Source organism: Mustela nivalis (genome assembly GCF_964662115.1).
Source record: "Mustela nivalis genome assembly, chromosome: 2".
Classification (NCBI taxonomy): Eukaryota; Metazoa; Chordata; class Mammalia; order Carnivora; family Mustelidae; genus Mustela; species Mustela nivalis.
The window spans coordinates 132,747,882-132,887,563 of NC_139021.1; the positions used below are offsets into that span (position 1 = coordinate 132,747,882).

At 55.3% G+C, this 139,682-nt stretch overlaps 2 protein-coding genes across 4 annotated transcripts; both read left to right on the top strand.

Annotated features, from left to right (window-relative positions):
• The first annotated feature begins 391 nt into the window (after positions 1–391).
• On the top strand, positions 392–79,469 carry UNC5B (unc-5 netrin receptor B). 2 transcript variants are annotated; one of them, XM_082714153.1, is made up of 17 exons: positions 393–933; positions 61,678–61,902; positions 64,974–65,117; positions 65,563–65,666; positions 66,435–66,615; positions 67,248–67,415; positions 68,143–68,307; positions 68,530–68,562; positions 70,339–70,533; positions 70,910–71,299; positions 71,950–72,037; positions 72,941–73,109; positions 73,258–73,491; positions 75,383–75,532; positions 76,094–76,258; positions 77,079–77,260; positions 78,617–79,469. In XM_082714153.1, exons 1-17 carry the CDS (start codon positions 855–857, stop codon positions 78,780–78,782), a joined length of 2,838 nt encoding a protein of 945 aa, XP_082570279.1. In that variant the 5' UTR covers positions 393–854; the 3' UTR covers positions 78,783–79,469. The 2 variants fall into 2 exon arrangements, with proteins under 2 accessions (XP_082570280.1, XP_082570279.1); XM_082714154.1 differs by lacking the exon at positions 68,530–68,562 and having other exon boundaries at positions 392–933.
• Positions 79,470–92,614: 13,145 nt separating this feature from the next.
• Positions 92,615–133,291, top strand: SLC29A3 (solute carrier family 29 member 3). 2 transcript variants are annotated; one of them, XM_082715661.1, is made up of 6 exons: positions 92,615–92,728; positions 95,992–96,293; positions 115,815–115,897; positions 122,763–122,989; positions 127,097–127,259; positions 130,705–133,291. In XM_082715661.1, the coding sequence occupies exons 2-6, from the start codon at positions 96,000–96,002 to the stop codon at positions 131,354–131,356; spliced, it is 1,419 nt and encodes a 472-aa protein (XP_082571787.1). In that variant the 5' UTR covers positions 92,615–92,728; positions 95,992–95,999; the 3' UTR covers positions 131,357–133,291. The 2 variants fall into 2 exon arrangements, with proteins under 2 accessions (XP_082571787.1, XP_082571788.1); XM_082715662.1 differs by lacking the exon at positions 130,705–133,291 and adding an exon at positions 127,502–129,475 and having other exon boundaries at positions 92,632–92,728; positions 127,097–127,284.
• Positions 133,292–139,682: the final 6,391 nt, after the last annotated feature.

A 139,682-nucleotide genomic window follows, 5' to 3' on the forward strand; every position in this document is an offset into this window, starting at 1 on the left:
TTTTTTGGAAACACCTCCACAGGTTGAAGGCATAGGACGCAGTACAGACCAAGGGAGCCAAAAGTGAGGGTCCACAACTTAATCAGATGAGAAAGCTGACACCGCCAAGCCAAAGGAGAGCGTAGATATATTTCCTTAATTTTTTGGAAAAGAAAACTGGGCAGACTCCGCTTCCAGCTTTGCTCCAGTGGCCGGGTTTTCCAAGACGCCAGGCCCAGCGTCTGGCGAAGACCCCCCCTGAAAGGCCCCCCCGCAACGCGCTCAAGCAGAGGCGGCGCCCAGGTGGCCGTCGGTTTCCCCCCTCCGGGGGCCCCCTGCCAGCCCCGCCCTTGCCCGCCCAGGCCCCGCCCCGGCCGCGCGCCGTCCCCCTCCGTTCGCGGACTGACTAGGGCGAGCAAGCGACAGCGCTCGGCATTGTGGCAGGCGGCGGGGGCTGGAGAGGGCGCGTGGGCCCTGGGCAGCGACCGGGCGCAGAGAGCCACGCGCCGGGGTTGTGACGGGGCGGTGCCGGTCGCTGCGAGGGCCGCTGAGTGCACTAACCCTCCGTCGCGAAAGTTCGAAGCCAGGGCGCGGGAACCCGGGGAGCGCTCGGAGCCCCAGAACCTGAGGAGCGCAGAGAGGGGCGCGCCAGAGCTGGCTGGAGAGCGGGCTCTGGGCACCCACTGCGCTCCTAGCGCCGGGCAGCCCTCTGCGCAGCGTTGGCTGCCGCTGCCCCCACGGAGGGCACGGGCTGGCGCGGCCGGGCGCCGGGGAGGACGGCGAGGAGGAGGCGGCGGCGGAGGAGACGGCGGCGGCGAGGCTGGGGCCAGGGAGAGAGCCCCGGGGGAGAGGCGCCCGAGCCTGGCCGCGGGAGCATGTGGGCCCGGAGCGGAGCGCGGGGTGCGCTGCTGCTGGCGCTGCTGCTCTGCTGGGACGCGAGGCTGAGCCAAGCAGGTAGGGAACGATCGGGCATGGGGGCGGGTGTTTAGGGGACCTTTGCGCCCCAGTCTTTCCGAAGTTGAAGTGGTACATCACCGCGTCGGTGTGTACTTGGAAAGCGCAAGGGCACCCAAGTTAAAAGGTAGATTTCTCCGCCCCACCAAAGTGGGAGAAGGCGCAGCCTCCTCTCCGGGGGGCGCAGTCCAGGTGGTTCAGAGTAAGCTTCTTGCTCCGCCCCTGCCCCTGCCCCTCTCCTAGAAGGGATCGCTTCTTTTCCTTGGAATGGGTTTCCGACTCTGGGTCTGCTCCTCCCGGAGGACTGGCTCCAGGGACCCCGGGCTCCCGGCGCACCGTGGCAGCAAAAAAAAAAAAAAAAAAAAAAAAGGAAAAGACTATTGCTGCTCGGGCCAGGTGTGCGCTTGCTTGCCTTTCGCCGGCAACTTCCTAGTCCTGGTTCCCGGCTCTTCCAAGCTCCTACGCGCTGCACACCCCCCCCCCCCCCCGAATCCGCAGACGGGAAGGAGCAAGAGACCTGCGGAGCAGGGGAAGCGCGGGTCCGCTCCGCTAGCCAGGGGAGGCCGGCTTGAAGGGATTTGGCTATAGAAGGGGGAAGGGCTGAATACTGCTCATACAGCTTTCCCCGCGACCGCAGGATCCGCAGGTCTAGAAGGATTTTTTCTGGGGTTTGGTGTGTGTGTGTGTGTGTGTTGGGTGGGGGGGGGGGGAGTACATAGTGATCCTGCCAAGTTTCCTTTTAAATGGGTCACTGACATTCTCCCCCGTCCGGGGAGCGGACGAGATGCGCTTGCCTACTGTGGGCCTGCAAGATGCCTTAAGGGGATTGGTGGGCTCCTAAAATAAAGTCCCCATCACCGCCACCACCACCACCCCCTCGCCCTGGTTGTGTACACCTCTCTCTTGTCTGTTGCTGGGCCCCGCATCGCTGACTGGACTGCGTTTCTAGGCGAGTCAGAATCTCTTTGGTACCGGAACCCAAGTAGTCGGGCTGGCTGCGGCCGCTGGACACCTGGGCTCCCGGGACGGGGCAAAGTGGGGTGCGGAGGGGGGCGTCCTGCACGGAGTCCTCGGAGTTGAGGCTGAGAATGGGGCAGGAAAGCTGGCTGGCGCAGAAAGTAGACGAGGTGACGCAGCCCTCCCCCGCCACCTTCCGCGGGGATGTTGGCATCAGCCCCTGCCCCCCCCCCCGCGCTCCACGTACACCCCAATAGCCCAAGATTCCTCATTCTGGAATTAATGATTCCCACGGCCTAGGAGCGAGGGCTTGGTTTTCGCACAGCCTCCACTCCCCCCCCCCCCACAGCCCTCTGTTGTAAAGTTACGACACAATCATTTGATCCAAGTTAATTACGATTTGGGCAGACTCTGGTATTTAAAGCAGCGTTTTGAAGTTGGAAGGTAATGATGGGGGAGGGGGCAAGCTGCTGAATGACCAACCTGTTTTAAAGAGTGCAGTTGAATGTGGGAGTTGCTGGGCTGGGGTGTTGGTTTCTGGTTTGAGGGTGTTGGGGGGTTGGTGATTGAAGGGTAGGGTGAAGTCTCTGTAAAGGGAAACTTGGGGAAACTGTTTTAGAACTAGCCTGGCAATGAGATCAGGAATAAATACTGAGGTTACTGAGGGTAGGGGGTGGGCCTCTGCTGGGCAGGAAAAAGACAAGACTGGTTGGCCTAGAGTTCTCCCAGAGCCGGGTTCAGCTGGGGAGTGGCCTGCCTTTCCTGCTTAACAAAGCTTCCAGCCCCCACCTTCCCCAGAGGAAACCCCAGGCCCAGGGCTTTGATGGATTTGGGCACAAACGGAGCCCAGCCAGAAATGGCCTCTAATACCGGGCTTTCATTTCTCACTAGTGAGCAGAACCAGTGTTGGAACTGTGCTCATTACTTAGCACGGCAGGGGCTGCCTGCCCACCAGCCTAGAGAGGGACCAAGTGGTGGGGTCGCTGTGCAGTCTTCCCTCTGCCCAGAATGTGAAGCCCTTAGAAATGTGCCTTCAGGAGGGAGAGCATGCCCTTTCCTCCAACGCAGCCTGTCTCTCGAATGCCACAGGCACAGAACATCTTTCAGAACGTTCTTTGGGTCTAGTAATTTGGTTCTTGGTCTTTTCCCCATTTCACGGATGGGGAAAACCAAGGCCAGGGTGTTGACTTTCCTCAAATCTCGCCTTCACTTGACTACAGATGCGGACTTGCACGTGGGGCTGCTCCTCTCTAACAGCCAGGCTGGTTCAGGTCACCCTGGACTCCTGCTCGTGACCCCATCCACCTCCGCCTTGAGGCTTCTGTAAAGCTGAGGGAGACAAGGCTGTCTCCTCCACAGAGGGGGACCCCTTCTGGGGGGTGTGCAGGCTCTCCTCGGATCAGGTGGCAGGCACTTCTGTCTCTTTTATCTCAGCCTCTTCCCTGGTAGATATGGGGGTGAGCCCCCTTTTACAGCCTTGAGGATTTTTAAGCCCCTTAAAGTTTGATGGTGGAAAAATCAAATCTAGAACCATAAAACCCCAGACCCTTAGAAGGAGGTGTCAGCAAGTGACTGGCCATCAGAGGCCACTTCAACAGCCTGGGTCAGCCCTGAGGATCTCCTCTCACCCCACCCCTTAGCCTTTCCTGGAGTTTTTAAAGAGTCTTGCCTTGGCCTCTGACTGGGATGGTTGAGAAGGGATCGCGGTATCGTGATAACACTTCTTCTTAAGATGTAATTAAAACCAGAGTTTTCCCGGTGTCTCTGCTGTGTGTGCAGGTGTGTGCAGATGTGTGGGTATGCATGTGTGTGGGTGTAGGTGTCAGATGGTGGCCCATCAGAGTCTCCAGAGGGAGACTAGAGCAAACACCCATCTCAAACAAATGGAAAATCAAGAGTGTCTTAATGTGCTTTCTCATTAAAGTCAAAGTATCACTACAGGGGAGAAATTTCAGAGGTAATTTCTCTCCTTCCTCCACTCCCACCCCACCCCCAACTGGGAATTCCAGAGGACAAAACAATTCCCCTTTTCCAACCCCTTTATTTAACTGCTGAAGCTTTGGGACAGGCCCTGACATGCATGGGGGTTACACGGGGACTCAGGGATAGATCTGGGATCTGAACTCAGGCCTTGCAAACCTCAGGCAGCTTCTGACTCCTTTCAATACTGCTGGGCTGCTGACTGGCCAGCGGGGGGTCTGGTACTGAGCTGCCCAACAGAAGCCCTGAGGGAAAGCAGGCAGCTAAAGATAAGGTTTGTTTGGTAGTTAGGTCAGACTGGGACTTGTAGCAGGATGGGGGGAAGAGGTGGAGTCAGGAACCAGGACCCCAGACAGGTGGAACAGGGCCCAGCCACAGAGGTCAGAGGTCAGGGCCCGGACTGGCCAACTGCCTAAAGATTGGCTCCACACCTGGTCCTGATCTGCCCCAGGTGAGATAAACCACAAGCCAAGCTCCCTTGGGCTGCAGAACTACCTGGTTCTACACTTTAAAGGTCTGCCTTCATATGTGTAGATGGAGCAGAATGTATTTTTACTTTTTATTTTGAAGCTTTGGGTAGCCCATCTCCTCACCCGTGTTGTTGTTGAGTTTCTGGCTGTCAGGCCTAAGAAGAGATCTTCCTCTCTCCCCTTCCCCTCCTTACCACTGTCTTCTAAGGAGGGTGTGGACTGCCTAGGATTTTGAGGATGAGGGTAGAGAAGGACCCCCTCCTTCCAAGAGAGTAAGATTGATGATTCCTGGAGCACCCCCCCCCAAAGCATGTTCTTTTGATCCTGAACCTTGGGGTTAGAGTGCCAAGGAGACACCTTGGAGCCCACCTGATGCCTGCAGGGAAGGGAGAGAGACGGGGTCACCAGTTGGGACTGGGACTGTGGAGCAGAGAGACCCTGTCCCCTTGGTTGGGTGGCTCCCCTGGGGAGAAGGGAGGGGAGCAGGGCATCCTAGGCCATAGCCGGTGCCTCTCCTGGCCTCCTCTTCCTTCTCCTCCTCACCAGTTTCCTCAACAGCTTCCACAAATGGAGTCATTAAAGCTGTGAAGACAAAATGAAACCAAACAAGTGCCTTCTGGGCTTTTCTGTTTCTTGTCTTTATTTTTTTAAAGGGAAATTTAAAATACCGTAACTAGAATAATACGAGGAGAAGGTGGAGGGAATCGGTGCAAGGCCCCCTTTGATTTGCTTCCCGAGTTGGGGCTGGCGCCCCCCTCCCGCCCCCCCATGGGCCCGGCCGCCTGGGGGGGATGTGTCCGGACCCAGACATTCACTTTGGGGAGCTGGGCGTCCCGCAGCTGGCCTGGGGTCTGGGCTGTTAGCTGGGCGGGCGGGCGTGCGGCATTGGCATTGGCACTTGCCCCCCAGCCCGCCCGCCTTCGCTGCCGCTGCGCCCCCACCGGGCGGGTCTCCCAGCGCCCCTTCTTCTCCCAGCGGTGGCTTTTTTTCCTCGCTAATGGCCTCAAAAACACTGGCTGAAGTGCGCGCACAAATCGGCCGCGTCCCCGCTCCCTCACCCCTTTTGTTCCCCGTCCTGTCCTTTCTCTCCGAAAGCTGTCGGGTGCGGGGAGCACCTGAACTGACCCTCGCCAGCCTCACGGCCCCACAGTGATGAGCGCTTACCTGGGGCGGCTGTCTGCGTGCCCCCGCTCCTCCTCCCTGCGGCCCCCTGCACCCCTCTCTCCTCCCTACGTCCCCCAGCACCCCCTCTCTCCTCCCCACTGCCCTCCTCTGCGCCCAGCTCTTCTCCTCCCTCTCTCCCTGCATCCCCTCTCCTACTCTGCAGAGTTCCCTGGGAGCACCAACCCCGTGGCTCCCAACCTCCGTCCTCACCTCCCAGAACAGGCTGCCCCCCGCCCCCGCACCTCACAACTTTCCCCACACCGCGTGGCCGGGTTCTTGGGGAAGGCAGGCTATGGGTGTGAAAGTGTGTATTAAGGAGTATGCCTGTTGCTGGGCAGAAGGGGTGGGTGGTGAGAATGTGTATTAAGGGGGTGGGCTGTGATGGTAGGTGTGGTGTTGCACTGGCGTGTTAGGCTACGGGGTGAAGGTGCAGGACAGTGAATAGGTATGTCGCAAGGGTTGTGCCTTTTGTATAATGGCTATGTGTGAGGTAGATGGCTACGTGTGTTTGGGTGTGCGGGGGTGTGTGCATGTGCATATGGGCACAGCTGTGGTGTGTTTGTGTATAAATAGGTATGTGTGGCATGGGGACAGTGAGTCACCACCAGGCATGAGACGCTTCATCCATTGTATTCTGTTGGGGCTGTCTCTTCCGGATGGGACCCAGGCCATCTGCCCTTCAGCACTAAGGAGACCTTACTTTGCTCCGCACTGGGAGTTGTGGGCAGGATTTGGTCCAGGTGCTGGGTTCTGGAGTTGGGAGGGCAGAGAGGCCAGGTGTCCTTGTGGTCGTGCCCCCACCTCCCCCGAGGGCAGATAGGACAGGTAGGTCCTGCTGCCCCAGAAGGAGTAAGGTCAGCCATAGATAGGTCCTAAAGCCAATCCAGGAGCTCAACTGATGGTTCCCCAGGACAAGGGTCTGGGTCCTTGGGTCACCTGCAGCTGTCCTCCAGCTTACCAAGAACAGCAGCGGCACTGAGGGTTTGGAAATCAGCTCTCCGACCTGGGTCAGGTTCTTGATGCAGTCCTCTAGAGGCAATGGGGTCTCCTCTGGAATTTGCTAGAGAAGATGCAGGTGGAGCTTGAGCAAGTGGCATCTCTCATGGAAAGCAAAGTAAGCAGGCATGGGTGGGGCTGGGACTCTCAGTGGAAGCGATTGAAAGTGGACACGTGTGCACATGGACACACACAAGAGCCCTACTCCACTATGCTTATAGCCACTTCCTTGCTCACCAAGAATCCCTCTGCTTTCCCACCCTCTGCCTACACTGTCTCCCATCCTTAGCACTAGGATAAAAGATGTGCCAGTGTGGACCAGGGAGATATAGGAAAGTGCCAGCCCCACTGCTGGTGCATACTGCCTTGGTTTGTAAAACCCTCTGATAGATGGGACCTCACTTGGTCCTTATAAGAACCCCACCAGAGGGACGCCTGGGTAGCTCAGTTGGTTAAGCGGCTGCCTTCGGCTCAGGTCATGATCCCAGCGTCCTGGGATCGAGTCCCACATTGGGCTCCTTGCTTGGCAGGGAGCCTGCTTCTCCCTCTGGCTCTGCCTGCCACTCTGTCTGCCTGTGCTTGCTCTCGCTTCTCTCTCTATGACAAATAAATAAAATTTAAAAAAAAAAAAAAGAACCCCACCAGAGAGGAGGTTTAGGAAGCTGACCTGGGACCCAGTCAGCGCCAGAGCAGACTTGGCCCTAAACCTCAAGGTGGTCACTAGGCTGGATGCTGATGTCCACTCTAAAACCGGGATGACCTTTGGAGAGTCTCAGATGCCAAGTGAGGGAAGTGTCTCTATGTGTGGGGGAACACAGCCAAGAGTGAGCTTTCTTAGCCTTGGGGCTTCCTGGAAGGGGTGATGGGAGCCAGACTTTGACTCTCTCTTTTTCTAAGAGCCTGCCCTGAAAAGACAGGGTTGGGTTAGCTAGCTGAGGGTATCTGGGCAGGGATGCCTGGCCCCAGGCCTCCTCCACTCTCAGAAAATGGGCCCTGTTGGCCTCTGCTCAGCCACCAACCTGGGCAAGCCCAGTCCTTGGTGAGGCAGCCCTTGGTCACGTTTCCACTCCTGGGGCTCTCAGACTCATCTGAAGGGGTGCATCTTGGGGAACTGGCCCCCCACTACCTCTGACTACAGGCTGGGACCTGGGTGGAAGCTGGAGAGGAAAAGCTATCTTATTCTCTGATTCTTTCCTTGTGGCTCTTGAAGATGGAGTGAGCCCAGAAAATACTTTTCACACACTAGTAGGCATTACGCTGTGGGCGGAAGCATGGAGTGGTGTCCTGTTGTGTCTTCTGCCATGCCCGCACCAGAGTGGACACAGAGGGAAGGACAGAATGCCCAGCAGCTTCTGCGAGCCAATCCGAAGGGGACAGTTTGTTTGTCATTACCCCCTATAGGATCCCGCAGTCCTCCTCCACCACCCCTCCTCACAGAGGCCCCTCTCCAAGGCCTCAGCTGCAGGCATGGAGGGTGTGCAGCAGGGCCGACTGGGATTTCAAGCAGGTTAACATAGCCTTCCAGCATCACCACCTCCTAACTCTGGCCTTGACCGCTCACCTAACTGTGCCATGCCTCACTTGCCTCATCTGTAGAGTAGGGGTAGTAACGCCATCCTCGTGGGGTTGTTCTAAGGAGCACATGACCTGATTATGATAAAGCCCTGGCATGGAGATGGCCCTGTGATGCCAGAGTTGGCTTCCTCGAGGGGCAGGAGGGGAGGAGAGAGGAGGGAGGCTCCGGGCCTGAAGGCCCCGCGGCTCCTGGCCCAGGAGTTAGGAGACTCTAGTATTTGCTGACAACTGCCTTTTCCTCGCTGGGTCCTGGTTAGTCTCCCCTTCTGGAAGTTTGGGGTGGGGAAAGGTATAAGGATGACCTTTGGGGGCCTTGGGGTTTATTTCTGGGTGTTTTGGGTTATTTTTTGTTTGCTTGTTTGTTTTTGTCTAATTCCCTCTCCAGAGGCCCCCGCAGCCAGCGAGAGAAAGGTAGTAGCTGAGGCCCAGAACCACTTGTGTTTACAGAGGCCCCTCTAGGAAGTCAATATATCGACTGGAATGCCCTTGTGAACATTATGTGGCCCGGGGTCTTTCTCTCTGAAGCCATAAATCACCCCTTGGGACTTCAGTCCCATTTTCCTGCTCTATAAGCGTCTTCTGCCTCAGAGGCCAAGAGCCCCAGATGCCAAGCAGGGCCCAGGGGCAGAGAAGGACCCCACTGGCATAGGCAGCCTGGTCTTCTGGAGACAAGGCACTTACTCCCCTCCCCCACCAAGACTGGGGGAGGGCGCTGTGGAGGGGATGGGGAAATACACTTTCAGAGCTAGCAAGACCTTCACCATTTCATTTTGTATGGGTGGAGGGTGGCTAATCTCATGGGTGGGGAAGGAAGGATCCTGTCCCCACATCCTGGTGGGACACCAGCCCATGCCCTGGAACTCAGTGCACGTGCATATGTTCTTTCAATCTGAGCTAGCCCTGGTCTCTGTAGTCGAAGGGGGACAGCGCAGAGGCCTAACCCTTGAATTGACTCGGGTTGCTTCTTGGGGCCCAGGCAAGCCCTGTGCCTGGTGCATGCTGCTGGGATGCGAGAGTGAGGAAGACTGTGTGGCAGGGAGGAGCTTTCTCCAGGTGGCCCGGGAGGGATCCAGTACGGTGCTCAGAGGGCAGGCGGTGCTGTCGGACCATGTGGGCCAAATCCTGGCTGGGGCCCCATCTGTCTACGTGGCCTAGTTGCCTACCCTCTCTGAGCTTCTGTTTTCTCATTTGTAACGTGGGACTGCTGATAATGCTGCTTGCATCCGATTGCTATAGGGAAGAATGAGGTAATATACACAAGAGTGTGGCACGTCCTCAGGTGCTCGTAGCATTCACCGTCCTCAGCATCATTTCTACTGATGCCACGTGTTACATGGTATAGCAGGAAGCACTGAGGCTGTTGAGAGAAGCCTCCTGTGGGCCTGTGGGGCTGGTCAGAGAGGGCTTCCTGTAGAAGGCAGCATGTTGCTTGGCCTTCAAAGGATGAGCAGAGTTTGGGGAGGCAGAGAGGGCATCCTAATGGGGGTTATGTTTGTGAGGGGCTGGGGCTGGGAGCATCTGGCTCACCCACCCAGGAGACAAATTGCTAATTCAGCACTGACTTGTACCTGATCATCCGGTAGAGGATGAATGCTGGCGCCGGGGGTCCCTTGGTACATTGGAAAGAGCCATTTGGGATTAAAAGCACTCACTCATTGAGTGCCCCACACATCCCAACCTGGGAGGTGACCTGCCCCCTTCACTGGGCAGTGCTTTGCCGTGAGGTGCCATATGTGATCCTGGCACAGAGAAGGTTCTCTTGACTTCTGTTGCCTTCCCTCCTTCCTGCCCCTCCCCCGCCCTGATCTGGCTGACCCCTGGCTGGGGCTGTGCCTTGCTTTTTCTCTGTGGCCATCTCTGGGTAGGAGAACAAGGAGATAGAGAGGGGCCGCTTCTGGGTTGACTGGAGAGCCAGGGAGATGGACAGGAAGAGGGAGGCTGCCTGTCTGCTCTGGTCCCTGGGGCTCACCTAGGGCTGGTGGGTACCAGGAGGCATCACCAAGGTCTGGGAAGAACAGCTACTGAGATCACCCAGGAGCCTGCAACCCCCAGAGGCTTCGAGTGGCGTCTAGAGGCATTACCGGAGTCAGGAGACAGAGCTGAAGGCAAGCAGCTCTGTAATGCGATCAGAGGCGCCCGCCTGCCCAGCCTGGGGCCTGAGCACCCAAGGAGGATGCCGAGCTTACAAGAAATTGAGTCAGAAATTCCAGGAATGTTGTTCCTAGCTCCTTCCCCCATCCCACCTTCAGGCATTCTGTGACGCAGCAAGGCAGAGCGAGACTCACAGAGTAAGCAGTGGCCTAGGACCAGGTGACAAATACTGCATGGGGTAGCCTCCCACCCTTCCCTTTCCTTGTCACTGAGCCAGGGCCCTGGGGACCTGGGTGGAGGCAGGATGGGCTTGAACAAGTAGGTCATGAAAGAGCAACTATGACACCAGGTGGCTAGGGGACTGGGTCTGATTTTGCTCCCTCCCATGTCCCTGGCTCCCAGCACAGTCCCCGGTGCATAGAAGGTGCTTGATAAACACTTGTAGAATGGATGAATGAGAACTCACATTCTGGCTTTATTCACCCCACTCTTCGCTATGATTCAGCCCCTACTGTGCCTTGGGCTTGTGGCTGTGGATGTAACCGAAGAATCAGGAGATTCTGGTCGTTTTGCTTGCCTCCTCCCTGTCTTTGCCTATCTCTCTGCAGTCTCTTCTGCTTATGTCTTTGAGCACTTCCTATGTACCAGACGTGGTGAAAGAGCCCAGTCTTCAGTGGTCAGAGCCCCTAGGTGTGAAAGAGTTTATTTGCTAACTCCAAGGGAGCCACAAAGAATTAACCAAGTATCATAAGTCTACCCAGGCCCTTGTAAAATGTTTGTTTTCTACTTGCCTTCCCAAGCCCATTGATCATTCCGTTCCAGCCTGGATTCTCGTGGTGATTCAAGAGAATGCCTATTGCATGCACGTGGGCTCTGGGGTCTGGGACTGCATGTAGGCTGAGGGGGTATTTCTTGAAGGCCCACGGGCAGGGTCTGACTGCAGCCCTCAGCCCTCCAGAGTAAATGCTACCAACTCCTTGGAAGGAGCCGGGTTTGGTGCAGGGGAGCAGTTTTGGCTGCAGGGTCTGACCAAGCCAGGTTCTCCTTGGCACTGTGTTTGATGCTAACATTCAGGGAGCCTCCCTGGGAGATTCAACCCCCTCGGGCCCTTGGCAGAGGCAGTGGTAGGCCTGGCCAGTATCACCCTCCCCGCTGGACATCCACTGGTTCTTGCCAGGAGCCCCTGTCACAGGCTGAGCTGGAATTCCTGCCTGGCAGCCAGATAGCCAGGGCCGCTGGTCGCAGTGACCCCTGCTGCAAATCTGATCTGGCCCCATATTTTTGTGCTGGCGCACCCAACTTCTGTACACACGCGGGTGGACTCAGAAGAGACAACAGCAGAAAGAACCCTGAGCTAAGGATTGGGAAGCCTGGATTCTAATCCTGTCTACACAGCTAATCTGCTGTATGGCCTTAAGGTACTCCCTCTCCCTCTCTGGGCTTTGGTACCCTCGTATGTTCAAATGAAGAGGGTCTGCCCTAGAAATAACTGGGCTCAGGTCCTGTCTCGGTCAGTAACTGTACCTCCTCACTGTAAAAAAAATGAACCCCAATTGGTTGTCAGGGAGATTGAACGAGATGGGGCATGGTCAGTAAAAGCTGGTTTCCTTTTCTTTCTACCCAGGAAGAAATCCACCTGCAAAGTTGCTTCTTTCTAGTCTGCAAGTCGTCGCTTTTTTCTAGTAGTCCCCTTTTGATGTGGGGAATATCAGACATAAGATTCAGGGTGGCCCGCTGGGGACTTAGTGACCCACCTGGGCTTACAGCAAGGGGAGGAGCCTGCATGGTCTTATGCATTTGGAAAGAGCACTGGACTAGACATCTGGAAGCTTCCGTTCCAAGGCCAACTCTGTATGACCAAGAGCACACTCGCCCTCTTTGAGCCTTGGTTTACCCATCAGTAAAAGGAAAAAAAGAAGCTGCATGGCAGGTAGGGCCAAAGCAGAGAACACCCAGAGAGATGCTTTGGAAACTGTTGTCAAATCTGAGAAGCTGATCTGAGGTGGAAGGAGGCGGGCAGAGCAGGGACTCTTGTCCTGTGGACCATGTGGTTCATCTGAGAGCTGTTTTGGGGGGTGGGGGTGCATGGGAAGGATCCAGGAAGGACCCACCATTTGTTTCCCTGGCTGCAACCTCCTGCTGTGTGGTGGGCCCTGGCTTCTCCCCTAGCCTGGCTGGTCGTGGCTGTTGAGCTAGATGACAGAGTCTGGGGTCTCTCCCCACCCTTCTCCATGCTGCACACCCCAGAGCAGAGGAGGCCGGGGTACCACATCAGGGAAGGTTAGTATCAGTGCTGGCTTTGGTGTGTCTCAGCTAGCACACCATCTGCCGTGCCCACCAGAACTTACATAATCCCTCGGCCGGCTGCCCGTTCTTAGAAAACGGGGCAGGCAGGACCAGCAGGGAGTGGAGGGGTAGGGTTTCCTTCTCTGCCCTTTCTTCTCTGGCAGCCCACACCTCCCCGGATTAGTGTTCCTTCTCTGAGCTGCTCCTACACCATCCAGAGCACGAGCCACGAACGCGAAGTCAGAGCAAGGCTGAGGTTGGATGGGGACATGGCAGGCCTACAGGGCTGCTTGCTGCCTGGCCTCGCAGACTTCAGGGGCATCTGCAGGCTGCTTGCTGACAGCACCTGGCCCCATGGCAAGATCGCCAGCCCCGCCTCACACCATTTCTCTGCGGGGCTCCAATGGAGTGGAGCAAGGTGGGGGCAGCCAAGCTTCCAGGAAGTAAGTATAGACCTCCCTTTACTTCCTACAGAGATGTGCCCCTTCCCACATTATATCAGGTTGTGAGCATTTTTTGTATATCTAAGTACAGCCAAATAACACTGCCCACTTAGAGCCAAGACCCGAGATCCAGTCCTGTCTTTTTTCTTTGCTAGCTGCGAGATGTGGGTGGGGCCACTTCCGCATTGTTGCTCTCCATTTCCTCCTCTGGAAAATGAGAATAATAAATCCCACTTCCATAGCTTCAATCCTGAGGATTGAATCAGTTAATAATGCATGTAGAGGACAGAGAAAGGCTTCCATAAATGCTGGCTGTCATCCTTGGTACCCAGTTCCATTCTCTTTCTTTTTTTTCCCCTAAGAAAATGACACAGAATGACTAACTCTGGGTCATTCTAGGAATGCAAGGTTGGCTCAAAATCCATTCACATTAATAACATGCCAAAATAATATCATGCACCAGATTAATTAATCTAAGGGAAAAAAATCATGTGATAATCTCTATAAATGCTGAAAAAGCCTTGGTCAAAATTCAACACCCATTTGTTGTATCAACGCGCAAAAAAAAAAAAAAAATAGCAATTAAGGGTTTTTTTTTTAAGCCTGATGAAATACATACATACTCTAGTCCTATAGCTAGTATTTTGTCTAATGGGGAAACAAACACTAATGGCATTTCCATTAAGATCACTAATGAAGCATGGATACCCACCATCCCTTCTCTTCAACATGGTGCTAGAACCATTCGCCAGTGTGATTAAATGAGAAATCACTTAGAGGCACAAAAATGGGTAATAATGAGATAAAACTATCCCTACCAGATGTTAAAACATACTGTAGCACTCCCATAATTAAGGCTGCAGCATGGGTGCGTGAATTGTCGGACAGACCAGTCAAACCTAATAGAAATTCTAGAACGAGACCCAAGTGCATAAAGAAATGTAGTATATGACAAAGATGCTATCTTGGCCCACGGGGACAAAGACAGACTTTGAAGTGAATAATGCTGGGACACCTGGGTAGCCATTTGGAAAGAAGTAAGCTTTGATTCACGTTTCAAACCATAGAGAGAGGGGAAAAAAAAAAAAAAGAAAACACCTCCAAATGGATTAGAGATCCAGACATAGGTAGTAGATGAAACTGTGGGTGAATTCCTCCTTAATGTTGGGGTAGGAAAGGCTTTCCAACAAGATTCAGAATCCAGAGGCAATAAAATTTAAAAAATTGATATTTATTACATAAATATTAAAAATTTTTGGACAATAAAGCACCCCAGACTAGTCAAAAGACAAAATATTTGACAAGCCAGGAGGGGATACTTGTTACACATGCCCCAGACAAAGAACTAATAACTCAATACAGAAAGCACTCTAAAATATTGGGGAATAAGGACCAAAAACCTGGTAAAAAGAAAAAGGAAGAAAGGAGACATGGACAGACAATTCACAAAAGATGTAGGTCACCCTCAAACACATGAAAAAATATTACAACTCAGAGTTAGAAAAATGCAAACGAAAACAAACCCTGAGATACCACTTCTCACTTTAGGAGACTGGGCAAAATGAAAAGTTAGGACTACACCTGCTGGGAAGCCTTGCAAGGCACACTTGCAGATGTCGCCAGTGGATCCACTCCTTGGTGCAATCCTTCAGCTAGATGGTTGGCCAGTATTTCATAGCAGCATGTCATGTACTCTATTTTTTGGTCCAAAACCAGTACTTCTAGAGACCGTCCCTTCAGGTACAGCTTTATCAATACAAAAATACATATGTATGTTGTTTGTAGTTGCAAAATATTGGAAATCACCCCTGTGCCTTGCAGGAGGAGTTTAATCAGCTACAAGCACACATCAGAAATGACGGCATTGTTGGGGACCCGAGGGCTGGGACTCCCAGAATGTTCCAGCACACGAAGGAAGCAAAACATAGTATCCAGAGGATACTACCTCTCATGTAAGAGAGGAGTGGGTGGGAGACCAGGCTAGATCCAGACCTCTCTTTCTGTTTCCATGGCTGCTGGAATGCTCTCTGCTTCCTCATGTGTGCACCTCCTGCTCTGCTCACCGGTCCAAGCAGTGGGCTGTTCACGGGGCGACGGGTTCCCCATGCTGCCCCCAGGGAAGATGGAGAGGGCAGGATGCACAAGTGCTGGCCCTGCTCAGGCTTCAGTTGTGACTCCTGGCTCTCTGTGGTCCTGAGCACTGCCTTCAGCACCCTGGGACTTGATTTCTTCTGTAAGGTGGGGAATAATGAATTCCATACCCCTTGCCTCATAGAGAGGAGGTAGTGTCACAGTTCATGTGTGTGCAAAGGGCTTTGTTTATTATTTACCTGCAGGGTCTGCTGGTTGCTCTTTGGGCCTCAGTAAGCCTTGGATTCTCCTTTTCCAGTCCCTTGCCACACAGGCGCGCGCACGCAGGGACACACACACACACACACACCTCCCTCCATTCTTTCTAGAGCTTTCGAACACCCTGAGGTGGCTGCTCTGTTTGCTTTCTCCTTGAGGGTCCCATCCATGTGCACTCCATCTGTGTGCCAGGTGTGTTGTAGGCCCTCTGAGGCCCCGGCCGCCCTTCTACTCTGGCCTCTTCTCTTGCCCGCATTGAGTCTCACGGAGCCCTTGTAATGACTCTGGGAAGAACATCTTATGGGGCTTAGGGAAGTGAAGTAATTCAATCTTCAGGTCAGAGCCTGGTCAGGGTGTTACCTGGTCTCTGGACTCTAAATTCAGTGCTCCTTCCAGAAACCCATTCTGCATCTGCGCCCTAGGCTGGGACCAGGTCTCCTCCCCCACCCCCAATACACCTCCCCGGACATCCCCATGAGAGCCGGCCACGCCGCGGTGACTTGTGGAATGATTGCATGTGAGCATGTGTGAGCCCTGGACCACCCTTGTCAAATGTAGCCACCCCAGCCTGGTCTCAGTAAAGAGCCAACGGGTAGAACTGGGCTTTCCCCCAATAGACCAGTCCTGGCCAGCTCGTCAGTCTTCTCTCGCCAGCCTGTACCATTTTAAGGGTAGGTCTGAGTGGGTGCATGTTCATGTGGGTGCATGGGGAGGACCATTGGCAGCCCTGGGGGCATCTGCAGGCCTCAGGCCCCTATAGGTCAGGACGGGGTCTGGGGGGGAAGGGGCTCAGCCAGACCTGAGCCTCCACAGAGAGGGAGGGGTCCTTGGGCAGGCGGTGGAGGGCATAATTGCCGGAAGGTCGGTCTCCCAGCCCTGAGAACTCTGCTTACCAGTCAATAAGTCGTTTATTACACCCTTGACAGCATCCTTCTTTGCCTCCGCTCTGGGTCTTGTGCAGTTTGCAGAGGGAAGGGCCGGGCCAGCTGAGGGTCTGGCCTCTCCAGGGAGAGGGGCTGCTGGAAGCCTGAAGTCAGCTATCTTCCCCACCTTCCCACTGCAGCCGCTGGACCAAAGTGCTCCCAGAAGCCCCCGGTGGGGCCTGACCTCCGCTGTAAAGAGCCGGCTGAACAAGTTCCCAGGTGCTTGAACATCTCCACCTCACTGCCCTGGAGTTCTTTTCCAAGGCTCCTGGTAGGGAATCCCAGTGCTTATGGGGGACGGTCGGTCTTCAGAGTCTCGCAGAAACCGTGGCCTGGCAGAGCTGAATCTCAGCTTTGGAACAGCCCTGGAGGTCGTCAGGGCAAGTATCTGGACTTCCCTCTTACAGGTGGGGGAACTGAGCCAGGGAGAGAGAGGGATGACTTACTTATTCAAGTTATCTCGGGATTTGCTTGTGGCCAGCTGAGTTTTCACCGTTGCCGGGCCCTCTCCATCCTGGCATGGTTGAGAAAGATTAAGAAAAGCATTTTAGACTGTTCTAGATTGTCTTTCCAGGGCACCCAGTCTTTCCTCCAGGATTTACCTCTAGGAAACTCCACTGGAGATGGAGAGGAGCTATCAGACCTTTAGCTCTGAGTGCTCTCAATGGTAGGGGTATGCGCCTGTTCTGGGGCTGGGGATGCTGGTGGCCCCACAGCCTGGCCTCTAGCCCTCCTAGTGATGCCACATTCAAAGGCAGAAATCAGTCTTGAGCAAGAACAAGGCCAGCAGCCGCTTTCAGTAATCTATTCACACATAGAGTGACCTGGTGGACACAGCTTGCTTCTGGGCAGGAATGCTCCAGAGAGAGCCAGCTGCCTTCCCTCTGCCTTCCCTCTGCTCTCCCTTCCACATCAGGCCTCTGACTCTGTGTACCTGGGCCACCCGTCCCCTCCCTGGAATATGTCATGCCCTTCCCTTAGACGCTCACCACGGGTGGACAGCTGGGGCCAGCTTTCCTATAAGGGAAATTCCAGATCCCACTAAATTCCAAATTCCACAGCCTTATCCGGCACCATTCTGTCTGGCCTTCGATGGGCTTCCTGGTGTGGGTGGAAGGACCTCCCTAACCTCAGAGCAATTACTGGGGGGTGCCACACTTTCCCACCACCCAAGCTCCCTGTGTGTGTCACAGGTTTAGAACGTGGCTGGAACCCACAGATCGCTTATACGGGGAGCAACGAATAGCATTTGGGGAGGAGGGAAGACAGGAGGGGCGGACAGTGGGTTTGACAGCAGCAGACCAGCTCCATAGTGGGGTCTCACGTCACCCTTTCAGAGTGGAGATGCCACCCCCAAGCAAATCACAGCCTCATGCTAAGCCTCAGTTGCCTCATCTGTTAACTAATGGGGGTTGAACCAGTGACCTCTGAGCCCCCTTACAGCTTTCAGCTGCAAGTTTTCCAAAATCCCCCTTAGCCCATCAGCCTGTAGAATTTCCTGATGTCCCAAGAGGGCTGTTGCAACATTGACTCTTTCCCAGCACTTCCTGTTTAGCCAGGACCCTGTCAACAGAGGGGCTGATGAGAGTGGGCCCTACAGCAGCAGGAGCACACCATCCTCGTGTTGGTAGATAATGCCTCCATGCCGAGACCCCACCCCATGCTCCTTTCTGCCATCCAGGTCTTGGCGTAGATGTCCCTTCCTCAGAGAGCCCTTCCCTGATCCCCTGCCCCTTTTATTTCTCTTCTAGCACCTTCTATGAGCTGGGTTGATTATTTGTGCAACCAATTAATTCCTTGCTGGCTGTTTCCTCATCTGTTACACTCTAGCCTATAACCTCCATGCAGGCAGGCCATTTCACTCACCCAGTAACCCTAACCCACAAGGCGTGGAACAGTGCCTGGCACAGAGTGGGCCCTTGATGAACAGGTGCTCAACGAGTAAAGAATCAGGGCTGTACATGTGGCTCTCCTAGAGTTTTTCCAAGACTCACATGCCTGGCCTTTATCCCTAGCAGTTCCGGCTTAGGAAATCTGTGTTTGTGAATTTCGACCTCTCAGATGCACAGCGCTTGTTAAAAAGAGATCAGCTCAGTGGTTGTCAGCCTTGGCTGAATGATGGGATCACCTCTGCCTGGGATCCCCCCCCCCAGACTTACTTGGTCTTGGGGTCTGACCTGGGCATTGGGAGCCTTGAAAGCACACCAGGTCATCTGCTGTGCCACTAAGGTAGAGGGCCCCAGGATTCAACCCTCTCCAAGGCCTTTCTGGTCCCAAGTTCTGCGATTCTTGGAAAGCCCTATGTTCCACATGGCAACCCCAAGGCTCCAATTGCCCCCCCATGGCAACCCCAAGCTGGGGGAACCTCCTTGCCCTCCCTTCCTGTGCAGATAAAGGAAGAGTAGCTCTGTTTGACCCTTGTGGGCAATCCATCAGGGGTGTGCCTGGGATCCTGTGGCCCTTCTCCAAGCGACTTCTCGGGATTGCTGGTGGCTCTGTGCACAGCCCAGTGCCTCCCTTTCCTGGCAAGAGAGATGAGCTGTGTTGGAACCTGTCTCTTCCCCTCCCTTGATAGCACACAGTTTTAAATAAGATCTTCATTTACCAGAAGTTCACACCACAGCTTATGTGTTATATGAGAAGCGGCAATCTTGTGCTCACGGGAAAGAAAGTGCATGGAGATGCAGTCAGGGGGGCTGGAGGCGAAGCGGCCGCAGGGGGCAGGGGGGTGGGAGGAAGAAGGAACCCGGGGAATCCGAGCTGGCACCCGGCCCCGGCCCTGGCAGTGCCATGCTCCTCTTGGCTCAGCGTGTGGCGGGTGGGGGAGGTGTCCCGCTCTGCCAGCTGACCTCACGGCTGCTGGAAGGCTTGGAGCTGGGAGCCAGTGTGATGTCACTACCGGCTCTGCCAACTGCCCTCCCCTGCCCCCATTCCCACTGTGCTGCTCTTCCATCATTTACCTGTCCTCAGTGGCTGGAGCCCAGGCTCTTGCTATTGACCTGCTAGGTGCTTCCGGCCTTGCCTTGGAGGCTGGGATAAGGAAGGGATTCTGTGGCCGTGGACAGATGCCCCTCCCCCCACCCACAGTGTCCTGCCTCACTTCTTCCCCCACCCTCGCCCCAGCCTATGCAGCATCAAGATCAATAAATAAATTCCAGTTGTACAGGACTTGACAATTTCCACGGTGTTGTCACATGCCCCTCCCAACCGCTCCTGACGTGGGTATGATTACCTTGTTTGAGCAGAGGGAGGAGCAGAGGCTTGAGGGGTAAAGACTCTAGTGGCAGAGCTACGGGCTCATACCAAGATCTCTGTGGGTGCTGCCTAGGTCCAGTAGGGGATGGGAGGGCAGGTCGGCCGTCACGTCGCAGTGTGTGGTCTGCAGTGTTATTACTCCAGTGCTGTTTGTCTCTTCCGCTGGCCTGAAAGCTAAGAGATCAAGGCTCAGGTATCAGAGTGCCTGTGACCTTGAGTCAGGCTGCTTCTTTCTCTGGGCCTCAGTTTCCCCGAAGGTAAATCAAAAGGGTTGGATTAGGTGGTTTTGGGGAAGGTACTACCCTTCAGCTCCTCCTTGCAGGTCATTAGGTGTGCTCTCTCACTGAGGACATGGGGGAAGAGGCTCTTGCGGTGGCCCTGTCCCGGGATCTGTGGTACAAGGCCAATGTGCATGTAATAAATATTGAGCCGACAAATGCTAAGCCGCATCCCCAGCCTTTGAATAAATAAAAAGTTGCCCAGAATAACAGCCCGGAAAATGCTCGGGCTCCAGCCAGCACTCACCTTCACCCCTCCTGCTGGCCAGGCCTTCCTGCCGCCTCCTCCCACTGCGTCCCAGCCCCCTCCTGTCTGTCACTCCTCACTCACGAAGGCCCCAAAGGCAGGCGCTGTCCCAGACTGGCCTTAGTTCAGGGCTCTGCAGATGACAGCTGGAGGACAGGCCAGCCAGACGCTCATGGGGCTGGAGAGGGGGCTGTACTTTTCATCCCCACTGCCAACCAGAAGTCTTTCCTTCTTTGTGGGACCCCCACTAGCATTTCCGGCCCCCTCCCTGAGAGGTCAGCTCACCAACTCCAGCAGAGGGCTTCTACTCTGACTGCCCCTGGCTGAGGCCAGCAGGAAATTAGGACCAGGGGATGCATAGGTGGCCTCAGGATGCTCTAGGATACCCGGTCACTCTTAGTCTGATACTGCTTTGATAGGAGTGTGTGTTTCCTTGGTGTTCCAGTTCAAGGTTTATAGTGCAGACACCCAAGTGTCAGATCAAGCATAAAGTCACAGAATGTTAGAGCTGAAAAGCATCTCTCTCTTCACAGACAAGGAAACTGAGGCCCCAGTTGGTCATGTGAGGGGGGCGGTGAGGACACTTGCCAGGGACACACAGCTAGGAAGTGGCAGAGCCTGGATTTGAACCAAAATCTAGGGCCTGTGCCCTTAAACCCCACTGATGGTGCCCTCCCCTCAAGGCCTTTGTTGGAGCCCCACAGATGACTCCTCATGCTTGGGGTCCAGTCTAGCCCCAGAGGAGAAGTCCAAGCCAAGGGGATCCAGGCTTCTCAGTCCTGTTCTAGGTTTATGGACCACCCCGGGAAGACAGTGCCCCATCAGAAAGCCTGCTTTCTGCTTTGTGAAAGGAACCACTGTCATGCCACACGGTTTCATTGAAAGTGTGGGGGCCAGTCAGTCCCAAGACATAGAGCTTTTCTGTGGGCCCCCAAGCTGTGTGAGAAGCAGCCAGCAGCCTCTTGAGTGGAAGGCTCTAAGCATCAGGCAGAACACACACACCCATTTCCTGGCCCTTCTTAGTCTTCACAGACAGTGTCTCCATGGAGGGTTCCAGTAGTTCCATGCAAGAGGCAATGGGGTTTTTAATCCCCATTCTAGGTGAGAGCACCAAGGCACAGCTCATCAGGGAATGTAGCCAAGAGTCTGGTGGCTAAGGCCATGGCCCAGCCAGTGCAGGTCTGGGTCTGGATCCTGTGCTGCCTGGCTGGGAATTTGGTGGACTCACTTAGCCCCTCCTCCCCTGTCCTTCTATGGAGGTCCCAGGGCGAGTCGAAGCTTGCAGGGCCCGAGAGCTGGCCTGGAGACTTGGTATCTAAAGCCCCTCCTGGGCAGGGCCAGATTCCCATTGGTCCTAAAGTTCTGCAGGCCCAGAACAGACTGTCCTGTCCTCCTTCCTCCTAGTGCCCAGGGCAGGTTCCCTCCTCCCCTGGCTGTGAATGCAGGGCTCCATCACAGGGCTCCTCCCGGCCTGCTGCTGCTGCTGCCTCTGACATTCCGCCCCAGAAGATAAGGATCCTGTCTGGCGCCTGAGTGCTTTTTTCCTCCTTCTTTCCGAATCTGTTCGCTGATTATCTGCAGACAGCCCTCACTGGGGGGCCACCAGGGAGAGGGCCCAGCCCACAGAGAAAGACAGGAGGGGGTGGCGACCAGGAGGCAGGTGGCCACCAACAGGCCCCACCGGCCAGACCCTGCTCACCGCCCCTCCTGCACCCAGCTGGGGGCTTGGCAGCCATTGACTGAACCCCCCAGCTTAGCAGAGAGCTGAGGCCTGTCTTCCCTGGGTAGACTGACCCACTTTAGTAGGAAGAAAGGGTATGTGTCCGGGGGGGCCGGGCCAGAGCAGGCCAGAGGGTGGGGTCGCTTCCGTGGTCAGCGCTCCTCAGCACTGGGCCTGGACGGTGCCCAGAGGGGATGTGGTAGCGGCTACAGCCAGCCAGACGGCCACATCCTGTGGGAGATGCTGGCCCTTCCCAGGCCAGACAGGGGCTGAGGACACTTAGGGACAGAGGAGGGAGAATGCTTGAGGGTTCCTAGAGCTTCTCCCCCAGCTCTGGGGACAGGACTCAGATGGCCAGAGCTAGCATGGCCTTCTGGCCTCAGCCTGGAAACGAGGGACTCCCCATCACCAGGGCCCAGGACCTAGCTCCAGGGGCACCCCCACCTTAGAGAGCCAGGCCAGCCCCTAGAGAGCATCTGGTCATGTTCAGGCAATGTCCAGATAGAGAGACCTGTTCAGAACAAGAAGGGATCATGCTCCTCTCACCCACTGGCAGGTCGGATGCCTCCCAGGGGTCAGGAGTCTGCATCATGGGCCCTGGGAGTCGGGAGCCCTACTGTCAGGTCAGTATATTATCGCTAACACGCTGCGTGACCTTGGGTGAGCTCCTTTACCTTTCTGGGCCTCACGTTCTTCAGCTGTAAACTGGGAAGCCTGGGTGGGATGAGGACATACAGCCTCAGGTTGGAGGTAATACTCTGGCTTGGAGTGGGTGCCCCATAAATTCGATCATGTCCAGTTATCGGCAGCTCTGGCTAGGGACCTCAGGACCAGTGAAGGCCTGCCTCAGGAGCCTGGGCTGGGGGGTGTCAGGAGGCTGAGGGGTCAACCATCTCTCTCCATGAGTATTAACTTGGGCAGACTCTGGAAAAGGCCCTGCATCTTCCCTGCTCCCAACCTCCACTCAAGGTCCCTTCCCCCAGCCCCTAAAACCATTTGGGGGAAGGGAAGCAGGGCAAGATCATTTTTTATGGCTTCCTGGCCCCAGAGCCAGAGGGCTGGGGACTGAGTGGTGTGGGCTGAATTCCTGAGCCTCCCCGTCCGGAGCCTCCAGCTCGTAAATATGAAGCCCGGGGCTGGGAGGATCTGGCCGTTAAGCTGTCAGCAGAGCGCCCACTTAGAAAGTCGTAAAGTGGTTCTCAGAGCTCCTCGGAGCTGGGCCAGGGCTCTCCCACCCCACCCTGGTGGGCAGTGGGCTCCTCACTTGTGGGTGTGGGGCTCCCTCTGTCTGAGCCACTATCTGAGTCACTAGACTCCTGTACTTCTTCCCTGGTGCCACCATTAGCCATGCCTCAGTTTCTCCTCTGTGCAAGGGAAACCTGCTGTGCTTCTCCTCTCAGGGGGATGGATAGGGAGTCTAGGCTCGGGGCTCCCTGGAGCTCTTGGCAGGCCAGTGGAGGCCTCAGAAGGCACAGAGGGACTCTGTTCCTGGATGTGTCCTGAGAACAGGAAAGCCCCCATTATTTCTAATTCCCTTCTCTGTGCCTAGCCTAAGGAGACCTAGAACCTGCTCCAAGGAGTGCACAAAATTGCAGTTAGGGAGAGAAGATGGATACTTATGGAGAAAGAGCTCACATTTTCTCTAGCTCAGAGGTGGAGGGTCTCCATGGCTGGGATGGGGGAAGGCTTCCTAGAGGAAGCAGGCATGGGATGCTGGGGCTGCAGGAGTGGGAAATGGAGATGGGTGGGCACCTAGGAGCCTGGGGTGGGTGTGCAGTGCAGTGGTGGAGAGCAAAGAGCCAGGACCCGAACTTGGGGTTGGCGGGGGAAGGAGCAGTCTGTAAGAGCCATAAGGCTTTGTGAACACATTGCCCAAGGACCCCTCTCTCTTGGTCACCAAGACACGTGCTTATGGGGACAAGCTCTGGCAACAAGCTCTGCCACCTTTCCCACTGCTTAGCCCTGTGTCCTTGGACAAGTTAACCTAAGCTGCGTCTCCACGTCAACCTCAACAGGCAATTAATAGCAGTCTACCCCCCATGACGTCCATTGTCATAAAGTTTAAATGACACATTGTGTGAGGGGATATCACTCAGTGGTTAGGGGGTCTCTGGAGTCTGGTAGCCTGCCTTCAAAACTCAGTTCTACCTCTTGCAGACCATATGGCCGTGGGGGGTGACTTGACTTCTGGTGGCCCCAGTTCTCCCATCTGTAAAATGGGGATTCCACACCAGCTGTGTGCCTGTGTGGTGTCTGTCACAGGGTAGGGCCCTCCATCCTCAGTCTGTGGCCTCTCCGGGGTCGGGAAGGGAGGCTTTATTGGGAACAGGAATGGTCTTTATTAGGGCTCCTTAAGTTCTTTTTTTCAGTCTTGAGAAACGTTTAATGCTTACCTTAAGACACATAAAAACAATAAATGTGGGGCGTTTTCCTCATTTGTGGTGAGCTGGGTGGGTCGGGGGAGGGGGGTTGGTAACCTGAGCTGGGGAGGGTGAGTGAGGTGGGAAAGGCCCCACCAGGCAGGTAATTGAGGCTGGAGGGGATTCTGTCTTCTGGTGGGAGAGAAGGCGGCTTGCTTCTGTGTCACCTCATTAAACTCCACCACAAATAGCCCAGCTGCCTGTAACGCCCCGAGGCAGAAATTGGCGGCGGGGAGGGGGAGATTCAACACAAAATAAATAAATAGGAGTGTAATCATTAAAAATAAGCCTTGCCCCAGGTGGAAAGGCCAGTCTCCCAGCAATGGAACCCCAGGAAGGGCTTGTTCACAGCTCTCAGGGATCGGCTATTCTGCAGATCGCCTGCTGCTCCCAAAGGGGACACAAAAGCCAGGACAGTGGCCCTGTACTCTTGGTTATGGCCAGGGAGACCCCTGTTCCTGGACCACTCCACCCCCACCCCCGCCCCAAATGCTCTTGTCTTCCAGAAGCTTCCGCCCGACTGCAGGCTGTGCTACTCACGCTCACTCTGGCCCTCCATCCTCCCCACTTCCTTGCTCCATGTGCTTCTTCCCCATCCATAGCATCTCCAGTTTCTGTGGGGCTCAGACTTAGAAACCAAGGCCTTGCTAACTTCCCTGCTGCTGAGCTGTCCTGGCTGGAGGCTGGTGGCTGGGGGATGGTGGCAGATGCTGGCTGGTAGCGGAGAGGGCAGGTTCAGGTTTGAGTGGCCTGTCCACAGGCTACTGTCAACCTACGCCGTGTCCCCACGGGGCCTCTGACCCAGGAGAGGCTGGCTTATCACTTCTCAGTAAGGAAGCAGGTAACTTGATAGTTCGTGGGGTAACACCTTCCATGAGTGTGAGATGAACAGAAACCTCCCCCAGGAGAACCTGCTAATGGGGAAGGGGGACCTGAGCAGCAGAAGCCATCTCCTATGCAGGGTGGGCAGGAGAAGGATTGGCTGGGTGGCGGGCTATGGTTCCCCATAGTGCTAAGCAGTTGGGAGCCCCCCACAGGTGTCCCTGGGTAGATCACATCGTTTTGTGCCTTGTTTCCCTCTTATCAGCAGCACCTACCTGATGGGAGACTCTGAGGGGTCAGTTGGAGGATCCCTGAAAATTTCAGCCCAGGGCTATTACATCAGAAATGCTCGGAAGTACACGCCATGCCCCTTCCGATGCTAATAGTATTTGGTGCTAAGCTAGACAGGGCCCAGCCAAGATCGCCAACTCTGCCCCCCTTACCCACCCTACCCCCCGCTCCCCCGCCCCATTCTCTGTTCAGCAGAGGGTTCCCCCGGTGGGCAGTGGGCAGCTGGCTCCTAGGTCGTGACTGATCACCAGTACCAGAGGGTTCCCGGGTGAGGCCGAAGGCTAGATTTAGCAGTTCCACGTTCTAGGCTCCTATCCTGCTTCTCTGTGTGTGCCTTGTGCGTGTAAACCTCCAGGCCTGCCCGCAGGGAGCCACCTGCTCGGCAGGGTAGACGGGCCTTGGGCTTGAGGAAAAAGAAGCAGATGTCCTATGTGGATCCTTAGAAGAGGGGCCAGCTGGTCTCTGGGAGCTTTCAGACAGGGGCCCAAGTGGGGCGCGTTGGATGCCGAACCAGGCCAGCCTCCCCTCCGCTCCCCACTCCTGCACTGTGCTCTCTCAGTCCCTGCCAAGAAGCTCTGCTTCCAGTAGGGTGCCAGAGACTGTGAGCCATACTTCTCATGTACCAGCCTCTGCTCCACACCCCTGAGTGGCACTGTCACTCTCCTGCCATGGGGCTTGCTCCTTTTGGGGACAACTTGGACAGCTCTCGGTCAGGCCTAAATCTGCCTCCTCTGGCTTCCAGCCCCTGGCCCTGGGCCAGCCACTTGCCACTACAGTTCCTCTGCTGACATAACCTGCTGAGCTTTAAATTTTCCTTTGCCCAGGACCCGAATATCCTCAGTAAGAAAGGAGAAGGCCCTTGGAGCATGGCCAGTGCCCCCAGAAACCAGGGGTCCCGGCCACAGAGGGGCTGTGTGCGGCCTGCCTCTGGAAGGCTCCAGCATGGGCACAGGGCCAGCAGGGTGGGTGTGGGTGGTGAGGCCTGGAAGGGCCAGCTTTACCCCTCGTCCTCCCTTCTCCCTCTGACTCCAGCCTCCCACAGGGCCCATGCATTGCTCCCTGGTGAGGGTCACGGCAAGCAGAGGACAGCAATAACGACTTCCTCCCTGCGCAGCAGAGGCCTGCCTTCTCTCCGTGCCAAGCAGATACCCACCCTCCTCCTGCCCTCCTGTATTCCCCCCACTCCCCTCCCACTACATGGTCTCCTTTCTTAAGAGACCAGGGGGAATCTGGGAGCTGGGGCAAGCTGAAGGCATATTTGATATTTCTGACCAGCCTGTCTAGCCTGAGAATGCCTGTGCCTGAGAAATCAGAAGGAAGTTCCTTTGATGGCCCTTAGAAGTAAGAGGAGGCAGGCTCCTAAGCACCAGTTCCCAAGAGCCAGAGACAACTTTGGTGAGGATTCCTGCCTGGAGAGGGGGATTCTGGATGACCGGCTAGACTGCTTTCTCTTTTGCAGCCTGGGAGTCCACAAGTCTCTGATTTTCTGGCTTTGGGGCTAGACATTTCTGAGTCCACCATCCACAGGGGGCCCCCATGTAGGCAAGGGACTGTTCCGCGCACTCTACGTGCATCGACTCCCATTCATCCTGGAAGCCTCTTCAGGCAGGAATTCTGGCCCCATCTTCCAGAGAAGCTGAGTGACCAGCCAGCGTGTCCCACTCTGGCATTGTGCCTCTGGACCCTACCCCATAATTATCACTCTTCCGCCGGGTCTTCCGTGATGCCTGGCTGCCTTCTACTGCCCTCTGAGCTTGTTTCTTGAGATTCAATTAGCTGTGGTCAGCTTTGACTAGAGGAGAGGTTGCCCAAGCCTCCTTGAGAAGCCTGATGGGCCACAAGTGCCCAAGGGCCGCCTAGAGAGACCATCACTGCAGCAGGAGTCCCCCACAAATGTCTTAGACATTGCCTCGGCTTATTGCCAAGGCCTCCTCAAACACACTGCATTTGTACCAGAGCTCAGCCCTCTGGAGTCAGAGCCTTGCGTCATGGAACCTGACCACATTACATGACCATGGCTGACCACGTTCAAGGTTAGTGCTGGCTCTGGTCTGCTCAGGGAATGGGCCAGAGGCCCTAGGGGCGAGAATTGCCCTTGGGAATGGCCTTGCTGTCCTCCCCCCACACCCCCTATTGAGTGCTTCCCAGGTAGCCCTATATTATCTGAGTTGGGGGAAGGCAGGCAGGGGAAATGCAGTAGCAGGCCTACCTCACTCCGTCCCTGGGAGCAGGGGCTGGACTCCAACAGCCGCGTAGTAACAGGCACCCAGATTCAAGGCTCGCCTTCTTCTGCACCTGGCACTGCCCCAGGAGATCTCTATCTTTAAATCACAGGCTGTCAGGACTGGAAGGAGCCACCCATTACCGTGGCCCGAGTTGAGGCCCTGGGCCTCTAAGTGCTGCCCAAAGACATGGGATCTTAACGGTGCTCCTGGGCCATTGGAGGGGGTTAAGGCCAGGTTAATCTTAATAACAAACCTCTAACAATGGGGATAATAACAGCCCTGGCCTCAGCTCTGTTATCTCACACATCACCACTGATGAGATTATAAAGGCGATCGGATGTGGGGCTGGCCCGGAGTCTCGGGATTGGGAGACGAGACTTTCCCCGGAGTCTCTGGCTACTCCGCAGGCACTCACACGCGGTCTGGCGCTGCAGCAACTGCCCGCAGTGACGGGCGTGTCCTCCACCTGCACTGTCCTGCGTGGTAGCCTTAGCCACACGAGGCTGTTGAGCTCTGGAAATATGGCTGCGCAACTAAGGAACTGAATTTTTCATTTTAATTAATTAAAGATTAAATAGCTGGCGGTAGCCGTTTTGGATGGCCCAGCTCTGGAAGTTCTGGGAAGATGCTATCCATCGTGTGTTTATTAAAGCATGAGTGTTCCTCCAGGGGAGTCCGTCCTCTCTCTGCTAACCAGAGGGGTCCCCTCCCCACCCCGGGGGCCTAAATGGCCAGGGCAGGAGGACCAGAGAGGCAAGGACGAGCTGGAAGTCTGTTGGCTTGTCTCAGGAAGGCCCTCTGCAGCAGAGAGGGGAGTCCCCGCTGGGGCACTGGGGACGGCATATGGTGGCCACTGCTCTTCAGATCTTCCAAATCTCATCGGCACCTGGTAGCTGTGACACTGGCTGAGGGCTAACCGAGCAGCAGGCACCGTGTGAAGGGCCCGACCTGTCAGCTGTGTCAGCTGAGCATTGCTCTCCCCATTGTGTAGTTGAGGACAGCGCGGCCCAGAGAGGTGAAGTCAGTGGCCATGGTGCACACAGCGAGTGTGCACCAGCACCAGGATCTGTGCCCAGGATTTTGTCTGTCTCCAGAGGCCGTGTCCTTCTCCCAGCCCTCCCGTTGCTCTATTTACCATCTACCTATTCTACGATGGCCAGTCCTGGGCCAGGCAGCTTTGGGGACATAGAATTGAACAATGCAGGGTGCCTGCCCTTTAGGTTTCCTCCGCACATCACTCACGGTACAAAAAGGGTAGGGGTGCCCCAGTGCCTAGTCAGGAGTCTCTGAGCCCAACCCTCACGGGCTGCAGCAAGTCTTCTTGTCACCTGGACCAAAGCTTGCAGGGAGCCGGTGGCTCCCTATACTGGGACTGCTCAGGCATTATGGCTGCGCCCGAAACCTGGATGCTCAGGTTTGAATCCTCATCTCTGAAAAGGACACCTAGCACCCAGCAGTTTCCTGGCACTACAGAAGGCTTGCAGCAAAACTCAGTCGGATGAATATTCTCCAGGCAGGAGAAGCACATCTCGTTTTTCAGGGGAGGAAAGTGAGACTCGGAGGAGCCTCCAGGCTCGCCCTAGGTCATGCCCTTGCTCGGGGCAAGGCAGGAGGGCACCCAGCAATCCTCATGTCTCCTCCAGGGCTCTGTCTACCTCCTGCGGCTGCCTTTCTAGGAGAACCAGGGAGCAGGTGGAAGGAAAACACTCAGCTTGCGTACAGAGGTAGTCATAAATATAATAACATCCAAGAGGAGGAGGAGAGGGAGGAGGGAGGGCGGATGCTGAGAGCAAGGATGTCCGCTTCCGAGAAACTATGATCTCGGCCCCGCTGTGAGCAAGGATCCTGCGGGTCACTGGGACTGCTGAGAGAGAGAGAGAGAGTAAGAGACAGAGTATGAGTGTGCGCGCACGCGTGCCCCAAGTCCCGCCGGCATGGCCGTGTTCATCTGTGGGCAGTCGTGGCACACAAGATCGTCTCCAGTTCTCTCTGCCCCGCCGCCCCCCGCCAACCCGCTTCCCAGTTCTCCGGCAGCCAGATGTCTCCCAGATGTTTCTCACTTCCTGCCTGGCTCCGTGCAGTGCGTGTGTGTGTTTATTTTGGACAGCCCACTAAATAATAACCATTTTAAGAAAAGCTTTTCATAACCCTGTTCCCACGAGGAGTCAGAGTTCAGGAAATAATCCCAACTCTATTCACTATTGTCCCCAGGCGCTCTTCTCTCTGACCTCTGCTCTCCCCACCCTCGGGGACCACTTTTGAAAAGATTTCTTTTTATTCTACATGACGTGTCCTCTCTCCGTGACGCTGGCCCTCCAGGAAGCTGAGGCTGGGTATTTCTGTAGAGTGTCGTGAAGCTGGGAGCTCAGCACAGGGAGCCCCGTAGAGCTTCACCACTCCTAGCGTGGTCCCCAGACCAGCCTCACCTGAGGGCTTGTTAAGGATGTAAAGTCCCAGGCCTGCCCCAGACCTCCTGAATCCGAGTCTGCATTCCAGCAAGATCCTACATGATTCATACCTGCTTCAAGTCTGAGAAGCACTAGGCTGGGCTTCTTGTTGGGAGGGTATAGGAGCTGAGTAGGAGGGGGTTGGAGATCCTGCCATCAGGAGAACCCAGGTAGGGTCTAGTGGTACAGACCCAGAGCCCCCAGTGCTGGATCCTGAATTGCTCGTCTTCATGGGCTTGGGGAAGAGACAGCCCAGCTAGCCCCTGGTGGGGGAACAGAGGAGGCAAATGGGTCTTGAGAATGTCATCCCATCCCTGGCAGCCAGTAGGGCAGCAGGCGAGGTGACTTCCCAGCCTGGCCACACAGCATGGTAGAGAGATCTTGGGCCAGCCCTGCCATCTGCTTCTTGGCTCCTGTTAGTTCCTACCCTGTGCCCTCTAGAGACGGGCGTGGGCGTCTGCATTCCTAGGTGATCAGGGCCCTTGGGGGGGTGGGCATGGTGGTGGCCAGAGTTTGTGTTCTCCTGTGTCTACGTGGCCCAGCTTGTGGTCCTGCCTCCTATGAAAATAGAGCAAATAATGTCAGCCCTGCTTGTCTCACAGGGACACGTGATCGCTCCATAAACTCTCCAGCCCTACCTGGGTCCAGTGTTAACACCTCTCAGCGAGGGCTTACGGAAGGCATGGCATGCCTGGCTTGGGGCAGGGGCAGTGGGTGCCCTGAGAGGCCTGAGACCCAGGCTTGGGCTAACTTCAGGCAGCCGGCGGCTTAACTGGAGAGATGAGACTTCCGCCTTTGGAAGGTTAAAGAAAAAATCTGACCCCAGGGCAGGAGACCAGCAGCAGGCAAAGGCTGCTCCTCAGGCAAGAACAGAGCTGACAGGAGTCCCTTCCTGGCCAAGAGGGGGTTACAGGGAAGGGGTTGCAGGCAGGCTGGGAGGTGTGAGATTCTGAGGGGGGTCAGGGGACATGGGGAGGTTCTAGCAAGGACCCCAGGGTAAGAGTCCCGTGCAGGTTCCCTGTAGAGGGATGGCTCCCAGGCCTCGTTGAGTCCCTAGTGGGATGGTCCTCAGGACAGTAGGGGAGACCTCCCTGAGGAGTTGGGGCCCAGACAAGGACCAAGTTGTGGGCACCTTGGGCTCCTTCCACAGAAGGTGACCCCATCGTGTGTCACAGTATGTGCCCTTTAGGTCTTAGTAATCGTAATCAGTGGGTGAGTGGCTGGATGACTGAGTGACTGGAGAGGAGAGGGAAAGAAGAAGGGAGGGATTGTCCCAGATTCTGTACTTGTCAAAGCCCTTTCCCATCCATCTTGCTTCCACTCCTATGCTTGCCCTCAGAGGGAGAAAAGCTGTGAGTCTTTCTCTGTAGGATCAGTGAGACTAAGGCCAAGACCCAAAGAGGTACAGCCTGCGGGCCAGCAGTCTCCCATGAGGAGTGTTTCTTGAGCACCCCAGCTTCCTGGTGCTCCGCAGCAGCAGGGCTGAACCCTGTGTCATCCATCGTCCCTGGCCCATTCTCTCCATGACTGGACACCCGGCCTAAGGCCCTCCACACCCATCTGCTCATGCCTCCACTGCTCGGAGGACCCCCGTGCCAGGGGCGGCCCAGCTCCAGCCTTCCCCAGATTCTAGCTCAAGCCAAATAAGACAGTCCATGGCCCTGATTGTCCACCAGAGGCGGTCCAGGCCCCAGCAGGGTTGTCCAGGAATCTCGTCTCTGAATATTTACTGAGCCCCCAATTGTTTGGCCACGGTTCTTCAGGACAAAAAAGGATGGTAAAGGTCAGTTTTTGCTGCAAAGGTGCTCGTAGTGTCTGAGAACAAAAAAGGTTGCACAGATATCCACAGCACACCAGGCAGGCTTCCTGGAGGAGGTGCTGTTGGAGCTAGGCCTGAAGGGAGGGCTGGGGCCTGTGGAGGAGGCACTGTTCCTTCTGGCCAGCCACCTAGCAGGTCCCCACCACCCTGCCCCAGGAACATGCTGGAGAAGAGAGATGAATGAACAGGTCTGCCTTGTTTCTGTCCTGCCCTCGGAGGGCTCTGCTCTTGGATGAGCTCCCACTCAGGGCACCCTCTGAGCTCCCCAGACCTGACCCTCTGTACTTCGAATCTGATACCCATCCCCAGCCCAGCTGAGATGTTTCAGGGACCTGAGAAGACTGGGTCTGCCAGTCTTGCCTGCCCCCCAGGTCCTGGCAAGGCTGTGAACCATGACCATACACCCCAAATTAGAACCTGCACGTGGTTGGGAGTTCTTGCCATTCAGGTCGGTGAGAAACAAGGCAGCAAGTTCCAGACATCAGACAGAGGACCTTAGGAAAGACATGCTTCCTTTGGTTTGCCCTGGGGTCTGGTGCCAGGGAAGTAAGGCTCCCTAGTGATTTGGGGTCTTGTGTCTGGGAGATCCTTTCAAGGCCTCAGGGAATAAGAGAGAAGATGGAGAACACCCCCTCTGCCTTTAGCTAGCTGCTGATTCCCTCCTGTGTGTCTGTCCTCCTGGTTCTCTAACAAGGGGTAGACTCAGTGACCCCCTGCGGGCCCTCCGTGAGTATGGCCCTGTCAGGTGGGTGAGATCTTAGGGGAGGAGATGCCAGGTTCACCCTGGGGACCCGTCCGAGGGCCCCGAGCCTCTGGACCTGCTGCTCTCCTCTCCTAGTGGCAGAGCTCTGAGCAGGAGGCAGTCAGGCTTCCCCACCCTGCTGGGCACCCAGCCTTGCCTCTGGTCTCGGCAGTGCTTACCCAAGCAGGAATGCCCAGGGAGGCTGCCGCTGGAGATGAGCGAGGAAGGGAAGGAGGGTGGCCGTACAGACAGTGCAGAGAGCCATCCTGGAGTGGGAGGAGGCCCTCCCCCTGTCCGGGTTCCTCTTGGGACCTGCACATCCTCACCCCCCCCACCCAGAAGGGCTGAACCAGTGGGAGGGCCCACCCTCCCCTTCTTCCCCTGAGTTGGCACTTTTTTTCTCCGGGTGTTAAACTCAGCTCTTCCTTTTTTCTCCCATTCCCTACTGCCTGTTAAATAATTTAAATATTTGGGCCTAAAGGGCTTCAATTATCCTTTAATTTACATTAGTAATTTATGTATTAGGCAGAATGGACACGCGGTTAGTGTAACAACCCCCAGTAGACCGGCGAGTATCTGCTGCTCTTGACGTTCTCAAGAATCTCATCATTTTCCTTTGCAGCCCAAGCTCTTTGTTTTAAAAGCAGCTGCTCTAATGCGCATTTACACAGCCCCATGTCCACGTTCCTGTGGGCAATGGGAGGCTCCCTGAACTCAAGGGATTGCTGACAGGCGTCCGCTTACAGGTGTGTACACCAAGGCAGAGGGCATGGACACATACACACACACACACAGAGCAGGGCGTAAAGCACACACGCCACTGGCCTGCAGTCACCACTCCCCCCGTCCATCCTTCTTTATTTCTATATATACACTCATATTTGCTCAGTTGGTCAGGTGGTCCCAAACAGCTCCATCCAGGGGTGCCTGGCTGGCTCAGGTGTTAAGCATCTGCCTTCAGCTGAGGTCATGATTCCAGGGCCTGGGATCGAGTCCCACTCCCTGCTTTGTGAGAAGCCTGCTTCTCCCTCTCTCAGTCTCCCTGCTTGCGTTCCCCGTGTCAGTATCTCTCTCTGTCAAATAAATAAATAAAATCTTTAAAAAACAAACAAAAACCATAGCTCCTTCTAGTAAAGAGGTGGATGGGATCCAGATGGCGTTCCAGGGGACCCTTCTGTGTCCTAGTTTTCCATCCCTCCTGTGCAGCCCCACACAGGCGCCTGACTGAGCCCAGGGTTGAACACACACATATCAGAGCAAGATCGTGGCCTCCTCTTCACCCAGCTCACAGACCGTGGGTTGCCACAAGTTCCAGACACCTTTTAGGCATCCCTGATGGGCCGTCCACCCAGTCTTGGCGCCAGAACCTTCCAGCCTGGGCATAGCAAGCAGCCTGAGCCCTTGGCCCGACACGGGCTGCCAAGGGGAGCCCATTCAGGATTGCCAGCTCCCGCTGCCTTTCTAGTCAAGGGCTGAGGGCTGAGAGAACAGTGTTCTTATGTGTGGTTTCTGAGCTTGTCCACTGAGATAGGCCCCTAGCCCTGCAGGAATGTAGCTTGTAGTTCTGTGCTGAGACCATGCTTTCCAGGCAAGGCTCTTTGAAGCCAGAGCTGTCCAGGAGGATGTGGCTTCCCAGCTGTCATCCCTAACTCTAGGGGAGCCCCCAGCATGGTTCCTCCCTCCCATCACTCCCCATTTGTCCTCCATAACCCCTAAAGCCCAAGGTGGCCAGGAGGCAGTGGCCCAGTGAGCAGTGCAGACTTCCAGTTGGTGGGAACAACCCATTATACAGACAGAAAACCAAGACTACATCTTGGGTCAGGGGCGAGTACTTAGAGAGTCCCCTACTAAAGTCCTTCATAGGGTACTGGCCACATGTCCCAGTGCCCATGGGGCCTTTTAGGGCACAGATTTCTCTCTTTCCACTCTGGAACTCAGACTGTTCCCCTGAGGCCTGGGACAGGGTCTTGGAGATGTGGTTTTCTTGCCTGAGCACAGATCTGGGCTCAGGAGAACAGTCCAAAGGAACCAGGTGGAAAATGTGTGGGCCACGGGTGCCCGTCTCCTGCTCCCCTCAGAGACTACCATGGCACAAGCACCTCCCATTCCTGAGCGGGCAGGGGCACTGGGAGCCCATGGTACATTGGGCCTGGACCTCCCAGTTGCCAAAGGACCCTGTGGGGGCCCAGGTCCCGCTCCCAGGATGCCTTTAATGAGAGGACCTTTAATGCCAGTGGCTCAGACACCAGACTCCCTTTGACCTGGCTCCCAGGATGCTCCTCACCTTCTAGCCATTCTGCTCTATCCAAACACAATGCTCCCTGCCTTGGCCGGCATGCTCCCCCCAGGCCCTCCTGGGAACGCCTACCATCGCCTTTCTCCAGGGCTTGGCCTCTTTCTCTTCCTCATCTGTCTGGTCTGGCTTGGGGGTCTTGGTGCTTCCCAAGTCGCAGCCTAATTCCTGCCTTTCCCAGGAAGCCTGTCCTTATAACCCCAACCTCCCTAGTCCTATGGCCTGTACCTTAAGTCTAGGGCAGCATTGGCAAAAACAGTTCATCTCTGGTGGCTGTTTGCAAGCGGAGGATGACTACCTGATGGGTTACATTTAGAAGAATTGTAGGACCACAGCTGGCCTACTTTGTAAACTGACACCTGGTGTCAGTTAGGAATGTCTACTCTGGGCACGGGATTGGAGCTAGTGGTACTGAGGCCCGTATTTGCCATCCTGGCTCCAGGGCTTTGGTCGCAGCCTCGTTACCACACTCTCATGGCTGCACAAAGGCTTCTCCCCCTCCTGACTCCCAGCACAACAGCAAAAGCTGTACTTCTCCCTTGAGCAGAGCCTACTTCTCTGCACCCCACCCCCGCCCGTCCCTGGATTCTAACATAGGTCTGGATCTAGTAGACCTGAGGAGGGGGATGCTTAGCATATGCTCAAGGTGGAAGGAACTCCAGAGACCATCCATTTCAGGGATGACAGATAGAGATCCTCTTGCCTGCCAACCCTGAACAGACAGCAATGACTTACAGGAGCTGTGCCGATCCCGAGGTGGAGATCAGGCTCAGCTGGAGAGGGTGCTGGGAGCAGCTAGTGATGTCTGTCACAGGCTCAGCCATGGCAGCCGTCCTACCAGGTATGGCTGTCTGGGTTTTAGTCAGTCTTCTGAGCAGACTGATATGGAGTCAGGGAACCAGATGTCATCCCATTGCTTGGTTGAATGATTAGAGAATGCTAGCTCCTGCTAAGAGATTCAAAGTAAAACGGCAGGAGTTTTTCCAGCACATTCTCATGAGTTCACTTGTGTTTATGATACAAACACACTGAAACACATATACCACATATGCACATGTTCCCAAATATATGCAAACACACACACAGACACACACACACACTCCTTTGCTTTCTCCCTAGGCAAGCCTCATCCTTGCTTGACCAATCAGTGGGACCTAGGGGCAGCTGAAGGGAGCCTTGGCAGACACACTGACCATGTGTCTGTCTGTCTGCTCCCTGAAGCCACAGTCTTCATACATTTTCATGCAGTCTTTAAACTTTTAAACTCTTACCCCTTAGCCTTTAATGTCATAGGCAGTTGGTGTGATAGAAACACTCTATAGGTGGTATTTAAAGGCAAATCGGATTTTCTTCTGGCAGCTGCCCTGGCCTTGAGACTCACAGGCCACAGGACCCACCTCTCCATCTGTGAGAGCAATTTTCCATTTGCCCCATGATGGGCGATGGAAGCCATTGTGGGCCGGTGTGTCACAAAGGTAGCCTGTACCATAATAAGTTTGCTTTTAAATGCTGTCTCTCACTTGTGTTGCATGCACCTACAGACAAGGTGATGTCAGTTGCAGAGGGTCCCTGCAAAGACCCTGAGCTCTGTCTCCCTCCGGCCTCCCACCACGCGGTCCTGGGCAGACAAAGGGATGAATGAGCCAAGAGAGAACTCCTATCCTGTTGGAGTCTCATATGCGAGTCTTATATGGGAGCTCAGGCGGGGAAGAAGTGAGGATGCTATTTATTTTTCTGTAAGCCTTTTTTTTCCTCTGGGGGAAAAAAAAAATCCACAGGCTGGGGGTGTATATTTCCAATCTGTCATTTCATTTGTTGTCAGATTGACTAGACTTTTCTAGAAGGCTGCTGCTTGAGGTATACTAGGTATGCGGGGTTTGTAAGTATGGAAAGTGACATGTAGTGAGTTTAGAACAACAAGAAGTGAGTGCTTTTCTCCCCCTCCTCAGAAGAGTGAGCTGTGATCTGGCTTAAAATAAGTATCCTGCAGATTACGTGTTTCTAAATGTCCGTACTTAAAAAAAAAAAAAAAAAAAAGGAAAGGGGAAGCAGTTTCTGCTCTCTCAGAGGCCCCCCTGAATCTTGAGTTTGAGCTTTCTGGCTCTAGTTCCTTCAGTTGTTCCCTCGCTGCGTAGTGAGCTGGTCTGTTGCCAGAGGCTCTCTAGGCCTCTGTGTTTCCATCCGTCAAATGGGACAATGTTGGGCCTGGGGCAGCAGAAACCGTCACAGAGCCCCTGGCCACAGTACGTGGCTCCCGTCTGTGGCTCCGTTCTAGGGTAGACACCTCTGACCTGTACCTCACGGGGGCCTGGCTTCAGTCCTGAGCCCACAGCCTCTGGTCCTCCGCCCTGCCCACTCCTATTGGCAGTGTGCATCTGTATGTCTCACCTCCTTCTAATATCACTCACCCCATGAAGGCAGGACTTGCATTGCATTGTACAAAAGAGGAAATCAAGGCTCCAAGAGGTTGCTGATGATAACAGCTGCTGGCAGATTTTAAGATTTTTATTGTGTGCCAGGCACTGTGCTGAACTTGTATTAAATCGCCCCCTTTAGCGCTCAGAGCGACACAAGAGATAGGCATCCTCTCTCCCATTCCGAGTGGAGGAAGCAGGTTCCGAGAGATGGAGTGTCTAGCCCCAGGCCAGAGCCCTTCCTGGGGACTGGTGTCACTAGACGGCAGTACCTGTGAACTCTGGGGAGAGTGAAGGCATTGAAAGCATGGTAGTACATTCCAGAGACAACCAGTCAGACCCTGGCAGTCTGTTCTTCCCACAGGAGCAGAGAGCAGGCAGGGAAGAGGGACAGAGGTTGGGGGACAGAGGGGGTTTTTCCTAGAGAGCTCCAGGCTGGGATGAGCTAGGGCAGAGCCCAGGCTGTGGGGTCCCAGGGTCTAAGGGCTTTTCCACCCTGTCCCTCTTAGCTCTTTGCCTCTGCAGCTCACAACCTGACTCCTCTGCCCACACCCTATCTCTCATCAGCTGTGGGCTTGGGGGATCCACAAAGCACTATCAGACATGCCACACCCCATAGTGAGGCCATCTTAGCCACCCCGCTCTGTGGGGCCAAGGCCCGGGAGCCGAAGTAGACAGTTGCCTGAGCTTCGGCCCTTCCCCTGGCACCGTGCCCCAGAGATCCTGATGCAAGGAGCCGCAATGGCACTTCCCAGAGACGAGGCTTGCTCTCCACCAGCCCCTTATCCGTCACCCAGGCCCTTGCCCGCAGCAGGTGGGTAGGCTTGCCGGCCCAGCCCGAGTGGCACATGCCAGGAATGGCACTGTTTTGCTGTTTTGGTTCAGGCTACAGGGTGGAGTGGTGTGTGTGTGTGCACGCCCGCCCGCTCATGGGCACATGTATGCTGAGTTTACTCAGTCCCTGGACAGCTTGGGCTTTGCCTCCCTTTCCCTGGGGCCCTGCCAAGCTCCCCTAGCACCCAGTTCACAGCATTTTCAGGCTGTCAGAAACGGGGCTTCCCCAAGGGCTGCCAAGGGGAGGAGGGGCAGGAATGCTGGGTGAGGCAGTGAGCACTCTACCTCCCCAGGGACCCCCATAGCCTGGGGGTGAGAGGTGAGCACCAGTGGGGTGGGGGGCGCCCAGAGGCTAGAGCAGCTGCCTCAGGAATGTCTGCCAGGAGAGATCCAGGCAGGTCCTGTGGCTTGTGGTGGGGGAGGGTCACAGCTTGAGAGGGGCATCTCAAGGACCCCCTCCTTGCTCCATGTGTGTCCCTATTTACCATATCATGTCAGCTTACAGACCAGCAGCACGACCCCCATTCAGCAGGTGGGAGACTGATGTCTAGAGAGGACAGAAATCTGCTCAAGGTCACATCCAGTTAGTGATATTGTTAGGACTGAACTCCAGGGTTTCTGACTCTTGGTTCAATGCTCTTTCTGTGATAGCAGGTGGTTATCAAATTGATGTAAATTACATGCAAATGTCCATGGTTCTCTGCACCTAGCATGGCAGGGTGTGTCCTAGGGGAGCTGGTGGGGATCTCTTCCCTTCACAGACTATCAGATCCAATAAGGCCCATGGAGATCATCCTGCCCGCCTGAAGGCTTGGGTCCCAGTAGGTTGTGGCTAAAGGGGAGGGGTGCAAGTTGGCTCTGGGACTGTGGGCGCCTGGCGTCCTGCTGCGGTGGCGGCGTGGGGCCGACAACGCCAGGAAATAGCCAGAGGAAGCCTCCAGGATGGGCCCCCAGAGTCTATAAGACGCCATGGGCCCAGCACAGAGAAGTTTTCTCACGCATCCTGGGAAGGTGACTAGCTCTCCCCAGGCCCCCTGGGTCCCCATCAATAAGCGGGCCTGAATGGAGAGGCTGGGTTGGGGAGATTTATTTCCTGGCTTTGGAACCAGCCATTCTCCCTGCCCCCACCTTCCTCCTGGCCAGAGAACAATGGGACATCCCCAGAGAGGCCTTCCTGGAGCAACAGGTGCACAGAGCAGGGTGGATGGCCTCTGGCCACCACAGGCTCCCCGCCCCCAGGCTGTCACACACTACAGGAGCCTAGAATGTTGGCCAGGCTTGCAGAACAGCAGCCTGAGGGACACTTGTTAGAATCCCTGAGGCTCTTTGAGAGATCAGGCTCCGGTCCTCTCCCCAATCTGGACCCAGTACATCTGAATCCAAGATGCATTTGTTTGCTTGCTTGCTCATATCATCCAGATAATGTTGCCATATTGCCCCCCATAATCTCCCCATAATCTCCCCCCGCCCAGACCCAGCCACTGCTTTTCTATTATATCAGCGTCTTTCTCTCTGTATTTCCTTCCAGGCTCAGGCATGGGTTTGTTTTATGGCCAAATCAAAGTCAGTGCTTCGTGTCACACTCAGGTCTCCCCGCTTAACCTGATTGTGCAAGCCTTTCCCATGCGGTTACATAGATGTCATCGTAGACCTCTTCCCACCTCAGAATCACCCACATATGGGCAATGGATATACTTAAATTTACTCCACCAGTTCCCGCTGTGGGGGTATTTCTCCCTCGTAAATAGCACTGCTGTGAACATCTCCATGAACCCAGCTTGGCTGAGCACTTTGGGAGAGCTTCCCAGAATGGAATTCAGGAGAAGACATGCCGTCCTTGACCCTTGTGGCCACATAGCTTTGTGGATTGGGAACAAGAGTTATCCCCAAGTCATCATTCTCCGAAGATGGCAAAAGGTGTTTTCCAGATATCACACATTTCACCAGCTCCCCCTCGCTGTGGGGGAAGGGAATGTGAATTGGAGACAAAAGGAGCTCTGGCCTTGGCTTCCAGAGTCCCTAACTTAGAAACACCAGGGGCCCTTAGGGACCTGCTTTACTAAGCGGTAATTAGCGCCATCCATCTGCAGTGAGATCTGGAATGAGCGGAAGCCCTTTCAAGCAATTTGCTCTTTTAATCTCACCCCTGTGATCTCATTTAATTTTCTCAGCCAAACTTTGTTCACTGAGGGTGCCAGAGGCTCCCGGCCGGGCTGAGTTCTCACCCTCCCCAGACAGGGTCGATGGTGAGCTCTGCTGGCGTCCGTTGATTTCACCTGTGGCAGTCTGGATCCCAAGCAAAAGGCCTGCCTCAGACCAAGCAAAAGTGCATCGTGTAAAAGACAGAGGCAAGCAGGGCATCTTCCCCTACCACAGGGTAAGATGGGATAGTTTACAGTTACTGCTCCTTGGCATTGTGTGTGTGTGTGTGTGTGTGTGTGTGTGTGTGTGTGTGTTTGGACTGGCGTGGCAGGGCAGGGTCCTCAGGTAGTCCTCCCATGAACTCTGTGGGGTTGGTGTATGATCAACCCATTTTACAGACTGGGAAACTGAGGCTTTGAGTCTCAATGACTTGTCAAGTTCCCTACCATGTCCTGGGGTGGGGTGCTACGGTGACAATGTCACGGTGATTAGATAAGTGGTCTTGTGCCTACCGTACCCTGTACTACTGCCACTCACATAGCCTCTTCAGCCCTGGCCCGGCGTCTCCAGGAAGGGAGACTCCGCTGAGCCAGCAGAGCTCCTAGGCTGTCAGCAACCAGGCTCGGAGAGAGCGCCACGGTGATTTATGGCTGCCTCGTTCCCTAGCGCCCTGCCTGGGTCTGCTGTACTTACTGACTAATGGAAGCCCAGCACAGAGGGAAATAATTCTGCCAGGAGTTGGCTTCAGTGACAGGGGCAACCTCCGCTGCCTGGGGGTGAGCACAGGATGGGGAACAGAGGGAAGTCGAGCAGAAGCCCGAGACAGTGGCATACAGGAAGCTCTGAGAAAGCAGATGGAGCCCAGACAGGGACTCAGAGGTGCAGAGGATGGCCCCGTCTGGCAGCCCAGTCCCTGGACCAGCTTCTCCAGGGCCGCAGTGGGGAGCCAAGAGGTGAGCCAGGAGTCCAAGGTCCCAGATGTCCACCAGTATACCAGCCTGAACATTTGGTGTGGGTTTTGGTATTCATAGAACATCAGAACTTCTCACCTAACTCCTCAATGACAGATGAGCAAGCAGGGGCCCAGAGGGGGTCAGGGACTTGTTCAAGGTCACACAGCAGTTGATTACTGAGCTGAGACAAGAGCCCAGGTTCCCTGCCTCCCTGGGATGTCAAAGGAACATTCCAGCCAGAGTTGAGCCCAGGGGAATGGAAAGGAAGGCCATAAAAAAGGCATAGATTGTGAGGCAAAGCAGAGAGTGTGGAGCTGGGGGGCCAGTCCGGTCCAGGGAGAGGGTGGGGCAGAGGATTAAGGAAGTACATTAAGGAGAATTGGGACAGCCCCAGTAGCAAGAGGGGAAGGGGTCCAGCAGCCAACATAGACCATCCTGGCAGGGGCAGGTTAAGGGGGAACCCTGGAAAGCTACGTCTCATTGGATCTCCTCTGTCAATTAGCAAGTGCTCCCTGAGGTTCTTTGCTAGGCACAAGGGACGAGCAGGAGGAGAGTCAGCTGTACCCCTAGATCTTGCCTTGCTCCTCTCCACCTGCATCTCCCAACCAGCATGTCTGGCCTTATAGTAGGAAGAGAAGGGCCCTGGGCTCAAACCCCAGCTTCACCGCCAACCCTGCTTCTGAGCCAGGCATGCCATTCACCTCTGAGCCTATTTCCTTACCTGTTAAGTGGGACCATTCTTTTCACTACCAGATAGATGGTGAACTGGGAAGTTTGGGCTGAGAGTTGCCACTGGCCTCCAGTCAGGTGTCTAAGGACCCCCGTTTCTCTCTGGGACTCCCTTCCCCATCAGGCCACCCAGACCATTCACATGAGGTGGCTAGCGCCTCAGTAACGTGTTCAGTCTGTGAAATGGGCAGAATCAAGGCCGCCACCTCGGGCTCCCGGCTCCCCTCCAGCCCTAGGTTGGAAGGCATCCCGGACTGGGTGGTGAGCTCCCGCCTCCGCACACCAGGTGCTGTGTAGAGGGGCCACATGGGTGTGGAAGGTGTTGGCCCTGGCTGGGGATCCAGCAGCAATCTGGGGCTTGACAGCCAGAAGGAGTGAGGAAACCTGTGTCTGTTGCAGGGCAGAGACGAGGCTCTGTTCCCTCCCTGGAACCGGGGCAGGCTGTGGCCAGGTGTGTGGGAAGCTCTGCCAGCTCGCCCGGCCTCAGTGGCTCCCATAGACAGCCCGTGTACCTGCTGTACTCCGGGCCTGTGCTGAACCCCATAGTATGTGTGATCCGCACCAGGCACGTCCTGATATCCACTTTCCAGATACAGCACAAAGGCCCGGGGACCCGAAGCGATGTTTCCAAGGTTGGCGCTCCATTAACTGGGCGCTGTTGGTGAGCACTCACCTGAGCCAGGTGCTGGCCTAAGTGCTCCACACACAGTCACGCTCGTTCCTCCCAATTATCTGCTAGGTGAGGGACTCCTCACAGATCCATTTTCCAGGTATAAAAAAGAAGGAAATGCCTAAGATCCCATAGCTATCAATGCCACTATTCTCCCCCGGGTGCGTGCGGGAGCTCTTTCCACTGAAAGCAAGGGCCCTCACCCCCCTGGTGAGACGTGGGTGCCCTCAGCTCCAGGTGGGGTTCCCATGTCTAGGTCTAGGCTGCTCCATGCGTTCCCTCATGCTTGTCCTTGACGCCTGCTGGCCAAGCACAGGATGGGAGAGGAGGGTTTGCAGATCAGGAGAGCCTGGAGAGAAGCCCTGGTGCTTTCAAATCCTCTTGCTTCGTGAGTGTCCAAAAGCCAACCCGTGTTCCTCCAAACCCAGCCCTGTGGCCCCCAGGACACCTGGCTTCCCACTGAAGCCAGTGAGTGAAGTGTGGAGGGGCTGGCTTCGCTTGTGCCTTTCCCGGAGCCCTCTACTCCAAGCATCAGAGAGCAACAGGACAAGCCATGTTCTTGGAGAGTGTCCTTTTAGAGGAAGAAGGTGTCCTTTAAGAGGAAGAAGAAATGTCCCCAGAGAGAGAAAGGAACTTAACCAAGATCACACAACTTGGGGCATCCCAAGGAACCTTTGGAGTTCCCTCAAGAGAAGTAGGAGGAAGAGCTAAAGGTGGGTTTTGCCCACCTGGCTCATGCCGTCTGCTCCCAGGGTCGCCCAGGTCCCCACCCTTGTCCTACTCTACCCACCCCAGCATTGTCTTTTCTCTTGAGGTTGGTGGCCAGTCGAGGAGAGGATTCACCAGTGGGTGAAGACTTCTTCCCCAGAGACCTAAACATCCAAAGCCTCTCTTCCCCCTGCCTGTCCAAGAACCCGCCAGTCACCAACCTGTCCAAGAGCCAGCTGGCAGATGACAAGGGATAGGCTGAGCCTTGGGGTGGGAAGCTGGGATAGAAATGTCCCAGCCTTACCTCTTGGGCAGGGTAGAGGGAGGGTCCATGTAGCTATTCATAAGGAAAAGAATTGTGTGTGATCTTAGCCTTGGACAGCCCTTTACAGGTTATAAAGCACTTTCCCTTCTATAAGCAGAACCTACTGTTCACCCCGTCCGGAGATTAAGAAACTGAGGCTCGGGCGCCTGGGTGGCTCGGTGAGTAAGCCGCTGCCTTCGGCTCAGGTCATGATCTCAGGGTCCTGGGATCGAGTCCCGCATCGGGCTCTCTGCTCAGCAGGAGCCTGCTTCCTCCTCTCTCTCTCTCTGCCTGCCTCTCCGCCTACTTGTTATCTCTCTCTGTCAAATAAATAAATAAAATCTTTAAAAAAAAAAAAAAAAGAAACTGAGGCTCCAAGAGGGGAAGTGGTTGGCCCAGGGTCACATAGCCCATTAACGTATGAGCAGGACTTGAACCTAAACGAGGTTTTCTGGGCACACCGGCCGGACCCTGTGCAGGTTACTTTCATGTAGGTGATAGTTTACCTGAACAGCAGGCCTGGGAGATTCCTGCAGATCTCCCCATTTTATAGAGGAAGAACTTGGGGCATGGAGATGACCTACAGTGGGGTGCCCTGGCCCCAGTCCAGCCAGGTCAGTGGGCCTGGACCCTGTGTCCCCACTCCTGATGCTCAGGGGTAGACAGCCCCAGGCAGCCGCACATCTGCCCATCTTGGACGTGGGAACGCAGTGCCGGGAAAGACGCCGGCAACAGCACAGTTTGGGCTTGAGCCAGAGCCTCCAGGGGACAAACCAACCTTTGTCATCATCCCTTTCAGTGGAGAGAGGTGAGGGGTACCCAGGGTCGGGGTGGAGGCTCTAGGGCCTGCTTCCTTCGGTGGCCCAGGGGAAGTGGCTCAGAACTCCTCCTGCCTCCTGCTCAGAGGACGGCTTCTCTGCTTTGGTCAGCTGTCTCCAGCACTTGTGTTTCTGTGCCTGAGATCCAAACTCAGCTTGAGAAAGCATACCTGAGATTTCCAGTGTTTCTTTCCAGGGCCCCGCTGCAGGGACGACAGGCAGAGGTGCTCAGGGACGACCCCCACCCCTCCACGCCACCTCACTTTCCTCACAACTCCAGGGAGGAGGTGGAGGCAAGACAGGCAGGCTGGGCCCGGGCATTGAGAGGCCTCTGATGGTACCGGGTGTGGCCCTATAATCCCGCTGGCTGGCCGCCCTGTTCCCTAATTAAAGTGTCCTTTTGAAAATGCCCTCCGGTTCAGGCCCGGCAGTGTTGGAAGAGGCAGGCACCTCCCAGAAATCTCGGCAGCTTTCTCACCTCCCCTGGAGGGCCTTGAGGCTCAGGGCCTTTGGTCATCCTGGTGAGGCTGGGAGAGTCACACACACACTAAAGGGAGGACCCCAGGCAGCTGTGCCTGTCCCATCTTGGTCCTTGTCCTCCCCAAGCCACCTCTGTCCAACACCCCCTCGCTGATGGCAGCCGGCTGTCCTGGTCCAGGAGCCTGGAGAGTATGGATCAAAGGCTCTATTGAAGAGGCTTGTTAGAGCGGGGGATGCCAGGGGCAGAGGAACGGCTGGGGGGAGGTAACCCAGAAGACTGAGTCACCGCGGGCCAACTGTGGTGAGTGGGCAGTGGGTGGCTGGAGCCAGCTTTTCGGGCTGGGAGGAGAGCCCAGCCAAGAGGCCCAGGAAAGGGTTGTGCTGGCAGCTCAGGGCTCTGTGCAGAGGTTGTCACTCCTGCCTGGGGTCCCCTCCGCCAGTGAGCAATCCTGTTCCTCCACAGTCCCTTACGAAGGTGGCCTTCTAGCCTGGTCGGTGCTGTGGGGGCAGGGCTGGGGAGGGCTCTTGCGTCTCCCGGAGTCTTTCCCACACTGGAGGCCCAGAGTCCATGGGGCTGTGCTGAGGGTGCAGGGGGAGTGGCCGATCCACACCCATGGAGGCTGGTCAGGAAGGAGCCACTCCGTTACTGGGGTAAGTCACCCCAGCTCTCTGGTCTCCGTTTTCCCCTGGGGTTAGGTTGGGGGTGAGTGGAGACAGTTCAAGTCAGGGATGATGGAATCTTTTTTTCATCACTTGATTGGTGTGTCTGGGTGTGTCCTGTGTTGAGGAGTCTGAAGCCCTGTTCAGGCATTGATTAGTGATGTCTGCCACAGCCTCTGGAGGGGCCCTGCCGCTGTGTGTTTGAACCTGAACTGGATTTTCTCTATAGCCTTGATACTCTCTACCATCCCAAGACTCTGAGGCAGACAAGGACTCCCTCATCCTAGCTCTGCCTGTGGGTCCTGAGATGCCACTGGAAATTAGTCTCAATTTCTCCATCTTCAAAAGGGAGAGAAGGACTTTGTTGAACCTCCCAGGCCTTGACTCCCAAAACTCATCATTCTCAGGGTTTCCGAGCCCTTTCCTATGCCACCCTGTGCAAGGTGGACTGTGCCCGTGCTCCAGAACCTTCTCCCAGTGTGGACCTGAGCCCTGGATTTTCCCTTTCACTGGCTGTGTGATTTAGGGCAAGTGTGTTAAGCCCTGAACCATGGTTTGCGAAGTTGGGGCGACAGTGCTTGGGCCCTTGGAAGCCACCTGTGTGCTCTGAGTGCTCAGCCCCAAGGTGCCATGCTGATCAAAGTGTCAGAAGAGCTGGTTTCTTTGTCTGCCCCTGACCTCAGCTTTGCCTGGAAATTTTGATGGGGGGGTGAGTTGGGGGAACTCAAGGAGACTTTCAAAGCATCGCAGGCCCAGACTTTCTGCTCTCCGCCGCTCTCTGCTGTGCTGAAACCGCAGCCCCAGCCCAGGCTGGCTTCTCCCTAAACTCTCCGTCCCTCCCTCTAACCAGCCCCATAAAAAGGGAGCAGGGCAGGAGGGAGTCCGGCTGCAGACTTTGTAATTTGGCTTGGAGGCGGCTCCTGTTCGTTTTAACCAGGCTGTAATTACGGCTGGCACCCGACACCCCTCATTACCGGAGCCTGGAAGGAGGACTGTAATTATAGCATGCTGGGTCCCGGCTGGAGTGGTGGGGGGCCAGGCAGAGTGGGGGGCTGCAAGGCCAGCAGACAGCCCTCCGGGTTGGGGCCCTGGGTGCCTTCCCCAAGGCTCCTCATTTCTCTTGCTTCCAGAGCTGTTCACGGAAAGGGTGGGACATAGGTCGAATCGAGGCCTGTCCTCAGGGAGAAGAGGATCCACAGGGGCCCAGGTAGTCCATCCATTCATGTGAAGAGCACTTATGAAGCACCTACTGTGTGCCGTGCTGGCACTGGGGGTCGGCAGTGGGCACACACGTGCCATCCTGCCAGGGACAGTGTTCAGGCGGCAAATGTCAGTGAGGACATCACACTGCTGAGAACATCTGAGTATGTCCACGCTGGGTGACAAAGAGCCACCATCCCAAGGCTTGAGTGGCCCCAGGGGCCCCATTCATTCCCCTGGGACCCCTCCCCAGCCTTGCTTGGCACGGCAGGGGCTCTGGGACCCTGGCCTAGGGCCCACAGAGGGGGTTCAGTGTTGTGACTGCGACCATCCACCTGCCTCCTGGGGTGAGACAAAGATCTGGTGGACACCCAGGCATTCGACAAGGTAATACACAGAGTACGTAACTAAAAATGGTGGCAAGGGCAATAAGGAAAAAGAAATACCCAAGGAAGAGCCAGGGCCCCAGGGTCATTGGGAGGAGCAGGCAGGAGATCTCTGAGGAGATGACCTTTCAAGGGGAAGTTGGAGGCAGAAGGGTTCAACCAGGTGAGGGGAATTGGGGCAATGACTCAGCATTCCAGGTGTCTCCACTGGGGGCTTACAGCTTGGGGTCTGATGCTTTGAGGTGTCCCCATGCTGGCCGGAAGCATGGACAGCAGTGGGATTTCTCCTGCACATGGTGCAAAGAGTGCAGGACCCTTGACTGTGGACCTCCAGTCCAGGCCTAGCTCTGCCAGAGTGCTGTGTGACCTTAGGTCAGTCACACCCTCTCTGGGCCTTGGCATCCACATCTGTGCACTGGGAGGCCCCATGGGCCACAGCCCTCCTTCCCTGCCACCACCCCTGGGTATTTGAGGAGCCTGTGACCAGCAAGTCCTGTTTAAATACTACATTTTGGAGGTGTCCTGAACTGTAAAGCAAGGACCCCACTGACAGGATGGGGGTAGGGGCCAGAGAGCTCGGACCGAGAGCTGGGGGCTGAGAACTCCGGGGCTGTCCTATTCTCTCTGCTGAGTTATTAAGAGCTACCCGGAAGTAGACACAAAGGCAATTGTCCTGAGCTGGAGTCAGCCCCTAGCCCCCCAGCTGAGAACAATTGGGGAGGAAAACCAAGGCCATTTGTCCAGCACGGAGTGCAGCGGTGGCGGCGGCTGGGAAAATGTCGAGTATTCCCTAGCTAAAATTAGACCCCTACTAAACCTTTACATCAAGGCAACCTGAAGTGTCTATTGTTTTGAACTTGCCATCCCAGAGGACATGGGGGCAGGAGGGTCTCAGGAGAAGCGTGTGACCGTCCCCCTCTCAGGGGCTGGACCAGTGGCCGGTGCTGAGCCATCCCCTGCTCCTTGAGGGTGCCCAGTAAGGTGAAGCAGACCAGGGGACAGATGGACAGATGGGGGGAGGAGAGGGCGCAAGGGTCTGACTGGCCAGGGTCACCAAGCACCGGAGGTTGACACAGCTCTGGTTTCCTACTGGAGACATTCTCCCTTCAGCAGTGACACTGTTATTCCCCGGGCAGAGTGAGGGCGTCTAGAAGGAAGTGCAGGAAACATAAACAAGAAGATAAACAAGAAATAAAAATAAATTGGAAAATAACTCTCATCTTTCCTGGAGGAAGTAGGCATCTCTCTTGGCTCATGGGGGACAGGTCCTGCCACTGGACTGCCAAGCCTGGCTTCAGATCTTTCCTCCGCCACCACTTGGTGACTTGGGCAAGTTACTTACCCCGCTGAGCAACTTCAAACAATGGAGGTAACTATCACCGCAACCTCACGGGGTTGTTGGGAAGACAATAGAGATGATGTAGATAGTGACAAGGATAATAAAAACAATAGCACAGCCTATGCCCAGTAAGCCCTTTTGATGTGGCACGTACTGCTCTGAGCGATTTGGGCGTGTAATGTGTTCAACCCTCCCATTTTGCAGATAAGGAAACTGAGGCCCCGAGAAGCTAAGGAATGTGCCAGAACGCAGGTGCAGGGGAAACTGTCATTATCCTTAGCGCCCCACACCAGAGCCAATTTAAGCTAAGGTGGCCGGCCCCATGCTCCTATGTGATTCCTTTTGTTCTTTTTGAAAGGTCTGCGGCTGAATCACAGAAGCTCAGAGAAGGGTTGCTGACCACTCAAGCACCGCCTGTGGGCTAGGTGGTTTACATTTCTGTTAGACAAGAGAGCGTAGAGCTGTGGGCCAGCGGCAGCACCTGGGAACGTGCTAGAAATGCAGGCTCTCAAGCCCCACCGCGGACCTGCTGAGTGGGGCTCCAGGGATGGAGGAGGAAGGCCATGGCGCCCCGGGTTTCTCCACGCCTTCCGGGGGTCCTGGCTCATGCTGCTGTTTGAGAACTACCATAGTGGAGGTTGACAGGTAGGGGCTTAGAGACAGGGAGATCCAGATGTAAGGGCCAATGGCCCTGCCTTCTGACCTTGAGCAAGTTACCTAGGTTCTCTGTACCTCTTAGTCTCCTTGCCCACAAGCTGGGGGTCCTCCTAAGAGTACCGGGCTCAAAGGTTGTTGGGAATATTCAGTTGGACGCCAAGTGCTCTGTGCAGTGTCTGAGAGCCAGCTGGCCTGTAACTGTCCTTGTTACTGGTTCCCCATGTGACCCGCTGTGACTCAAGGCCATGGGAAAGGGAACGTGGGTCTGTGTGGCCAGAGAAGCCCATGAATCGCACCCAGCCCTCCCTCCAGAGCAACGTAGCAGAACCGAAGGTGACCCCACTCCTGGGGCTGCAGGGTCGAGGGCAGCTGAGATGGACATCTCCCCGCTACCGGGCTGGCTCCCCATCTTTCAGGAGCCTTCAGTGTTAACCAGAGACTCATGAACCACATGAGGCTCTTTGCTCCACCCCTTTCTCAGGGAAAGAGCAAAGGCATCTCCAGGGAAACCAGGTTTGAGAATGAGTCTGGAGACAGGGCTATCTCCAGACCCTGAGCTCTTGGGCTCGGGGCCCTCTGCTGTACGCAGTTTCCAGGAGTGTGTCTTGGCTCTTGCCCTCACTACCTGCGTGTTTTTGAAGGCTCCTTAGAGGCCTCCAGGGAACCCTGCGCTCCTCATCCGTGCCCTCCTCCCCAAGAGGAGGCTCCTGGGACCAGGCCAGGCAGAGAACACAGCCGCACTCCCAGGCTCCTGGAGAGAACTCTCCCACCGCTGTCCCCAGGTCCTCTGAGCCACCCACATGCCTTAGTGTCACATCGCACTTTCACACCTCTGGCCCCAGCCATCACTGAGAAATGAGCACAGTTGGGCTAATGATATCGCGTCCATTTTACAGATAAGCCCAGGGCCCAGGACATGGGGCAGCTGGCCTCCTCACGCACGAACCTTTTCCATGTTTTCCTTCCACAGAGCCACACTCCCCCCCGCCACGTCTTTTCCTCCTGACTTCTTTATCCCCCTAGCAGAGTGGGGTTGACCCCGCTCCCACTTCCTCCAGGGCCCGTGCCCTTCTCCATGGCATGTTTCAGGCTCTTTTCTCCCCTCTGCTCTCCCTGGAGCCCAGGGGCGCCCCACACCCCTCCCTGGAGAAAGGCCTTGTCATGGTGCACAGGGGCTGGGCACCTGCCCTCTCATACTTCCTCTGGCTCCAGCTCAGAGGTCAAGGTGAGCAGGCCGATCCCTGAGCCAAGGAGATCTAGTGATTACATCAGCAGGTACAAACAAGGTGGCAGCAGCCGGGCTGGGAGTCCCACAGGGCTGGAGGTGGAGCTCCCCCTGCCCCACGCGAGTCTGTTTCCTTCCCTCCTTCCAGCTTGCATCAGCCTTTTGAAGCTCCATGTCATCACTGAGTGGGTCATCACCGAGTGGGCCGGGGCGGGGATGTGGGGCAGGGTGGGGGAGCGGGGCACCTGGCCCGCACCTGGAACCCAGAGGAAAGCCTTAGGGCTATTGATCAAGAAGTCAGCCAGGACTCTGGCAGCCCCAGGAAGGCATAGCCACCATTTCTTACTGCAAAATGAATAAACAAACAAACAATTATAAAACTTAGAGCACCGGGCTGCCCACCTGGCAAAACAGTTTCACACTTCTGGCTTGGTGTTCCTGACAACCCCAGGGGGTTGAAGCAAGTAAAAGTGGCCCCATTTTCCAGAAGGCAAGATTGAGGCTCAGAGGGAAGTGGCTTACCCAAGGTTGCTTCATGAGCCAAGGACAGCACCATGGAGGGAAGTGGCTTACCCAAGGTTGCTTCATGAGCCAAGGACAGCACCATGGATTTCAGCCCAAGAAAAATATAAGGGATTAGAGGGGCCTAGAGAATGAGCACTCCCTGGGGTCGCCCAGGTGGAAGTAGTCAAAGCATGCTTCCGGGAGGAGGCGGACTGGCTGGCTCCCCGACTGAGAAGGAAGGAGCTACAGACATAGCTATTGATTTATTTCTGCACGGATGGTGGGTCCGCAGGCAGAGAGACATCACTGTGGGGCTAGGCTGGAAGCGGACAGAGCAGGAATCTGAGAGTCAAGATGTGGGATCCCTAACCTTGAACTTTTGCTGGGAGCTTCCCATGGGTGTGACTGAAGCTTGACGAGAGCTCTCCAAGGCCCTACCACAGGTGTGATCAAGGGGAGATGAGGACATCTGATGAATGAATGGAAGAGTGGGGGTGAGTCCCTGCCCACCACCCTATCTCCCTTGAGATGTGCCTGAGTGGCCATGTGGGTCTTCCCCTTGGCCTGGGGCACCTGTCTCCCCACGTCTCCACCGCTGAGAACTCAGCTGTTCACCCAAGACCAGGGCCAGAGAGGCAAGGGCAAGAGCACTGGGCTGAGTGCCAGGATGCCCACGTTCCAGCCCCTTTGCTTCCCACTTGCTCTGTGACCTGAGACCAGTTAATCCAACCCCTGGGAGCTCGAGTCTCCAAGGTCTGCCTCCCTCGGGACCCATGGAACCCTAGCCCAGTCTTGGCCTTGTGGAAGAAGCAGAGCAGCGGTGTGGATCGAGACCAGGGCTGGAAGCCACCTTCCCTCGCTTTCCTGGCCTGAGCGCAAACTCAGGTGGATTCCAGGCTCAGAAAAAGGACAAGGAGGAGCCCCATGCTGCTCACCTCGCCCTCCCCTGCTGGCGCTCTCAGCTTTTTCTCTGTCCCTCTCCCCATGACTCCACCTCCACCTCTCATCATCTCTCCTCCTTTGTCGCAGGGCCTGTTTCAGAGATTGGCAAAGGCCAGAGCCTGCTACCCATTTTCTCTGGCCCTGCTGTGGTTCTCTTTGTGCAAATGTGATGCCCAGATACTAGGCTTGCTGTAGCCACCCACTGGCGGTTTGCCCTTGGACAAGTCATTGCTCCTCTCCGGAAGGAAGAGTTTGGACTCAGGCCTGAGGGCCCCATAGCGCAGAGTCTGAGCTGCCTCTGGGTGCCTGCCGGGTGGCCCACAACCCGCACTGGTGCAGGGTCTGGCCAGGCGTGGTGATGGTGCTGAGGGCGGCCGGCAAGGATCATAGCCGGTTTTCTGCTTTGCAGTGTGTGGGCGGTTGTCTCCCCTTTGCGAGGAGGGGTTGTTCAGCCTGGGAGTGTGAGGCAGAGAAGGAGAGGAAATTTGTGCCCTGGGGCTCTCCAAGAACAGGCCTGACCCTGGACTTCCCAGGAGGGCATGCAGACAGCTCACCTGGAACAAAGGGCAACAGGGACCTCATCGCTGCCCCACCAGGCAATCCCTGAGCCAGAGGCTGTACCTGTGGGCTTTTTCACTCTTTTCCGCAGGACAGGGATGGGACCCTGGGCATCTTTCTGCTCAGCACCCAAATGTACCAAGCCACTGATGTCATTGCCCTGTGGCCTCCCGCACCAGCTCTGTATCCTGCTGCTTCTCCAGCGACCTGGGATGCGGTGCGGGGGGGGGGGGGGGGGCAGTCAGCCACACTGGCCCCCGCCTGTGCCGTGTGGGACCGTGCTGAGCACCAAAGATGCTTTGTGCATTTGGCTTGTGGGTTCAAAGTCTTCAGTTAAGGGCCTTGCAAGGGAGACAGAATATGGAACTGTATATCGTGGGACCTCGGTAACAAATAAGCATCCTGTCTGTAGTCTGAGAGGACCGATATCCTGTGTTAATTCTGGTAATCAGGAGGTGGGAATGGGTGGTTTTTATTTTCATTCTTATTTCTTCCTCAGTTGTCATCAGAAAAGGCCAAGAGGGGAAAAGAAAATGTTTTCATTAGAAAGACAAGGAGGATTTTTTAAGGAGTCTCTAGAGCTCAGTTTCTCTACTGGTTTTGCGGCCCAGGTGCTGTGTGATTTTTAGATCAGGCCACACCCTCTCTTCTCTCCATCTTGAAAGACAAGGATTAGATGGTCTCTGAGGTTCCCTGGGTTAGTGGTGTCCTATAGGATCGGGTTTCCAAAGGGACTTCGAGTGTCCCAGGGCTAAGGTGAGCCCAACGTGTGTGCGTCCCCTCTGGCTGCTTCCTCCCGCCTCCACCTGCCACCCCAGGTGTTGGGAGACATCCTGCAACCCTAGTAGGTCCAGCTAAACAAGCAAACAGGATTTCCAGGTTCTCCAGGAGCTTGCCTTCCAGAGAGCAGACTTGTTCAGACACAGACAGGGAACAATCAAATACAGGAAGAAGGAATTCCAGAGGTGAACACTGTCAAGAAAAACAGACAAACAAGCAAAACAACAACAACAACAAAACCCAGGACAATCTGGGGATGGCACAGGGGAGAGCAGAGGAGGATCGGTGTACACAGCCCAGTCAGGGAGGGCCTCACATGGGAGCGGCAGGTGGCACTGAGATCTCGGGGACAGAGAGTTGCTGCAAGAGTACAGAGAGATTGGCCTGTGGTGCGTGTGCACTCCAAGAGAGAAGAGCAAAGGCCCTGTGGTGGCAATAAAGGAGGCACATTCAAGGGGCAGGAAACACGCCTGCGGGCGGGGGAGAATGGCTTGGGGCGCCGTGATGATGAGTGAGCCTCTGAAGTCGGAGGGTTCGGTGCCGGGTGGGACTTCATTCTGGGCACAAATAGCAGCCGTCAGAGGCTGCAAGCAGGAGAGGGGGAGTGACCTCTGTTTCACCAGATGGCTCCGGTTGCTGTGAGCATCTCGGATTGGAGGGGAAGGGGGAAGGTAGGGAGCACAGTGAGGAGGTCCCAGCAGGAGGACCTGGGCTTAGGGAGGGAAAGGGAGCCCTCCCTAGCCAGTACTGGAGCCACTCAGGTGCATCCCATGCCAACTCTGAATGGGGAAGAGATGACCAAATAAAATAGAGGGTCCCCCAGGGGGCCTGAGCCACGGCCATTGCCGTAGAGCACTGACATAAACAGCCCTAAGAACGGAGTCACTGTCCCAGCCCAGTGGCGGGGATCCCAGGGAGAGGGTGGCCTGTGACCATGGGTATGGTCTGCGGATGTCTGCTCTGGGAGTGTGTGTGTGTCTCGGTGTGACACCAGGCTAGCAACAGGTCCCTCCAGGCTAGGATGGATCTCTGTTTGGCTGGGCTATCCAGAACAAGTCTGGGACTTGTCAGGTCCCAGAGGTAGGGAGGCCAGGTGCTGGGGTGAGGACGCCAAGACCCTCTTCCCTTCCGGCAAGCTAGTGAACTCTGGAGAGACTCTATTTGCTCATCTGCAAAATGGGCAGGAAACTAGCTGCCCCCTGCTTATCCCTTAGGGCCTTGTGAACCAAAGGAGGCCTGTGGTTTAACAAGAAGAGCTTTGGGTTTCTCATTAGCTGGGAGCCTGAGCATGTTCTTTAATTTCCTTGAGCCTCAGTCTCCTCCTCTGTGAAATGGAGCACCTAGCTCACAGGATTACTGTACTGGTGGTGTTTGTTATCACACTGCTATTGGTAAAAGGTTATTTTCTGGAATGTGATGCATAAGAGAGCTCCGAGCCCCTTGTCTGGGAGAAGAGGTGGAAGCAGAACGCACCCCAAGCCTCCTTAGGGCCCAAGCCTCCAGGCGTAGTGACACCCTGGGACCTAGGGCTTGGAAGGGGAGCCAGAAATTAGTCCTAGAAAGGCTCAGGCTGAGGGAGCCCAATGGCTGAAGGAAAGGTGTGGGAGGAGGGACTCCGGTGTGGAATGCAGCCTTCCCAGGCCCCACTGAGAGTCTGAGGGTAGACCCATAACCATAGTGTCCCTCCTGACTTTGTAAGTCGTGTGGCCCCCAGTAACGTGGGGCCTGAGCTCCATTCTGGGACTCAGTGCCTCCCATCAGCTCTTCACTTGCCCTCACTTGTCCTTGAGCCCTTCCATTTCTCAGGGTCAGCCAGATACCCCCCTTCGGGATGTAAGCCACTGCCCTAGCTGGCCATCACGGTGAGGCCGCTTCCTGTGGCCAGCACAGGAAGTGATGTCATGGGCCCAGGCGTGTCTACAGAGGGTGTGGGAAAAGGGCTGTGCAAGGGGCCTCTTTTGTTAGGAGTAACTCAGCGTCCCCCAAGCCCGCCAGCCCCCATTTGTCATCAGTAACGGCCATTGTAACTGCCTCTGAGGGGGGCCCCAGCCTGAACCCCACAGCAGCCAGAAGCCAGGGCCAGATGGAAGAAGGGCTTTGTGTCCAGGGAGGGGTCCTTCCATGGGGGGCTTATGTGTTTTTAAAACATAATAATAAGTGGGCTCCTTCCCCCCGACTCTCCGCATTCCCCACTGAGCACATCAGCCTCGCAGTGAATGGAAGAGATTTTCCATGCAGTGGGAGGTCAAGTCTGGCGAGAATCAGCCCGCGTCCAGGGGCTAGAAAGACTGTGATTGCTGGTGATGAATGTGCCCAGCGTGGGGTGTCTCTCTGTCCCTCACCTCCCGCCTGCTCCCCTTTCCCCTTCCAGCCCTGCCCCGTCGGCGTGGGCGCCGCCTCAACGCCAGCCAGCCCTGGAGACCCACGGCCCAGCTCAGCTACAGATGCCCACCTCCTGCTGCTGAGCCTAGGGTCTCGGGACTGGCCCTGTCCCCCACCTGGGGACCCCAGACCGGCGGGTGGGGACGGCAAGGCCCTCCGTACCCACCACGGCGGCCTCATGCTCAGGTCTCTGCCCTGGGCAAGACCAGAGGCGGCCCTGGCTGATGTGGGTAGTGATGACTTTCCATCCCAGGCAGGGGGAATCCAGAGACCAAACGTTTGCCTCCAGCCTTGCTCTGCCCGTGCGGTCTACCCTTCTCAGCCCCCAAGCAGAAACTGCACTCTGGTCCAGCTTGGCTATTGATTTGCTGTGTGATGTTGAAATAGTTACATTCCCTCTCTCAGCTGGTGGAACGTAGGGCTCCAGGCCCCTCTGACTATGACTTTCTATGCTTCTGCCTTTTCTCCCCTTTCTTATAGATGGCCCCAAGAGGTAAAACAACCTCCCCAAGGTTTTGGTGGCAGAGTGGGGATTCGAACCCGTTCCTCGCAGGGTCACCGTCAGGGAAGCAGGAGTGTCTGGTGATAGTCTCCCTTGTAGGAATGTCTGAACACTGTAGTTTTAGCTTCTCCCTCTCCTCAGGGGTAGCTCTGGAAAGTGCAGCTTCTTCCCTTTGGTCCTGAAGCCACTTCCTTCACCTCCAAGGCCTGGCTCCTGCTTATTCTAGTGGCTCAGATTCTGACACCTCTTGAGCAAGCCCAGGGCATTGGCTTCCTCCCTGCCAAGTGGGACCCTGTGTCCCCACACTGGGTCCTGCCCAGGCCTAGCCCCTGGGAGGGAGTATTGAACCTAGCACAGCAACTCCTGGCAGGTGGGGATGGGGCTTGGGCTCTCGGCTCTGTTTCTCCATCCCACAGGCTCCACTCACCTAGTAGAGGCCCTAGAGGCCGGTTACTCAGTCCTAACACCGTGGGAGGACACCAAGGAAGGTGTGGAGGGCTCCCTGCTCTCCAGAGTGGCCACCAAAGCTATTAAAGGAAACTTGGAGCTGCCAGAAGCAGGACGTGCCTGCTGGACCCCCAACATGACCACCCCCTGCCCTCCATGCTTTAAGTGGGGTTCAGAGCAAAATGGAACTTGTCCACAAGGAAGCCAGGTTGGTGGTGAGGGTGTGCAAAACTGTGTCTCATGACTTTGTGAAAGCAAGGCAAGAAGGCCAGGGGACGCAGCCCCACACTTCAGAGGAAACACTCTTCTGTGGAAACTCAGAGGTTAAAATTGTAGCAATGGCTGGAACCTCAGACAGCAAATTTTAGTTGAAAATTTCAGTTGAAAGTAAGAAGGACTTTTCCATTAGGTCGGTTCAAAGGAGATCCTGGCTGAGACGAACAGCGGTAGTGAGTTCCCTGTCTCTGGAGGGATGCGAGTCAAGGTTGGATGGAATGGATGAGGGATGTTGTACAAGACGGCCCTCACAGTAACCTCTCTCCCTGTGACTCTACATCTATGTGACACACATGACACATGTGACAAGAACCCTCAGGCAGCTGTAGGTAAATTGGAAGTGGGGGTTTGAAAGGCCCCCACAAGTGGTCCCACCTGGAGGCACGGGTGGTCCTCGTGAGCTGAGGCCTGGGGTGGGAGGGCCTGGGCCTAATTGGGAGAGCCCAGCAGCAAATAGTGCCTCCCCCTTCCTCCCTGGGCTCCTCCACACTGTGCCATAGGACCACAGTCTGTGCAGGGGGTCTTTAAGCGAGCATTAACAGTGGCAAAAAAGGTGACCACTCCCACAGGAAATTCTCTTCAGCAATTAAAAATGGACCCAGTAGGGGGCGCCTGGGTGGCTCTATCATTAAGTGTCCGCCTTTGGCTCAGGTCATGATCCCAGAGTCCTGGGATCAAGCCCCGAATCCGGCTTCCTGGTCAGTGGGAAGCCTGCTTCTCCCTCTCCCACTCCCCTGCTTGTGTCCCCTCTCTCACTGTCTCTCTCTCTCAGAGAGAAAGACAGAAAGACAGACACACTTGGTGTTCCTGCCAGCAGGAACTCCAGATCTGGATCTGGCCTGGCACAAGCAGGCTGCCCTCCACTGGGGGCTCTTCTCAGGTCTGAGTCTCCTCTGGAGAGAGCCGTAGCAAAGCCAGGGCAAAGGTGATGGGAAGAGATGGCCCTTTCTCCCACTGACCAGATGACCTTGCCATGAGGCAAGTCCCTGGGTGCCCTGTGTTTTCATCTGGAAAATGGGAAGATAAGCCTCTGCTTGGGGGCTGTGGGAAATAAATTGGGCAAAATATTTCAAGTTCCTGCCACGTAGTAGAAGCAAATCCCAGTTCTAATCCAGAAGCCAGATTCAGGTACCTGAATGCCCAGGTTATCTCCCTCGGTTTGCGGCCCACTGGCTGCATAGCCCTGTGCCAGTGACTTCATCTCCCTCGGCCCCTGTTTCCTTGTCTGTAGTAAAGGCATAATAATAGTACCTAATGCATAGGGCTGTGGTTCCCAAAAGCTATGCCAAAGCACCCCAGGGTGCTGCACGCATTCCCAAGGGTGCTATGGGAAACTGTTCATCTTGAAGGAAAGACAGCCGTGCTGAACAGCTGCCAGACATTGCCACAACTGTTGGCTCAAGACAGCTGTCGATGTCAACATCGCGTATCCTACTTCTGTCCTTTTCTCAGCATCCTGTCTTTGCAGAGGTGGGGTTTGGGCATTCAGAAGTACTCTGAGACAGACAGTGAGGGTGGAGGGGCCAGTCTGATTCCAAGACTGAGAAGCAGTAGTACCCAAACGACTTTCACACCCCACACGCCTCGTCACTGTGGCTCTTTAAGAATGGACTACAGATCTTACTTTTTCTTTCAATTTACGGGTCTTGTTTTTTCAAAAGGCTGCCAAGTTGTTGGGACACACACACACACACACACACACACACACACACACAAGCTGTTTAGATCTAACTATTTAACCTCTAGGAATTTCTTTTGGCCTTGGGGTAAAAGTTACCAAGATACTAAAGACCAAGGAAGTGTAGGAGGCTCTGTGGGGGTTGTTGCGGGACTGTGAGTTCAGAGGAAAGCTGCGGGCAGAGTTGTCCCCTGGGGACCCTGAAACTCCATCAGTCTTCTCCCTCTGGGCTGGCCCTCAGCCGGGACGCCTGTGGAGCCTCCCTCAACTGTGACGGCCCAAGCCAGGGGACAAGCCAAGGAGGGGAATGCCCACTGATGTGGCTGGCTGGGGACCTAGCTTAGCTGTTCCCCAGACCCTGGCAGCACTCCCCACCCCCCAGCCCCACTTTTATCGAACTTGGATTCTCTGACCACCTACTACATGCCAGGTAAACATAGAGTCTGCCGGTGGTCTGTCTGGGGAGGATTTCTCTGGTCAGAACTGGCCCTTCTTGTCTCCTGGCTGCATCTGAATTCAGGACCCCAGGGGGATGGAGACGTTGTAAGGGGGCACCAGCTACATCAAGGTCCCCCCCCCCCTCGCCCTGCCGGGCTTGGGGAGGCATCAGTGAGGATCCCTGGCTACATCCCACCAAGGCCAGAGAGGAAGCTTTGTGTCAGGGTAGAGAGGAGGGCTGGGGTGGGGATGGGGGGCGGGCGGAGGCTGCCAGACTAGGGCCCTGCTGTACTAATGGACGTGTCTCCTGTTCAGTTCCCTCCGCGGTGTCTGCGCCTGCTTTATAAATGAGCCGCATTAGGGTTATAAAACCAAGTCGTAAATACCGGCTGTAGTGCCGCAGAGAGTCAGAGCAGCCATCACCTGGGGGGCTGGGGGCCGTATGTTTAGAAGAGGGAGCTAGCAAGTGACTGGACCCATGGGCTCCCCTGTACCTTCTCTGGTGACCTCCACCTCCCCAGAGGGAGGCCTGGTCCCCCCCATTTCACAGATGGCAGTGCCCGAGGTCAGGAAGGGTGACTTCAGACCCAGAGGTGGCTCCATCTGAAGTCTGTGCCCTGCCTCACCCCCCTCAGGTCTGAGACTGAAGCAAGGCGCTTGTGGCAGGGGTGGGGGAGCGGGTCATGGAGCCTTGCTGGTGCTCTGCTGCCTGCACGCCCTCCTGGCTCTACTTGCTCTTCCGGCTCCTGGGAGACGCCATCCCGCTCCCTGGGCGGGGTTTCACCTTGCTGTCAACTGCCCCAGCTCCCAGACCCCAGGGGCTGCCAGTCTTCTACCTACTCGGAAGGGGTCTATCTGCCCGGCAGAGGGAGGTGGGCATGGACAAGCCCTGAGATCCTCCGTGTCCTTCCCAGTTTAGCTGCGCACCAGCCAGGGAGCTTCGGTCCGTCGTTCCCCCACGCGGACGGTTTTCAGTTCCGAAACAAGGACGGTTGTGGCCTCGATGAGCCTTTAATGAGAGAGGTCTTAGAGTTGTGGGGTCCTGGCTGGTGTCAGGACAGGATCCATTCGGATTCTCAGATGCAGGGATGCTCACCCTGTCCCCGAGCTACTCCAGCAGCAGGCCATGTGGAGTCCTGAGCAGTATCCCAGATGCCGGGGGTCTGTTTATCGGGTTCAGAACTTGGCTCTGCCTCTTGCTAGCTCTGTGCCCTGGAGCAAGCTGCTTCACCTCTCCCAGCCTCAGTTTCCCCACATAGAAATCAAAGACTCCCATAAATACCTTACAGAGTTGTTGCAAGAGTGAGGTAAGCTGACTGTGTAAAGTACTAAAAACATAGCCCCTACTTAATGCCAGGCGTCCATTTTCATGTGACGATGTGCACCTACTATGCGCTTGCCCCCTCCTGGGTGCTCACGCTTGTCTCGCTCCTGTGGTCCTCAGAACAGCCCAGGAAAGGGTGTTGATCTCCCTGCCATCTTCAGAGACGAAATACCGTGCTGGGAGTTAAAGGGCTGTCCTGGGGTCCCACGGAACATGCTAGATGGAGCAGGTTTCACACTTTCCTGCTGACTTCCCCTTAGCTCTCGCGGGCCACACACACGCACTCCCCCCTGTGACTGACCGTCTGGAGCCAGTGACAACCTGTGCATGTTCTCAGAGCGCCTGAACCCCCCAACCTCACCCCAAGTCTTAGCAGGAGCTCCTGGGCCACAAAGAGATGGCTTGTTTTGTTCATTCTGGAAAACAGAGTGTCCCTTTGGCCCCTTTGGACATAGGGGGCTCCCTAGGGCCATGCATGTCCCATCGTGACCTCCTGGGCTGGGGGCAAGTGCTTCCTGAGACCCCACCCCACTAGAGGGACTGGGGTACTGGGACAGTGACAGGCCGTGGCTGGCAGTGAGGGGCTGGGCGGATGCACACCCCTGCAGTTTAATTCATTGTTCCCTCTGGAGCTTAGCCCCCCCATCGCTCGCCCCAGCCATCTGATTGTTTGGCGCTTGGTGTCGTAAAGTCAGTTTTCCTAAAGTGGATAGTGAACCAATGGCCTGGCCTGGCCTGGTTTCCCTCCCTCCCAGAGCTGGTCGTGGTGGGACCCTCTCCCTTCCTGTTTGTCTCACCTCGTGAGGCACTGTTCTTTCCACAGAGGCCGGCGGGCCGGGGTTCGCATTTGGCCCCTTGTTGGGGAGGAGTTGTAGTGGACACAGCCCATCTGTGTTCCCAGGCTGCGCAGTTTTCTTGTCTGCTCTTAGGGTGGAGTGTGTGCATTCGGCTGAGGTGGGAAGGGCTGAGGAGTGGGGCAGAGACCACCCCGAGGAGGGGAGGCTCTGTGTAAACGCTGCTGGGGAGGTGGTCTCCCACTCCATGCTGCTGCCTGCCCTAGGCATTCAGAGGAGGAGGCCCCATGGGGGGGCCAAGCACCAAGGAACCAGACCTGGTGCAGCCACCCCACCTGACCCCACCTCATGCCTCTGAGGGTCCTGGGTTGTCTCCCCACCTCCACCAGCCTGGCAGGCTGGGGCTGCCAAGGGCAGCTGTGGCTTTAGGGCAAAACTGGCTGCTTGTGATCCATGCCAGCCCTTCATGTCCTGTGGCATCACTATGGGAAACCGGAGGGAGGCTTAGTAGGTCCAGTTCAGGGGATACTGGGGAGGGCTCAAGGGGTGTCCTGGCCCGGACCATCCATTCAGCTCTCTGGGCCACCCTGACATCTCTGTCTGGAAAGAAGGAGAATCACCCAGGGTCAGAGAGCTAGGACTGGCTCCAAAGCACAACCTGGTAAGAGCTGGGGGATGGGGAAACTGAGGCTCCAGGAGGGCCAGACCTTGCCTGGGTCACAGAGGGCATCTCGGCTGGTCTCCAGCTACTCACTGCACACCCCCCCTACCAGCCTCAGCCTCATGAAGCTCGCCCTCCCTCCACAGGCACGGATTCCGGCAGCGAGGTGCTCCCCGACTCCTTCCCGTCAGCGCCGGCTGAGCCCCTGCCCCACTTCCTCCAGGAGCCCCAGGACGCCTACATCGTGAAGAATAAGCCTGTGGAGCTGCGCTGCCGCGCCTTCCCCGCCACGCAGATCTACTTCAAGTGCAACGGCGAGTGGGTTAGCCAGAATGACCACGTCACACAGGAGGGCCTGGATGAGGCCACGGGTGAGCCTGCTCCACTAGTCCGGTCACCACCAGGGCCCAGGGGTGCCAGGGACACTGGGTCCTGGGCCTGGCTCTACCCTGGGCTCTGTGTGAGACTTCACATGGCCATGGTGCCCCCCCCCCGGGGCCTCAGTTTCCCCTCTGGGATTTATCCTGGATCTGTATCTCCCCAAGCATTGGCCACATGTCCCTGTCTGACTTTGCACTACCAAATGAAAGAGCACGAAGTCCTTTTCTCTCTGTCTCCATCTTACATCAGGGAGCAGTTGGGGGCAACGGGGCGAACGTTCTTCACGCATACACTCTCACGCTTGTACACTCCAGCACCTGCTGTGCACCCTGCATCACGAGGAGGAGCTGCCCCGTCCGCAGCCCCGGCCCCCCAGCACGTACCCAGATTCTGGGACCGTCCTTATTGTCAGAGGGCCTCTGGGTTTGTGGGAAGTGATTCTGTTCCCGTTCATAAGATGCTGTGTCTCCTCCTCCAGCTGTGTTTGCTTTGAAGACGAGGTTGGTTTTACTAAGTAGAACACCATGGAGGTGGTGCAGGGACAGAGCCCAGATCCCAACAGGAAGATGTACGTGGGGTCCCGGGCACCCCCAGAGGTGTCCCCGAAGCCAGATGGGGGCTTCCGTGTCCCCAGGCCCCTCAGAGGGGGTCCTTTCCAGGGCTCCAGGGGACCGCTGCTGCTGGTGACCTACAGGTGGTCAGTGCCAGGCAGCCCCAGCCAGGCCCAGGTTCTGGGGGGCCTCTCGCCCCACAGCCTGCCTCTGCTTTGGTTTCCTCCCCATGTTTCTTGGTCTGTCCCCCAACACAACATGCTCTCTCTCACTCTCTCTCCTGTCTCCCTCCTTCCAACTTCTATTTTTCTGGGAAAATCTCGCCGATTTCAGAACCATCCAGGCTTAAAAATACACCCCAGAATGTACTTTAATGCCACTCAACTGTGTACATTAAAATGGTAAGTTTTAAGTGATCTATATTTTACCAACATTTTGAGAGAATTTTAGAAAACAGATCTGGAGTCTCATGCTCCTCCCAAATCTAAAAAATAAAATAAAGAATTTTTTTTTTTAAGATTTTATTTATTTATTTGTCAGAGAAAGAGAGAGAAAGAGAGCACAAGCAGGCAGAGTGGTAGGCAGAGGTGGAGAGAGAAGCAGGCTCCCTGCTAAGCGGGGAGCCTGGTGTGGGACTTGATCCTAGGACCCTGGGATCATGACCTGAGCTGAAGGCAGCGGCTTAACTGACTGAGCCACCCAGGATTCCCAAAAAAGGAATTTTTAAAAGAAAAAAGAAATGTACCTCAGCCACCCCCGTGGCTGCGTGACTCTGGGAAGCTCCTCACACTCTATGAACCCCACTTCCTATCCTTGTAAACTGGACATTAATGAAGGTCCCCATGGCGGTGGAACACGGCGGGGCCTGCTCAGTGTTGAGCGTAGTGCCAGGCACTCAGTAGACTCCATTTCTTCCATCTTCTTTCTGGCTTTTTCTTGGGCTCTTTCTTCTTGAAACTTGCCCTTATTTCTGTGTCCCCCTGAGGCCCTCTGGCCCAGATCAGAGGTCAGTGGAGTGCGTCCAAACCAAGCAGAAGGGTGGTGTACCTCTCACCAACCCTGCAATTGGGAGTAATTGTAACAGCACGGCCCCTACTCCCCCTGCTAGCAGGCCCATGAATGCCCCCTTCCAGTGCTGTGGAAAAACCAGGCTGGGCAGGGAAAGAGAATTGAACAGCCCAGTCATGCTCCGTAGGGTACTTTCACAGCAGGTGGTGGGTGGGCCAGGGTCAGAGGGGCCTTCCCTCCAGAAGTGAGGCCTGGCTCAAAGCTGATGGTGACTGGGGGTGCATTATGTACAGGGGGAGACAGAAGATTGAGGTTGGGGCCAGGATTCAGACCTGCCCAGCCACCCAAACCCACACTTGGCCACCATGCCACAGTACCACGGAGAGTACAGTAGACAGTCCTACCCTCGAGGGGCTCATCAGAGCCCATGTGTAAGCATGAGAGGAAGAACTAGGACATGTGGCAGGGAAGAGCAGGGAATTCTGAAACAGGGGTAGTCAGGAAGGGCTTCCTGGAGGAGGAGGCCTTGCAGTCCTCCTACAGGCTTTGGGGGAAGAGCTTTGGATGGGCATCCGAATCCAGAAGGGTTCACTCCTTTTCTGAGCATAAGAAGCTTTGTCAATGGTTTGTAGGAGAGTGATGGATCCTCTCTGGGTAGGCTGCTGGATCCAGTATCCAGAGAGGCCTCCAGGCCCTAGTAGGGAGCTGTTGAGAGATCGGAGAGCTCCCAGGAAGAGGGGCCTCCCACCATCTCCAGCTCCTAAGCAGAGAGAGGCCACATGTTGTCTTCACATACTTGTGGAAAACCTTTTCTGTACCAGGTCGTGGGCCCCAGCAGTAAACAGAGCAAAGCCCTGCTTTATTCCCCTGCAGGAAATAATAATTATCACAGACCACATCAGTAGATGATACAGTTCCAGAGAGTGGTCAGTGCTGTTGGAAAACCAGGCTGGGCAGGGAAAGAGACCTGCACAGCCCAGTCATGCTCCGTGTGGCACTTTGACAGTGGGTGGGGGGTAGGCCAGGTTCAGAGGGGCTTTCCCTCCAGAAGTGAGGCCCAGGTGATAGTGATTGGGGGTCCAGTAGGCACATGGGAGCCAGAAGAGAGTTCCAGCCAGGGAACTGGGTGTGCAAAGGCCCTGTGGCTGGTGGAGGGAAGATGCCCAGTGAGGCTGTGGGCAGACAGACAGTGTAGGGCCTCACAGCCATGTGGGGGATCAAGGTCTTTGTGTTGTGAGGAGTAGAGGCACAACCAGGGGAGTGACCTGGCTTTGTCCATTTTGCAGAGCACACCCTGGCTTTAGGGCAGGACGTGGCTGGCACGGGACAGAGGGTTTGCATTATCCGGGGCAGTCTCCAGGGGAGTGGCATTGGTGGCTCTGGCCAGGGAAATAGATGGAAACGGGAGGCACTTGGCAGAAGAGAAACAGATGTCCCGCTGCCATGTCCCTGCTTCCCATGCTCAGACCTGCCCCCTGCTGACATCTGTCTCCCCCTCTCAGGCCTGCGGGTGCGGGAGGTCCAGATCGAGGTGTCACGGCAGCAGGTGGAGGAGCTCTTCGGGTTGGAAGATTACTGGTGCCAGTGTGTGGCCTGGAGCTCCGCCGGCACCACCAAAAGTCGCCGGGCCTATGTCCGCATCGCATGTACGCCGTCTTACACCCCCACCCCACTCCTCCGGGGCCCCTTCCCTGTGCCTCCTGGAGAGGAAGTTCCTCCTCTGTGGGGGCATCTCTGGCTGAAGATGCCCACTGCAGAGACCTCAGGGCCCGTGGGTACCCACTGAGCAGAAGCCTCTTAGACCCAGAAACGGGGCCACCTCTGGCCTTGGAATTTCTAATGGCCCCTATCGCCTACTTTTCTATAAAGGACCTACCTCCACGTTGTTCCATGCTTACGATCCCAGAGTCAGGGAGGGAAACCTATTCTACCAACTCCACCTGGGAGGGCCCCCAATTTGGAGAAGAGGATATGCCCCAGGTCAAACCCCTTCCCTTGGTGTGCACTGCCACCTAGTGGCTAGAGTTGGGCACCTCAGGCTTCAGTTCCCCCTCACTGTGCCTGGTGACCTACTCCTCTTGCTTCTCCCAGATCTGCGCAAGAATTTCGATCAGGAGCCTCTGGGCAAGGAAGTGCCCCTGGACCAGGAGGTTCTCCTGCAGTGCCGCCCACCAGAGGGGGTGCCTGTGGCTGAGGTGAGTGGGGACAAGAGGAATACCAGGCATGGCAGGGTCCAGCCAGACGTGGTATTCACTACCAGCCATGGTGCCTCAGGTTCCCAGAGCTCTCCCCATTTCATAGATGGGAATGTCAAGGCTTGAGACAGAAGGGAACTACCACCTCTGAACAATTCAGCATGCACTAGATTCTGGATAGGCATAACCTCGAAGCTGGGGCAGAGCTGGGGCCAGATCCCCAAGGGCTACTTGGGTTGATCCCAGGCTCACTCTCTTGCAAGGGAAGTGCCTGTGGCTGAATCCTCCTTCCCCACCCAAAAGCCAAAGCCCCGCTTTATGGACACCAAAGGGTCTCATAATGCCTGGGTCTGAGCATGGATACACTCCATGCGGCTTTTGCCTTAATGGCAGAAGGCACGCGCTGCTAGCTAATGCTTATTTTGTACTTACGGTGAGCTAAGTTCTCCCGCTCTCCACACTAATGTATTTAATCCTTGCGACAGCTCTGTCGGGTAGATGCTAATAAATGCTGCCCTCTGACTGATGAAATTGAGGCTGTCCAGCTAGTGGGTGGTTGTCACAATCCCTGGGTTCTGTACTATCAGCACAGTGCCTGTCCTATGGAAGGCCTGCCTCACCATGTCACCGCCATGGGCGGAACATGGATAGAACTTCTGTCCTGATTATGGCCGGGTGTCCTATCCCCTTCACAGAGGGCCCACTCCCCGGGATGCAGGTGAGTAGGCACTGGCCCTCACGCCCCCCCCTCCAACTACCCTCCTCCAGGTGGAGTGGCTGAAGAATGAGGACATCATTGACCCCACCCAGGACACCAACTTCCTGCTCACCATCGACCACAACCTCATCATCCGCCAGGCCCGCCTGTCAGACACAGCCAACTACACCTGTGTGGCCAAGAACATCGTAGCCAAACGCCGAAGCACCACCGCCGCCATCACTGTCTATGGTATGGGCCCACGCTGGGGCAGCCTAGCCAGGGGCTCAGGAGAGCCTGGGCCATCTGCCCGTCTCACCGAGTCCTATCAAAGAGGCCAGCAGGGTGCCAATGGACAGCTGGGAGGCTGAGGCCCAGCAAGGGGAGGTGCCTTTACCAGGATCACACAGCAAAGCTAGCAGTCAGGTCAGGCACTCTGGGCTTGGACTTGGAACAGGGCCTAGTCAGTATCCTCATTCCCGAGCCTGGTGTCCCAGCAGAGTGAGAAACCACCACCTTGGCCTATAGGCTATTCCTTGCTGTTCCCTTGGACATAGCGGGGCACAGCCATAGCTGAGATGCTTTGAGTGTGTTAGAAAGAACCCTACATCTGGTTTTATTACCAGGTGGCCTTGAGTAAGCATCAGCCCTCTCTGGACCTTCATTTGCCATTGTACAATGAGGTTGGGGATAGAGCTTGACCTCCCTGGTCCCCTCTGGGGTTGATGGCTGCAGCCCAGATCTGTCCCCAGTGCTACAGCAGGAGGGGTCCACTTAGGAAAGGCCAGGCCTCAGCAGAAGGGCCTCATCGGGGCTGGAGATGGGGTTAGGGGGCCCACAGGTGGCAGAGCAGGACCAAGCAGGTGACACTGCTGCCCTTGCAGTAAACGGCGGCTGGTCCAGCTGGGCAGAGTGGTCACCCTGCTCCAACCGCTGTGGCCGTGGCTGGCAGAAGCGCACTCGGACCTGCACCAACCCGGCACCACTCAATGGAGGTGCCTTCTGTGAGGGTCAGGCCTTCCAAAAGACCGCCTGCACCACCGTGTGCCCAGGTAAGGCCAGGGGCTGGCCGGCATCCCACCTCCCCTTCCATGGCCCCACCCTAGTTCCCAGCCCTCCTTTCTGTGCCCACGGGGCTGCCGCACTGGGGCTGGCCACTCTCTTTCATTGTGGGGAGTTGAAGATGCTTGTCCTAGGGCTTCTGCCCTCTCATTCTGTGCAGGCTGCTAAAGAGACAGACACAGAGGCTCTGAGCGGCCATCTGAGGGGTGGGCTCTCCTGCCCTCCAGGCTGACGGTTCTCCGGTGTCAGCCCCAGGGCTGGGGTCCCAGGCTGCCTGGGGTGGGAGGAGCCTGTGCCCCTGCCCTTGACCTAGACATATCTTGACCGCCACCCCTAATCCTGCAAAGGCCCTCTCTTCTCCTCTGCTCTTCATGTCACCCTGTGCATCCCCGTCTGTGGGTCCCCTGCATGCCTGGTTTTGTCTGGGCTCTTGGGTTTCTGTGTGTTTGCCTTGGGCTTGAGTCCCTGTGAGGGCCCTGGGCTGTGTCTGAGAGAGACAGAGGAGAGAGAGAGAGTGTGTGTGTTCGTGTATGTGTTTGTGTTCTGTCTGCCACGCCCCCTCCATCGGTGCTCCGGCTCGGTGTCTTGGGGGTGGGTGTTGCCTTATGGCTTGCATGTCTGGGGACCTTGTCTTGCCGTAGTGCGCATGCGTGGGTGTGGGTGCGTTGCGGCCTTCTGAGTGTGTAACGGCGTGTGCCATGCCCCACGCTCCCACAGTGGACGGAGCATGGACGGAATGGAGCAAGTGGTCAGCCTGCAGCACCGAGTGTGCCCACTGGCGCAGTCGCGAGTGCATGGCGCCCCCGCCCCAGAACGGAGGCCGAGACTGCAGCGGGACCCTGCTCGACTCCAAGAACTGCACAGATGGGCTCTGCGTGCAGAGTGAGTCCTCAGGACGCCAGGGACCCGGGGTGTGGGCTTGAGCCGGATGGGAGGGGGTCCCCCCAGGCCGCCCCAGGTCTCAGGTGCCGCTGCAGTGGAGCAGCCCGTGGGGCCTCTGCCCACCCGCCCACGTGCATCATCTCATCTGCGCGTTTTCTGTCACCTCTGCCATCCTTTCTCCACCACCTACGTCATTGTCTTTCCCTTTATTTCCCTCGACAGATAAGAAAACTCTAAGTGACCCCAAAAGCCACCGTAAGTCCCATTTCATGGCTGTCCTCTTTGTTCTGGGGGATCCCTGGCTCTCCTTAGCTGGCTTTTCCAGGGTGTGGGGTGCAGGGCAGTGTGGGAGACAGGGAGACTGGAAGGTGCCCCCTCAGCCACCCTCCATGGGGTCCCCCACCCCTGGTTCTGCGCATGTCACGGCCTCTGTCACATGCAGACACAGGGAGACCCCCAGCTGACAGAAAGGACACTGCCCCAACCCTCCTGTGATGGGAGTTGGGTCTCAGTGAGGAAGGGGCTTACCTGGGGATCCAGGTGGGATTTGAACCTAACTAGTTATGTGGCCAGTGCTGGTGCTTTTAGCCTTGTGCCCTCAGCTTCCTCTCTGTGACAGAGCCAGCACCCAGGCCCACACTGTCCACCCGGATCCCCATACTGTACCCCCAGCAGCAGGACTAGATTCTCCAGGAAACCTGCTGCCTGCCGTCAACACCGAGGGGCTCGTCGGCTTCTTCCCCAGGCTGTGCTGTGGCAGCCCCAGAGCAGTAAAGCAGCTCAGGTGGATTGGCCTGTGACAATTAAACCATCATTCCCAAATAATTCCAGAATTGTAAAATCAACAGTGAGGCCCTGGGCCCGGCTCACAGTGGTGAGGGAGAACATCAGGAGAAAGAAACAAGCTCTGAGGGCCTCCTCCAGCTGCTCTCCCAGGGGGCCAGGATCCTCTGGGGAGCCCAAGAATGAGGGCCACTGAGGAGAGGTGGGGCCAGAAGGTGGCAGAAGTGGGAGGACACTGGGACTGAACCACCCCTACCTCCAGCTCTGTCTGCACTGGGGAGTGGGGCTTGGAAGGGAAAGTTGGCAGGGAAAGCGGGCCTACTTTTCTGAGCCCCCCCACCCACAGGAGGGGAGATGGGACGTGTACTTCTTAGAAGGGAAGAGCAGGCATTTTGGCTCTGCCTGTGTGCTGTCCTGCGTGGTAGCCACTGGCCACATGTGGCTCTTTCAACTTCCTGTGAACTTAGCTAAAATTAAATACATTGCTTAAGACTTTGTTCCTCAGGGACACCGGCCACATTTTAGTCATTCATTAGCCACATGTGGCTAGTGGCTGTCGTCTGGGACAACACAGAGAACGCGCACGGTTGTGGAAAGCGTGGTCGGATGGCACTGCTGTGCAGAGCCTACCTCTTGACCCTGACACCTTCCTGCTTGGCCTACAGAGAATTATTTGCAGCTGTGTAGCAGCCTGCCTGAGGGAGGGAAGTGTGGCTGTGGGTGGCCTCCCTGAGCCCATTCCTTCCCCTCCACCTGCTCACCTCCTCTCCACCCCATCGCCTTGCATCTCATTCCTTCCTCCTGCTTCCCCTCGGGCTCCAGGCCCCACCCGGCTTAGGATGCAAGTTGAGCTCAGGGAGGGCTGCTTGCAGAGAGTTCTGGGCGCTGGGACCTCCCGCCTGAGGGTGGGCTGCAGGCTGCAGCAGGGCTCTCAGTTAACCTCCTGGCTGGGACAGGACAAACTGAGCCACAACCCTATTCTCTTCTCAGCAATGAGCCACAAGTTCACTGTTGGGACGGACCACGGGTCATTTTGCCTGTTTTTGCATGGGGAGGGAAGCAGGGCAGGGGCCTTGAGACCATTTTACTTGCAGACACCGATGCATAGAGCAGTTCAGGCTTGCCTGAGGTCCCGGCCAGTTGTGGCAGGGCTGAGAGTAGGAGCTAGCATATACAGCAGAGATCTGTCCTGGGACCTTGGTCTCTGCCCCGGGACCTGGGTCTCACACCATCCTCCTGTGCCCGCAGTGCTGGAAGCCTCGGGGGATGTGGCGCTGTACGCGGGCCTTGTGGTGTCCGCCTTCGTTGTTGTGGGTGTCCTCATTGTGGTGGGGTGGGTGGTATACCGCCGCAACCGCCGGGACTTCGACACTGACATCACTGATTCGTCCGCCGCCCTCACTGGCGGCTTCCATCCCGTCAACTTCAAGACCGCGAGGCCCAGTGAGCACCTGGGGATATCTGGGATCGGGGGTGGGGGGTGGTGGCAGATGCCTGCTGGGACACCCAGAGAGGCATGACAGCCAGCCAGACCGGCCAGACTAGCCAGACCGCAGTAGGGGCTCCTTCTCCCTCCCGGAGTTTTTATAGACTTTGCTCTACAGATAACTGGATGAGCGTAGATCAGAGTGACCCAGAGAAGGGAGGGAGTAGCCTGGGTGGTGGGTCCCCAAAGCTTCCTGCAGCAGATGGCAATTGAGCCTTTGGCAGCTGGACATTTGGGTGGGATTTGGCAACAGGAGGGTCCCCAGCAGCGGTAGAGGATGGGGGCAAGCCAATAAGGCACAGCTGGGTCTGATCATAGCCCCAACCCTTGCAGACAATCCACAGCTCCTGCACCCGTCGGCACCTCCGGACCTCACTGCTAGTGCTGGCATCTACCGCGGGCCCATGTATGCGCTGCAGGACTCAGCCGACAAGATCCCCATGACCAACTCACCCCTGCTGGACCCCCTGCCCAATCTCAAGATCAAGGTCTACAACTCTGGCACCACCAGCTCTGGGCCAGGCCTGCCGGATGGGGCCGACTTGCTGGGTGTCCTGCCGCCCGGCACATACCCTGGCGATTTCACCCGGGATGCCCACTTGCTGCACCTGCGCACTGCCAGCCTCGGCTCCCAGCAGCTCCTGGGCCTGCCCCGTGACCCAGGGAGCAGTGTCAGTGGCACTTTTGGCTGCCTGGGTGGGAGGCTCAGCATCCCCGGCACAGGTGGGCTCCTGCTCTGCTTGCCTTTCAGCCCAGGCTCAGCATGCCCCCTCTAGGCATCCCTCCAGCAGCCCCTTCCACCGATAGAAAATAGGACTTCCCTGATCCCATTTCTCAGATTGGAAACATGAGGCCCAGGGGGAAGAAGGGACTATGAAAGAAAAGACGTGGGATCCAGACCTTTCTCTGACCCACTAACGCAAGGGAACCTTGGAGTAGCCACTCTGTAAACCTCATCTTTTAAGTGGGAGAGAATAGCTCTTCGTAGTTCCCCAGACCTACAGAGCAATACTGGGAGGGCAGGGCTGCCCATCTCAGGCTACAAAGCCATCAGCCAGTGTCACATGGGTCTGGGTCTGGGGCTGGAGCTGTCACTGGGGCCTTCTGACTTTGAGTCTTTGCCATCTTTGTACCCTGTCATTATGCCAGGGGCCCCCGCGTTATCAGACAAACCCATTGCTGTCAGTGGCCTGGGCTGTCCTTGTACCTAATCCCCAGAGCTGTTCTCTCCACCTCCTTGTTGACCACCTGGATTTCAGGAGATGGCTTTTTCCTCCTGACCTCAGCAAGGAGCTACTCCCCCTGTTCTCCCACCCCTGTTCTAAGCTTAGACTCCATCTAGCTCCTCCCTGCTGACCCCCCTCTCCCCCTAGGAGTCAGCCTGCTGGTGCCCAATGGAGCCATCCCCCAGGGCAAGTTCTATGAGATGTACCTCCTTATCAACAAGGCAGAGAACACCCTGTGAGTAGAGAGACCTCAGTTCTGGCCCAGGCTGCCCTCCTCCTCTTCCTCTTCCTCTCCCTCCTACCTGTCCACGCTGGGTTCAGATACCACCACCCCCCACTCTGCGCCTGATCCTAAAGCCAGAGGTAGTCCTCCAAGGAAGACATTGACAGACCTTATTATCTCTACATTTATATCATAAAAATCAGCACCACAAATCAAGAAACTGAAAGGCAATTGACAGAGTAGCTACATTATGACAAAAGGTTAATATCCTTACTATGTAAAGAGGCTTTGAACAATTCACTGCAAGAAGGGCCAGAGGATATAAAGTGATTGACACATAGTCTCTTTGATGCACACACACTCACATACACACACAGACAGACAGACAGACAGACAGACACACACACACACACAGTCCAGTAGATTATGAAAAAACATTCAGCATAATTTGTAGTCCGAGAAATTGTGATTCAGCCATGAGATATTAGGAGATTTTTGCTTTTTGAATTTACAGATTTTTTTTTTATACAATAAAAGCTTCATATTGACAAAAGTGTGGGGACTCCCCCCAACCCCGTGACATGCTGGCGGCAGCCTAGACTGCTAGCCCCTTTCCAGAGGGCAGTTGAGCAACACTTGTTCAAAACATCCAGAGTGCAGAGCCTTTGAAAACGAGAACAGAGATATGAGTGTGAGAATTTTGCCTGAACAACAGAATCTGAGAACAATCTTAAGGCATATGCCATCCTTTTGTCTCTCCTTGACCCATGACCTCCGGGAGCGCCGAGGGGTGGAGATGTGCCTTCAGCTTCCCAGGAGCCAGGGCAGAGGCAGGAGCCCCACACCAGTCCCAGCCCTTGCTGACCTTCTGGCCTCCCCTCACGGCCTCCGCCCTGCCCTCTGCCATCTCCCCAGCCCGCTTTCAGAAGGGACCCAGACAGTACTGAGCCCCTCGGTGACCTGTGGGCCCACGGGCCTCCTGCTGTGCCGCCCTGTCATCCTCACCGTACCCCACTGTGCAGAAGTCAGCGCCGGTGACTGGATCTTCCAGCTCAAGACCCAGGCCCACCAAGGCCACTGGGAGGTGAGGAGCCGAGGCTAGGAGGCCGGGTCCGCCTTCTGAACCTGCTCTGGGAGGCCTCCAAAGCTGAAAGAAGGACCCTTTGCTGCCGGCCCCGCCTTGGTGGACCTCTCTATGGCCTTGACTGTGACCTGTGTGCCTCACCCTGCAGGAGGTGGTGACCCTGGACGAGGAGACACTGAACACCCCCTGCTACTGCCAGCTGGAGGCCAGGTCCTGCCACATCCTGCTGGACCAGCTGGGCACCTACGTCTTCACGGGCGAGTCGTACTCCCGCTCGGCAGTCAAGCGGCTCCAGCTGGCCATCTTCGCCCCTGCCCTCTGCACCTCACTGGAGTACAGCCTCAGGGTCTACTGCCTGGAGGACACACCCGTAGCCCTGAAGGTAAGGCCCAGCACTGGCACACTGGGCATGCATCAGCCCTGTCGGGCCAGCTGCCTCGTGCCTTCCTGTATCCCCTGCCCCAGAATCGCGGTACCCCTCTTCCACCATCAGCCGGATAAACCCATCATTCATTACTCAGACATTGAAATGGCATCACACCCCGAGATACAGAGAGGAGTCAGGCCCAGTTCTGCCCTCACCAGGCTCCAGGCTAGAGGAGGGGGAGACGAGGCTCCCTGAAGGAGGGCGAAGAGAGCATCTGCCTGGGAGGGGGAGCATCCGAGAGGGCTTCCTGGCACAGTTAACCTTAGACCTGTGCTCTGAAAGCCAAGTAGGGGTGTCAGGCAGAGAAGGCTGAAGTGCCTTCCAGTAGGCAAAGTCGCAAACGCAAAGGCAAGTGTGCCGTTCCGTGTGACCGAAGCCTGCAGGGGCTGTGCGTATGTGACGGAGGGAGAGAGATGGGGCTGGAGAGGAGGGCGGGGCTCAGCTCCCCAAAAGCCTTGGGATCTATGTTCAGGAATTTGGGATCTATCCAGTGGGCAGGGGCATAGAGGCCGTGGACACCTGTGCGCAGGCACTCCTTTGAAAGCCCCTGAGCTGTGCTGCAGGAATGGGTGGCCAAGAGGCAGGGAGGCCAGTTGAAAGCTTCACCTGGGCCCTGGACACCAGGCAAGGACAGTAGCCAGGACAGAGGTTTGGCTACTGTGTTAGTAGAATATATAGAACCCAGTGACTGATGGGATGAGGGGCAGAGGGGAGGGGTCAGCGCTGACAGCCAGGTTCTAAGTATATGCAAAAGGACAGACAGTGCCCCTGAATGAGGGAGGGGTTGTGGCAGGTGCGAGTGGTTTGGGGAGAGAGAGCAGAAAGGTGAAAGGGTCAGATTTGGGCACATAGAGCCTGATGGTGGCAGGTGTGTTTGAGCACCCTTCCCCCATCCCAGCCTCCAAGTCCCTGCCCATTGCCTCCCCAGTCCTCCCCCGAGTTCCTAGGACCTCAGGCTCATCCTAACACTCTAAGAACACAGTCCCTGGGCCCCATGTAAACCTCTGCCTTCCTTCCATCCCTCTGCAAAGCCTCTAGTCCCTTTCCTATAGCTCCAGGCTTCCCCCTACCCATGGCGTGTGGTCTCCTCCAGCTCCTGTCTCCCAGTCGCTTGGGACTTGTCCCAAACTCCAGTCAGGGACTAAGGCAGCATAGGTGGAAAGGCCTCATGGGAGAATGAGTGTCTTCTGCCACACCAGGTGGGTCTGAAATTCCAGAAGGCCCAGAATGGGTTGGAGGCTCTGGCAGATGCTCTTGTGGCCTGCATCCCTCAGCACGGGGGCACTGGCCAGGGTCCAGCTTTGGTTGGAGAATGGAGGGAAGGTCAGGAGGGAAGCTGCCACATTTTTGTTTGATGGCATTCCTTATCTCTTCGGTCCCTATCTGTCCGTCCATCCATTCGTCCATCCGTCCATCATCCATCCTGCTTGCTTCCCGTCTATCTGTATACTCATTCACTCAGCAGTCCGTGTGTCTGTCCAGCCATCACCAAGCATCTATTCATCTTTCCTTCCATTTGTCCTTCTGTTTGTATAGCCATCCGTTTGTATATCCGTCTGCACGTCCATGTGTCTGTCTGTACTTATGCATCCATTTATTTATCTATTCATCCATATATCTGTTCCAGTCATCTCTAAGTCCAGTCACTTATCCATCTGTTCACACAGTGTGTCTTCTCTGAACGCTTACCAAATGCCCAGGCCCGTGCTCCGATGGGTCCCTACCCTTGGTCCTGTAGCCTAGCTCCCACAGCCCGCCTGTGTACCTAGACCCCCAGCTTGCAGCAGGAAGAACCCATCGACCAAGGGTGATGGGCTCCCCCTTCCCCTTGCCTGCCGGCCCACAGGAGGTGCTGGAGCTGGAGCGGACACTGGGTGGCTATCTGGTAGAGGAGCCCAAACCCCTGCTGTTTAAAGACAGTTACCACAACCTGCGCCTGTCTCTGCATGACATCCCCCACGCCCACTGGAGAAGCAAGCTGCTGGCCAAGTACCAGGTGAGGGCTGGGCCAGAGGGCTGCGGGGGATGAAGCTGGGGGGGGGGGCATGTGAGGGGCTTCCCAGGGAAGACCAGTGCCCCCCCCATGCCTCCCCCCGCCCATCTCTGTCTCCCGCCCACCCCACTCCACGCTCCCGGTCATCCTGAGGCACAGCCCCATGCTCGGTGCCCATCCCATCGCGCACTACCATCTCTAAGAGTGCTCCTGTCTGGCAGACCGTGCAGAGGGATCTCAAATAGCCCCCTCCCCATGCCTGTACCCATCTGTGCAACACCATCGAGTGGCTTCCAGCCCAGACATACGTGCACAGGTGCACACGTACCCACACACACACTCACGCATCCACACCAGGGCCTTCTCCCCCATATGCTCCCTTTTTCAGCTGAGGGACCCTTGGCCAGCTCTACTTCCTCTGCCCATCTGGAGGGAGAGCCCTGCACAGCCCCTGAAAAGTCCCCGTGCTCCCCGACCCTGGCCTCGTTACTGGCCTCTGCCTCCCGTTCCCTGCAGGCAGGGCAGGCTAGCCTCCCATCCTTGACCCCGCCGCCCCTTCCTCAGGAGATCCCCTTCTATCACATCTGGAGCGGCAGCCAGAAGGCCCTGCACTGCACCTTCACCCTGGAGAGGCACAGCCTGGCCTCCACCGAGCTCAGCTGCAAGATCTGTGTGCGGCAGGTGGAAGGGGAAGGCCAGATCTTCCAGCTGCACACCACGCTGGCCGAGGTGAGGCCAGAGGCCAGACACCCTGTGGGGCCGGGGGTGCAGCGTTCAGATCCCCATGCTCCCCCCACTCAGCTGGGGCGGGAGTGCTGTCTCCTGTAAAGATGGGCCCCTTTCACCTCCCAAAACTGAGCGGGGACCTGGGAGTCTTTTGCTCAGAGTTGCCACTTACTGAGCGGCCAGTGCTATGCTTGGCAACACAGATTACCTCACTAGAGATAATCACTAAACACCTCACTAAATTAGAAAGGGGGTCTCAGGGAGGACAGAGACCATCCACCTCGGATCCAGTCACCACTTGGCCCCGGCCTGTGGTCCTCCCCCACTGTGAATCCAGACTGAGGTTAACAAAACCCAGGCCACCCGGGACAATAGTGCTAGAACCTCCTTGCAGCTCACTGTCAAGACTGGCTACGGGCTGAGACCCCGCTCTGCCCCTGACTTGGCATTTGACCCTGGGCAAGTCCCTTCCGCTTTCTAGACTTCATTTCCACACGTATAAAAGTGGCTCTGGATGGATTAGACCGTGGCTGAGGCTCCTTGTGGCTTTGTAATCATGATGCACGGCATTAGCCGGGCCCAGTACATGAGCCTGGTGTGCCCCGAGGGCTGGGTGCTGGCCATGCAGCTGTGTCCCTTGGAAACTCCCAGGGGAGGGGTACTTCAACCGAGCAGCTGGAGCCTGCCCAGAGCGTTGGGAGTGACCGGAAGCTCTGTGAGCTCCCAGTCTCCAGGCAGGGAAGGTTGGAGGGACAGATGACAGTGGTGTGCATGGGGGTGGGGGGACTCTGCCCTTCTCACCTTGCCCCCCTCACCCTTCCAGACACCTGCCGGCTCCCTGGACACCTTCTGCTCTGCCCCTGGCAGCACTGTCACCACCCAGCTGGGGCCATACGCCTTCAAGATCCCACTGTCCATCCGCCAAAAGATCTGCAACAGCCTGGACGCCCCCAACTCACGGGGCAATGACTGGCGTCTCTTGGCGCAGAAGCTCTCCATGGACCGGTGGGTGTTGGGCCAGGTCTCCCCAGCACAGCCTCCCTTTGTCCCCAAGGCGTAGGTGGGCCAGACTCCAGAGCCTTGCATCCATGGTAGATCAGGAGCTCAGCTCGGGTGTGCTAAAGCCTTGAAGAGCGCCTGCTCTGGGTGCTGGCCTGTGAGAATCCGGGCAAGACAGGACACCAGGTGTGATCACCATCTGCACCCCCCTGCCCAGGACAGAGCAGGTGTTCTGGAAATGTGTGCCCAGTGACAGAGTATATTTTGGTGTCAAAGCCCTTCTGGAGAACTTAAAGAGCTCTTCTGGATAAATAAATGGCAACAATACTCCTTATTATTGCATTACACTTACTGAGAGACCCTTTAATACACCTGCACTGAGCAGATGCCGCATACAAGACACCTTACTGGAAACGGGCTTTGCAGAGCATCTCAGGCTTTGTTTCTGCTCTCGGGAGAGTGTGGGGGACAAGACAAGCAAGGAACAGGTGTGGGACGAGCAAAGAATGGAAGGCTAGGTCTGGACAGACTCTCCTGGGGCCAGTGTCTTTCAGTGGTAGTACTCACAGATGTGAGACATGATGAGCAGGACAGTTTCCATTTTAGAGAGGAGGATACTGAGGCTCAGAGAGGAACAGTGGCTTGCCCAGGGCCACACAGACCCCCAGCAGAGGGGTTAGGGGTCAGACCCAGGACTGTGGGATGGCAGAGTCTTCCCACCTCCCAGTGCTCTCTCCATTTCCAAGCTTTGGGGAGGTGCCGGGGAGCCCAATGGCCTTCGGGCTTTTTTTTTTTTTTAATTAAAAAAAAAAAAAAAATATATATATATATATATAAAGAATATCCATGGAAAGCATACTATATATATGAATATACATATATGTACATACATATAATTTTATATACACATACAAAGAGAGAGAGAAATGTAACCATGTGCCATGTACCCATCATTTGACTTCAATAAATAAAAATTCATGACCAAAAAAAAAAAAAAAGAATACAAATGTAAGGATAGCTTTTTTCCTCACAGGGATATATTTTTTTTTAAGATTTATTTATTTATTTATTTGACAGAGAGAGATCACAAGTAGCAGAGAGGCAGGCAGAGAGAGAGAGAGAGGAGGAAGCAGGCTCCCCACTGAGCAGAGAGCCTGATGCGGGACTCGATCCCAGGACCCCGAGATCATGACCCGAGCCGAAGGCAGCGGCCTAACCCACTGAGCCACCCAGGCGCCCCAACACAGGGATATTTTGAAGATGCAAAATTATCATAACAAAGCTCAAAAATTATGTACTGATCTTAGTATAGTGTAAGCAGAGACATACTGCTTACAATGGCCTTCTGCTTCCCTCTGCCAGGTACCTGAACTACTTTGCCACCAAAGCGAGCCCCACGGGTGTGATCCTGGACCTCTGGGAAGCTCTGCAGCAGGACGACGGGGATCTCAACAGCCTGGCGAGTGCCTTGGAGGAGATGGGCAAGAGTGAGATGCTGGTAGCCATGGCCACTGATGGGGACTGCTGAGTGGCTCCGGAACTGTGGGCTGGGAGGGCAGGCAGGAGGCCAGCACAGGGAGACCTGGGGCAGCCTCTTGAGAGGCCGTGAGGCCTCTGCTGCCCCCTGGCTCACAGCCGGAGTCGTCCCCTCCTCCTCCCCTCGCCCGACTCCAGACCACGACCAGCCTTAGCAAATCCATGTACTCCGTTGTCCTGAGGACCCCAGTGCTCCTTCTCCACCCTCTGCTGTCCCTCCTACCCTCAGATCTCTGTGCAGGAACCACTGTGAGGCCTCTGGAGGCAGCTGGGGGGTGGCCAGGAGATGGCCTTCCCCACTCCTCCCACCCCACCTGGGTCGCGTTTGTCTTCGTTTGTCTTCGTTTCGTCCTTCAGTTTCTCCCTCCGTTCCTGGTTTCTCCCTCCCCCCTGAGCCCTCTTCTCCTCTCACACCATTTTCCTCTTTGAAGAGTCAAGTACAATTCACACGAACTGCTTTCTCCTGTCCAAAGCAAAAAGGAAAAGGAAAGGAAGAAAGAAACTTCAGACCGCTAGTCAGGCTCCAAGAAGAAAAGAGCAACACCAAAACCACAAGGGAAAAGAAAAACCCAGTTTCTTAGGAAACGCACATGATTTATTATCCAGATATTTGGATAAGTCCTTTTTAAGAAAAAAAAGAAAAGAAAATGAAAAACAACACACACAAAAAAATAGAAAATTCTTTTCTTGAGTGTGGATGCGTGTGGGCTTGCTCGTGGTTCTGCCCAGGAGTGAGCGTGTGTGCGTGTGTGTGCGTGTGTGAGAGAGATTTTCAGGGAGAGACAGAACAGGGCACAACTTGCTGCTAAAGATTCCGTCTTAGACTAACTCCTACAAGGCCTCCGTTTCCCCCAGTTGTACAGGGTCAAATGGGGTTTTAGCCATGGTACCGTATTTCCCTCTAAAATCTTAAGCAGATGCTAAATCTATAGCATTTAGATGCTGGGTGGGGGGGGGGGTCCTCCTGCCCACCCACCTTCCCAGGGAGATGCCCCACAGGCTCCCTGGGCTCTGGGGGAGTCTGGATTAAGAAGGCCTGGGGTGGAAAGTGTGGGCAGGCCGGGCCAGCTGTGAGCCAGGGACAGCGTTTCCAGTGTCCCCGTCTATTGGCTCCTGGAGAAGGGGTGGGGCCCAGAAATGGGGCAGCGGGAGGTAGAGTTTCCTAGGGATACTTCTGTCCTTCACCCTGGGGGGGGACCAGCCAGGTCACCCCTCCACCCAACAGGCTCTAGACTCGCGGGGGCGGGAGCACACTGGCATGCCTCTGATGCCCAGGAATCCAAAAATTGTCCTTCCCCAGCCTCAGCTGGCTGAGGAAGTTCATCTATAAAACAGAAGGGATGGGTCAGAGGGCTTGTAGCCACAGAAGCCTAAGCTTCCGGGCCACAGTGGGGCTTTGAAGAACCTGTCAGCTGTCAGCCCTGTAGGCCGGGAGGCAGAGAGGTGGGCGCCCAGCGGTGTTCTACGCACCACCCCCACCCCAGTGGAGGAGGCCCTGGGGAGGGCTGTTTTCCCAGCTCTGACCTCTGCTGGTGCTTCGCTCAGCCCGATTCTCAGCCTCCCTCTGCAGTCTGGGGCGTCTTGAAGCGAGCTTTGAATGGGCAGAGTTGCCAGATTGGGGGGGAGGCGGTCAGTCCCTCGCCAGCCTGCCCCGGGGTGCTCCAAGGGGCCATCCAATCTAGGTCCCTTTGTGACTTGCGGACAAGGGCTAGGACCAGGTTCTTACAACAGGCACAGAGGCCTCATCAGGGGCCCCTCTCTCCTCCTCAGCCCCCAGGGCAAAACCATTGCCAGCTCCCCGCCCTGCCCCGACCGCTCTGGGCTCTGGGCGGGCGCCGACCCCAGGGCTTGCCCGAGCAGGTCCATGAGCAGCTGCTGGGACCAGCCCGGGCATATCCCTGCCTTTGAAGTCCTGGTCTCCGGGGAGGAAAGCAGGTTTGAGAGCTCCAGCCCCAGTGGGTGTCCCCAGTCTACTCTTCCCTGCCGTGGGCTCTGGGCTTTATGGGGGCTTTCAGCACCTACAGACCGCCTTGGGAGGTAGCTGAGCCACGGGCAGACAGAGGCCTGCTTGGTTTGAGAGAGAATTTCATCTGTCAGGAATGCTGAAGGGGCCAGGCCTGCATTTGGGGTGGGACATCGACAGCTCTTGACCCCAGTGTCTGTGTGGTGTTGTCCCGAAGGCAGCGAGCCTCCCCTGCCAAGGGTGACAATCCCTTGTAGGCTCCCCGATGCCTCCTAGCCTGAGCTGTTCAGGCCTGTGTGACATGAGGTCTTGACAGCAGGCTGACCAGTGCCACAAGGAGATTTCGCAGTGCCCTGTCCGGCTCTAAAATGCCCCCCTGGGCAGACTGGAGTCCAAAGACCAGCACTGAAGCTCCAGCTGTGCCATTAAACTGCTGTGTGACCTCAGTATAGGACTGCCCTCTCTGGGCCTCATCTCTTTTCATACCTGCAGCTGCCGTCTGACTCCCTTTGGGTTCTAACACATGGTCGCTCTAGGGTTCTAGTGGGAACCCTAGTGGGTGGAGGTTGGCCGAGGTCTGCAATGCCCCTCCTTCCCGCCCTGCCTGCTCAGCACCCAGGGTGGGAGCTCTCGGTGGAGGAGGCCAAGGCCAGCCCCCCACATGCCATTTCTCCACTGATTTCCAAAAACTGTGTACCAGGGCCTGGAGCACAGAACCAATCAGCTGGAGCCTCCTGGGAGAGCTCAAACTGTCCAGCTTTATAAGAAACGCCTGGAAAGGGTTTGTGGGTTCTATCCATCAGTCCTCTGCTGAGGCTGTTGTGGCCACATCCCCACACGACCAGCCTTAGGGAAGGATCAGGCTTTCTCCTCTTATTCAGGCCTAAGCGGTTGCCCCACATGACCCCGATGCACCACAAGTGTCCGATCAGGAGCCCCCGAGGGGCTCGCTGGGGCCTCGAGTGGGTGTTCGTGTCTCTCTCATCGCTGGGGTGTGCTTGCACATGCATGCGTGTGTGTGTGTGTGTGTGTGTGCCCCCCCCCCCCCCCCGGGAACGTATCCCCGCCTGGGTGCGCGTGTGTGACCTCTCTGAGTCCACAGGGTCAGTCGGTGTATCTTCTACGTGCCTCTCCTCTGCCTTCTCTCGCAGAGACCGGGATCCTCCTGAGGGTGTGGGGACCTCTCTGTCTCCTGGACAACCCAGGACTCTCTGGGCCCCTTTCCCCAGCAACCAGGCAGCTGAGCCGGGTCCCTTAGTATGCCCTCTGAGGGAGGGTGATCAAGGGTTTGGGTGTAGGGAGCAGCCCTGTCGGGGAGCAAAAGGGCTGGACCCCCTGCCTGGGCCACGGCCATGTTTCTGTGTCCCGGGGAGGTAGGGCCGAGGGGATGGCCCGATCCCACCACTGTTTATTCTGTAAACTTCAACCTGTACATAACGTTTAGCATTCCTATTGTAACAAAATTAATTTTTACAAAATAAATTATATTTCCTAGTCTAATAAAAAAAAAAAATCCGGTTGTATTCTATTGTATTCTTGACTGTCTTTCTATTAGCAGTTGGGATGACCTTCCTGCTTTTCTCAAATTTCCATGGATTTGGGATCGGGGAATCACTGCAGAGCTCTCTGAGCTCCTAGAAGCAATCAAGCTCAATGACTTCATTTTACAGAAGGTAACACAGGCCTAGAGAGAGATGAGGACTTCTCTGTGGTCACATAGCAAGGTAGAGCCTGTGCCGGATCTGGATCCCAATCCCTGCTCCTCGGTTGGCACCCTCAGTGCATAAGCACTTACAGAATATGTTCAGGGGTCAGTCATTTGAGCCTGCTGTGGGCTAGGTGATAGGTGGTGATAGACGGCCATGAAGCCCCCAGCATCTCTTTTTGTCTACAAGAAATGCAGAAGGGCGGAGGCTGAGAGTCAGTTTAGAACACTCACCTGGAACATGAGGGGGCATGCAGAAAGAGATTTACAGGTCTGCTGGGATCGCATGACTTTGGACCCAGGGCCGCTATGCATGGTTGGGCAGGGGACACACTGGACAAGAATATAGTTTCTAAATATCTAAAGGGGAGAATGATGCCATCCCCAGACTGTAGATCTGTATATTTACTATGTTTCCAGCAGATGGCAGTAAAGGTCCTGTTCTAATAAAATCAACATATTGTTAATTTTCCCACAGATGGAAGCATCTTGAAGGGTTTCTTTTTTTTTCTGCTTTGCACAAAGGGACCATATGACTGGTTTTCAGGCCTCCCTATGAGCTGAGTCTAGTCCCAACATTTTCCAGCTTTGCAGAAGCCTGCTTCGTGGTGGATCTCTGAAGTTTGGGATGGAAGTACCCTCTGGTCTCATGAGTGGAGGCTCACAGTGTCGGTCAGCAAATGAAAGGCCCCGAGAAGTCCCACAAGAAGAAGCAGGTCGCTTCATATGAATACAGTGTGCCCCCAGTGTATTTGGCCCTGGGCCCCCTTTTTAACCTTCCCTTGCCTTGAAAGTCAGAGCTTGCCGGCAAGCTCTTTCAGGGAAGCTGAGGCTCTGGGGTGTATGCCAGGTGTCGTCTGGCTGTCCCACAACGGGTAGGGAGCTCATGTAGGCTAGGTCCTCTGGGAGATACTGCCCAGCGGGTCAGGCAGGATCGTTGGCGTGCACTCGCACACGCATGCGCACAGACCTACTGCTCAGACCGTTGTCATTCCCCGGAAACCCCGTATACCTGGAGCATTTGCATTCGTCTGCAGGGATGCATGTGGGAAGAAAGAGAAGGGAGATATAGCCTGTGGTGGTGCAGCCGTGCAGGGAAGGGGTGGACAGAGTCAGGTGGGGGATGGTTATTTTCTACAAGGAGCCCCCACAAGCAGGCAGATCTTCTAGGTCCCCCCCCCCCAGGAAACAAGGGTACCTATTTAAACCCCTCACCCTCTGCCTGAGCAGAAGAGCCTCTTCTTGCCACCTGCCCCTTGCTGGGTGTAAAGGGTTCTGGCCTGAGGAGCTGGGACCTGGGTTCTAGTTCTGAAGCTGTGCGGGTCACTGTCCCTCTCTGGGCCTTAGTTTCCCTACGCATGAAATATGGGCCTTAGACCCGCTGGTCTATGAGTTCCCTCTGGCTGCTGTAGTTCTGTTATTTGGGGTCCTGTTTCTAGGCAGGGGCCTGAGAGCTCTACCTGGTACGCCCTCCTCTGTCACAGTCCCTGGGGTGGTTGAGGAAAAACCAGAAGCTGGTTGAAGATGGGCTCGTTCCCATCCTATAACCAAGCGGTGGCCCAAGGAGGTGCCCTAGAGCAGGGCAGTGATGTGACAAAGCTGGCACAGCCCACGGGCTTCAGGCCACCAGCTGCCCCCCTCCGCCACTGGGGGGCCCATAAAAATGCCCTTTCCAACCCCAGCCTCAGCTGGAGATCACATGCAGGAAGACTTCATTCAGTTCCACTTAGCAAATTTGTCAAAACTCTTGCCCCTGTTAATTCAAAATAGGATACTTGCCCATGGCTAAAAAAAAAAAAAAAAAATGTTTAAGGAACAATGGAATAGGTTGAGAAGTCAAAGCTCCTCCTTCTCCTGTCTCACGCCCTTCCCCTGCTCCTTCCCTATCCCCAGTCCCCCCCAACCCAGACGCAATTAGTTCATTTTTTTTCATATATCCTCTCAGGATAGATCTATGCAAATACAAACATATATTTGTACATGTAAATATTTAAATATAATGGATCTGATCCAAGAGTCTCAACCCCTCGAGGTATAAACATGAAATAGTTTTATTTTTCCAATAACTGTTTGGAAATTCATTTTGCCAACACTGTGTTTCCCACAGGATAACAGGCTCCCTTAATGATGTCCCTGTGGAGGTCCCTAACTTTTCCGTCCCTGGCTGTCATTAAGATGGTCTCTCTCTCTCATTTTGGTTGCTAAGGCTCAACCCATTCTTCTTGGTACGCCAGCGTTCCATTTAACTAAAGCCTTTGGTGCGACTGGTATAGGCCACTGGGGGCTGCGGCTGTCTGCTCTCCCTGCCCCTTCTTTTCACAGCCTCCACCAGCCTCTCTCTGCTGCCAGCAGCCAGGCACCTTCTTCCCTCCCTGCCCCCTGCCTCAGCCCTACATGGGAAAAGCTGCCATCCAACCTGTCACTCAGCACTGGGCACAGGCATCCCACACCAAGAGCCCTGCCTTCCTAGCCCTGAGTCCTGGAGAATCGGGGTGACTGTCCTCAACAGGAAGCCATTTCTACCCCAATCCCTGCCCTGGATTCAGGGTTCCAGGGACAGGAGGAGCTCGAAATGAGTTCCCCAGTCTTGATCTTTCTAGACACAAGCTGGCAGGGCAGGGGGTGGTGTTCCACGGCTCGTCCAAAACTGTGTCTGTCAGTCAGTACTGCCTGGGCACAGGGATGACGTGGCACACACTACCCTCAGAGCCGGGGGCCTAACTGGGACACAGAGACACCAGTGGACAAGGGGGCTTGGCCCACCAGTCACAGAGGCCACTGACTGAACTGGACATTGAGAAACACTTTCTGGAACAATGATATTTTAAAGATTTTATTTATTTATTAGAGAGAGAGAGAACACAAGCAGGGTGGAGGGCAGAGGAAGAGGGAGAAGCAGACTCCCCACTGAGCAAGGAGCCAGATGCGGGACTAGATCCCAGGACACCAGGATCATGACCCGAGCCAAGGCAGAGGCTTCACAGTAGCGCCCCTGGAACAGTGATACTTTAAAACAACGGGGGTCGGTTTCCCTGAGCCGTAGTTCTCAGCTGTGCGTTTTGGGGGAGAGATGCTTTGGGCCAAAGTTTGCAGCAACTTTCTTTTACGAAACTTCTGGCTAAGAAGACACTGATGTCCCGCTAGCAGGAAATGGGCCAGATGTCAAGGCCGCTGTCTGCTGCAGGTGCCTAAATGGTCTCCGGGCCCTCTCTGGGTGTGTGTGTGCGTGTGGGAGTGGGAGCTCGTGACGTCCCAGCAACCCTGACCCAGGAGATGGGGATAATCCTGGGGAGGGGCACCGGTGCGTCTGTCCTGTTCCAGCAGCCGGCAGGGCCTGACCACGCCCAGGCCTCCTTGAAGTGGCTTGAACTTGCCCACCCCAGCTCCTCAGTCTAGAAAGCTTCCCCAGGGACAGGGTCTGGGATACCTGGACGTTCGATCAGTATTTATTGATCTGATGCACAGATGGGCACAACACAGGGGTGCAGGGTTTGCTCAGTGGGATTGTCCTGAGTCTGTGGCCCTCTCTAAAACCACCAAGAAACCCCTGCCTGTACGCCCCTTTGCCAGGTAGCATCTGAGGGACACTGGTGCCTGCCTCAGCACCCCTCCTGCGTCCCTCCGCGGGGTGGTGGCCTCAGCCCATCCTCTTCCCAGGAGCTTCCCCTCTGCCCGATGAATCCCAGGGCAGGGCTTAGCTGAGCCCCTGGGGTTCCCCCCCCGCCCGATTCCCCTACCCCCAGGTCACCGGGGACAGATGCCCAGGGTTCAGACCAGTAAATATCAGGATTACCAAGGAGGTTGCAGTGGGCAGAGGCTGTCCTCAAGAACTGCAGGGCTTCACTGGGATCCATTTCACTGACTCTTAGGATCAGAGGGTGGGGGGTCCTCGGCCACCATCTCCTGTGTTTCACCTGATGCCAGAATTCCCTCCACAATAGCCCAGACTCGGGCTCCTCTGGGTGCCCTTGACTACCTCCATAGATGGTGAACACACTACTTACTAAGAGAATAATAATAAATGGAATTTATTAACTGCTTACTTATTTTCACAGTAGGGGCTATTTTTACCCTCACAATCACTGGGGAAACCGATCTCATGCTTCCCCCACAAGCCTTGTGTGCTCCTTCCAGGTCTTGGTGGCCTGCCTCTGTCCCTTTGACTCCCAAGAGGGAATTATGGGGGGCTGACCCCACAGGTTGGGGGAGGCAGAGAGCTGCGAATAATTGGGAGACCTGATCTCCTTCTGGCTCCAGATCCCATCCTCTCCCTAGGATGGAGGGGGATCGCACTGCTCTCTTGCTCTGCTGTAACTGGAGAGAGAAAACCCCAAAAAATCATGGGGGCAGATTTGGTGTTGAGAAATGAGGATGTCCCTCCCAGGAGGCAGGAGACAAGACCGTCTAGGGTTGGGGTATGCCCAGGGGTTTGAAGCAATCGGAGGAAGAAGCTGGCCATAGTTCTTAGGGAGAGCAGAGCTAAGACGTGCTGTGGGCCTGCTGGAGTCTGGAGGCCCACTCAGGCTGGTAACCATGAATTCGCTTGCCAGCTGGGGACTTTCTCAGGTGAGGCTCATCTGCTCAGATGCAGGCGGGTGCTTCCAGAGTCAGCCAGCGGGGCCCCTAGGAGAGGGGGACATGGGAGTTTGGGGCATTGCTAAGACCCCATTACTGCAGTAATGGGCCATGAGAGCTAAGCGGAGTCAGGGTGGAGGACAAGATGCCCGAGGCATGGAGGGGAAACGGAGGGGTCAAGGGCAGGAATCTCCAGGAGGTGCGGAACTTTCCTAAAGGCAGCTGTGGGACACAGAAGGAGAGGTGGTTAGAGTCGGAGGGTGGATTTGAGCTGATGAGGTGAGAGCAGACGGTTCAGCTCAGCTGTTACAGATGAGTCCTTGCCTCCCCTACTGGAGGGCGCTGGGGGCGCAGGAAGCCCCAGATGGCAGGAAGCGCAGCCTCACCAAGCCAGCCAGCCCGTGTGCACTGCAGTGACAGAGTGTGGTCGCAAGGTGGCCTGCCAACCCTGTGCCTGGAGGCCTTGGCAGCCGCCTGGCTGATGTCCTTGGCAGCTAGCTAGCTATGTGAATGCGTAGGTTTTTCTGCTGCTGGACCGCCTACAGGTCAGCAGGCATTGGGTAAGCTGACCAGCTTCTGTGACCACCTCCTTGGATGATGTCCCCTGACAGGGCTTTGGAACTTAGGAACATAAGGTGTCGATTTGAGTCTTGGCCACTTAGTAGCTGTGTGACTCTGAGCAAGATACTAACCTCTCTGAGCCCCTAGGCAAAATGAAGCTAACTAGCGTACCTACCTACCCCCTGAAGTTGTACATTACACTTGAGTAAGAGTAAGTGGTCCCTGCAGGAGAGAGGCGGGGGGTGGGGCAGCCAGTGCAGAGCTCTGTGAAGAGCCCCTCCTTTCTTGCCAGGCATCAGTCCTGCTTATTGGACCCCCCACTCTCTGCTGGAATTGTTCGATGTCTGGGTCCCTCAAAAACATTCACCCTGCCCTGGGAGGCCAAATGCAGCAAGAGGGACACTGAACCACTCCCCTCCCCATCAGGGACAGCATCTGGGAAGGTCTTCAGCCAATTTGGCATTATTTTTTGTCATTTCACCGTGGACAGTGCCTATTTTGTCAGCTGTACTTAAAGTCTACAGGATCGGAGTGTCCTAGGGAAATCCGGCTGCCCGTCCCGATCTGCGCATCGCACACACCAGCTTGCTCAGCAAAGGGAGATTCAAGACAAGTCTTCTGCCTTTCCCCCAGCAACCACACAGGGGCTCCAAATCCTCCAAAATAGTGTTCGAGCCACCGCCCCCCAACAACTCCCTCCTTCCACCCACCCCTTCCCCACTTTTCAGGTACAGTCCAGGTGTCCTGGGCTGGGTGTTTCAAACTGCCTGAACCTGGGTTAGGGAGGCAGGGTTGGGAGCCAGGACGGTTCAAAACCTAAAAGGTTAAGAGGCTAAATGCAAACCTTGCAAATGTGGATCTGTTTTCTTTCTTAGGCTGGACAAACCAGTCAGATACTGAAGCCAGGTGGCCCCGCCTCTAGTCCATTGCCCTGCCTGTGATCAGAGATCACCGCGGTCACCTCTCTACCCCCGGTGGGGCCTGTTCTCCTCTCCTGCAAACCCTTGTGGAATGCTGTTCCATGGAACGCAATGCCCTGGCCTGCAGGGTGGTAAGACCACGCCCCCAGCCGGGCTCTCAGGGCCATCCCAGTCCAGGCCCTTTCTCACAGCCTCGCATTTCTCCCTCCACCAACATGGCACCAGCTCTCCCCCTCTGCCTTCGCTTTAGCCTTCTGCTCCTTCTGGAAGGTCCTCCCTGCTGTCCTCCAGGGGCCACAAGCATACTGAAGATTCAGGTCCAAGGTCACCCCTCCCAAGAAACCCTTTATAGAGGCCACTCCTAGGCCACAGACTTGAGCAATGGAAACCTGAATAGGGTAGAAGGGCCTACAGTGACCTCCCAGCTGACTGCAAACGTGACCCACCTAGAAAAAGCCAGAGGCCCTAGCTGACTGATGGGCTACTTACAACCGGGCACAGGTACCATAAAGGGGGAAATTCTATTGTTCCCACACCTCCTCACTTCCCACCGCCACTGCCCCCTAGCAGACAGTCTCTCCTCTACTGTCCTGCCTGCTGCTTCCTTGCAGGGTAGTCAGTCACCTTCTATCTCCTTCATTCTGCCTTGGTGAGTTCTTTAATACCCATGCCACCGGCCCCCACCAGATCAGAATTTTTTCCCTTCATCCCACTTCTTACCCTGTCCTAGACCCTTAGGAGGCACAGATGGTGGAGCAGAAAATGGGCGCCTGGGCGCCTGGGTGGCTCAATGGTCCTGAGCCCCTGGGTGGCTCAATGGGTTAAAGCTTCTGCCTTTGGCTCAGGTCATGGTCTTGGGGTCCTGGGATCAAGCCCCACATCCATCGGGCTCTCTGCTCAGCGGGGAGCCTGCCTCCACCTCTCTCTCTGCCTTTCTCTCTGCCTACTTGTGATCTCTGTCTGTCAGATAAATGAATAAAATCTTTAAAAAAAGGAGGAGGAGGAGGGGGGAGGAGGAGGAGGAAGAAGAAACAGGTACTACCTTCAGAGTCAGACAGACTGGGTTTGAGGGGTGGCAAATACAGTCCCCACCATCCTATGACCTTGGGCCAGCTACTTCACTTTATGAGCCTGGGACTTCTACCCTGTGGAATAGGGCTAACCAGGATGTGAGGCCCCAGGGAGGGTGGCCAGGTGGCCAGTCACTGCTGACTCCCAGCACCTGCCCGCTGATGCCCCAGCACCGTGCACACCCCTGCAGGGGTTCTCATGCTGGCCTGCCTCCCCAAGGAAGAGTCCAAACTCCTCCAAAACAAGACCGCAGCCCTCCATACCTTTGCACCTCTGCACAATCTTCACTCTCAACACTTCTGACACCAAACGTGTGGGGTCTTTCCCCACCAACAACCAATCCTCCCTCTCTCCGGTGTCCTGCAGTTCAGTTCAATTCTGACACAACTACAGGGAGCTGACATTAGTCCTATAACACTGTCCCCACTTCAGACGCCAGTCGCACACATGGGCTGCCCAGGGTATCCAAACTGCTGTCCAACTTGGCTACAAAGTCAAGGGTTCCTACTATGACACCCCACCTTCAGTTTCAATAATTTTCTAGAAGGGCATACAGAATTCAGAAAAACACCTAATGTACTACAGTTGGTTTATTATAAAGGATACAGATGAACAGTGTCCAAGGTCCCCAGCAAAGGAGCTTCTGTCCCCATGGAGTTGGGGTGCACCATCCCCTAAACAAGTGGACGTGTTCCCCAACTCAGAAGCTCTCCAAACCCCATCATTTAGGGGTTTCTATGGAGGCACGGTAGTCATTGTGATTAAATTAATCTTCAGGTCCTCTTCTCCCTAGAGGGGGCTGAAAAATCCCAATCTCTAGATTCGTGGTTGCTTCCTCCGGAACAGTCTGACCCCACCCGGAAGCTATCTTGGGGCCCGGCAAGAGTCACCTGATTAGCATAAACCCTGGCATGGTCCAAAGGGGCTTGTTATGAACAAACAAACAAACAAACAAACTGGTCCTAGTGATGAGGGAGCAGAAGGCTAGTTGAAGACAAAGTGTACACCAACACTCTGTTAACCTCCCCCCTTCCTCCACTCCTGGGTGGGACATGTGTGACATTTGTACAGGGATTTCCCAACTATCTTAATGTTAATACCTTGCTGGGGTTGGGGGGCAACATTAACTTGACAAAGGCATGACTGCTGGTGTCTGGTGTCCTGTAAGTCGGTCCTCTTTAGCATCTGAAAGTTCTTTTGAAACATTTTCTTTACTTCCCCCAACCCCAGAGTCTATAATCAGCCACTCCTCATGACCCTACTGCAGCTCTTTCTGCCCACGGGTCCTGTCCTGGTGCTTTAATAAACCATTTTGCACCAAAGATGTCTCAAGAATTCTTTCTTGGTCATCGGCTCTGAACTTCACCCCACCCAACCTTACCTATATTCCAAAACCACATCACTATCACCCCTATTACCCAGAAAATTCCAAGAGTTTCAGAAGCTCTCATGTCCAGAACTGGTCACAGGTCGATGTTAATAACAAAATTCAACCAAGTGAATTTGAGGATCTAATTGGTTTTATTAAATGATTTTCAGACTGGACAGCAGCAGAGCGGCACTCCGAGGCACTGTACAGAATGGGAGATTTTTATAGATGGAGGGTGGGGGCAAGAAAATTTTTAGGGGAAAAAAAGGATCTCTCCCATGGAGGTTGTTTGCTAGGGGAAAAACAAGGTATCTTATCATGTGGAGTGCCTTATTTTTCGTTGGGCATAGGGTGGGAGGGAGAGGATCCCGGGTGACAGATTTATTGGTGCAGCTGGAAAGAAATATTTCCTGACCGATCAGTTAAAGCCACATTTCTGGGGGAGGTTGAAACTGCATTTAGTTTGGGAATTAATCCCGTTTGGGAACTCACTCATTTGGGGCCTGCAGTTTTCTTTCTTTAACACCAAATGTATATATGCATGTATGTATATATATATACATATATACAAGCATGCATATATATATATATATGTATACATATATACATGCATGCGTGTGTGTGTGTATTCAAGATTTTTATTTATTTTAAAGAGAGAGCATGTGGGAAGGGGGGAGGAGCAGAGGGGAGGAAGGGGTTAAGACTCTCAAGCAGACTTCCCGCTGAGTGCAGAGGTGGATGCCTGGCTGGAACCCACGACCTTGAGATCACACCTGAGGTGAAACCAAGAGTCCCAGGTTAACCAACTGAGCCACCCAGGCACCCCCCCAAATATATATTTATATCACGATATCACGGGTCCTCATTGCAGTATGTCTGTTTAATGAAGAAAGCACAGTGTTCTGAGCCTGCCTCACCTTGTCCCAAGGGCACCTAGCACTGAAGCACCCTTTGGAGGTGGGCATCGCACGTGAGCAGGGGTTTTAGACCCCCAGCTCCATCGTCGTTTCGGGTAAGCCCAGTGTTCCCCCTTCTGTGAAAGGGGCGTACTTGCACCCCTGTGCCTCAGGCATGCGAAGGGTAAAGAGCATGGCAGAGGGAGGTAAAGGGCATGGCAGAGAAAGGAAGAGGGTCGGGTAAAGGTGGCCGCCTTGGCCTACCACAGGGACATGAAGGTCTGGGGGCTGGGGGAGGACCTGGCAGGACGGTCCTGAGGACCTGTTCCCCTCCAGACCACCGCCCGCCAGGCTTGCCCTCTGCCTCAGCCAGACAACGTGCCTCCAGAAGGCACTGGCAAGGAAAAGCGTCATGGCGCTGGCCTGGCACATGGTCAAGCGCCAAAGCTTGGTGGCTGGGCAGGAGGATGGGGAGGAGTGGTGGGCTGCAGTTAGAGGGGACTCTCTGCAGGGGTCTGGGGGCGAGGGGAGCTCTTCTGGGTTCCGGGGCGCAGGCACTGGAGACCACAGGGGCCGGCCCCCCGGGGGAGAAGGAGCACGCGCAGCAGCCGGGAGGCCATCGCGGACGTGGCACGAGGCGGAGGACGCCTCGCCCGATCTACCTGTGCAATGGACGCGGGCCCGCAGGTGCTCCGCGTAAGTGAGTGCACGCCGGCCTGGAAGGGTTTGTAAACCCGGAAGCGTCTGCGGGGCGGGGCGGGGCCAGGGAGGGGCCGGGCCGGGAGGCGGAGCTCGGCCTGCGGCCCCTCCGAGCCCCGACTCGCAGTGGCCGCGGCAGCCAGGGAGTCAGCGGCGGCGGCGGCGGCGCGGCGGCGACAGTAAGTGCGGGCCGGAGGTCGGGCGCGGACCCGACCCCTGGCCGGCTCTTCAGGCTTCCGGCCGCCTCCTAGTCTCGCACTCTTCCTCCGAAGAGCCCTTCTGGGGGCTGCTCCACGGGAACCGGGCGGGGGGGGGGCAGTTCAGCCCCTCCACTGCGGCCCCTCTCATCTCTCTCTGTATCCCTCCCCATCGCCGCCCCTCTAACTCCTGGCTCCCCCCACCACCCCCGGCTAATTTTTCCCTTTCTGGGTCGCTATGCTCTTTCTCCTCCAGATTCTCTCCCATCCTCTTCCTCCTTATGGATTTCCTGACGCGGGACCTCACTGCCTGGTTGTGGGGGGCCTGGATATGGACCAGTTAGCCCAAAGTGTCCAGAAGGTGGCTGACTTCTAGTTCAGATTGGGGGAGTGTGAGGCTGGGTATACCTCCAACCCCAAAGGCCATACTGCCATGCTGTCTGGGTGGCACCCTGTGTTCCCCAGCAATGCTTTCCCGTGGGTTAGCATCACCAGCTCCCCTGTCCCCATTTCACAGATGAGGAAATCGAGGCACAGTGGGAGAGATCGACTTAGCCAGAGTCAGAAGCCTCCGGGGAACCAGCCCCCAGTTCCAGATGGTGGTCTGAAGCAGAGACACCACACACTTCTGCTTCTTTGTGGGGGTGCTGCCCCTTCCCACAAGTCACCCAGGAAGGGAGCTCTGCCAAGCCTGGCCAACTCCTGCAGGTGACTGAGGGGTACACAGCAGGCAGTGGTCAGCCCACGCTGGCAACACCAGGGCTCTTCCTTAGCTTTCTTTTTCCTTTCTTTCTTTTTAATCCAAAAGCCAGCAGCTAGCTTTTATAAAGAGTAATAAGACTTTGCTCACTTCAATGCCCTGGCCTGTGACCCACGTTAGAGAAAATTTCTGGCTCCTTCTTCAGAAGCTCAGTCAAGGCTGAATGGTCCTGGACAAATAGATGCCTGGAGATGAGAGTGGACTGGAGTGACCCCACTGCGGGCCCCTGCCCCCACCCCTGTGGCTGGAGCATCTGGAAAGAACCACTTGTTCTCTGTCTGTTGTCTTACATGGGTCGTAGTTTTTACATTTCTAAACACTAATTGAGAAATGTGTGTGTGTTTGCACCTGGGCAGGCACATTGTGTGTGTGCCCACACTGGTTAGTTTGTTAGAGGTGGACTTCCTGTGCAACAAGGCTAGGAAAGACCGCCTGCTGCTCAGCCAGGGGATTTGGAAGATAGACTTGCTGGTGGGATGTTTAGGCGTCCTGCAGCCTCTTCTCTGCCCCCTCGGGGGTACATGCTCCGAGGGAGAGAATATGCTGACTGCCCAGACAGAGTCCATTCATTCAGCAAATACTGGTGAGGGTGCCCTGCATCCTCTTCGCCTCTGCTCATAGCTCACTGTCCATGAGGTTTTCTAGAAGGAGGTCTATACTTGGAGCCAGCAGACATGGGTTCCCATTGCCAGCCAGCCTCCTCTGCTGGGTGGGCCTGGACTGCTTGGCTGTATAACCTCATCCTTGCCATTTGGCTGCTGTGTGACCTTGACCCAATGACTGAACCTTTCTGAGCCTCACTGTTCATCTAGGAAATGAGTCTTAGAGTAGAGTAGTACCTATCATGTTGTGCTATTGTCAGGCTCAAGTGCGAGGCACGGACCTTGGCATTGCGTGAATACCAGATTTCATTTTAGCTATTGGGAATTCTTAACTGTTTGAATGTGGGGTGAATCAACTGCCTTCAAAGCTTCATTCTTTGCCTCTGAAAAAGGAGGCACTAATTCCTGTCCTGCTTAATTCCAGGGAATGTTGCGAGGCTCTCCCGAGATAACAGAGAAGGCTCTGTGCCTGTGTGACGGGGTGTTCCCGTCTCCCCAGGCAGGGAAGGAGGGCCCAGCTCTGCCTGGCTGGATACTGTGAGTTAAGGGTCAGCCTCCGATGGGAGCCATGTTGATTTCTGGATGAACTGGGGAAAATCTATTGCAGGAAAGACTACCATGTCCCCTCCTCAGCTCTATGGAAGTACTGCCCATTTATCACACTGCCGCCATGTCCTAGGTGCCATAGAGAGCATGGAAACAGGCAAGCTACTTGCAATCAGATTCAGCAGCCAGCCAGCCAGCCAAGTGACAAGCCCAGGATGGCAGGGAAGATGCTGACGTTCATGAAGCAGGTGCTACCATGGGCCAAGCACTGCCAGCCAGTTTCAGTTACATAATCATCGTAAAAAGGCCTCCCTAGGTTTACACAGATGGGGAAATTGAGGCTCAGAAGCATGGTGACTTGCCCAAGGTCAGGTAGGCAATAGTTCCTGGCAACCTAAAATTTAAGTTAGTTTTAGGTGCTGTCACAGATTGGGAGTGGCTGTCTCCTGGTGGGATGTGAGGGACAGAGGTGGGGACCCGGGCAGGAACTACACACCCAGGCTTGGCCATGGACCTGGTCTGTGACCTGCTCTTCAGACCTCTTCTTCCACAAATTAAATGAGGGAGTGGACTCTTGGATCTCTCAAACCAGCTTCTGAAGGCAGCTCTAGACACCATGGGTTTAGTGTTTTTTTTTTTTTTTATGTTATTTCATTTGAATGCCTTTATTTTTATTTATAATTTTATTTCTCAACACGTAATACCTTCATATAGTTCAGAATTCAAGAGGCACAGAAGAGGAAGTAGCGAAGACTCCTGCCTCCCCGTTATCCCCAGCCTCCTTCCTCCTTGTCCCCAGCCTCCCTCCCTGGGGCGACAACTCTGAAATTTCCCCGTGTGTCCTTCCAGAGGATATTCTTCTCCCCACCCACCCCAACCCTGCCTGACTTTTTGCACAAATAATTACATATTCTGCGCACCTTCCTGCTTCTTAATTTTTTCACATAAATTTGAAAAGTTTGGAGAACATGCTTTGCCTGTCAAGGGTCCTAATTCCTTTTTTTATGGCTCCATAGACATTTGAAGGCCTTGAGCTCGGGTTGACCCCTCTGGATCGATAGCTAGAGGTCCCACTGTGCCATGTGGCCTAACTGCCGGCCACTCCACAGCATGTTTGCTACCTATGGCACCCTGCCTGGGGACAGGGGGACTGCTCTGGTCACTTACAGTTCTGGTATCCTGTCTTTCTCCTCGATCCTTAAACTTGAAGCCCTCTAACCTTGCTTTGGTGACCCATGGTGGGGGCAGAGTCAGCTCTGCGGGGCCAACTGACTCCCTAGCTAGGCCCAACCTAAGCTTCTGATCACCTGCCGTGTCTCTGTGTCTCTCTGCTCCAGTCGTGGCCATGGCCTCCGAGGATGACTTCCATCACAGTTCGAACTCCACCTACAGAACTGCAAGCAGCTCCCTCCGCACGGACCAGGAAGCACTGCTTGAGAAACTGCTCGACCGCCCCCCGCCCGGCCTGCAGAGGCCCAAGGACCGCTTCCATGGGGCCTACATCATCTTCTTCAGCTTGGGCATCGGCGGCCTCTTGCCGTGGAACTTCTTCATCACTGCCAAGGAGTACTGGGTATTCAAGCTCCGCAACTGCTCCAGCCCAGCCTCGGGGGAGGAACCTGCAGGTTCGGACATTCTGGTAAGGGCGCGTGTGTCCTGAGAGTGGGGAACAGCTGGATGGGGCGACTGTACTTCAGTGTACCGTTCCGGGATGGTTTGCAGCCTGCTGCGAACGTGGATGCAAACCAGTGCGTTGTGTAGAGCGCAGTAGACAGACCTCAGTCCTGACACATGTTTTATGTAGTGCAGCCTGCGGCCTGCTTACTGTTTAACTTGGGCAGGAGATGCAAGTGGGGAACCTAAAAACCCAGAATTCATGACTCCAGGGATTTGAAAAGGTGGCTCTGATAGCAGTAAGTTCAGCTCTTCCGGAAAACTCCCCCAAAAGCAGTGGTAAAACGAGATGGAAGCTAATTTTTCTCTCCTGTTCAAGTCTGGAGGGGCCAGCCCAACTCTGGTATAATGTTCCATGTGGTCAGGAACCTCATTGCTCCACCATGTAGGGCTTCCATGGTCAAGGTTACTTCACAGACCAAGATGGCTGTTGTTGCTCCAGTCATCACAGCAAGAGAAGGAGAGGCATGAGAACATTCCGAGAAGTAACACAGATTGCTTCTGCTTCCATGGCATTGGGCGGAACTCGGTCATGTGACCACATGATCTGCAGACCACATGTAGCCTTTAGATGTAGTCATTACCCAGAGAACTGTGTGCCCAGCTAAAATGGGAGGTTGTACAAGCTGTGAGAGACTGGGGGAACAAAGCCTGGGATATCAGTAGTCTTGTCACCAGGGGAGAGATTACTATGACTCAGAGCAGGTGGCCTACAAGGGAGGGGATCTTCCAGGTGGGAGGGAAAGCCTGAGCAGAGGCAGGATGGGGGGACGCTCAGGTGTGTGAGGGGCAGTAAGGCACTGGGTTTCCTATATGAGGGATGCATGTAAATAAGGCTTGAGATCATTGCCTAGATGCTGAAGTCATTGCTTGGGCCTTGAATGCCAAGGTGAGGCATGGAAACTGTGTTCAGTGGGCAGTGGCACCACTCCCCGCTCCCGCCACCAGAGCTGCTCCCTCTGTGGCATGACTTTTCCCTTGGGAGGGGGCAGTGTTAAAGACAGAAATTACTCTACCGCTCGCTAAAACATTAAGGAAGGCTGTACTCGAGGCTGTTGCAATAAGGAGGAGAGATCGGCTCAACTCCAGATACCACAAGGACATGGGGGGTTTATAGCCATGGAGCAGAGTGAGAGCTCCATGGATGGAAAATTAGAGGAATTAGTGGATGGAAAAAAGAGGAGCCATCAAGAGCAGGGGGCTTCTTGCTAAAGGCAGGTCAAGGGCATGCACACCAGGAGCAGGGGATGAGGAGCTTGCCCCGATTCCGAGGGTGGTCGGATATCTAGGGTCGGGGGGCTTCTCCATAAATGGACTCAGCAGGATTCTTGCTAGGCCTGGGCTGGGCAGGTAGAAGACAGGATGGAGGCCACGGTCAAGGCCTAGTGCAGGAGAGGGCTCAGAGGTTCGGGTAATCTCTATACGGAGCTTCAGTGTCCACAGCTGATCCAGGCTGTGTCTCCTTTCTCTTGGAAGCTCATGGATGGGAAGAGCGTGGGCATCTCTGAAAGCACTCCAGGCTGGAGTGTTGCCAACTGCCCTCTCCTCCGGACAAGAAGAGGGAACCTTAGCAACCGTAGCCATACCCTTCGACTGGCCCAGGCAGTGGCCCACCACCCCTTTTCTGAAAGCACCTTTGAAATCCCTGTCCTAACCACGAAGAACTCTTCCCAGTCCTGTAGGGATAAATCCAACACACTGACTGGAGCGGCCCTACTTTCTGTCTCAGGGACCGTACACGGCCACACATCGCACTCACACAGGGAGTTTTTAAAAATCCCCGTCTTAGCCCCACCACAGGGCTTGTGATTGAACTAGGCTGAGGTGTGGGAGGGACAGAGATATTCCAAGACTTCGCACTCCCTCCTTTGGCCTCAGGCCCTTGGTTCTGACACCCTGCCAAGACCTGTTTCCGCCAACGCCAACTCAGGGATTCGCAGACGCCTCCCAGGGCCAGAGCAGTGCATGGCCAAAGAAGGGTCCTGGGAAGGGAGGGGGTCAGGACTTCAGAGCCTCCTACCCAAGGTGTGCTCCCTGGACCAGCGTCACCTGGGAGCTTGTTAATGACACGGGCCCCACTGCAGACCAGCTGAGTCAGCAGCTGCCTGATACCAAGCCCCCCGGGTGATTGCCAGGCCCTTTAGAGTTTGAGAAACACTCGCCAGGGCGTGGCTTCCAGCCTACGGCTTGGGCTCCAACCTGCCTTTACCAGCACCTCGCTCTCTGGCCTCCGGGCAGTCTCGTCTTCCTGGCATGGAACAGGAGGCTGCTACTACCACCAGCTTCTTAGGTCTGTTTTGAGGATTCGGTAAAGAATTCTGCGCACCAGCACTGAGCTCTAAATGCTGTACAAACATTATTATCATTATGACCACTTGGGGGATGGGGCACTGCCGAGCAGCATGTGGCCCTGTGTATTTCCAGACGTCTGGCTTCGTCGAGGTGCTTTATGATCCACTTTTCTATACCAGTGACTCAAGCATCCCAGTTCCTGCCAGCCTCAGTAAATTACCCAGCCCACTTGGGCTTCTTCCAGAAGATCCCTGTCTGTCTGGGCCAGCACCCGGCCGTGGCAGCCCTCGGGGCTGGACTGAGTATGCACCTGTCCTGTCCTCTCCGTCCATCTCCTCGGCCCCCCGGGGCAGGAGAGGAAGCCGAGGCCGGTGCCTGGGAGCGCGGCCGTGCGCAGTGGACGTCTGCCGCGAGCTGCTCGAGCTGCAAGGCGGTCCCTTCCCAGCTGCAGGCACTTAGCATTCCAGGCCCTGCTAGGATGCTTTATTGCCTCTTTCCAAGTGCTGGCAGGTGCAGATGTAGTACCTGGGGCTGTGCGGAGCTCCTGGCTCTTGGCATCAGAGATGAGAGACCTGTCACCCCTCGATTCATGGGCCGGGTCTGGGAAGCAAGCATGCTGGGGCGTTTCTGCATTTTGCAGGCCATTTTTCTTTGCCTAATTCCTCATTCCTGCCACCCACCTCCCCAGTTCGTGCCCACTCTCTTCCTGATTCTCCTGAAAGAGGTGGTGGGCCTGCCCTGTCACCTGAGGGCCACTTTGGGGAAAGGAGGGGAGGAGTCAGATGGGTCTGTCTCCAGCCGGCCACCTGCAACTCCGTTAGCCCGGGTGTTGGTTTTTTTCTGTACTTTCCTTTTAATATTTCCCAGGGACAGATACCATGGGCTAGGGAGTTGGCTGAGTAAGTGTGTTGGTACAGACCCCTCCAGTTTAGGTGACTTTCAAAGTCACCTCCCATCCCAGGCCCATTTCCTTCTGCCGTGGACAGTTTGGGGGATGGTTTAGAAAGTGTCCTGCTCACCTGCCCCCTCGACTATAGTCCCAGGAATAAGAACTTTGAATAAACCCACCACAGGCCTTCGGGCCCAGAGCCCAGAAAATTAGAGCATAAAAAAGGAAGAATTTCTCTGAAGAGGTGGTGCCACGGGTGCCACGGTGGCCGCCATCTTCTGAGCCCGGCGCTGGGCCCGCAGTGCCGGCAGGGGTGTTAAACTCGCCGCTCATCAACTGTTCAGAAAAAAAAAGAACACTCAGAAATGTTCAGTAATCTGCCTCAAGTCACATAGTGGGCAAGGGTGGTAGAGAATATCACAGAGAATTCAGATGGACAGCTGATTGCAACGTTGGTCAAGCTCAGAGAGTGGTGTAGAGGGGACCGTTCTGGAGACAGGAGGGCCCCCACCCCACCCTGTCCCCCTGACTCTGCCAAATGCAGAGCCTGCCCTTGGTCTGGCTTCCTTTTCCACCCTGGGAGAACAGGTGCCTCAGCTCTACCCCTGGATCTGGACCCAGCTTCCAACTGTCATCGTCCCTGATCCCTTTCCTACCCCTGCCCCCAGGTGCCCCCTTGGCTCTGGGGTCTCTATGCTGTCCCTGAACCTGTGGGGCTCTCCTCACCCTCCACTTGGCCTCTCCTGCAAACCTGTCTGGGCTCCCTCTGGGCCAGGGAGTATAAGCCAGACCTGCTCCTCTTTCTACCCCTTGAGAGGAGGGGGACCACACCTTCTCCTAGTCATTCCCTGCCAATGAGCCCCCCACGGCCTCCTCCTCACACATTCTTCTGATGTGCCTTGTCCTGTCCAGGGCTTGTCTCTGAGGGGACTGCAGGACATGACCAAGTCATGGGTGGGACCTACAGTCTGACTTGGTGTCAGCAAAACCTGGACCCAGGCCTGGCAGTCCACTGCTGCCCTGTCCATCCCCCCAACCAGAGGGAGCCCCACTGGCCTGTCTGAGGAAGTGGAACCTCTCCTGCTGCCACCAATCTGGGGTAGGGGATCCTGGGTCCCCAGAACCCACTTCCTCCTCTGGTGCTTGCCACACGATTCATAGTATTGGGTGTCTATTGGGGGGGGGGGGGCTGCTGAGCCATACTCTGCCAACACTAGCTTGTTTCACTGCACAGAACCTCTGTGAGGCAGGAGTGTTATTATCTGTGATGAGAGGACCCAGTCCACAGATGGGCCTGCTTCCCCCACTAAACTGTGAGCTCTCCTACTATATGTCCCGGTGCCCTTAGCACAACCTGCACAGTGCCTAGCACATAAAAGTAATAAGAGAAATCTGTCTCATTAGTTACTGAATGGCTGGCGAGGAAAGCCCCATCACCCCACTCCAAGATAGGGATGGCATGGGTCTGCAAAGAAGCAGAAGAAGATCTTGGGGTCATAGTGGCCACCACCAAAGCAGTTCTTTCATTTGGATTGGCACAGACATGAAGTGATATTTCTTTTTAAAAATCTTTTAAAATTTTAATTCAGTTAATTAACATATAAAGTATTACTGGTTTCAGAGGTACAGGTCTGTGATTCATCAGTCTTATATAACACCCAGTGCTCATTATATCACATGCCTTCCTTAATGCCCATCGCCCAGTTGCCCCATTCCTACACACACACACACACACACACACACACACACACACACACACACACACACCCGAAGTAATATTTCTTCTCTAGGAAACAGACCCAGACTGGCCTGGTTCAGTGGAATGAGGGAGGGGGGGTCCTAGGAAATCCCCTCATTATAGCACCTTAGTCCTGGCCCAACTCCTCAGCACCCCCCAAAAAAGCAGGAGAGCATGGCTTGGAAGCTATCCTTATGGACAAGGGCAGACATCCCAGTTCCGAGAGGTAGGGTTAAAAGGAACCAGGATGAACTATTTTAGAGAAGAAAAAACCGGAAGACAGATTCTCAGAAGCCTTGGCAATGACTTGCTGACTTTACAAAGCCCCTGCCATGAAGCCTAGGCCTACACACCTTCAGACCTACCGTCTTTATCAGCAGGATAGCCTGGTGAATTAGGGATTGTCCTCCTCAGTTTCCTGATGTAAAAACTGAGGGTCACTGACCCATGGCCATTTGCTAGCAGGCGACAGAGCTAGGCCTGGGAGCAGTCTGTAGGTGAGCAGAGCCTGTGCTGCCAGCCAGCATGCACTCTGGCTTCTCCAGATACCCTGTAGAATAGACTAGAATCCTCTGGGGAGATTTTAAAGTGCACTCCCCCACCCCCAACCACCTGGCTGGTTCTGGCGCAGTGGAAGGAGGGGCCTGGGCACAAGCATTGTTAAGTTCTCTAGGAGAAGTCAACATGCAGCCCGTGATCCAAGTGAAACATTACCACATGGGGGTAATGCAGAGTTGTTTTCTGCCCCCCACCAGAGCATCCACGCTATGGACTTGGGCTACATGATGAGAGTTCTCTGGAAGAACTTCCCCCAGACAGGTTGTCAAAGCTCCACTCCAGACCCAGGTATCACTGGGAGGGCAGCTCTCTCACCATGTGCCAAGGGTGTTGGTTCATTCCTTAATCTGGCAGGATTTATTCAACAAGCCACTGTGTGCCAGAGGCTTTCTTTTCATTATCCATTTCCTTACTAGAGTCTCAAGGGATAGGTATTAGACCCATTTTACAGAGAAGGAAACCAAGGCTCAAAAAATGTAGTTTGTTCCCAAGCAGAAGGGCAGTGACAGCTGGGACACAAACCGGGCTGTCTGAACCCAGGCCATCCATGCTCAAGACCCTGTGCCCCATGCCGGCGCTTCCAAGTGTTTCCAGACTGTTTCTGACCCATGCCTGTCTCCCTGGCAAGATTTCCATGTCTGTAACAGAAACAGCAGCGTCCACACTCCAGAACAGTCTCTGGTTAGAGTTTTCAAGGAGGAACCAGTGATCATGCGTGATGACCTTTTAAGTGGCAAAAGCTAGGGAGGCTGAGGATGGAGAGCTACCTTTGGATTTCACCTCCTGTAGGTCCTTGGTGGCCCTGGGGAGCACTGCCAAAGGGGAGGGACAGACGCTGGACTACAGGCTAGTAGCCCAGCTGGAGGATGGGGGTGTGGGGGAGGGACACTGGAGGCAGCTTTCAGACTCATTCTAGAGGAGTGAGGCAGGAGTTCTGGGAAGTGGGATTGAGAAGGGGATGGATTTTCTTTGTTCTTCAGGAGAAATAGGAGGCAGCTTGTGTGCTCCTGCGAGTGGCCCAGTAGAGAGGGGAAGGCGGGTGCTGGGGTCCATGAGCACAGGGCATGGGGTCTGGGGCACAGTAGAGGGGGCCCAGAAAAGAATGAGGGTGAGAGGCGCGTGGGTGGCTCAGTTGGTTAGGCGTCTGCTTCGGCTCAGGTCGCAATCTCAGGTCCTTGGGATCCAGCCCCAATCGGCTCCTTGCTCAGCAGGAAACCTGCTTTTCCCTCTGCCCCTTCCCCCTGCTTGTGTGCACTCTCTCCCTCTCTCTCTGTCTCTCTGTTTCAAATAAATAAATAGAATCTTTAAAGAAAAAAAGAATGCAGGTGATTCATCCTTAGGAACAGGAGAGAAGGCAGCCAGAGATGAAAGGAAACAAATTGTAGCCATGACCCATCAGGAGATTTCACATCCTTTGGTAGGCTGCAACCTGTAATTTGAAAACCCCCACTCTGTTTGCCGGCAGCTGGCCATAAGGACATGTTTCTGCCCTCATTTGACAGCGGAGGAAAGTGGAAACAATAAGGAACTTGCTGAAAGCACAGGGCTGTGAAGACAAGAGCGGGGCTGTGACCCAGGGGTATCTGAGTCTGCATCGTGTTTCTGGGCACACTTGGCAAATGCCCAGATTCCCAGAGCCAGCCTCGCTGGCTCCGTCTCTCCACCATGGGCCTCTGCTACTGTTGCCAGGTGCTCCTGATAAATCAGGGAACCGCTCCCCCGTGCCACCTGCTGTTCTTTGAAAAGCTTGCACCATTCTGGGTGTGGCTGGATCATGGTGCTCCTGCAGGCCAATCCTTGAGCCACTCGGATCCCTCCAAATGGAAAACATGCACGGTGCACTCCATCTGGCAATCCACTTTTTAAGAGCAGAATTCCAAAGCCTGGGGCTAACCCCAAATCAAGGCAGGATTTGATCTGAGCCCTGTCCTCCTGGAAGGGGAGATGGCAGAGGCAGTCCAGGGGTCTCCAGGTTTCCTGCCCAGGGCATGGGTGAGTGGCCGAGGGGCAGAGAGGGTGGGTCCCACCCTGCAGCTGCCCAGTAGTTTGGGCTAGCGGGATGGCTGCTCTCAAACCATTTTAAAAAATTAAAACCAAAAGTGAGTCATTTTTTTATTCCCTTGTCCACCCTCTGATTCTAACTGCAGACCCAGCCAGCATGCCATTCCCAATAAATATACCTGTGATGGCTTTTTCTTCTGTGTTTAGCTCTTGTTGTGTCTTGCAAAGGGAGAGAAAAAGCCCAACTAGAAATGCTGCAGTCATGCCTTCAGTGGCCTCGACTTCTCAAATTCTCTTTTTATTTTCTCTGTGTGTGCTCACGGCTTCCGCTGCCCTTCCATGCCTTGCTCGCTGGCCCCCTGGACTATCGATCGCTCCCACCCCTCCCCACTCTCTCTTCGATTTTGCTTCCTTCCACACTCGTCCTTGGAATCCAGAGGCGATTTCCTCGACAAATTAGAACATGGCCTGGGCCTTAAGTGCTCGAGTGTCTCCTTAACGTGATTGATCATCGAGTGTATCTGGAGAGCAGAGCCAGATCAGTCTTCGCCAGGTGCCTTCGTTGCAGGTGTCATCATGTGGTGGCAGCAAGGGCTAGGGAGGGGTCCGAGCTGGCCTCTTGGGGGTCCTCTGAGGCCTGCAGCAGCCTGGGAGCCTGGGGCTTCAGCCTCTCTCTGCAAGTATGTTGGGTAAGCAAGTGCTGGCTGGGTCTTCTCAGGACTCCTTCTTCTCCCTCTTCCTGGTGGTTTTCCTGGGTTTCCTCCTATAGAGAGCAGCTGGAGCACCCCCAGACCACCTCCTCTCTACCCACATGCCGTCTGCCTGGGCCCTGTCCCCCGCTCTCCACCCTGGGACACCAAAGCATGTCGGCCCTCTGGGGGGTGCAAAAGCCACCCCTTCTGGCAAGGGCTGTGTGAATAAGTGGGGAGTCTTCTTGGAAGGCCTCCTCTTCCTCCTTGCCCTGGCCATGTGGTCAGGCTGCAGAAGAAGAAGGACAGCCGGCCGAGCATCAGCAGTGACCGAGTCCCGCATCAGTGGCCACCCCCCAGGGGTTGGCGTCCCTTGCGTGTGGACTGACAAGGCTCTCTGTGACTCTGACTCCTCCCTTGAACTGGTTCTGAGCCATTTCTCTGCCTGCTGAGGTTTCAGTCTGAAGTTTGGGTAGGGGAATAGAAAGGATGAAAATCAAAGGCCAGCTTGTCTTGTTCGGGTGGGGTTTGGTGGAGGGGTGGGGCAGAGGGCCGGGAGAAGTCCTGATTCCATTTTCCACGCTCATCTCCAGTAGTGGAAAGACCTGAGATTCGGGAGAGCTGGTTCTGTTTCTTACCGTGTTTCAAATTTGCTGGGTGATTTAGGACTCTGTTTCCTTAACTAAGAAACTTGGTGGAGGTTAGCAAACTTTCTCTGCAAACGGCCAGATGGCATGTGATCTCTGTTGCAGCTACTCTGCTCTGCACCATGGATAATCCATAAGCAAATGGGCCTGACCAGTTTCTAGTATTTATAAAAATGGAGGTGGACTGATTTGGCCCTAGGGGCAGTTGACTGCTCACCCCTGGACCAGACGCTCCCTTGCAGGTCTTTCCCAACTAGTGTTCCAAGATCTGTTAGAGAGGGACTTACTGTGCTGAATTTCTATTTGGAACATGGATCACTGCCTGACATAGTGTGTCTGTGTATGCATTCAACGACCGTCTCTTGACCAGACCATCCGTTCCTTGAAAGCAGGAGCTTGGGCTGAATCCCATGTGCCTAGAATATCTATTGAGTTCAGCAAATACATGCAGACTGGTGAGTTAATCTGTGTTTGTGGAGGGCCTGTCTGGCACTGGACTGGTGAAGAGAGGGGAACGGGAGCAGGACCCTGCTCCCGGGATCGGGCATCGGGGCATCACGCTCAGGGGTTCGGGATTGTGATGCAACTATTTTAGGGCAGACCTAGGTGACACTGGAGCAGACGCCCTCTGCTGCCTAGTTAGTTGTGCATGCTGCTGATAACAGGTCGGCCATGCTCGAAACTTCAGGGGTCCCCTTTGTGTTCCTCAGTCCTCCACCCCCACACTTGGTCTGTCAGCAAGTTTTGTTGATTCCACCTTCCCAAACATCTCAGATACCTCTGGTTGCCTTCTCCATGGCCAGCTCCCCAGCCCTAGCCTTCCTGGCCACTGGCTCCCAGGGCACCCCTGTAAACCAGGGTCCATGGAGGCTGCAGAGGTGGTCTCTTTAAGATGTAAAATGGAAAGGCTGTCTACTGTGCCAGGTAAGGGGGCAGAGCTCTGCGGACAGAGGGCTGGGTTTGAGCTGTGTAACTTCGGGCAAGTGTCTGACCTCTCTGAGCCTCAGTTTCCTCATCTGAGGACTGGTCCCTAGGAGGGTGCTGTAAGGATCAAGGGAGTGAATACATGACCAGCCCTCAGAACAGCAGAGTGTGGGGAGGGCTCGGTGACTGTGCACCAGTACCAAGTTTCCCAGCTGCTTAGAGTCCAGCAGTAGCTTCCTGTCGCACTTAGAATAAGATCCGAATTCCGACCCCAGCCTGTTCGCCCCAGCCTGCCCCTGCGTCCAGCCCAGTCTCCCCACTCTCCCCCTTACTCCAGGATCAGCCTGGTTTGCCCGGTGCTCCAACACACCAAACTCACTCCTGCCTTGGGGCCAACCACATGCTGTTCCCTCTGTTCAGAATGCTTTTCCCCTCGCCCCTCGCCTGGTCTATCCTCAGGTCCAAACATCAGCTCCTTCACCATCACCAACATCAGCACCCCCCCGCCCCTGCCCAACCAGGCTCTATTATAGCTCCTTACTTGGTTTTTCTGCTCATCGCATTTAATGTAACATGCATCTTTTCTTTTCTGAACTTGCTGTTTACTCCTTTTCCTGCCTCCCTCCCTAGAGCCAAATGGCCTCCCAGCCCCCAGCACATGGTGGCACTTACAAGGTGCTGAGCCGGGTCTGTCGAATAAGTGAGTGGCCTCTCGCAGATTCAGCTCTCTTTACTGTGTCTTGAGTGAAGAAATGAAGGGATCCATGAGTAGCCGCTGCCACCTGCTGCTCCCCCTCGATTCCTTCCACCCTCTCTGGGCAGGTGGCCCCTCTGTGCCCAGCACTGAGCTTCTGTGTGCTGCTCAGAAGCCTTCTTCCATGGCTCCCCAGTTCCTTCTGAGATGAGCCTGGTACTGGACATCATCCATAGCCTCCCCTCTGGGACTCCCTCACCTCCCAGGCCCCCTCATTTAACCAAAATGGAGCCCCTGGGTTGTCCTGAAAGGGAGCCAAAGAAGGAAGGGGGACAGTGCACTGAGGAGCCCAAAGAGGACCAAGGGGTGAGGCTACAGAGAGAAGCAGGGGAGGCAGCGGGGCCCCTGTGAGGCAGGCAAGGACCAGACACAGGAGGGTGGGTTGGAGTCAGGGAGGCAGAGGGCCAGGCCCGAGGAGGAGCTTGAGCCGTGGGAACCTGGGGTGGGCAGAGGGGAGTCCCGGGGGTGAGGGTGGGAGTCTGAGGGACGTGGTGATGTGGGGACTGGCAGGTGAGCGACCTGGGGTGAGGGTGAAGGAAAGCAGAGAAACTTGGAGCAGGAGCACTGAGAAAAGCCAGGGCAGACCATGGAGCCTGGGGGCAGGTGGCTGGGAGTGCTCTCGAAGGCCTTTGTTGGGGAGCTTAGAGCTGGGGCTCGGCAGGCAGGATGGGTGGCAGGTGGTGAAAATGTTCTGGAGACAGGGACGCATGCAGGTACGGGGCTCATGGAAGCCAGGGGTGATGAGCTTCCCAAGGCAGGAGTGTGGCACAGGGACGGAGAGTCAGGGTGGGGCTCAGGAGGTGCCTCTGGTGGCAGAGTGAGGTGGGCCAAGCTGCCGAGGATGAGGGGGAAGGGAAGAAGGGGAAGGAGGGAAAGGAGGAGGAAAGGTGACCTGGGAGTTTAGGCGCGGAGCCACAGAAGGGCAGGTGTGGCCGACTCTTATGAGGGGCTCCTGGGGCCAGCTCTAGTGGCTGAGACACCAGAGCTGGGTGGCTCAGAACAGCAGTGTTTTAGTCACAGGATTCTGGGGGCCAGAAGCCCCAGAGAGGCTAGCAGGACCATGCCTGCCCCAGAGGCTCTGGGAAGACTCTTGCTTGTGTCTTCCAGGTCCGGGGGCTCCCAGCAAGTCCTTGGCATTCCATGGCTGGTAACAGTGTAATTCCGATCTCTGCCTCTATTCGCATGGCTGTCTCCTGGCCTCCGTCTGTGCACCCTCTCCTGCTCCTGAGGACACCCATCCTTGGTTTGGGGCTCACCCAGATCCAGGATGACCTCATCTTAACTGATGATGTCTGCCAGGACTTGTTCCAAATCAGGTCACATCCGGAGGTTCTGGGGAGACATGAACTGGGGGGAATACTGTTCAGCCCACTACAGCCACGGGGGGTGGGGCACATGGTGTCAGGAGCATGACCAGGTCTTAGTAACCGGGGCGCTGCAGAGAGGCCCCTTTGAAGGAGTCTTTCCCAGAGCAGCCCTGGAGAGGGTAAGGTGTTAGCACTGAGGGCATGGGCTGCCTGTCCAGGGAGTTTAGGGCAAAGGGAAGGAGGGGCCTTGTGGCTGGAAACCATGAAGTCAGAGGTTTTTCTTTCCTTAGACGAGAAGGAAGGCCCAGCAGTGAAGGAGAGAGAGAAAATGCAAGCATGGAGGGTGAGCATTCATGGTGCTCGTGGAAGTCAGCAAAGGCTGGGGGAGAAAAGGTGTGCTCCACAGGGCTCTACGCAGAGGCAGGGCCCGAAGAGAGGCTCATTCCAGTCAATCTCGCAACTCTGCGTATCTTCTGGCAGGGATTCCAGGAAGGTGTAAAAAAGGATTGCAGGCTAATGAGGGCCTCCGGGCCACTAAAGACCAAGATTTATAGAGGCCCCAGGGAGCCGGGGCCCAAGATGGTCCACGAGGACAAGAGTTAGTGGGCTGCTATTAGAGCCTGGAGCCGTGTGCACAGGTCTGGTGGCTAGGTCTGTCTGGCTAGCATCTTTCAGGGCCTTACCTGTCTGATTCTGACCCAGCTTTGCTCTGCCCTTGGGCTCCTCACCACCTATCACACCTGGGTAGATGGGGGCTCCCGTGTCCCTCACCTGTCCAGGCTCTGGAACAGGCATCTTCCAGCTGACCCTTCCAGCTCATCAACAACCCAATTAGCTTTCCTGGGCCAGTGTCCCCGAACACAGGGCCTCGGAACCTAACGACAGGACTCCAGCTGCACCCCTGGGGAACACCTGCCTTCTGCTCCCTTCCTGGCTAATGCCAGGGCAAGGGCGCCTCCCTGCCGCAGCCCAGGCCAGAGAGCTCGGCGATCGGAAGGCAGCAAGTTTGCAGCAGCAAACTATTCTTGGCTCCAGCCTGCTCGCGGCTGCTAATTTCATGCCCCTGTGATCCAGGTAACGCTTTGCTGCCTCGAGCTGCCACCCCCGGGCCTGAATCGCTTTTTCTCGCCCCGCAGGAGCCAGCTGCCTCTGCCGCCCGAGCTCTCGAGGTGGGGGCTGTACGAGGCAGCCTCCGAGCCGCTGGGCTGCGGGTTAGCCTGCCGCAGCTCGTGACTAATTTGCTGCACTTATTTCAAAGTGCCCAAATAGCATTCAGGGGAGAAGCAGCTTAAACCGGGGCCTGCCAGAGATAAACGGGCTCATTTCGGGGCCTCCCTGCCCGAAGAAACCTCTTTACCTGGACGCTGAGCCTGGAATTAAATTCTTCCAGAAGAGATGCTTAGCACGAAGCCGCTCAGCATGGCGGAGGAGGGGAAATGTTCCCCCTCTCGTAAAATGGGCCTCACATCTGGCCAGCTGGCTCTGGTGGGTTTTTAAATTGTGTTTGAAAAGCAGCTCTCCCCTTTGCTGTGTTCTTAAGCCAGGCCAGAGTGGAACAGATGAACATGACTTTCCCATCTCCATCACCAGGGGATCAGGCGTCCCGCACCCAGGCCAGAGTGGGGCTCCTCTACACCTGCCAGGCACCCCGCCCTACCGGGGGTCTGGGTTTTGAGTCCCACCTCCGCTGGGCCTGGGGGTGGGGCAGGGCTCTGTGGGGAGTCAGCCCAGGTAGGGGTGAGGGGTAAGCTGGAAGCCTGCCTGGCTCTTCCCGATGCTCATGTCCTCTGGACCGTGCTCTGTGCTCTGCAGCGGACCGTGTCTGTCCATTTCGGGTGGCTGACAGAAGCAAGGGCTCTTCTCCTCCGAATCTTTTTCCTTTTAACTCTACTCAGAACCTTCACCCTGTAGAAATAGCCTGGGGAATGGACCGTGGAGTTTAAGGAGCAGAGAGTGAACTGCAGAGGGAAGAGAAATCAAACCCTGTCATTCGCTGGCTTGGGCAGGTCACGCATGTATGAGGGTTGGGGCAGAGGGAAGACACCGCCCTGATGGGACCCTGGAGTCTGCAGCTGACAGCTACTCACAGCTGGGAAGGCCCGTAGGCTGCCAGTGCTGGCCACTGGGTCCTCAGTGTCATGGTGCAATCCCAGGGACAGTGTTTGAGCCTGTGCGTCTGTGGGGCGGGCTCCCTCAGCTAGAGTGGCTAAATGTCCCCCCAGCCCTGCCCTGCATCAAAAGATCTGCCACCAGCATATGCCAGGTAGGCACTTCTGTGTAGTTCATCCATCTGTTAGCCTCAGGCTTCTTATCTATAAAATGGGAGCAAACCCAGCTCTGCCTTCCCTTACAGGCTGTGTTAAGAGCAAAGGGACTGGGGTCTCTGGGGGCCATTTTGTTCCCTGGCAGTTCCCTGGCACTCTGTGGGGCTTCTGTGCCACCACTTGGCTTACCTGCCCCGTGCCAAGGATGACTTTAGTGTGACTAGCGTGACCAGGTGGCTGGTGACCTGGGGGCTGAGCCCTGCCCAAGCCCCAGGGAATTGCAGCCTGCTGGGAGATGGTGGAGGGCAGGCAGACACACAAGGAGCAGAAGTTTTCCTCTTTCTTCCTCAGCTGGGCCTCGCCTCCCATCAGGCTGGCGAATTTAGAACAGTGACTGGTGGGACTGTTGTTCCGCATCAGCACCCTGAAAGGGAGGGGTGAGTGCCGTGGCTCCGTGGCCACCCATCCTGGGATGCCTGGGTTGAATGCACTACACAGTACATTTGATTCCTGTCGATGCCAAGGAAGGCCTCGGGAAGTCTGTTCTAACAAAAGTGCTTGTGTCTGAGTCGTAATTGGCAAGGAAGCAACCCTCCGGGCCTTTGAATGTGCTGCTCCCGCCACTTGGAGTGCAGGCTCTCTCCGCGCCTCCCCATATCCATCTGGCAAACTTCCCCCAACTGTTCAGGCTGCGGTCCAAGAGGGTCTCTTGTGGGAAGCACCCCCAGACCCCTCCTTCCTTCCTCCATACCTTGTGTCCCCTGTGCTCTAGCTGCAGGATGGTGCCAGGCTACGAGCTCCCAGAGGGCATACACCAAGCCACCAGCATGGTGCGGGGCACATGGGGGTGGCCACATCTTCAGGGAACCACGGGTCAGGTTGCTGATTGGGTGGGCAGCGGCTGCTGGCCAGTCAGACAGCCATAGGATGACTAGCCTCTCGGGCTCCCGACGGCCAAGGCAGAGAACCCCACTCCGAGAGGCCCCGTCATCCCATCGTGCCCTGCCCTGCAACTCCCACCCATCTTCCAGCCCTGCCTGCTTGCTGCATCACAGTGTCTCCTACCTGTAGGAAGGACCCTCCAGGACGTAGGTTTTCCGTGGACTGTAGAAACAGGGCTGCCTTGTGGCACGGCCATGAGGGGTTTCATTCATCTCATTGCTTCAGGATTGGCGTTCCCTGTGGGTGTGCAAGGCGTAGCCTCCACCTTCACACGAGGTGGCCCAGTGCCCCTGCCCCGGGGCTCTCCTTGTCCCTCCACTCCTGCATGGCCGACACTGGCCTTTGGGGTCTTTGGGTCCACCTCTGGAGGTAGAGGCCATGTTCATCAATCACGTGGGGCACGTGGTGTGGTAATAACAACAGAGCCTCTCAAGGGAGCTCCTAGGAACCAGGCCCAAGTGCAGGCAAATTGTGGCATGAATCCTCCCCACACGTTGCATGACATGAGATCGCCCTATGGGATGGTGAGGACGGATTGCTTTGGAGGGGGCAGGATGGTTACCAATGTGTTTGAACCAATATTCAAATGTTTTTGCATTGCCTGGAATAAAATGGGAGAAGGGAGCCCCAACATCCCTTGCAGGCAAATGAGACAAACCCAGGAAGGAAAGGCCAGCTACTGGTTTGCCAAGGGCACAGTCCAGGATGGAAACTAGGGCCTTCACTGCTGAATGTTTCTTAGAAAGGAGCCCAAGGCCACCCATTATGTGTGAATACCATCTCACGTGCACCATCCTAGGGAAGCAAGAGTGAGGGAAAAGAGAAGTGAGGCAGGGATGGGAGAGAGCAGATGCAGGCTGGCCACAGCTTTGCAACAAACACAGCTGGCTGCTCGGGTGCCCCGCATGCATCTGGAGAAGCCACATGAAGCCACATGGGGCCACCGCATCCGTAGACCAGTTGACTGAGGGAGAAGAAAGTCAAGAAGTTTATCTCTTGTCGCCTTCCCATTTCCTGCCTCTCTTTGGTCAAAGCATATGTCCTGGGGCTTTTCCTGTCCCCACTTCAGAGAGTATCACCTGACCCCAGGCAGTGTACAGCACAGGGGTCTCTCCGTAGGAGTCACCTCCTTTTCTGGGGGCAGGGGCAGCAGTGGCTTTATGACCGTGGGACTGAGTGGCAAGGCACATGGCCCGAGGGGCGGGCAGTGAACAGATCTGGGGTGGCACGGAAGCTATTTCTTGGAATCGGCACAAAATGAGCCTGATTTCAGCAAAGGATTTGATGAGGAAAGGCTAAGGGGACTGATGTCCGCAAGTATAAACTTTGTTTCCCTCATGGGCAGATACATTGGTCTTTGCATCTGGCGAGATCAGGGTGAGCTAGCCCTGTCTTCATCAAGAAACTGAATGTAAACTACAAGAAGTCAGCAACATGCAAAAAAAAACCTCTGGATAGTTTTTAGGATAGATAGGAACTCAGCTGCCCCCAATCCTCATTCATTAAGGATGTATTGCCGTGTAACAAAATGCTACACACTCCAGAGGGTTAACATGACACACAGTTACTACTATCTCACAGTGTCTGTGGGCCAGGAGTCAGGGCACGGCTGGATGGAGTTCTCATCTCTGGGTTGTACACAGCCACAATCAAGGGCTTAGCTGGGGCTGCGGTCTCCCTGGAGGCTCAGTTGGAGAAGGACCACATGCAGGCTTCCTTGAGTTGTCGGCAGAATCCAGTTCCTTGCATTCGTAGGACTGAGAGCTTCGGTTTCTTGCTGGATGTTGGCCAGAAATCTCTCTGAGCAACCAGGGGTCACCTGTAGTTCTTGCCACTTGGGGTTCCCCTGATGGCCGCTTGCATCCTCAGAGCCATCAAGGGAGGAAAAAAAGGGGGTTCAACAAGACAGGTGCTACATCTCATGTAACATTGTCCCATATGCATCGTTGTGTATGGCTGCCCCTTTGCCGTATTCTCTTGACTAGAAGCAAGTCGCAGTTCCCACCCACACTTAGCAGAGGGCATCCCATACAAGGGCGTGAGCACAGGAGGCTGGGACTGTGGGAGCCCCTTAGAGAGTCTGTCCACCACATTTTGTTAGAACTCTACTTACAGGCAAAAGTATCAAATAAGTTACACCCCCCCCCCACAGGTTTATATCAGGAATTAAGTTTAAAAAAAAACAAAACCAAAACTCCATGTGTAGGCTGAGTCAGCCTACACAACCGTCTACAGCCCCCATCTGTGCCAGTAGAGAAACAGGCCACGGTCCAGTCCATTCCGCCCCTCCTGCATGTTCTTTGAAAAGCCAAGAAAATGGGCTCCGTCAACAGAAAGGGAGGCAGAGCCTTCCTCCAGCCTTACTCCGTTGTCAATATTTAAAAAGCTTTCTACCATTAAAAGGACAATTCTCTGCTTAAATATCAACAAACCAGAACATTCAATTACCTAGAAAATCCCCATTCCTAAAATGTTCAGGGAACCCGAGCCTGCTCAAAAAAAACAAAGACAGAGATTCTGCGTCCCATGCATTGGTTGTTCGTAGACTTGCATGGAACGAGTGAGCAGCCACTGAATTGAAGGGACCCCCGTTGGGGTGGGGAGGGGGGCTCAGATTCGGGGCTGTCTTGGATGGCCCCCACCTGCGGCTGTCTCTTCCTGGGGGCCTTTCTCCGTGGCTTCTGCCTGCCTGGCCTCACGTAGGCTCAGCCACTGTGTCAAGACGTAATTGACTGAGTGCCTCGGGCCAGTCCAGGCTCTACTGAGCCCATCAGGGCAGGAACAATGAGGTGGCACCTCAAAGGAGGGAGGCTATTTCTAAGGCTCATGGTTGATGGCCCGCAGTCGCTGTGATTACCATTTTAATTGCACGGCCACCACTACCTGATATTCAGGGTGCAGATTTCAAAGACCACAAAGCACTCTGCAGGCTTTAAAAAGGGACCCTGGAACAATCAGTTTCAGACCAGAAGGAGCTCATTATGATATCTTTCTCTTGTGGGCTCCATGTTGCAATCAGACTCCCCCAGAAAGGACAGATCTGACCGTCCGTATCAAGGTCTGACTCAGATCCCACCTCCTCTGGGACTTTTCCCCAAACCTGTACTCCTTCCTATTCTCGCACGTGACCCTGGTCCCACTCCCTGACCCGGAACCCCTTCTCAAACTCACCACTCCTACCTCTGATTTGGCAAAAAAAAAAAAACAGAAGAAAAAACCCACAAAATTCTGACATCTCTCCCCGTGGTGTTTTGAGATGAAAATACCTTCACACTCTATCTTACACTCCCAGTGGGATGCTTCCTTCTAAGTGGCCGGGAGGTGTGTCTCGTTCTTTGTCGTGATCCGTACAACTGCCACAGTGCTCTGTGCGTTGATGAGGCTTTTGCATGCCTGTCTCTTGCACTTGGCACATTTGTGACTCAAAACACTGCCTCAGTTAAGTCCAATTTTGTGAGCTTTCCAGAGGAGAACGCTCACAGCTGTTTTTTTCTTTTTCAGAGTGAACAATATATTTAATAAAAAGCCTTTGTATTGGGCACACAGGAAATGCTTAATATGTGTCATCTGTACCCGTGGCTTAGAACCCGCAATCAGTACCAGCCTGGGGTTCATGACTTGACAATGACCCAAGCCAAGATAAGTCAGCCCTTCCTGATTTTTTTTTTTTTTTTAAAGACAGGTATATTGAGGAATAATGGATACGCAGTAACATCTGTCCTAGTGAGTGGTCAGTTCCGAGTTTGGAGAACCGGGCACAATTGCCGTACAGTTTCTTTAGCCATAAATTCCCGCATGTTCTGATCAGGAGCTCTTCATCGTGTGGTCTCCTGCACGCTTCATCTGGAGTACTCAGCACCGACTTCCAGAAAAAAAAATGCCTTTTTCTCTTCTCTCGGCCAGTCTAGGAGCCATTTCCCAGTTGACCTCCGGGGAGCATTTCTCCTGAGGGGGCAAATCCAGAGTCAGAACAAAGTGTCCCCGCAGACGTCAGGTTGGTGTAGTTCTAAGAGGCCTCACTTGGTGGCAAGAACATTGGAATGTGGTTGGGTCATAACAAAGCGCATTTGGATCACTGAAATCTGGCGGGAGGCAGAGCAGGCTGGCAGGACGCAGTCTGACGGTGTGCACATGCTCACAGTTGGGTCCTGTCCACACTGGCTGTCCGTGGGTGGGACAGGTAGAGGAGGGGAGAGCATGGGCTACAGACTGTTAGGAGCCTCTCTGAGGGCAGGGACAATGTCGTATCCTGACTTATGTCCCCAGCACTTCGCATGGCTTATATTGGTGTCTGTTGAGGGACCTAGTAAGTGGTCGTAGGTCACCATGGGGCAGGGCCACACCATCTTGGAGCAGACCTGTCCATTACACGCTGTTTTCTGAAGACAGTGGGGAGGGGAGGGGCGCGGTCTCTGCTCTCCAGGGAGCCCTCCCGTCCATCCGCGGTGACATCAGCAGCTCCCTCACTTCTGTGCTTGCAGAACTACTTTGAGAGCTACCTGACCGTTGCCTCCACCGTCTCCAATGTGCTGTGCCTCATGGCGAACTTCCTGCTCGTCAACAGGTAGGCCACGTCCCTCCCTCTCCCAGCCCTGCCCTGTGCCTCCAGCCCTCTACCAGTGCCTCTCGCTCATGGTTGCTGGTGTGGGCTGCTGGTTTTCAGCCGCTGCAGGGGCAGGCCCCCAAGCAGGAGTCCGGCAGGAAAGACCGAAAGGTCAGATGGGCGAGCCAGGGCCCCGTCGAGGGAAGCCAGGACCGGGAGCTGGACTTTCACTTCCCAGCCACATGCTAGGACCCTGTGTCAGCAGCCAGCAGGAGGCATGTCGGGACCCTCCTCTTCCTCCTTTTCCATCTGGGGAGCCTGTCTGTTACCAGCTGCCTGAGTTGCAGACAGTGTGGCCGGAGGCCACCATGTGGATGGTGGGGGTGGGCCCAGGGGGAGGTGTGGGCAAGACCTGTGGAAGCTGATCTTTTTTAAGATTTTTAAAATGTATTTATTTTAGAGATAGAGGTGGGGAGAGCCGGCAGGGAGGAGCAGAGCGGGAGGGACAAGCAGACTCTACTGAGTATGGAGCCCAATGCAGAACTCGATCCCACAACCCTGAGATCATGACCTGAGCTGAAATCAACAGTCAGACACTTAACTGACGGACCCACCTGCAAGCAGTCTGAGAGTGTCAAGAGAGCCTGGCTCCCCATGATTCTGGCACTCGCTCCATGGAATGGGCCGCCAGCTCATGTGCTGACCACTCATAGAGGCCCTGTGGGGACCTCCTGACACTGTGTTAGAGTAGGGGTTGGGAGAGAGCCCCATGGCTGCGCTGTGGCGGAAGAAATGAAGCAGGAGACAGCCAGGCAAGTTAGCATGGCCCTTAGACTCCACCGGGGGACTCTTCTTCTCCATTGAGGTTTGCAGGAGCACTAGCCCTAGCTTCTTGGCCCACATTTCCCCTAAGCCACCAATAGGAACCTGGGCTCCTCTGGGCCCAGCTGCCTGGAACCTTAGATCCCTGCTGGCCAATCAGGTTTACCCAGCTCTGCTAACTTTGCAGTGCTGGCCTGGATGTCTGGTGGAACAGGTCTCCAAGGCAGGTCTTGCCTCAGGCAGTGTGCTAGGACTGATGGATGGGGTCTGCTCTGAGCACAGGAGGAGAGAAGCAGCAAGTGGGCTAAGCCTGGATAGACTGGTCCTTCCAAACATATTATGCAATGGGGCTATTGCAATTATCTGTCGTGGCATTCAAGTGATCCCTAAGCATGGTCGCAGTTTAAACACTAACAGTAATGAGTCTGTCTCACGATCTGGGCGTCATTGGGCTAGTTGGCAGCTCTGTCTTCCTGCCTCCCATGTGGTCGCAGACAGTGCGGCTGGAGCTGCTGGCCCTTCTCTGGCCCCCATCTCCTTCTCCTCTCGTCTCCCCTCCCCTCCCCATGGTCTCTTGCACGGTGGTCTCAGGTAGTAGGACTTTCCATCTCGTGGCTGAAGAGCAGGTGCTTGAACGAGCAAGGCAGAAGCTACATGGTTTCTGTAAGCTAGTCTCCGTGGCCGCACGGTGTCACTTAAGCCGGACTTGGCTGGGCAAGCACTCCCCAAGGTCACTTGGTTTCGAGGGGATGTAGACCCACCTGTCAATGGAAGGAGAGGCAAAGAATTTGCACCCATTTTAAAACCAAACCAAAGTACAGGCCACAAGGGCAAAGAGCACAATGGGGCTCAGATGGCCTTGAGGTAAGCCTGCTGACCCTCACCTTGCCTCCTCCTGCCTTCCCCTGGCCCATGGGGCTACCCTCCATGTCCTCAAAGGTGGGGCACAGTCTCCAGAGCACCCCCCCCCCGGGAGGAATGAGTGGAAGAATGGAACTCAGAGCAGGGCCCAGTGTTCCCTCCACACTCCTGGTCCCTGGAGGGAAGAGCTGCAGGAGAGAAGGCAGGAAGAAGGGAAGGGAACAGAAAGGAGAAGGATGAGGAAGAGGGAGTGACAGCCAAGGTGGTGGAGGGCCCCTTGGTCTCTCACCACCCACTCCTTTCTAGGACTTTCTCATGACCCTCTCTGTCCACTTGCCTGGCTAGCCTGGGGACGCAGGTTTGTCCATCGGAGACAGCCCGGGCTCATGTAAGTGAGAGCCCCCACCCCATTCTAGGTCAGGCATCAGTGTCTGAGCTATAACAAGGGGTGATGCTTGGTGACAACACAATAACCCGAGAGGGAGGCCCTAACATGAGCGCCTTTCCAGGGAGAAGTCAGGAGCTATACCCAAGACCACAGGACCAGTGCGGGGTGGCCCAGGCTGGCGTTGTGCGTCCTCTGTGGTCATGAGATCCAGCAGGCCAGAAGCCGACCTGGGACAGTGGTCAGCAATAGGGAAGGTTGGCCCTCAGGACACTTGGTAGCACTTCAGAGCACTCCTACCCCTTAGAGCTTTGTCTCCTTTAATCCTCCCAACAGCTGGAGAGCGGGGAAACTCAGTACCTTGCTTTAAAGATGGGAAGATAGGCACACGGAGGTCAAATTCACAGGGTGAGTCCAGGTGGGAACTGGGCCCCTCCTTGCCCCACACTTGTACTTGGAACCTCTGGGTCCCCCAGCTCCTCCCTGTGGCCAGAGCCACACCTCAGAGCCTTCTGCCCTGGCTTCAGGCAGCTGGAAGGAAGGAGGTGGACAAGGAGGTCTAGGTCTGCCTGCAGTGGGGACAGGGGACCGCCCAGGTAGCCACCCTCCCAAAGTCAGGCAGGGAGCTGGCTGCGAAGGCTCAGCATTATAGGGCTTCTTCCAGAAGTTTCAGCCCACCTCAGGGCCTGCCCTGGCCCTCCTCCCTGTAAGAGAGGGATGAAGGCAATGTGGGGAGCGCTTGCGGGCCGCCGTCTGTTTCTGGGCTGTGGGAAGATGGTTAGCGGCTAAGCTGTTTTTTATTTAATGTGCGAGATTGAAACGTCTCCTTTTCTCCCTTCCTGGAGAACCCCGGCTTTCTCTGACTGGCTCATCCATAATCTCCAAGTGTTTTATTATGTTAAATCTGTAGCATCATAAATACTTATGAGTAGAATTTACATTTGAGAGACTTATGAAGAAATCAGTCCCCTGGGGTCCTGAACAAGGGGGAGGGGAGCTGGCAGCCCTAGCGCTTGCCCAGAATCTCACATTCCTGTGGCCTGCCCAGGGTCCCGGGGCCGAAGCAGTCGTCTCGGCCATCCCCTGTTCCAGAGCAAAACCCCTGACACCAGGGCAGCCCTTGTCTAGACTGTCTCTACCATCATGACGATGTCCCTGTCCCCCCGCCCCCCCGCCACTCTCTCGGTCCAGGTGGAAGAAGCAGAGAGAGGCCAGCATGCCCCCGTTATTGCACGTGGGGTGGGTTCGGTGTAGCACATCTCATAAAGCTTCGTGGGCATTGAAGAGAGCCCCATGGAGGCCCCCTGAGGACCTGGGGCGGAATGGGTCACGTGGCAGGTGATTTGCTGGCAAGGAGGAGGCCGGTGCAGGGGAGGGACCTGCAGTGACTCTGCTACTCCTGGCCTGCCTTTGGCATTTACCTCCTCACCTCCCACCACCCTGGGGGTGCTGGGCGAGCAGTCCCCAAGCTTCCTCCAGAGCAACCTTCCTGTAGGGGCAACTAATTACCTTGTTGGGACAGGCTCCAGAGAGCTCCTGGGACACCATCAGCATTCCTGGCATGGACTTCATCTTCACCGGGACTGGGAGGAGGTGGTTAGAGGCAGAGCTGACGCCTGAGGCTGGCTGGAAACTCAGTATTTCCAGTGGTCTGCCTGCCATGCTTGGGAGGTCAAGAAGCAGAAAGTCTCCCTCCACTGTTAATAAGCCTTGCCTGTCAGTTTGTGTGGTCTATCGGGGACTCACCAGGTCCCTCCCAGGCCCTCTGTCCACCCTGGGAAGGGCAGGGGAAAACAAGACAGAGCACTGTCCTGGTGGCACTCCTCCTATCTCTAGTCTGCCCTGGGCCTCCTTCTTGCCCCAGATATCTGGTAAAGCTTTTTGGCCTCGGTCGCCACCCTCTCTCTCCGTAACTATCTTAATATTTACAATTGTAAATGGGAATGTTATGCTAACCCAGGCTCTGAGCTCTTGCTGGCTCTTATCTTTGGGGCATGGGGCAGCTTCAGCTGCTGGGAAAGGGTGGAGGGCACGGTGCAACCCGGCTGAGTGTGGAGAACCAGCCTGAGCGTCAGAGGTAGGCCTAACCACCAGCCTCCAGGACTGCTGGTGTGCACTTACACTAGATACTCTGGGCCCCCAGGGGTCCAGGTGCTCTACCTGGCTGCCTCCCAGCTCCTGCCCAGGATGAGGCCCCTGCAGATCCTGGGAAGATGCATCATGGTGCGGGGTTCCCCAGAAACAGCCCCTGCAACAGGGATTTGAAGTGTGAGCCCTTTACTTGGGAGGTGAAGGTAGGAGAATGGAGGGGCGGGATGAGAGGGGAAGGCAGCCAATAAAGGATGTCTTACCAAGCCAGCTCCCACAGAAAGAGACCGAGCTTGACCTGCCTGGGGACTCGGGGACCCAGTGTGGAAGGCGAGGTAGAGGGATGGTGCATGGGCAGGTCAACCACCAGCTAGAAGCCTTGATGTGCCTCTTTGTGTGAGTTAGCATTCTTGGTAACAAACAACAGAGACACAAAAAGGGTTTTCTCATTCTTGACTTGGAAAATTAAAATCAGGGCTGCTGCCGCACATTGCTGGATCTAGGAGATCGTGTATGTGCCCAGGGCTGTCCTCTTGCACTGTCCCTGGGCTCTGTGTGTGTCTGCCTGGCTTCATCCCAAATGTGGTCTCTCTCCATGCAGCTGGCCAGGTGACAACCAGGAGCTCCCAACATGGTCATGGCAGGGAAGGAACTTCTCTCCACCTTTCAGTCCTGGAGGGCCCTCACTGGCTCTGCCTGGCTCACATGCTAATCCCAAACCCAAACCAGTGACCTGCCCCTGTGGCATAAGACACTCCAGTTACCCCAGACCAAGTCATCATGTGTCCATCATCTGTGGCTTGGTCAGGGTGGACAAAGTGGCTAGCCACCTCTCCAGAACTTGGCGTGGAAGAAAGAGTGTGCCTCAGGGAAAGGATACTGGCAGACGAAACCTGCACATGCATCCTACACCCTGCCCTGAGGGTCAAGCCTTGGCACTTAGCAGCTGGACCTGGCCCTCCAGGATAGGGCTCCACTTCCCTCCAGCCTCTGCTCTCTATCTCGCCTGCAGTCCAAGGCCAGGTCCCTGCACGTGCCGTGTCCCCTCTCACCAGACACATGCCCTCACATCCCAACACTCCTTATACTCCAGGTTGGGTACCTCCTCCAGAAAGACTGTGCGACCCTCAGGCTGGGTTTTGTACCCCCTTGGATGCACCCAGAATGCCCTGGGGCCCTCCCAATGGAGCACTGTGCACACTAAAGCAAAATGCCTGTGCGGGGCCAGGGTCACACAGCAGGTGGCTTGACACACTGGAACTGTCTGATAAATGTTTGCATAAAAGACACCAGAGAGAATGCATGTTGGCAGATAGTCCTGGGCGGAGGCTCAGCAGACCTGGGTTCTCTTCCCCTGCTCCCCGTGGAATCACACCGAGACCTTGAACTGCACCTTTACACCCGCAGGCTTCCCTCTACCCTTTACGCAGCATAGGTGGCACCTGCCCTCCCTCCAGCTAGGATCAGAACTAAGATCAGAGAAAACTCCAGTTAGCCTGGAGCCGCAAAAACACTTTGAAAACTCCTTGCTTCTCATGCTCATCATTTCACACCTATTTATGTACATATATATGTAGATACATTTTTTAAAAAACCTTTCAGGTCTTTCTTTTTTATAAAAAAAAAAAAAATTTTATGTGTGTATAACTAATCTGGCTTTTCTCCCAGCCCCCACCCACTGGCTCACAGGAAAATTAACCAAATATCCAATCCGGCTTAAAGCTTAGTCTAATCTGATGATTTAAACAGCCCCTTTCCATGATATTCTCTCTCCCTGGAATAAAAATGTGCAGTTTCCTGGAGAGCCAACCTTCCCCGCTCCTCCCTTCAGGGAAGCATCTGGGTGGTGGGGGGCCCAGAGGAGCGTGTGGTTTGCGTTGTGGGTGTGGGGCTGGCCCAGGGCTGCTCTGGCTTGGCGTCAGCAGCTGCCCATGACAGCTGAAACCATCGCAGGAGAATCCTTCTGCTCTGGCCTGTTCTGGACCACCCAGATTCCCTTCCTTCCAGGAAGGCCGTAGAGTATCCTTCTAAGAGTACAGACCTGGAGCCAGTCCTCTCGGGGTCACAGTGAGTGACCTTGAACAAGTTCTTTAGCATCTCTGACCTCAGTTTCCTTCCTTGTTACCTGCAGGACGGTCAGAGGGCCTGTCTTGCAGGGCTGGCGTGAGAAGGCAACAAGTCAGCATGTAGAAACATTCCGAAGGGTACTTTGCCCAAATTTAGTACTATCTGGGTTGATTGCTCTGTGATGACGATGGTGTTGGTTTACTGCTCGTCTCCCTCCTCCTGCCACTGCTAAGTTTGGGGAGAAGGAAGCCCAGAGGGTGGTGACTTTGTTGAAACACTAGCCAAAGCCAGTGGGAGCTCAGCTTGAGAGCACGGGCTTGCCTTGAGACCTCCTGTCCTGTCCTTGAACCTCACAGCAAGATGAAAAGAAGCAATATCCACCGAGCATTTGCCCTGAGCTGATGCTGCCCCCTGCACTCCACACACTCCCTTCCAGAGACCCTCACCACCACCCCTGCAGGTGGATCCATCCTCCTCTCTGTTGTACAGACACAGGAACTAAAACCAGAGAGACTGAGTCACTGACCCAAGGCCACACAGCTAGTGAGCCAGGAAGGCAGGATTCAGGCCCAGGCCTCCCAGCTGCAGAGTGTCCCTTAAGAACCTTCCCCACCAGCCCAAGGGGATCTGTGACCGCTTCTGGCATCCTTCCACCCCGCCCAGGGTTCCGATTCAAGTCCGTGTGCTGGCCTCGCTGACTATCATGCTGGCCATCTTCTTGGTGATGACTGTACTAGTGAAGGTGGACACCTCCTCCTGGACCTATGGCTTCTTTGCTGTCACCATCATCTGCATGGCGATCCTCAGCGGGACCTCCACCATCTTCAATAGCAGCGTCTTCGGCATGACAGGTTCCTTCCCCATGAGGAATTCCCAGGCGCTGATATCAGGTAAGAGCCAGCCTCCAGACACCCGACTAGGTTAGTCTACCTGGGGGGTCATGCAGAGGGACATGCAGTAACCCTTCCAGAAAAGGCAACAAGTGTTAGCTCTATTTGCACTATTATTGGGTAACAAAGCACCCCAAAACTTAGTGGCTTCGAATGATAGGAGTCATGTCTGGCTCACAGATCTGCAACCTGGGCAGGAGTAGGCAGGGACAGCTCAGCTCTCCGCTGCCCTGTACGGCATTAGCCGATAGAGCAGAGCCCGGCTGGAGGGCCCACTCTGAGAAACTGGGGCCTGGGGCCTGCTGGGCTCCTCTCTACCGGGGTCTCGGCGCAGCCTGTTGGGCTTCCCCAGGGCGTGGTGCCTGGGTCACCAGAGTGAGCATCCCAGGAGACCCAGGCAGAAACATTATTTCCTTTCATAGCTTAGATGTGGAAGCCATTTATGGCCAACGCCCACCATAGCCATAAGCCCACGGGCCTTTGAGGAGAGGGAACACAGACCCACATGCATCAGCAGGAGAGCATGAAAATCATCCTGTGAGAAGAGCAGCTGGGAGGGAAGCCAGTTGTAATCCCTTAGGGCAAACACATCCATCTACCAAGTGCATCTCCTGCAACAGTATTCCTTTCTTCCCTTCCTCCTCGTTCCCTCGCCTTCTCCTGTCCCCTGCCTTCTCTTTCCTTTGCCTTCCTCTTAGCTTCTCCCCCTTTTCTTCCTTTCTCATTTTATAGAAGACCTACTATGTGCCAGGGATTCAGAGATGAACAGACCCAGTCTCTTGGGAGCCGATAGCCTAGCAAATAAGCACCTGTATGACCCTGAACTTTGGCCGTCTCTGGAAACACAGATGCACCACTTGGGTCAACTCCTTTGGCTGAAGTTTGATGCTGATCCTAAGCCCATGGTCCAGGCCTTTAGCAACTCTGTTCCCTCGCTCAGATGTCCCAACAAGAAAAAAAGGAGGAGGGTCAGTAAGAATCTGTGCTTTCACAGAAGACCACCGTCCCTTAACGCGAGACTGGGAACTCAGCGGCTGTGTTCAGCGTCCGAGCATGTCCCTGTTGTGTGAAGGAGGGTTATAAGCATTTGCCCACTTGAAAAGAATTTCACAAAGAATCTCTTCTGTGTCCATGAACATCACTAGTAGATCCATATCTCTCCCCCGAGCCTCCCATCCCTTCTCAGCTCAGCACTGGAGGTGTTCCTACCTGCAGATCAGAATTCAGATGTTTGCCATTTTGGACAAAAGTTTAGGCTTTTGGCTCTGTCTGGGGAAATCCTTGGGTCTAAAGTAAAATGAAAGTGGGCCCGTGGCTAAGTTTCTTGAGTACAGTCAATATGCCTGTAGCAGAGCTTTGAGAAGGACATGCCTAGCCTGAGGGAAATGGCCTCCAAGCACTGGATGTGATCTCATCTGTCACCTGAGTCTCAGAGAGAAACATCTCATCTCCCTCCATCCTGCAGACAGATGGATTTTTCCTTACAACCACCTTGCTGGCTACCTGTCTACTAGTGACCAAATCCACCATTTATGCTGGCAGGGGGTCCTTCAGGTTCATCGGGCCACCCGGGGAATCTTCTCGAAAAGGGGACTCTCTTGTGAATTTTTCAGAAATTCCATGTTTGAAAAAGTGGAGAAGTCCGGCTGTCACACTTCGGTACTGATTACCCCAGACTCTAAACCAGTGTCATCACTCTGCAGGGGGTTGGGAGGAGCCATCAGGCAGGTGCCCCTCACCCTGGAAAATCCAAGGTGGCCCCAGCTCCCAGAGGCCCCAACGCCATCTCCCCAGCCCTCGTTATTTCTGGACCAGAGGAACCCATCTGTGAATTCTGCGTGTGTAGGCATCCGAGGAACAATTCATTTGTTTTGTACTGGTGTTTTTTTAAACCCCTCATTTGCATGTATTTCCATAACTGATGAGATAAAAGTAGGGAGTCATGAAAGATGAGCTCCCGGAGGCCTGGTTTGTTGTTGATGATAATATTGTAAATTCCCTACAAGTTGGGGAGAGAGAGGGAAATCAATAGGCAGTGATGTTAAGATCTCTTCCTCAGGCAGCCAGCAAGTGTCTTACTCAAATTGAACTCCAGTTCTTACAAAACATCCAGGTGGGGATTACAGCTTCTCTGAAGCTGGCACCCTCTTGGCGAGGGGTTTACCCTGTTGTTGCTGCTTTGATGTAGGAAGGACAGAAATAGCCAGACACCTAATCGGGAATCTGAGAGGTTCATAGGCACTCCTCTGTGCCAGGCACCATTCTCAAGGCTTTCGGGCTCAGGATCCTTTTTATCTTCATAAGAGGCCTTTGATGTGGGCATTAGTAACATCCCCATCTTACAGCTGAGGACACGGAAGCACAGAGAGGTTCAGTGACTTGCTGAAGGCCACACAGCCAGAAGAGGTAGAATCAGGATGGGACTCAGGTGTTCTGGTTCCAGAGTCTGCTCTTTGTCTTCGTTGTGCTAACCTTGAGCTCTTTGCTGTCCTTTCAGATCCCGATCTCTGGCCCTGCCCGTGCGAATAAAGCTCACAGGGAGGTTAGGGAGGAAGGATCTGTGGTGGGAGGCGGTGGGCTGTTCCCAGCAGAGCCACAGAGGTGTCAGGCAGAGTATGGGTGAGGCCCTCAACTGTTGCTCTCTCTTGGCTCCTGCTCTGGGCAGCACCCAGCAGAGAGTGCCACCTGGTCACATCTGCGTGACAATGACAGGCTGTCCCTGCCCCACCTGGTCACATCTGCGTGACAATGACAGGGCTGTCCCTGCCTGCACAGAACACTTTGCTGTTTGCTGCCTGCAGTCACCCACCTCCTTGTCTCCCTGAGAATCGGTATCCTGGCCTCCTGGCTGTCAAGTGCAGGCAGACTCATTCATTCAGCCAGGCAGTGCAAAGTACTCATCAGACCTCGGGGGATGGAGGACGAGTATTAGCTCCATTTTCCAGCCAATGAAACAGAGGCAGAGAGGAGTAAATGACTTGGGGGCACGCACAGCCGTGTCTAACCTCTGAGTCTTGCCTAGCACAGGTTGACTACCCACGGTTGTGAGGGCTCAACAGGGAAGTAAGGTCCATCCCCCCATCTCCCCACCCCACCTCCCAGAAGTGACAGTGTGATTGCAGCAAAGAAGGGGACCGACACTTGTCGAAAGTTGACTGTGTATGGGCCCTTTCCAGACATGAGCTCAGGCCTCACAGCAGCTGTTCAAGGCAGGGCTTGTTAGTCCCAATTTACAGACCAGCAAACTGGGGCTCCAGGGCATCTTGTTAGCCTCCCCAGTCACAGTGAACAAGCCGCAGGGTCAAGGGTCAGAGGTACACCTGTTTGGCTCCCGAAGCTGTGGGTCCACTAAGCTGTGGGTCACATGGCAAAGCCCTTGGCCCGAGAGAACATTCCATGTGGGAGGGTGGTTGCATGCATGTGACTGTGAGTTTGTTTGTGTGTAAGAGTGTTATAGCACAGCAGTGTGTGTGTGAGAGTGTGTATGAGAAAGTGTGAGCACGTGTGTCTGCTGTATGTGCAACCACATTCACGTGCATGTGTGCCACACTTCCCACGGGGTACAACGTCAGCTCCGTGAGCTCTCAGGCGGGTGACACAGGGTTTCTGTAACCGATGAGGACTCCCGGGATGGGGCGGCGTTGCTCAGAACCACAGGTGGGCCTGTGCCAGAACATTCCCTGAACCTCTGACCCAGTTTGCTTGGTGGTGGCTTGGGCTGAGGGCACTAGAGGGGAGCTCTCTGAGAAGTCCCACCCCTCAGTGGAAAACTGCTGACCCTAGAAGAAGGGCAGTAAAGAGAGATGGAGGTGAAGGTGAAACTCTGGAGGGTGTTTGCCCCCTCAGGCTGCAGCTCCCACAAGCCCATCAATGGGAACCTGGGGTGGGGACATGACCTCTGATACCCTCTTAGACTCAGAGCTCATGGCTGCCCAGCCCCCTGTGTCTGCTGGGTGTCAGGGCCCCCTAAGGACTACAGCATCTCTGTCGAGCAGGGAGAGTTTCTACTCCCGTTCCATGAAGGCTGAGCGGACAGGGGCATGCCCGAGTCGCATGGAGGTGGGCCCATCCCACCCCCATCTCCATGGCCTCCTGTGCTCCCTGCAGGAGGAGCCATGGGGGGCACCATCAGTGCCGTGGCCCTGCTGGTGGACCTGGCGGCATCCAGCGACGTCACGGACAGCACCCTGGCCTTCTTCCTGACGGCCGACGTCTTCCTCGGACTCTGCGTCGGGCTCTACCTGCTGCTGCCGAGGCTAGAGTACGCCAGGTGAGACCCCCCTCACTGTCGGGATGTTCCCCCCCACCTGCTTCCTTTTTTTTTTTTTTTAATTATTTATTTGACAGACAGAGATCACAAGTAGGCAGAGAGGCAGGCAGAGAGAGAGAGAGAGAGAGAGAGGAGGAAGCAGGCTCCCTGCTGAGCAGAGAGCCCGATGCGGGACTCGATCCCAGGACCCTGAGATCATGACCTGAGCCGAAGGCAGCGGCTTAACCCACTGAGCCACCCAGGCACCCCCACCTGCTTCTTTGTACCCGCTGTCTTCCCAGGCCTCTCTCCCCACCTCTTCACGCACGTCTTTCGTGTTCCTTGCTGCTCTTTTAACAACAGCCCTCAACTTTTTCTCGCATTTTATTCTTTGTCAAGGCATTTCCTGATCCATTATCGTATTTGACGTAGGAGAGGCAGGAATCATGTGCCCTGTTCTGCAGGTGAAGAAACGGAGCCCGAGAAGGCCAGGGGGCCAGCCTGTGACCGCACAGTGGGCAAGCTGGCAGAGCTGGGGGAGGCCCAGGTCCTAGCTCTGCCCTTTCCCTTGCGGACCCACGTTGTCTGGCGGTGCTGAGCTCAGCCATTTACGCCTGTGTCTTTTCTTCACTTTTTCTGTGTGCAGTTGTTACCGCCCTTCCCCATTTTACAGATGAGGAAACCGAGGCTTTGTCAGCTAATTGATATGCCCAGGCTGCTCACCTAGTAAGTCACAGACCCGGGTTTGAACCGGATTTGTTTCCAGAGCTGTGCCCTTTGCACCATTTTTGAGTCACGGAATGGGCAGAAGGCAGGAGGGTCCCAGCACTCCTGCTGTGTCTCTGTGTCCTGTTTCATGGTGCTTCACACGGGTGTGTCTCCATGGGGTGGCCAACCTTCCCTATTCGCCTGGGACTGAGGGATTCTGAGGTTGAGTGGCTTTCAGTGCTAAACCCGGGAAAGTCTCAGCAAATGGGACAGTTGGTCACCTTAGTTTCTAATCTCACTTTCCAGCTGAAATCCTCACAAAACCCTTTCTAGCTGAGCCTGTGAGACAGAGAACACCCATGGGCTATGCTTGTCCCATGGAAGCTTCCTCTCTGCTGATTAAAACTTTGGTCAAGACTCCTGGTTTACAGAAACACATCAGAGGAAGGAGCTTTGGAGGCAGCCATGCTCCTGGGGCTGCTCAGACTAAATCCTAGTTAAAAGGGAGCCCATGGGTGCTGCCCCCAGGAGGAACGGACCCCCAGGCAGTGCCGGGGCTGCTGATCGGGGAGGGCAATGGGAGACAGAGGTGGAAGAGCTTGATGAGGAAGAGGTTTGACCAGGGGAACTTGGCGTGGAGCCCTCTGAGAGCTGACTTCAGGCCGGGATCTGCCGCTGAGTAGAAAGGGAAGTAAGACTACTCCTTCCCCTAAATAGCGGTTGTGGAACAAGACAGAGTTCAAGTCTGCAGTGCCCGGCTCAGCATCACACGGGAAAGTGGTTTGGAGGAGGAGCCCTCCTACCGACTCGATTATTACCTGTTAGCACTTAGGATGGGCGGCCTGGTGGGGGCCTCAGAAGCTCACGGCTGCAGGACCCCTCTATCTTACAGAGGAGGAAACTGAGCTCAGAGAGGGGCATGCCTGGCCTAATGTCACATGGGGAAACGAGGGGGGCTGATACCAGAACCCAGCCATCACTGAGCTCCCAACCCCACACCAAGCTTTCTGTTAGGGATGTGGTCCTGTGGTCAGCCTATGTCTCCTGGCTTTCAGCATCTGAGGCCCAGAGAGGTTGAGTGACTCAGGCAAGGTCACACAGCAAGATAGCAAGGCCAAGCCACCTAAGTGTCTTCTACTCTGGTGAAAGTAGCAGAAATTGAAAATATTGATTATATCAGTGTTGAGGATATGGAAGGAAGATACCTTTATAGACTTATTAGTTATAATTCTATTTCAAAGAGTTACTCTGTGTGTGGTGATCTAGCTGGAAACAGGCAAACATGGTACTTGCCCCAGGGAGCTGTCTTTTAACAAAGGAGCCAAATGATAAAACATAAACTAACCCAATGGTTATAATTTGTGGTCTGTGTTTTTGAAGAAACCAATGATCCCATAAAGATTAACAGGGCTGGTGACTAGAGATGGGGCAGGGGAGTGGTACAGAGCAGAGACAGATCGGTCTTACCTATTTAGAGAGTAATTTACTGACAGCTACCAAAATTTTAAAGAAAAGATTAAAAAAAAAAACATATAATGTATTATTTGTTTCAGGGGTACAGGTCTGTGATTCATCAGTCTTACACAATTCACGGCACTCACCATAGCACATACCCTCCCCAGTGTCCGTCACCCAACCACCCCAGCCCTCCCACCCCCTCCCCTCCAGCAGCCCTCAGTTTGTTTCCCGAGATTAAGCGTCTCTTATGGTTTGTCTCCCTCTCTGGTTTCATTTTGTTTTCATTTTTTTGCTCTCTTTCCCTGTGATCCTCTGTCTTGTTTCTCAAATTCCACATATCAGTGAGATGATATGATAATTATCTTTCTCTGATTGACTTATTTCGCTCAGCATAATTCCATCCACATCATCGCAAATGGCAAGACTTCTGGATCTGCATAATATTCCATTGAAAGATACAAACGTTTTGATCCAGAAGTTCCTTCTCTAGAAATCTGCTCTACTGAAGTCCTAGCATACAGGCGCAAGGCTGTGTGGGACTCATCATTGCACCATTATTCAGAGTAGAGAGAGATTGGAGCTAACCTTAATGTCCATCAGCGTGTCTCCATATTAACAGTTGGCCACGAGATACTGTTCTAGATGCAATTATGGGCATGCATGTGTATATCATAGTTATGCATGTTATTTGGGCTGTTATGTAACACATTTGTATACATTATTTATATAATAGATTTAGGAATTGCCCTGTTGCGGGAAGTTTTGCAATGTGTATAGTTTGACCCCTTTTGCTTAAGAAACAGAACTAGGAAGGACACGTGGTGGGGGGAGAGGGGACGTTTGCCCATCCACGGAGCCATACACACCAGATTTTTAACCATCCGGACCTCCAAGGAGTGAGACCAGACAGAGACCGTCCTCATTCTAGTCAACCATTTTCCTTCTGTATTTTGAGTTCATTGCATCAAGCTTGTGCTATTTTTATAATTTTAAAAATTATATTTAAAGTGCTATTTTATCTCCATGTCTTCCCCAAAGCAAAATGAAAACAATGGCTCACTATGTGGCCATTAGTGCTGCTTTCCTCTGTCCCTGCTTGTGGCCAGCCTTTCAGGCAGCACCAGAATGGGCAGGCCAAGGACTTTTGCGGGTCTCCCTGTGGCTTCCTGGGCACACGTATGTCTGAGGGCTTCCTGAGGCTTCATGCACCAGGCCTATGGGTCCCTTGCCCATGTCCCCAGAACTCCAAAGTGACCCTGCTTTCTGGGGCCCTCTGACCATGAGCCCTCTCCCTCTGCAGGTTCTACCTGAGACCTGTTTGGCCAGCCCATGTGTTTTCTGGGGAAGAGCAGCCACCCCAGGACTCCCCCAGCGCCCCCTTGGCAGCCCTCAGATCCCGTGACTCTATACCACCCCTTCGCCCCATCCTGAAGAAGACCGCCGGCCTGGGCTTCTGTGTCGTCTACCTCTTCTTCATCACCAGCCTCGTCTTCCCTGCCATCTCCACCAACATCGAGTCCCTCGACAAGGGCTCGGGCTCGCCGTGGACCACCAGGTTCTTCGTCCCCCTCACCACCTTCCTCCTGTATAACTTCGCCGACCTGTGTGGCCGGCAGGTCACAGCCTGGATTCAGGTGCCGGGGCCCAGAAGCAAGGTGCTCCCCGGGCTGGTGCTCCTCCGGACCTGCCTCCTCCCCCTCTTCATGTTCTGCAACTATCAGCCCCGCAACCACCTGCACATGGTGCTCTTTCGGTCCGACCTCTACCCGGTGCTCTTCACCTCCCTGCTCGGGCTCAGCAATGGCTACCTCAGCACGCTGGCGCTCATGTACGGGCCAAAGATCGTGCCCCGCGAGCTGGCCGAGGCCACAGGGGTGGTTATGTCCTTCTATTTGTGCTTGGGCTTGGTCCTGGGCTCGGCCTGCTCCGCCCTGCTTGTGCACCTCATCTAGAAGAGGCGTGATGGCAGGAACCTTGGAGCCCTGCAACAGACACTTTAGGAGCCCTGGTGGGTGGCGAGCGAGTGTTGGGAGGGCTGGGTCAGCGTGCAGAAGAGAGCGGCAGCTGGGCCCGGTGCAGAACTGAGCATGCCTGGGCCTCCTGTCTCCCCAGGGAGCTGGCAGCCGTGCCAGGCACACATTCCAGACACTTTCAAGAGCTCTCCTGAGACCTCTGAAGGAGACCAAAAGACATGTGAGTGGGGCCCCGTGACCATAGTTACTCAGAGGACAGTGGACATGCCCATCGCCGTTCTGGTTACATTCCCCCTCGTTTTACAGCCTCTTGTGAACTCCGTCGCCAGTGTTGACTCCAAACTGTTACAAGGCCAGTGCCAAAACCTGACCACAGGCCCTTTGCCTCTCCCAGTCTTGCTCCCTCCTGGGGACAGCTGGAGGTAGCAATTCCCAGCCCTCCCTCTCCAGGGGGTTCCCCTAGAATGGAAATCCCATGGAGGGACACCTAGCGGCTCAGTGGGTTAAGTGTCAGACTCTTGATTTTCAGCTCAGGTCTTGATCTCAGGGTCCTCTAGTGAGTTCAGGCCCCACGCTGGGCTCCACACTGGGCACGTGGAGCCTACTTAAAAAAAAAAAAAAGTCCACTGGAATAGCCAATTCTCAGGCCCAAGACCCAAGGCTGTGCAGACCCCTGCTTTCTGTGGCCAAGAGAGTACTCGTCCACTGGACAGGGGAACCCAGAAAGACAGGCCTTCTAGGAATCCTCCATTCCCTAAACTTGTGCTCTAGAAGGCTCCCCCATCCTAGAGACTGAGGGGGTCAGGCCTGGGAGTTCTGACAGGGATCCTCCACATGGTCTGTGGCTTGCTCTAGGGTAGGGGTCTTTTCACGTCCATGTTTACAAGATGTCAAGCACCTTGGTTCAAAGGCATAATGAATACCTAGATATTTAATGAGAGCCTGACTGGTGTCTGGATTAGTCAGGGTCATGGCCAGAAACGGCATCCTCCAACTGGATGATGTGAGGATATTTGAAGACAGGGTATAGGAATCCTATGGAGTTGTGCCTTATATCCCAGAAATAGTAAGGCCCTGGTACCCTTACCCAGGGCTGGGGGCAGGGGGCATCTCCAGCCTGTTGTGAACCACAGGAGGTGTACTCCCTTCATCCTTCCCTCCATCCCATCTCCTCAGAGCCCCTGTGCACTGAGCCACAGCCAAGGAGCAGGCAGAGTGGTGGGGCCTAGACTTGGAAAGGCAGCAGGTGTCCCGAAAGGGAGCACCACCCTCCCCGACCCATATGCACATCAGGATAGCTCTGAAGTTTCGGCCAGGTCCTGAGTGGTGCTCTGTCCTGGTTTGTCCTGGATCAGCTGTGTATTTTGAAACTGTTTTTGCAGCAGGCGACCCTCAATTTGTGTGGCCCCCCAGGATGGTCTGATGTGAGTAGTAATTTACATTTCTCCAGTGCCTTGAAGGCTTCTGCATCGCTGTTCCTTGGGGGAGCACGCTGGCTTGGGAATCTGAGAGAAAGGAGCTAGATCAGACCCAGGAGTTCTTTCTTGACAGTTGTGCAGAAAGAACAGAGCTTGCCCCCCAAGAAGCAGCAACCCCAAGAGCCGTCAATCTACCCGCTCCTTCTCGGAAGAGCTCGGGCACCCCGGTGTCCTGCAGACAGCCGATTAGCCCTGGAAGCAGCCAGTAATCCACCCAGTGGGAGCAGCTTATGTTCCCCTCCTTCTCAGGCTAGGACACACTCCCTCTCTCCGGCCAGAGAATTAGAGAAGAAACCCTGGAAAGGTTTTCTGAAACTTGGTATCTAGAATACAAAAAATTTTTTTAGTATATGTGCTGCCGAAGCGAGCACCAAAAAAATTTTTTTTAGCTAAAAATAAATTCTCCTGTCTTTCCTCCCCTTGCAGGAGCCTGAAATCTCACCCTTGGTTTTTTTCCCCCACCTCTAATGCTGGTGATCATTTGGTGGCAGTGGTCTGGCTGGTGACTCATCCCAACCTCAGGCTGAAGTGAAGGGGCAAGAGAGTGGCCAGCCGGGGGTGGAGGGGAGGGCGAGGGCCAGCTTCCTGGAGGAGGAGGCATCGGCTGTGTGGGGGCTGGTGGGAGTGCTGCCGACTTAGTTGCTCACCTTCGTGAGCATTTCACAAGAGATCATTCCTTCCCAGGGAGGGAGGGAGGAAAGTAAAAACACGTCTCGCAGCAGAAGGACAGACAGCGGTGTTCAGACACGGTCGTTCCCAGGCACTGGACTTGCTCGTGGGGTTAGTCTCACGTGACCACAGTGTGGAACTAGCTCACGCGCTTTGGGGAGTGAACCAAACTTGCTGAAGAGAAGGATACTTTTCAGTGTGAGGGTGGGGGAGTCCCCAAGAAGCTGGCTTTACCTCCTAGTCTCTGATTCGATCCCAAGGGCCAGTTTTTAGTACGTGCCCTTGTCTATATTCCAGACCATACATATCTTCATTTTCCTCCTTTTATTCAACAAAGAAAGCCAGAGGCAGCCACCAGAGCGGACTCTTCGACTAGCGAGTGACAGGCACGTCTAAGAAAATGCTTGTTCCTACAAGAGGGGATGTCATTCGCAAAAGACTCCTCCTTCTGCCATCTTTGACCCAGGGCTGCCTCGAGAAGATTTGGGGCCCCCGCAGCAGCTTGGACATGATGTGGGAGGAGGTCACTGCAGGACCCCGGCTTCTGAGACCATGTAATGCTTTTATAGAGAACTCCAAGTAGAAGAGAGAGGGCCAGAAGTCAGCTGAGAGGTTTCATTCCATGGACATGGGTGGTTGCATTGACAGCCCACGCTCACCTTTGTGGGCTTTCTGAGCAAAGCCGCTAGTATCTGTTTGCCATCCTCACTTCCTCGGTGATGGCGCCAGCTGGGCCTGAGTCATTGCTGCCCTCCACCTACTGGCTGAGGTTGGCCCACTTCCCAGTTCAGCTGGGACCCTGGCAGGATCCCAGAAGGGATTTCGACCCCACAGCAGGCGGGAGTAGTCAGCAGGCCACAGACCCAGCATCCAACCTTTCCATCAGCCCCCCAGAGCCTTCGCCTGGTGCTGTCCTCCGCCAGGTGCTTCACCTCGATTACCTCCCCATCCGTAGCTGAAAACAAGGAGGCTCAGAAAGACTAAGTAACGTACCCAAGGTCCCTCAGCTACCAGGTGGCCTAGACAAGAATCAAATCCAGCTCTCCCTAAACTGAGAGGTCCTCGCAGGCCCTGCCCTCTTGCTCCCCTGCTTGAACCTTGACTTTCTCCTTGGTTCTTGACCCCTGTCTCCCTGACTCCCCACCCCATGGCCTGGTAGGAGTGTTGTGCCAAGTAGATGGATTGCCCACTGGCCCTGGCCTAACTGATCAGACGAGTGCAGCTGATCAGCCCCCTCTGGACTGGGCCCTCATGGGCCTTGGCACAGGACCTTGGGTTGCTTCCAGCCCTTGCCCTGTCCATCCAGTCCCCAGCCCCTGCCCAGTCCGATCCCCAGCCCCTGCCCTCCTGGCCCCCACAGCCCCTTCTCTGCCTCACCAGCCCCTACCGCTGAGGTCACTACAGTGTGGCTGCTGGTGCTGGGCCCACCTTTGGACACAGGACTATAGGGCATAGAAGATGGTTTCCCCTACCTCCACCAGGCACTGCCTCTGAGTCACGTTGTCTTTGGGGCCTCACTTCCTCATCTGCAAAGGGAATGATAAGTTCTGGAATGTGACTGTCCAGGGTGCCAGTGAGCCAACCCAGCACACCCACTGTTTCCTGACACCCAGCCCACATCAGCCAGGCTGCACCAGGCCTCACAGTGCACGTGGCGGGCTGACCCAGACTCAGCCTGACAGATGACCTCAACTTCAGGCTGCCGTGGGCTTGACCCAAGGGAGAGTGATGGAGCCGGTCATGCTCTCTGTCCTCACAAGACTCCGGCCAGCTGATGTAGTGGCCCTGTGCATCCCCCCTGAGAACAGCACCCTGTTCCTGCCCTTGCCTGCCAGTGGGAGGGAAGTCCGGGCCTGCAGTGTGTGGGAGGACCGGACAGCCAGGGCTTCGGTCACCTGCCCCACGTGGGAGTTCTGGTTCTGCTGCCTCCCAGATGGGTGCTTTGGCCCAGTCTTGCTGTTACCCTCTCCCATCTGAAATGAGAAGCTTCTCAGGGCTGCTGTAAGAGGTAACAAAGTCCCTGGGTTGTAGGTAGAAGTACCCAGCAAATAGGAGATCCTTAACAGACTTTCCGCTGCTGCCGGGGCAGTGCGGCACCCTGCACTTCAGAACCCATCCCTTACCTGGTCCCAGGGCCCAGCACCTCTGGTCCTGATGCCTGCTATTTACCGCCCTGCCTGGCTCCGGCCTAGACACACCCGACCTGGGGGCTAGATGGCTGAGGCAGAAAGCTGGGGCTCCAAGACCTAGACCACACTCTGCCCCTCACTTTGACCTCTGGGCTAGCCCCGTCAATCTGTTGCTAAGCCTCATCTAGAAAAGTGGTCACCACCTGCCCTGCCTCCCTCATCCACAGGTGGCTAGCTACACAGATGCTCTGTAGACACTGGTCGTGTCTGAAAGTGGTTCTGGGCTCTGGAGCCGGCTAGCCCAGGTCTGGGCTTCACCACTTCCTTGTCCTTGCACCAGGGGCAAGTTCAGCCTGACTGGCCATGGTTGTTCCAGCCACGCATCTGGCTGTTGTGTGTGATAAGTGGCATGGTGGTAACTCACAGAAAACCTTCAGGACTGAGGCCGGTATAACCGGTGCTCCTTGCCAGCTTCCAGAAGGCTGTATATTTGCCTCTTCCAACTAACTCGTTGACATTGTCTCTTTCGCTCACTAGATTCTGGATGTGTCCCCTGTGCCAGGCTGTCCTGCCCCTCCCCTGCCCACCTCTCAAAGCCACGTCTCCCAGTGCGGCCCACCGTTGGGGCCAACAGAGTCTGCTTGGACGAGCTTCTCCAAGAATGTGGCTCGATGGTGCTCACTTACTGATGATTTTACAAGTGGGGAGAAGAGAAAAGACAGGAGGGGGAGGATGGAGGGGAGGAAGGAGGAAAGAAGGAAGCAAAAAGAGAGGAGATGAGGGTGGGCTGGGAGTCGGGTCCCCTGCCAGCTCTGGGAGAGCGGGCAGTTGGGTGAACAGGAGTGAGAGGTATGCTGTAAAGGCTCCAGGCATGGCCACCGGCTCTGTCTTGAAGTCACAGCTGCTTTCCTTTCCTCCCCACCTCGCACACCTTTGTAGAGGCAGCTGGAAAGGTGTTTCCTACCCATAGCGTGACACTTCTGCCTTGTTAGACCCAGGGAAGGCTTTGGCGACTTTAACCTTGGAAGAGCCCTCATGGACAAGGCGTGGCTCTGCTTCCACGCTGGGATGCGATGCAGATTTTATAGTTGTAGCCGGGCTCTGCAAGGGCGGGGGGCTGTGAGCCTCCGCACAGGCCCGGCTCCTCCACACATCGCAGTAAAGGAGGGGACTGCTGACTCAGTGCCCACCACAGCCGGGCTGTGCCCATGTACAACAACCCTGCTGGCTGGGGTGGCCATTGCCATCTCACAGAGGAGGAAACTTGAGACTCTGAGAGGTTAAGTCAGCAAGAGGTCAGTTCAGCCTGGGGCTGTAAGGTTCCAAAGCTTGGCTCTGGGGCCACGGTGCTGCCTAGAAGGCTTCCTGGTGGGAGGAGCCCTGGGCCACATGCTGGGTGGGCGGCAGGCATCATGTAGCATCCAGCCTTCCTGCAGCAGGACTGACCTGTCCTGGGCAAGGCACAGCAGCCACCTGGCCTGCCCTCAGTGCCTCTGTGGTGTTTGATGAAGTCACTGGTCCTTAGTAACCACAGCAGCAGGCTTTACAGGCACCTGGAACTTAAAGCACACCAAGCCAAGGGCCAGGTTATGGAGCGCATGATTACAGGCAGGAGCCTTACTGCCTCCGCCTTACATGGCTGATGCCTCGTGTGAGTCCTCTCCAGGGTACCAAGGAACAGAGGTGGAACCAGGGCTGGGCCCCCGCTTCCCAGGCACTGAGCAGGCTGAAGTATGAGGTCCTCAGATGCTCACACCTCCCATCCCCAACTTAAACACATCTAGAGCTGGGAGGGGTCCTGAGGTCACCTAGTCCAACGCCTGCTTCTTGCCAAGATGACACGGGTTGCTCTAGATGGTCAGGCACCCAGCCTATGCTGATCAGCAGATTCTTCCAGACCAAGTCCCCAGAGGCCTGAGGAGATGGAGCATCCCACCCCTGCCCTTCGGGAAATAACCCCGCATTCCCAGCCCATTTCCTACATGCTTCACTCTAGACAAAAGGATGCAAAACCTTCCCCGCAGCAGTCTCCCTGCAAGGCCTGCCCCTGCCGCTTGGGCCCCAGGCCTGCTCTGTGGAGCGTAATGAGGGCAGAGCATGCTAAAGGCCCTGGATTTCTTCTGTCCTTGTTTTCTTCCAAGAGCCTTACAAAGGTGTTGCCCCACCCCCGCCGCCCCGGGAGCAGTGAGAGGCTCCCGGAGCCCTGAGAGCATGTGCAGAAGTCTGTGTGCTTCTGGGCAGAGGGACCACAGTCATCTGTCAGGCCATCAGAGGAATCCATGTTCTAAGGTTTTAGATCCCTGGGAGGCCAGGGACCTGCCCCGTTTAGATGGTGTCCTCGTACACAGCATGGTGCCGAACGGTGGAACTCTGGAGCCTGCCCAGTTTTGCATCCTAACTGGGGACAAGTTTCCTAACCTCTCTGTTTCCTTGTCTGGGAAAGCCGTTGACAGAGTACCCACGGTCCCCCGAAGAGGTCTGCACACTGCTCTTGAAGGTAGGGGTTTCCTTTAGAGAAGCTGGGAATCAAGCAGATCTACCGACAATGTCAGTCCTTGGTCTGGTCCCCAGAACCAGGCACAGGATCACAGGGTGCTGCAGGTGGCTTTAGGCATAAGTCAGAAGCACACGTCTGAAAGGTCCTGCCACGCCTTCCTGGGGTTACCCTGTCTCATCTAACTTCCAGAGAAGCAGAAGAGTGACCACCCATGAAGCCCTGTAAACCAGCATGTCAATGCATAATCTGCCTTAATCTGTCCAACTCACCAGGAGGAAGTCGTAGTAGTCCCATTTTATAGGTGCCAAAACTAAGACTCGGATGCAAGCTGCTAAGGGGCAGAGCTGAGATTCAAGCTCAGGTCCGTCTGACTCCAGGACACCAGCACCTGAAGGAATTGTAGCAGCATCTCCCCCCTACCCCTAGACTCACCCGGAGTGCTGGACAACATTCAGATTGCTGTACCCACCCCGAGTTCCTGATTCCCGGGGCCTGGGGTAGGCCATGAGAATTTGCATTTTTTAACAAGTGCCCAGGTGGTGCTGATGCGGCTGGTCTGGGAATCCGGAAATCCAAGAGTGGCTCTGCCAGACCACGGAAGACAGATGAGGGCTCTTCGGCAGCTCACACCTGGCCCAGGGAGAGAGAGCAAGGCCTCTGCCTGCTCCTGTTCCAGCTGAGGGCTCAGGACTGGAAAGCCTGTAGAGAAGCGAATGCATTGTGGGCACTCAATCATCGTTCCTTAAAAAGTGATCACAGATCCAGGGCAGAGCCGGTGCATGGTAAAAGCCAAACTCATGCTCTCTGCCAGCTCATCCAGAGGGTTTATACTCCTCGGCTGCCTCTTTCTCACCTGCTCTCTCCACCATATTCAGGAGGGAGGAGGGAGTAAGGAATAAGAAAGAGGGAGGCCTGATGGGAAAGGTGTCCTGCCCATAGCTTGGAGTTGACAAGGGGGAAGGAGCCATGTTCCCACTCCCTACCCCGGGGCCTATAATCGGGGAGCAGCAGCCAGGGGTCGTGGAGGGGGTGGTGCAGAGCCACTTCCTGCCAAGGCCAGAGTCACAACTCCTACCTGTTCCCTGGGCTCATCAGCTGCTGAGGTGGTGTTCACTGTTTTTAATTTTGCTGAGTCTTTGCTGAGACTCAAAAAGGGAAATGAGCCATTACCAAACAGCAACACTTTTTGCAACAGAAACTGCATTTTCTCATAACATTTTGTGCTCTAAGAATGTAGACGTCTGGCCTTGCTTTACCAAAGTTGCCTTTCAGAAGGGAGTGGTCTGTGGCTCACCTTCTGCCCATAAAGTTCTGTGAGAAAGGAACAGGAGGGGTCAAATGCCAAAATGCACCAGGCCTGTTAACACCATACCAGTTGGTCTGATATGATGCCATCAAGAAATGTCCCTTTACCTTGCTTTTAGCTGCTCAAGATGTTCGGCTCCTGCCACGTTGGATAAGGACTAGATACCTGAATTCTTCAATAGGGAAGAGCTCAGGGACGGGGATTGCAATCAGGGGACTCTGGGTAA

Bases quoted from the DNA above. Each gene is read 5' to 3' on its own strand.
- UNC5B (XM_082714153.1), top strand. From the start codon at position 855: ATGTGGGCCCGGAGCGGAGCGCGGGGTGCGCTGCTGCTGGCGCTGCTG. The intron at 65,667-66,434 runs GTGAGTGGGGAC...ACCCTCCTCCAG, and splicing joins AGGGGGTGCCTGTGGCTGAG to GTGGAGTGGCTGAAGAATGA. The intron at 77,261-78,616 runs GTGGGTGTTGGG...TCCCTCTGCCAG, and splicing joins CAGAAGCTCTCCATGGACCG to GTACCTGAACTACTTTGCCA.
- SLC29A3 (XM_082715661.1), top strand. From the start codon at position 96,000: ATGGCCTCCGAGGATGACTTCCATCACAGTTCGAACTCCACCTACAGA. The intron at 96,294-115,814 runs GTAAGGGCGCGT...CTGTGCTTGCAG, and splicing joins CTGCAGGTTCGGACATTCTG to AACTACTTTGAGAGCTACCT. The intron at 127,260-130,704 runs GTGAGACCCCCC...CTCCCTCTGCAG, and splicing joins CCGAGGCTAGAGTACGCCAG to GTTCTACCTGAGACCTGTTT.